At 50.6% G+C, this 138754-nt stretch overlaps 5 protein-coding genes and 2 long non-coding RNA genes across 12 annotated transcripts; 3 read left to right on the top strand and 4 right to left on the bottom strand.

Moving 5' to 3' along the window:
- Positions 1-17697: 17697 nt before the first annotated feature.
- On the bottom strand, positions 17698-21537 carry LOC141964189 (uncharacterized). The gene is made up of 3 exons (XR_012634274.1): positions 21413-21537; positions 19057-19217; positions 17698-17790 (listed from the first exon to the last, which is right to left on the bottom strand). It is a non-coding gene; the product is annotated as an uncharacterized LOC141964189 (long non-coding RNA).
- Positions 21538-22190: 653 nt separating this feature from the next.
- Positions 22191-29243, top strand: ALAS1 (5'-aminolevulinate synthase 1). 3 transcript variants are annotated; one of them, XM_074914547.1, is made up of 10 exons: positions 22191-22485; positions 22987-23194; positions 24148-24297; positions 24380-24602; positions 25081-25265; positions 25842-26021; positions 26224-26388; positions 27445-27713; positions 28197-28359; positions 28959-29243. In XM_074914547.1, exons 1-10 carry the CDS (start codon positions 22315-22317, stop codon positions 29117-29119), a joined length of 1875 nt encoding a protein of 624 aa, XP_074770648.1. In that variant the 5' UTR covers positions 22191-22314; the 3' UTR covers positions 29120-29243. The 3 variants fall into 3 exon arrangements, with proteins under 3 accessions (XP_074770648.1, XP_074770647.1, XP_074770646.1); XM_074914546.1 differs by having other exon boundaries at positions 22191-22516; positions 23003-23194; XM_074914545.1 differs by having other exon boundaries at positions 22193-22516; positions 22985-23194; positions 24142-24297.
- A 6982-nt stretch (positions 29244-36225) lies between these two features.
- On the bottom strand, positions 36226-61885 carry TWF2 (twinfilin actin binding protein 2). 2 transcript variants are annotated; one of them, XM_074913814.1, is made up of 12 exons: positions 61820-61885; positions 55155-55605; positions 51011-51088; positions 46574-46752; positions 44949-45044; positions 44018-44122; positions 40165-40197; positions 40007-40039; positions 38614-38739; positions 38374-38524; positions 37824-37945; positions 36226-37644 (listed from the first exon to the last, which is right to left on the bottom strand). In XM_074913814.1, the coding sequence occupies exons 2-12, from the start codon at positions 55252-55254 to the stop codon at positions 37477-37479; spliced, it is 1191 nt and encodes a 396-aa protein (XP_074769915.1). In that variant the 5' UTR covers positions 55255-55605; positions 61820-61885; the 3' UTR covers positions 36226-37476. The 2 variants fall into 2 exon arrangements, with proteins under 2 accessions (XP_074769915.1, XP_074769916.1); XM_074913815.1 differs by lacking the exons at positions 40007-40039; positions 40165-40197.
- Positions 61886-62065: 180 nt separating this feature from the next.
- Positions 62066-70908, top strand: PPM1M (protein phosphatase, Mg2+/Mn2+ dependent 1M). 3 transcript variants are annotated; one of them, XM_074913810.1, is made up of 10 exons: positions 62066-62286; positions 63637-63760; positions 64412-64666; positions 65186-65298; positions 65842-65926; positions 66255-66373; positions 66870-66933; positions 68309-68416; positions 68712-68860; positions 69143-70908. In XM_074913810.1, exons 1-10 carry the CDS (start codon positions 62069-62071, stop codon positions 69285-69287), a joined length of 1380 nt encoding a protein of 459 aa, XP_074769911.1. In that variant the 5' UTR covers positions 62066-62068; the 3' UTR covers positions 69288-70908. The 3 variants fall into 3 exon arrangements, with proteins under 3 accessions (XP_074769911.1, XP_074769913.1, XP_074769914.1); XM_074913812.1 differs by having other exon boundaries at positions 62149-62286; positions 63637-63816; positions 69143-70907; XM_074913813.1 differs by lacking the exon at positions 62066-62286 and adding an exon at positions 62751-62855 and having other exon boundaries at positions 63637-63816; positions 69143-70907.
- Positions 70909-71190: 282 nt separating this feature from the next.
- On the bottom strand, positions 71191-89202 carry WDR82 (WD repeat domain 82). The gene is made up of 9 exons (XM_074914076.1): positions 88810-89202; positions 84086-84183; positions 81457-81523; positions 80378-80477; positions 78235-78351; positions 77388-77543; positions 77195-77264; positions 75266-75408; positions 71191-74777 (listed from the first exon to the last, which is right to left on the bottom strand). Exons 1-9 carry the CDS (start codon positions 88968-88970, stop codon positions 74748-74750), a joined length of 942 nt encoding a protein of 313 aa, XP_074770177.1. The 5' UTR covers positions 88971-89202; the 3' UTR covers positions 71191-74747.
- A 160-nt stretch (positions 89203-89362) lies between these two features.
- Positions 89363-106134, top strand: GLYCTK (glycerate kinase). Its single transcript, XM_074914395.1, has 6 exons — positions 89363-89456; positions 95892-96004; positions 98879-99274; positions 99638-99789; positions 101663-101838; positions 102478-106134. The coding sequence occupies exons 3-6, from the start codon at positions 98988-98990 to the stop codon at positions 103381-103383; spliced, it is 1521 nt and encodes a 506-aa protein (XP_074770496.1). The 5' UTR covers positions 89363-89456; positions 95892-96004; positions 98879-98987; the 3' UTR covers positions 103384-106134.
- LOC141964252 (uncharacterized) lies at positions 105834-107579 on the bottom strand. Its single transcript, XR_012634289.1, has 3 exons — positions 107091-107579; positions 106201-106458; positions 105834-105946 (listed from the first exon to the last, which is right to left on the bottom strand). It is a non-coding gene; the product is annotated as an uncharacterized LOC141964252 (long non-coding RNA).
- Between the last annotated feature and the right edge of the window lie 31175 nt (positions 107580-138754).

Here is a 138754-nt window from a genome sequence, read left to right as displayed (position 1 = left end):
GGTGGTGGGAAGGCATTTTTAAGATGTGGTCCTATCTCTCACTGTCCTACTCGGATTTAATTGGTAAATTAGCAGTGGTGGTTGTGTTCAAATTAAATTAATGATTTTTGACCAATTTGACTCTATCTTTTGCCCATGGCCGTAACTGGTGAGTGAGCCCTCCCTGTCCTCCTCTCGATCCAGGAGCCTTTTGTTGTATTTTCTCCTCCCCATCCCACCCAGGGGAGGAGTGAGCAAGTGGCTACATGGTGTTTAGTTGCCAACTGCACCTTAACCATGACAGTCACCCAGCCCTGCATTCCCTGGTCAGGTTTACTTCACACACCTCTGTCTTTCAGCTCAATGCCATGTTCATAATGCGGCTGAAGATAAACCAAGCCCTATCAAGACCAAGAGCATTCTTGTCTATCACAGTACCTTGATCCATTTTATGATATCTTTTTTATCAATGCCTGGAGATTTGGGAAGCAGCTGGAACCCGAGATCCATAGGAGGAAGGGACAGCATATCAGGCGTCTCAAAAATAGAAAGATCAGAAACGTTAGGCTCAAACCAATTGAGGCAGACAAAGCCCATAATGCCTGCCAGGAGGATGAGCAGTGCAAACAGTGGATGTCTGAAGTAGAGGGGTTTTTTTCCCAGTCACAGCAGTGGAATGTGTTTTAAGTAGATGGCTTTCGGCCTTCTGTTTTGTTTATTTTTACAAAGACGAAACCAAAAGTGACACCATATCCTGCTTTACTGAAGCACAGAAGGAAGCATCTGGAAAGGGGAGGCATAAGAGACAAAATCCAGACCAGCCTAAAGGGAGACACACACAAACCCTCCTGCTCAGCCTGCTGAATAGGTATATATTTGCCTACACAGCCTGTTACCACAGCCAAATGGAAAATACCTTCAGGGTGCTTCAAGCAGCCAAGAGAACAGGGGGAATACTCAGCTGCTCCTCAGGGGTTGCTTGGTTTCTTGAATAACCAGCACTGCACAGAAGAACCAGACCCTCAGTTGATGTGGGCAGGCTCCACAGCCTCCACCATAGCTGCTTTCATACTTATACCAATTCAAGAGTCACGTGGCTACTGCCCAGTTTTCAAGCTCGTGGTAACTATTAATCTGTGCAAATAGAAGCAGAGAGCAGAATGAGAAAGTGATCTACTGAAATTTGCCCTGTGTGAGGGACTTCCCTGGAGAACCAGCATGAGAAAGGCACTGCCTGCGCAGAGAAGTGCTACACTAAATGAGACACTGGAGAACAGCTAAGCACTGGTTCAAGCTGGGTGCTTTGTCCACAGAAGACAGTACTTCTGCCAAGTGTGGGCAGTGGCTGAACACTGTTATAATTAGAGCAGAGGTGCCAGGCCAGTTGTTTGCAACTCCTGTTATTTCTATTCTTCATCTTTCAGTATTTTGTATTCACCTGAAGAGAGCTGGTGCCTGATTTCAGGGGGTAGGAGAACTTCATGCTAAGAGCATCCAGTGTTTTGTTTTCCTAGTTATGCAGAATGCCCTCATCACAAAGCTAGGTGCACCACAAAGGCAGAGTGGAAAGACCCCACATGTTCAGTCAATTTCTTGAGCAATTTGGGGGTTTTCTGTCAAATTACTCCAAGGGTAATTTTTCTAATTAGCAAACGTTTATTAGAAATTGCAGAGGTACAGTAAGGAACTGGCACGGGGAGGGGTAGGCTATTTCATCTGCAACTGTCCTGACCTTCAGGGAAAAAACCCTCCAGCATAACATAGTTGCCATAAATACTTACACCATGACAAAAGATGTCAGAAATGCAAGCTGTTGACATTACAGGATACTTAGCCAAAATGAAACCTTACGCCTTTCAAACTGTAAGCTGTAAAGACCAGCAAGTTTTACGACAGTGTGATATGCTGTCCTAGAGTTTAGAGGGCAAGAAAGTGCAGCTGACATCAAACACACAATACTAATGTCTTTGAAGGAAGTTCATCTCCAAATGATACAGAACTAACTCATTGTCAAGTTCTGGATCTAAACCAATCAAGTTCATAAAAGGTTAGACAGATCAATGCAGAATGGGTTCACCAGCACTTTTATGTCCTGGGATGTATCCTCTGGCTCGGGGGACTGCCTGGAGCATAGTACACACCAGCATCTTCCCTTAGTGTCTGCTGCTAGCTGGATGGACGTTTAGTCTAACTTGCTTGTCACATATAGTCAGCCAAGACTCAAGTATTCAAGGCTCAGTTTTGTTTGCGCAAAACAAAGCCTCCTCTCCTGGTGGTGTGGGATTTTACAGGCTTGTTTCTCAAAGTCTCTCATGCATTTAGTTCTTCCTTCTGTCTCTTGTGAGCCTGAGGAGAAGATGGGCCACCATCTCCAGAGAGGACAAACACCTCCGCACAGGGCTGCTCTGCTTCTTGTTTGTAAAGTATTACAACACACTGTGCAAACAGTCTAACCTTGGATGAAACAGACGTCTTAGATAAATCCCATCCATGGAATTAGTCATGCTGACGTTGCAATCACTGGTGTCATGGATAAAAATGACACAAAGGAGTATGAGAATCTTCCATAATGGCTTTTTTACATTAATTATAAACAAAGACTCCCAACTCTCTTGTGATAGCCCAACAACTACTTGCATCTACCTGTTGTCTGTTATCTTAGCTCAGGACTATGCTAGAGCAGATTTTCTGCCACACCTCTGGAGTGGGCTGTCTCATTCTTACAACTTCAACCAAGCAGCAAAAGTATGATTTTACTGCAACTGCTTTATACACATTACTTGGACAGTTATGGGAACAATTCCTTGCTGCTAGAAAGACATACCATCTCACCTCCAGATCACACGATTATAAGCTAAAGGTGCCAACCACACCATAAGTTCTTACACAGGAGAATGTCCTTGTTCAGTGTGGTACAGCCCCAAACACTGCCCCTGAGCTGAGCTGCTGTTGCTGCTCTGCTCACGATATTAGCACTCCCAGTGGTTGCTCTAGTCTTAGACCACGGAGAAGAGGCTTTAGCATTAAAATCACTAGTAAATTCATTAAATCGTTTTAAGTTAAACATATCTTTTATACAACCCCTCCCCTTCCCAAGTGAAATCCAGCTGTGCAGATGTGATGCTCTTACAGCTTGACCTAATGCTTTTATGCGGTAGAGGAGGTGGAAAGAAGATACAAAGCTCATGCTTGCTAAACCACCTTTGCAGCAGGAAAATCAAACCACTTACATAGCAAAAGCAACCACAGAGAGTTAAATCATTGGGCTAAAGCAATAAGTCATGTAGACAAACTGAGATATCCGACTGGTTTTCTTAGGAGTGGGTGACTACTTACACAGATTGTGCAACTACTCTGTCTGTCTCTGCTCTACAAACACAGCCTGATGTCCAAACACCAGTGTCTGTAATACAATTACTCTATATTGATACCGTTTGCGTGCATTTTGTAAATAAACAGTGACTCATAACTGATAGGTTTGGAGAAACCCAGGGCAAGGGTTATAACACAGGCTAAGTCATCGCCTTCTCATTTGTCCAAAGATACCACCCCACGTAGTGGGACTGAGTACAGCAGGGTAACTCCAGAGAGGAAGTAACCCTGGATGCAAGGCCAAATCTTACTGCCCATGCTTGCCCCGAGTAGCACCTTGCCTGAGGGAGAGTCCTGCAGCAGCACACGTTCAGCTCTGGCAGCTCAGTGGCATTCAGTCTCACAGGGAACAGCAGCCCTGGCGTGGCAGGGTGCCCCACAGCAGTGCATGTTCACGCTATATCCTCACCCAAAAGAACCTCTTCCCTGCAATGCGCTGCGTGTGCCATCCCACCCTCCAATAGCCACACTGAATTAGCATGGGGCACAGCAGATACTAGATAGAAATTCATGTTTAGCCTTTATTAAGGTGTTTGACACTGTTTCTCACAGCATTCTCCTGGAAAAACTGGCTGCTCGTGGCTTGGAGGGGCACACGCCTTCACTGGGTAAAGACTGGCTGGCTGGCTGGGCCCAAAGAGTTGTGGTGAACGGAGCTAAATCTGGTTGGCGGCCGGTCACGAGTGGTGTCCGCCAGGGCTCGGTTTTGGGGCCACTCCTGTTTAACATCTTTATGGATGATCTGGACGAGGGGATTGAGTGCACCCTCAGTCAGTTTGCAGATGACACCCAGTTGGGTGGGAGTGTTGATCTGCTCGAGGGTAGGGAGGCTCTGCAGAGAGACCTGGACAGGCTGGAGCCATGGGCTGAGCCCAACTGGGGGAGTTTCACTAAGGGCAAATGCTGGGGGCTGCCCTTGGGCCACAACAACCCCCAGCACCGCTACAGGCTTGGGGAGGAGTGGCTGGAGAGCTGCCAGTCAGAGAGGGACCTGGGGGTGTTGATTGACAGCTGGCTGAACAGGAGCCAGCAGTGTGCTCAGGTGGCCAAGAAGGCCAATGGCATTCTGGCTTGTGTCAGCAATAGCGTGGCCAGCAGGGACAGGGAAGGGATCTCACCCCTGTACTTGGCGCTGGTGAGGCCGCCCCTCGATGAGTGGGTTCAGTTTTAGGCCCCTCACTACAAAAAGGCCATTGAATGACTCGAGAGTGTCCAGAGAAGGGCAACGGAGCTGGTGAAGGGTCTGGAGCACAGGTCTGATGAGCGGCTGTGGGAACTGGGGGGGTTTAGTCTGGAGAAGAAGAGGCTGAGGGGAGACCTCATCGCCCTCTACAGCTACCTGAAAGGAGGGTGCAGAGAGCTGGGGATGAGCCTCTTTAACCAAGTAACAAGCGATAGGACAAGAAGGAATGGCCTCAAGTTGCACCAGGGAAGGGTTAGACTGGATATTAGGAAGCATTTCTTTGCAGAAGGGGTTGTTGGGCGTTGGAATGGGCTGCCCAGGGCAGGGGTGGAGTCCCCATCACTGGAGGGGTTTAAGAATCGGGTTGACCCAGCGCTGAGGGATATGGTGGAGTTGAGAACAGTCAGTATTAGGTTAATGGTTGGACTGGATGATCTTCAGGGTCTTTTCAAACCTAGATGAATCTACGACTCTTTCTCTGCCTTACACCACTAGCAAATAGTTGCAGGCAATGCAGAAATTTTTTCACTCACTTGGTTTCTAATTTGTGAGCAACTTTATTTCCTCTGCCATGAAAGGAGCTCCATCAACAGCAGACTTAAGAAAACCTGGTCCCTCATGATTTTGTATTTGGATAATTAGTTTCTGCGTGTTTGAGGTTTCTTTTCCTCATGGCTACTGTGGTTTCAGTCTGATACAGTGTCTTTCATGGTCAGTGTATTGTAAGTTATGTGGTTTCAGAGATCCCTTAGGGACCTTTAAAAGCTTTACTGTTCTTTGAGCTTTCCACTGAACTGAAGCATGGCCACCATGTTCAAAGCTGCTGGCAGGCAGCACAACCACAACCACAGCACAACCATGTGCCATCATGAAGTTCAGCTACAGTGAATCATATAGTAACCTAGCAAAAATCCTTTAAAAGCACAAGAGAATTGCAATACTAAATGTGAAAAGACATCAAATCAGAAAATGCTTGTTTGTAACCTTCATCTCCTCAGTTCCCAGAGATAAAGCCTGAACCTCCAAGCCAAAAAGCTTGAACAGTCACGATCTAGCTACCAGATCTTCAGGCCTGAATGCCCAGACAGTAGGGAAGCTTTATAGTTCAAATACGGAGTCCTGTTCTTCTCTCACAAACAGTAGGCAGCCACAACCACCCAGTATAAACCCTCCTGTCACAAGAGGAGAGTCATTCCTTTATCCCTGCAGCCCATCACCCTGCAGGACTGCCTGGTACCACTGGAGAAGCAGTAGCTGTATATAAATGGATGGCTGATTCATGCTGGGACACTGGTCTATATTCTTGTCCCCCCCCAACATGATCTCACCCAGCACAAGAGAGCTGTAAAGCCAGTTCCCTGCGTGGTCCCACTCCAAGCTGCAGTGGCCACAGTGGGCTGAGCAACCAGAGGTATCTGTGGCTTACTGGAGGCTGTGATCCTTAAGGCTTTTTCTGAGTGTAATTAAGCCATCTCATTCTTCTTGATGAAAGCTTGCTAGAGAGGGTATCCTGCCTGCTTTACTCAGCAGTGTCTGAAAATACTGTGTGAACAAGAGGGCAGTGCAGGAACAGGCACAGAGGCTGCTAGGATCTGCTTGCAGGCTGCAGAAGGAAGAGCAGAGCTAAGACCATCAGTTTGAGCTTCCAGTGACTTCACCCACCTCCTTGCCTCCCCCAACACACATCCAGAGGCACACAGTCATCTCCACGTCCTTTCCCTCCTGCCCAGCTGGGCCCAGCTGTGCTGCTCCCCCCACCCTGGGCAGCCCAGGGCTGGGCTGGGGCCACTGCACCCCCCCAGAGGTGGAGGCCAGGACCTGAGGCCTGGCAGGGTAGGTGCCATGCAGAAAAAAGCAGCTCCAGGTTTCAACGAGCTCACTGCAGCACGATTAGCCAAGGTCTTTTACTCCTTCAAGCACCCTCTACTTTGAAATTAATTGAAATAAAAATTGTTTCATTCATAGGACAATTGAAGCTCGAAAGACAAGTAACTGGTGGGACAGCTACTCATTAGCAGCCCTAATTATTATTCAAGACCCAGGCTGGTGTTTAAAAACCCTCCATGTTCCAGTACAGCTCTTCCACTACCCACAATAGTTCAGCAACATCTGAGGCTACTATAACCGTTAAACTGTTGTCCCGTGGTTTGGGTGAAAACTTGTGTTAAACAATATCAAGACTTATCTTGAGATGACCTAAGAAAAGTTGAGCAAATGAGAGACATGCTCTTGCAACACAAAGCTGTGCAGAGCCCCAGGCTAGGCAGAGTCTTGCCAACGCTTCCATCTCAAGAAGTCAAGTCCAAGGACTGCCTAACCTCATCTCTTACCCAGAGCAACACCAGACACTTCCCAAAGAGGTGCAAGAACCCCAGCCTGCCTGCATACATCTCAACATGCCCTCCAGTGCCTCGGGACGGGTTTACATCTGGACCATAACACCCATTACTCCCTCAGGAAAGTATTACTGTTTATTACACCAGGTCACCTTGCTTCCCATTTAAGAACTTGAGTTAGACACTCCGTCTTGATAAATTTATGGCCTCACCAACTTCTGAAGACAATGAGACACACATAAGTAAACTCAGTGAATCAGTGGTTAAATTATTTTTTCACAGGCCAATCATCCTTCAGCTAAATTCCACAATTTCATGGCAACAAGCCCCAGACAGTCTGGAGACGTTGGGAACAGGAGGTTCTCCCCAGCTAGCACACAATACATACCATGCCTGGGCAGCTATTTGCTGCCATCAGTCAGGCTGGGAACAGCCCTGTGCCCTGTGACACAGTGGATACAGTTTATAATAAAACTAAAAAGAAAAAAAATAGGGCAGCCTTGACAAGATCTGTTTGATTCACCCCTGCTGCTGTGTTTAATATTGTTGGAGAATTGCTCCATGCAAGGAGAAATTTAGGAAAAGCTTAATGAGGAAAGCTTGTGATGAGGAAAGCTCATCTGCTCTCCTTTAGACCAGCTGCATGCCTGCCCAGGACAGATGCAGTTGGCACATATATGGAGATGGCTCATACATACTGAGAGAGCCACTCATTCAATAACCACACGTTTATGAGACAGCTCCTAATCAAACTCTTCCTTCAAGCAAAGACAGTAGGCTATCCTCAACATTCTCACCATGGGCACATGACAGCTCTAGCACTCTGCTGTCTGCAGCACACAGCAGCCTCTGTGCAAGGACCCACCAAGCCAAGTGACAATCCCAGCCTCAGGGCACCTGTCCCCTGTCTAACTCAAGTCTTGTGCTAGGAATTTACCCTGATCCTACATCTTGAGTAAGACTTCCAAGCTGTCCGCAGTACACTAGCAGATCACATGGCAGTGCCTCCAGCTAAGATACATGCCTGCTTTCTAAATGCTTTGGCCCATGTGGGTGCACAAAGCATGGGAGACGTTTTTTTACTGTAGGTGAAAAAATGTCATTCTGTTCAAAATTTCATTGCTGCATTGCTTACTACATTGCCTTCTCTCTAGACTACTGTGGTGTGATGAGACAAGGAGGACTGCCTACCCTTGGGATAGACAGAAGAACTGGGATCCACAGAGAGATCTTTATCTATTAAATAGAAAACACCAAGATCAAGATGCTGAAGAGGGAGGATAGTCCAGACACAGACAGATGTATGTGCTTTAGACAGCACAGCAGATGCTGACATAAAGAGCAAAGGCTGCAGGAAGTGAGCACATCTAAAACAAAACAAGCAGCTCTGAAAGAACCTGTGTTCTGGGAAAAGCAGTCACACCTTCAAGCACCTCCTGCAACTGGAGAGACTCCACTAGGGCTTAGCAGGGAATGCAGCAACAGCAGAAGCAGCCACCCAGGGGCTGCTCAGCCAGCCCTGCTGCAGTGAGCAGTGGCATGGCCGTGATGGGGACCCAGCAACAGCAAGGCAGAGTGGGGCAGAGCCCTCTGCTCGCTGCACAACCCTCATCCCCATACACCTCTTCATTGCCAAGAACGCGGCATACTGAAATCTCCTTTCCTAAGGTAACAACTTCTCATTGTCTCACCTTGATTACTAGTGAAGCCTGTGAGTGATTTCAGCTTCTCCTGTCAAACCTGGTTGTCTCAAAATCATCACATTTCTACACATTCTGAACAAAAAGAGAAGTCCCTCAGTGAGCAGGTAGAGAGGTGAGCCACATTCATACTCCCACAAAGGAAAGGCTGCAGCTCTCTACCTGTCCACTGGCTGGCCATCAAACACACACACACTTCCCCAAGCAGGAAGTAGCCCAGGCACAGGCTGTCTCCAGCCCAACCCTTATTTAGGGGATTTGGGAGAGAAGAGGATAGTGAGGGGTATTAAGAGTTACTGCATCTTAGGCAAGTGTGAGAGAAGTCAGACAGAGCCTGTTCACAGAGCAGTTTGTCCCTTGCTATAGTTACAGTCAGGAGTTTATGCTAAGGACTTATTTCTCAGTGGGTATCACAAGGTGTCAGCTCTGCTACAAGCAAAGCAGAGCAGCACAGGGTAATGGCCCTGGCATGACACTGAAATGAATTTTGGTTCAGGTCCCAGTTTTACTTTTGGCATCAAGAGGCATTTGCTTGTGCTGTGTCTTCTTTTTACCCCTGGCAGGACAGTCTCCCAGCAGGGACTGGCTCCTCCAACACATATGGCACAGGTCTCTGCTGTGCAGACACATGACCAAGGTAAGACCAGCAGAAACAACCTCCTAATTATCAAAACCAAGCCCAAGAAAGTCATTAAAGGACAAACTATCCCTGACCACTCAAGACAAGTTCCTATGGTCTACCTTAACACACCGTTCCCCCATGACGGGGCACGCTGGATCTGCTTGCTTTCAGGGTAGTGCACATCCCTCCAGCTGCAGAGCTTCTCTTTGACTGCTCTGCCCAGGGTGGGTGGAAGACAAACAGGCCCCACTGTCTGCCACCTCCCTCAGGGCAACTTTCCCTGCTTTTCCAGAAAGAGCTGCTCAGTGGAGGAGCCCTACTAGATTTCTCCTACTTTTGAAATTGTTTTTTCCTTCCAGCTGATGATGACCTACATAATAAGCAGGTCACTGGAACATGAGAGATGTTTTCTGAGGCAGAGGAGAAAAGCCAATCATTTCCCCCGCTGTGCATGCTTCTGAAGACAAAGTGAAGTGTTGTTTCCCAGGGGTCCCACTCAACAGCCTCCTTCATGCTCTTCCTGCCTGAAATCAGCAGGAGCTGCTGGGATCCCACTGGGGAACTGATCAGACCCTGAGCAGAACATCAGGCTAATTAAGGACCAGCTCCATGCGGACAGAGGGGAGCTTCAGGAACACAAACCCTTCTCACGTGAACAGTAAACATGCCATGTGCAGCCCCTGTGCACAAGGCTGTGAGCCTGTGCCATGGCCCAGCTGCATGAGATTCAATCCACTGGGCAAGGCGAGCTCTCAGCAAACAAGCAGCAAAGGGAAGGAAGGAGAGAGCAGGAAGATGTGAAGGGGACAAGTCCCCACCATGCCTGTGGTGCAGCCCCTCCCCAGCCAAAGGAAGGATCTGGTTGTAGCAGGTCTGCAGACAACAGGAATATGAGACTGAGTCGCTCCCAGCTGGAACAGTGCCCTGCCTGAAAATTTGGCAGGCAAGAAGCAGGGTTAGAAGAGTTTGAACTCAGTTTACTTCCCAAGCTCTAGTCATTTCTGCTCCTTTATGGGGAGCATTCCTGAAGGCTTGCTTGCTACAATAAAGTACAAACTGAAAATAAGAAGGATTTGAGTAGTCAAGAGAGACCCTGGGATATCCATTCAGCATCAGGTGGTTTAAGGCATGGCAGCACGGAACTGGACTGTCTCAAGATGCCTCCAGCACCATCCTCTCTCATCTTGCCACTGACCTCTCCCCATCTTCAGCCTCCCCCTCCCAAACAGAAGATAACACTGCAAAAGATGTAGGCCAGCATACCTAATCCCCCCAGCATCAGGTGCACTGCAAGCAGGAAGCAGCTAGCTACCTACCCAAGGGTAAGGCAAGAATCTATTAGAGAAATGAATGTAATGTGATCCTGCTTGGGGCTCAGAGTCAGTCCCAGAAGGATATATGGAACGAGTAACCAGAGCAGGCAAGGGTAAGAAGCTCTCTCAAACAGCCTGATGGCTCAGAGAGCTCCAGTAACAATAGTGCAAGTCTGGTAACTAGGTCACAGTTATGATCCTTAATTAATCCTGAAGAGACCCCATCTGTTGTGGGGAACATGGCAGATAAGGTAGCTCATTAAGCCCAGAAGCAGGCCAGGAATAATGCCAGACCCTAGCCTAGCCCCCAGAGGTTTGGGGACAGAATCCCATTTAGCAGCAGCAGCAGCTTTACCCAGGCTGCTCTCTGCCAAGCTTTCAGCCAGCAGATGCACCAGGCTCTCCCCATGTCCTCCGAGGAAGCAATGGCAGCCCAGAGCCTGTTCAGTAGCCCCTGCCCAAACCATGTTGACATAAACCATGAAACAGGAGAGAGGTTGGATCAAAACCAGCCCAGGGGCAGGCAGACATGGGGCTCCAGCAGAGGAGCCATACCAAATCCTGCTGGACAGCTGAGCACTGGCTCCCTGCACTGTGATTCATCCACAACCCTGCTCTGCTCCCCCACATCCCTCTGTGCCGGCGTGTGCTATTCTGAGTCATTTCTTCTCCTGACTACTCTGGGAGAAGCTGAGAAATACCAGCTTCTCCACGTGCACTACCTCAGCTTGCACAGAGGGTTAAATTAACATGCTGGGCTTGCAGCCCTGGCCCTGAGACAGGGGTGCTGCAAAGGGACATCAAGGCCAGTGGAGAAAAGGGCCTTGACACTGCAGCTGAAGTTAGGAGGGGTCATGTGTTGGCAGGGCCAGGCCGTTCACTTGGCAGACAGACCTGTCTCTGACCATGACAGAGGAAAGCCCATCTGCCAGTGGGAAGGCAGAGACCAGCTGAGGGCAAGGGCATGGACGGCTGACACCTGGAAGAACAGTCTGGGTGCATGCGATCTGCCCTCACCTCTACAGCGAGCTGTGGTTTGCATCTACACATGATCCCTGTGAGTGCCTTCATCTGCATAAATCCACTGGTGACAGGAAGATAAGCTGAGATAATGTTGATTGGGTTTTCAAGCCCTGCTTCTGCTACCTGAGCAATTAAAAAGCAGCCACCATTAGCAAAGACAGCAAAACCTAACACAGCTTCTGAGGACTCAGCACAGAGCAGGAGCCTTAAAAACAGTTCTATCAAAGGAGGGATGTGTGACTAATAAGCCTTAAATTGACAACAGTTAGGAGATAGGGGCAGCTTAGTAATAAAGCCATGTCTCCAGGGGCCCTTATTGAGGTGTCACTTGTGCTCACTACCACCCCCAAAGTCATTGTATTCAGCAACATGCACAACTGACAGCACACCAGGGAACAGACACGAATCCATACAATTAAACCAGAACAAGTAGCAAGGAGAAGCGCTGCCAAGTAAACATAAAACAGTACTTCTATCCAAGGAAATTTTGAAAAGCAGAGCAATCAAACTCCAGGCGTAAGCACCATCACCATACACAGGCACTGTTCTCCCTCACCCAAGTGCATCTGGGCCAGGAACTGCACTGCTGTGAGATCGCTCTATGAAAACTAGGTCACTAGCTATCAAGCCCAAGAGACAGTGCAAGGACTTTGGGAAGGTTGTACTGAAATCACTTCTTCCAATTAAAACACTAGCTTAGGAAGCAACTCTAGTTTATTTGCTTTTGTAATTGGAGCTTTAAATCTCAATTACTTGCTCAAAATCTCACTGAACTTCATGGTAAATACATCTTGACAGGGTTTTTGCTGTGGAAGAGACACACAGTTTGGAGAACCAAGCTGAAGCAAATACAGGAAAGGTTACCACCTTTCTGAGACAGTAGGACAGAGAGCACAGGTAGTGTGGAGCAATCCAAGGTCCCAAAGGCTCACAAGGGAATCCGGTGCCTGCCCTCTTCACTCATCCACAGAAGAGCAGCACACCTGCATGCTGTGCCAAGCACCAGCCTCCTCTCTCCCTCCTCCATGCAAAGTGCAAGACCAGGCGCTACACAAGCCCCGAAGATCCTTCTGGATTTCAGTACTAGATAGCACAAAGATCCGGAGGGTTTGCACACCTTAGAGTTGTTGGCTCCTGTTTTTTGCCCCCTCCCAGGTACCCCACCCTCCACTCCAGGGTCTCACTCCTGCTGCAGATTGGACAGAATGAATGTCTGTTTCATATCTTAGAGCCTGGCCTAGGAAGCATGTATTGCCCAGCATGACATCTCTCCTCAGAACTGCTATTTCCAAGACATGGTTGCCTCACAAAAAGCAGCTTGGCAAAAAAGCCTACCTCACACCTACCCAGACACACAGATTGCTCAGCACACCCCATAAGAGGCAGAAGAACTGACCTTTAAGTAGTGAATGGGCTCGGGAAAAACGTTGCGAGGCAACCCAACCACCTCTCTACTTCTTAAAAACTGAAATAATACATGCCAGCTGTGCTGTATTTGCAGACTTCAAAGTGCCAAAGAACAGAAATACAAAACTGTCATTAGGGCTTTTGGGGAAACAGTTCAGCCACTGCTTAAACTTGAGCATCCCAGCAATAGCCTTGCGAAGTGGGTGTTAATCTGAAAATTCGATGGTGCTGATGGCTGGAGAGAATCAGTTACCCTTCACCCCAAATTATCTCTCCATGTAGAGCCACCGCCCCTCCACACCGCATTCTCACATGGCTTTCTTCTTATGTGGTCAATCATCCCTTATCAGTGCTAAGAGGGGGGTGTCTCAGGGGACGTCTCCTGTTTTAACACTGAATTTATAGTTTGATTAACATGTTACCAAATTTCACACTGGAAACAAGATGCAGCTTTTTGAGAACATGAATTCTGAATTGCTTTTTCAAGTTCAACTTTGAAGTAGAGACTTGTCGAGACTAGAGGTCTTTAAAAATCAAGATTGGAAGCACTTAAAAAACCTCAAACCATCACAACTACACTAGTTCACCTAGGATCTTGTGTGATTGCTGTGTCAATTTTGGGGCAAAGTGCTGCAACTTGCAAATCTGAAGACACCAGATCTTCTAATGTATACAAAAGCTCCTTAAGATTAGCAGAGCTCTACATAAAACCACAGCACACAAGTCAATCACAGGATCGATGCTAAAACCAGCAATAACCCTCTACTCTCCCTTGGTTGGCTCTTACAATCAATTCAACGTGAGAAACCAGGTATGTAAGTGAAGAAAATGATTTAACCTCGGGTTTATATTTTTGCTATTTCAGTTTTCATTTCTCAGCTGATCTCTTTCAACTTTTTTGTTATGCAATGTTTGCACTTCCATCTCTTTCTAGGACATTTTCTGGAATGAGCTTTTGTCTTTGCCCAGGGTTGGGACAATGCCTTTCCGAGAGAAAGCACGTGCATCTCACCTGATTAAGCGGAGGAATTCCTGAAAAGAAGACGTTAAGAGACGCCAGGTTCTTTACCATGTCTCCTGGAGGTACAAGAGCAACACATTTTCCAACCATTTTCATGGCCCCAAGCCAACACCTGACAAGGCTAGGCTTGCTCAGCACACCAAGCCAGAGATAACTTGCTCCTTTGAGTCCTCTAGCTCCAGAGATCTCAGCTGGGATGGTGTTCAAAGCAGCTGCAGAACCATCAGGTCAAATAAACTACATGCAGAAAAGGCTGCCAGGAGGGTCACAGTACCCCAAGAAACCTCCCATCCCAGCGGTCCTGGCTGGTCCTCACTTGTACTCCTCCTGGTACCACCTGTGCTGTTTGGCAGGCAGCGTGGCCCAGGAGCCTTGGAAAGCCTGGAAAGTCCAGAACTTTGCAGGACTTCAGCTGTTTGAAAGACAGTACAAACAGAGAACCTGCCAGCTTTTTGAAGAATTCAGTACAAAGGCAAACAAGGAATGGAAGCCTTGTATACTGCAATAACCTTAACATGTCACAAAGTTTCTCTGGTCTGCAACTCCCAAGTTCAGCTCTGAAGATACGATATGCTGATTTCCTCCCCTAATATTTCAGCACTGGCCCCTTCTTTCCTATTGCTGACACTTGTCTCATTTTAATACCTTATCACCACCCTCTATCTATAATCTTTAAAGCACAAGGAGGAATAACGCATCTTGCACGTCAAAGGTTAAGCAACAAGAGCTATTGCAAAACAGCACAGCAAACTACATGGGCAGAATGCACCAACACGTACAGTGGGAGATGGAAAGATTTGCACAGGAAGGAGCTGGACACGAAGAAGGCTGTAGCTCATCCTTCCAGCTTTCTGCTGTGGCACACAGGTTGTGGTGTTACACTGACTCTCCTCCTGCTCATGTGTGGGTTTGGCCCCATGATGTTTCATACCCCCTGTTACCACACTTCCATGCTATTTTAATGTCTGGAACATCTCCATTTTAGATGCGAGACATCCTTCTGCTCTATTGCCTGGCCACTTCCCTCTCAACCCTTTGGACTGTTTCTATCAAGGAGCTAATTCTAACTGACTGTACAACTATAGCAAGTAATATTATCAGCAACAACTAATTTTAACTATAACAACTAATTCCTTAACTGTAAAGCTTCCCTTACCATTGACAGAAACAATAAAGAATCAAAACTGCTTTACACTTCCCTCTGTTTATTGCTTGCTTTCTCCAAGACAGCTCTTAAGACTGTCTCAAGACCAGCAACATCTAATGCTATGGAATAGCTGGATAAGAAGAAAAGCCACCCAGATAACAGAAGAGTTCTGTTGCCTCACTGGGTACTCGCTCATGCAGTAACACCCACACAGCAATTCCCAGCTTGGGTCTAAGTCAGGAGGGGGATTTTCCCCCACCTTCTCATGTCATCACCAGGTATTTTATTCTGAAATGCTTGTCCTCCTTGCTTCACTCAAATATTGATCCTTGCAGAAGAAATGAAAACACCAGATGCATAAGAGAATAAGCCTTTGCCAAAACAAACCACAACAACTAGCCTTGCTTGTAGGTGTACTGTACCTACAATAGACATTTTAAGGTCACAGCCTTTTGAAATCCCATCATTTTTACCCTCCCAAAAGAGATGAGAGACTATTAGGACTTCACAGGATGCCTTTATCCTTATTTCCAGGCTGAAAATGCAATCTTATTTGTATTACTATACCTAGGAAAGAAAGGTAGCATGTACCCCTGCAGGAAATAGTATTGATTAAAAACCTGGCTTGTCAGGGAATCTCCATTTTGACAAACAAAATTACATCAGTTTATACAAAGGATTTAACTTACTGTGTCAAAGTGAGTCTGGGGTGACTGGGGAGGACCGAGGGCACTTGAATATGCTACTGCCTTGGCAGATATTTTGTTGTGGCTTAACCCCAGTAGGCAGCTAATCCCCACACAGTCACTCACTCACTGCCCCCCAGCAGGATGGGGGAAGGAATCAGAAGGGTAAAAGTGAGAAGACTTGTGGGTTGAGATAAAGACAGCTTATGATTAAAAAAGAAGAAAACAACAACAAAGAGGAAAAAACACACCAAAACCAAGAAAAACAAGTGATGAAAAACAATTGCTCACCACCGACTGATGCCCAGCCAGTCCCTAAGCAAAGGCAGCACCAGCCAACCTCCACTCCCGCAGTTTTACGGCTGAGTTTGATGTCATACAGTGTGGAATATTCCTTTGATCTGCTGGGGTCGTCCTCTCCGCCTTGTGCACCCGCAGCCTACTTGCTGGCAGGGCAGTGTGAGAAACAGAAAAGCCCTTGATGCCATACAAGCACTGTTCAGCAATGACTAAAACATCCCTGTGTTATCAACACTATTTTCATCACAAATCCAAAACATAGTCCCATACAAGCTGTTATGAAGAAAATTAACTCCCAGCCAAAACAAGTACATTTTTACATAGCAAGAGGGAGAGAACAAGGTATGTCCTTGATTTCTATCAATCTTCTGCATGACAAAAAAGTCCCAACATTGACATTGCTTTAAGAGAGACAGCCCATAGGCTCCAGCACAGCGTTTTTCACTGCTGTGGGTCAATTCCTTGTTTTTAGGGACTTTTACAATCCTGACTCTGCTCTGACTTCCACACTCTTGCCAATATCCACACTAATGCAGATATGAGCTCACTACAGCTCCCTGATATAGCAAAGATGCTTTACTATATAAACACGACTTGAGTGTCTCTCTGGGCCTGGAGCATTTAAATTCAGACAAAGGAGAGACATCCACTTCTTTCTCTCCTCTGTCAGCTGTCCTTCCTATGTAGAGAGGAGCAGGCTAGATATCTACTTAATTCCTTTCTGGAAACCCAGTTACAGAAATAGACAGAGAGCTCTGACTTTAGAGCTAAGTCCTTTCCCCATCCTCCCACACCTTCATACAGGAAGCATTCAGATTCACTTTTTCTAAGGTACTTCTGCTCTCTGCTGACTATGTAGAGAGCTCAAGCTCCTATGTAGAAGGTGGTATCTCTGCCCAAGTAGCTAATGAGGAGAAATGAGAGCTGAGATATGGTAGAAAAATGACAGGTTGAAGCCCAGCAATAATCCCAACTAAAAATATATGGTTGGAGTCTATTGGTTCTTTCTAAAAGAAGGAGAAAAACTGTGTGAGAGAGGAGCAAACAGGGGTGGGAATGCAAATCATTGCAAGTGTGGCAAAGCCCACAGTAGCTGGAAGGATTTCTGTATCATTTCCTGCCACGTGCTGCACGAAGCAAGACAAACCCCAGGATGCAAGATGAAAAAAAGACTATTGCGTGATTTTCCACATCAGAAGCAACTGGAGGGATGTCAGGGAGATACTATGGAATTAAGATAAACACTGGGGATGTGATAATCAGATGGGCTACCAACCGTAGCACGTAGCAGTCCCAGTGTGGGAGTGGTGCCCTTCAGCAGAAGGGCAGGGTACCCTCTGTGAGGGTGGCAACAGCTTCTGCTGTCCCGACTGAGCCTGAGTCATACCCCTGTAATGGGACTTTGCCAAGAGACCAAACACCTCTGCATCAGTGGGCAGCACCTGGGCCCCAGCAGACAGGCAAAAGAGTCCTGACCCAACACTCTTGTGAGGGCCCACTGGCAGTTCATGAATTTTAGATATCCATTACACTGGGGAGAAAAACAACTTGGTGCTTGTTTGTGTGAGATGGGGTAAGAAGCTTGACTGGCCTGCGTCTGTGAAACGGGGGTGCTGCTCACTCACTCCTCAACAGGTCACACGTGCCTCAGCATTCGGCAGCTCCTCCAGCTTGGTCGAATTCTCTATCGATTAGGGGGTCCTATAAAGAAATGAGATTTCCTGGTCTGTCATGTAAAGCAGATACTGGATCCAAACGAGGAAAATCTGCTAAAGAAATTCAGCATGGGAAGAATTTTCACTATGCTGCTACTATCACAACCCTCGAATTTTGCCTTAAAAGGTAAACTAAGTTCTCTCTAACAACTGCCAGTCTCAGGACCAGAGGTGGAAGTTCTCAGATCTAAGCCTGGAATCCAAGTCTGGATTAAATCCAGATGTCAGGATCTCATCCACTCCCTTGGAAAATTTAGATCTCAGTATAAATGGTGGCTTGTGCGTGGGGAAGGGGAATTGTTTTTCTGGCTTGCCCTCTCGTGACACTGACTGGGTGGGAAAAAATTAGGAGTATGTGCAGCTCTGACTTCAGAAGTGGGCAAAAGGGATTAAATGTTGCTAATGATACAGTGATGTACTTTTATTTGGACAAGCTGAGTGCAGAGGGGCTTTGACTCTTGGTTTTCTGCTGAAGTATCTAAATGCTCTCTTAAAAGCATAACATTAATTAAAATTCCATAGAAGGAGCTAACTGCTGACAGATGTGAGGCTGAATGAAGGCTACAAACCTGTGAATCAAGTTCTGTTTCCAGGAATATTGGGCAAAACAGGCTTGAGAGAAGGAGAATGTGAGGGAAGTATTGAAGGTAACTTACACCTGAGCCTATATGGTAAACCTGTAACATGGAAAGAGACCATCTTCAACTGCAACTCTTCTCAGACATCTGCAGAAATCACCTTTACCTTATGACAGGGGATATTTTTTTCCCCATTTCAATTTCTATATGGGATGCACTTTCTATGGCTTGTCATCCACTCCCAAACTGCTGAAATTTAACTCTTCCCCCCCCCCCTCCCCCCCCCCTCCTTGCAACGTACTTAGTAAAGAAATGGACAAATCATCAGAATGGAATGGGCTTTAGAAAATCAGCAGAGGCTCTCAGGGTAGCTGAGTCTTCTCTTCCGTCCCCCTACCACTGCATCACATGGGCCTTTCAGACAGAGTGAGCTTCCTCTGCTGAATCCATCTGGTACCTAGTGTCCAGGTACCAGCTCCAAAGACTGCTCCAAAACACAGTTACAGCTGGGAACTACCCACCTTCCGACTGAACCTCTGTCAAGGCCAGATGAATAAATCTGTTCTCACACCAATGCTATGCCCTCAGCTTAAACCATTTTCCTTCTTTATTACATGCTGCTCTGCCCTTTACATATTCACAGGCAGTCATTGCTTCTCCCCTGCCCACCGTACCTGCTGTCTCTCTCCAGCCAGGCTGTGTGAGCCTGCTTTCTCTCTCAGGACGGGCTCCCTGTTGCCCCGTTGGCTGCTAAGGTACTTAGCACAGTCTGAAGTTCTCCTGGAGCGTGGCAAAGAGCATTTGCGTGACACTTCATGCTAGTTTCTCCTGAGCCCTGTAGGATGACGTTAATACACCACCACAATTAATATCTTTAAATACCATTTAATTAATCCACCAAAGCCCTAATAAATTGTAATTAATGGCAGCTTTATTAGTATTTACTTCACCTTCAACATGTAAGCTCTGGCAATATTTCCAAAGAGAGGAAACTGGCAGAGCAGTTGATAACACACCCTTGTCCCCTGACTTTTCCCTGCTCTGTTGGTCCCAGAGCTCACGGACATCTCTGTGCACTGACAAGGACATGTTCCTCTCCAAGGTGAGGGTCAAGTTAATATCATTCCATTGCTATTTAGCTCTGCGTAATCCTTGTCATGTACAAGGTTAAACAAATTCACCAATATCAAGCTCTCAAGAAGTGTTATTGCAGTGTCTGATTAATAGCACAGATTGTAGGGGAGACTGACAGGAAAGCCAAGAGTTCTGCTCCACTTGGAGATCTCAGTATCGCAGCCAAGGTTGCTGCGTCTCTGCTGCCAACCCTGAGTGATGTTTGTGTAAAAAACAGATGTTCCTCAGGCTTCAGGCTTCACGTGCACTTTTGAATACAAAAGCACATTTCTAAATTCCAGCAACAGAGCAGACTATCGTACTTCATCCCACAACCTTGCAACATGGTAAAATGCTGCTGTTAAGATTATCAGGATAAATAAGCATTATCAGATTTTTGTGGGATTGAACCTGCTGTGGCAGGTGTCCATGCGGGAGAGCTCTGCAGCCAAGTACCCTGCCAGCATATTTGCACAACACCTTTCACTGGTACCTCTTACAACAAAACATGTATTCCTTCTGTCCCTCTTAAGTACCATGGTAAATTAATAAGAAAGAATAGAAGAAGAAAAAACACCATCAACATAATATAAATCAAGCATAAGGGACTTGATTTCTGTTCTTAAAACTGAAATTAATCCAAGCAGCACTGGAATGATCCCTCAGGTTCAGACACATTAACTCTGTGACCTAAGGACACTTGTCAGGTATCTACATGGTAGAATGTGGTGATGTTTCCTCATTTTTAAAGTAACTGATGCGATAAATGCTTCAGGGTAGGGAGTCAGGGGAATAAGGATAGCAGTAATCTGAAACACAGATCAAGTATCTTTAAACTTTAAGTGTTATTCTATTTTGCAAAATGTAAATATTTGAGGCATGCAACGCTAACTGAAAGCCAGTTGTGAAAAAAGAGTACTTTTCATGAGCAAACTCATAATTTGAACCACTGTCCTTGTATTACTAAATGACCAAGACTCTTGCTGTTGTAACTGCTGTACAGGCTTGGGTCAAATACCATAGCCCTAATCATTTATTTACAGAACAAATTAAAACTAGCAGATGCTTAGTTTAACAATATCCACTGATGAAAGGCTGTTTCTTACTGGTAACTTCTGCATTACATTGCTGGAATAATGAATTGAATTAAGATCTAAGCATCAAGACTTATTAAACAATGTCTTAAGTTCTGAATAAGCAAAAAGTGAACTGTGTTTTAAAAAACGTCTAGCCCTACTAAAACACAAATCCCATGCCTCTGCCTTGTAAAGCCCAAATTTTTTCAGGGCTCCATGAGTAGTACCTGTGGCCAGAACCCTCTCCCCTTTTCTGCCTCAGAGCTTAGTACCGTGCTGGAGTTGACAGTGAATCTGACGTCTGACTATGGTTTAAGGTTGATTTCCTCTTGATCTACTTACTCAGATCACAAAGTTTACCTGCCGCAGCCAGCATCCTCAAAGTGAGTCAGTGATGAAGAGAGGGGAATCAGGGAAATATCCTGCTGGTCTTCCCTGTGCCCTCCAACAGAGGAGTTATCTAAAGATTAATTTGCAACATGTAAATACTGACCTTCTAGTAACTGCATAGTGTGACAACACATGAGATACCAGTCAAGTGACAGCGAGCTTTAAATGATCTCTCCTCAAAACTCTGCATTTATTACAAAAAACCACTCTTGCCTCAAAATGTCCAAGACAGCTTTTAGTTGGCTGAGGGACATGAGGCTGAGAGGCAGTACTCTGCCCGAATCCCGTCTTCCGTGAAATCATTGTTTCACAAGATGGGAAAAAAATGCATCGTCATCTTTCTTCCCCATTCTTTCCACACTTCAGCATTTAGTGTAAGCTTACAGGAATTGGTACGACTGCAGCTCAGATGGTCAGATATATGCGGAAAGCTCCTTTTACCATTACCCACCTGTAAATATTCTTTTAAACAGATAAACTTTAATGTCCATTGCAAATCAGAGGATACAGGATTCAATTTTACTTGCTGCTGTTCTTCTCGAAGAAGTCCTATTTATCTTCAAAACCTGGACAATGGTGCCACGCTTTAAAAACAGCCTGAGCATCACCAACAGAGAAACAGATTCCTACCAGCTGTAGGACAGGTGAGAAGGGTTCAGGATCCCACCACCACCAGCGAGACTACCTGCTGCTTTCCGAGCCTGTGCGCAAGGACTCCGCAGGGAGCCAGAGGTGTGTGTTTAGGAGGAAAATACCTGAGATGTGTCTGAGCAGCGCCGGGTTTCCCCACGCAGCTGACTCAGAGCTCGCTTTTCCTAATGGACAGGCATGACAGGGGCCCCCAAATCTCCCGTCCTGCGGGTAAGGGACTCCAGTACTGGGAAACAAGCGCTGCACGGCCTGGGGCTAGGGGGAAACCCAGAGCAGAACTGCCGCCCGCCTCTTCTTCCCGTGCGGGCCGCACTCCCCTTGCGAGCCGTCCCCTCACAGCCCCCCGGGGCCGGCCGCCTCGCTGCCCCCTCACACACCCCCGGCATCTACCCGGGCCCCCTCCGTGCTCTCGCAACGCCCCGGGAGCCGCCGAGCCCCCTCCGTGCCCTCAGGGCGCCCGGGAGCCGCCCGAAGCCGCCCCCAGCCGCCCACAACGCCCCCGCGGGAGCCGCCCCCGGCCCCTCACGCTCCGGGCGGCGCCTGCGCCGTGTGGCGGCCGCACCGCGCCTGCGCGCCGGGGCTATATAGGCAGCGGCGGAGCGGACCGGGCGGGCGACGGTAGCGCTGTGCGTGCGTGCAGTCCTTTCGCGGTGGTCAGCGGCGGTCGCTGTGTCAGGCCCGGTATCCCGTCAGGCGGCGAAGATGGAAGCGGTGGTGCGACGCTGCCCGTTCCTGGCCCGCGTCTCGCAGGCCTTCCTGCAGAAGGCCGGGCCCTCCCTGCTCCTCTACGCCCAGCACTGCCCCCGGATGATGGAGGCGGCCCCTCCAGCCGCCGCCCGCGCCCTGGCCACCACCGCCGCCCGCGGGCAGCAGGCGGAGGAGGAGACCCCCGCCGCCCGCCGCGGTGAGTACGGCCGGGGGGCAGCCGCAGCCCTGGGCTGCGGTCGGGAGCCAGCCTTGCCCTTGGCGGGGCGGTGGGACACCGGCCTGGGCCACGGTGGCCGTAGCGAGGAGCTTTCCTGGGGACAGACCGAGTCGCCCTTAAGGAAAAAAAACACCAAAAACCCCCCCAAAACTCACATGTCATAGAAGGAAGCTTCTGGAATGGGCAGCTTCGAGGTGAAGGTTGCTTAATCTTTTAAATGTCTGTGGTAACTAAGCATGGGCATAAACCGAAGACCGGCCTGTTAGGATGTTCTGCAGTAAGGTCTGGTTGGGGATCAGTGATCCTGGGTCACAGAGCTGGGGTTGCTCAGTTAAATTGCTCTGAATGGTTTGTGCCACATTAATTGTAAAGGTAATGGTCAGAACAGCTTAAGTCGGTGTATTAAAATGATGCTGAAGTGCTTTCCCTTCTCTGCCCCCACCTCAGAGGCCAAAAATGTCAAAGAGGCGGCGGCCCAGCTGAATGGAGATGGAACCCAGCCACCTACTGGCCACCCACCTGCCGGTGCTAGCCAGAGCTCTGCTACCAAATGCCCGTTCCTGGCAGCTCAGATGAATCACAAGAACAGTAATGTTTTCTGCAAAGCCAGCCTAGAACTCCAAGAGGACGTGCAGGAAATGCAGGCGGACAGGAAAGGTATGTATGCTGTGTGCTGATGTTGGTTCCTTCCAAGAGCTTCTGATGCCTGACTTTGCTCTAGAGTGTGCCAGGTGTAACAGTCACCACTTAAATGGTTAAATCCTGCAGGTAGGATTATGGGAGATAGCACTAAAAAGCTGTTGGAGAACACAGGTGTTAATGTTACACCTGCAGTATCGTGTGGTGTTTCCCCTGGGTGATTTTGGTGTGGGAATACTGTATTATCTATTTTGTTAATGCTGGCTCTAAATATGTGAATCCAGTTGTTACAGCTATGCCCAAAGCAGATGCTTGTGACTGAAGAGAGCTTTACTAGGGTGCTGGTATATCCAGAGATGGAAGAAACTGGGTTGAGGTACTAGGCAAGTACCAGCACAAATCCAAGCTGGCAAGCAAACAAACTTTTTTGGTTTATGGAACTAAAGGGTGTTGGCTGGCTCACAATCCTGATGCGGAAGGGCTGTCCTTCAAAGGAAGGAACTTCTCGCCAATATCAGTAAAGCTTTGCTGCCTGTCTCGGGAAGTTTATTTTACTTTTCTGTTTGTTTTCTGTGGCATAGTTTAAAAAAAAAAAATCTGTGCTAACTGAACAAAGTACTAAGAATGAAAAGGAAGCGGCTGACCAGAACTCTGCCTTCAGTTAGGTGTGTACCATCTCTTTCAGATAAATGCTGTAGCTGTATAGAGTGGTTTTCTGAGTCATGATGAACCAGATGTGTTAAAAGGAAATTACATGCTGTATTGTCATTGGTTAGCAAAGGCTTTTCCTTTGTCTTGTACAATGCAAAATTCTAAGCAAATAAAATACTTGATCCTAACAGGGACATCTGGATTCAGGCACATGCTTCCTAACAAATTAAGAGTTAGTTACTTAAAATGTTTGCTTAACTTTTTTTTTGTTTCAAACTGATTAAGCTCACTGGAACTTATTACAATGTCTGTAGGTACAGAATTTGCCAAAATACCAACTACTTCCACAGTGAGGAACATTGAGACTGAGGGAGAAGAGCAGAGTGGCTTGCTCAGGAAGTTTAAGGATATTATGCTGAAGCAAAGGCCGGAAAGTGTTTCTCATCTGCTTCAGGATAATTTGCCAAAATGTAAGATTATCTGGCAGAACCCCCACAGGCCTGGTCTCTTGTGATTATTTCCTGTGTGCTTAAGTCTCTTGTCTTATTTCAGCTGTATCCACCTTTCAGTATGATCAGTTCTTTGAGAAAAAGATAGATGAAAAGAAGAAGGATCACACCTACCGAGTATTCAAAACAGTGAACCGAAAGGCACAAATCTTTCCCATGGCAGATGACTATACTGATTCTCTGATCACCAAGAAGGAGGTGTCTGTCTGGTGCAGCAATGATTACCTGGGGATGAGTCGTCACCCCCGTGTGTGTGGAGCAGTTATGTGAGTATTCTTAAGAGGCAGTTTCAAGCTGTAGTGCCCTGCAGAAGCTTTTGTGGGAAGGCTTCTGAAAAATTGATTTCTGACCTATGCTACAGAAGCTGCTTCTGATATTATTCTTGGTATATAATTAAGCTTAAGCCTTTCTCTTGAGCTGGGGGAGGTAACTTAGTATATAGCTCAAGAGCTGCAGTATACCTGTCATTCACTAACCCTGCTCCTTGGATTTTCCTTAGAAGCCCCCAAATGTTACCAGATAAGCTGGATGGTATATTGCAGCTGTACTTGGTAACTGATTTCTTAGTTTATCAGATTCCCAAGTTGTGCAGGTTGCTCAAAGACCCTAATCTTAACAGGTGCTTTTTGCAGTCGGTTCCTTTTTAGAAAAATGCCAATTATATACTAGAATGTTTTTAGCAATGATCCTTTCTTAATCTGTGTTGTGCAGTAGCTCTAATGCCTCTTTTTGGTCCCTCTGCAGAGATACACTGAAACAACATGGTGCTGGAGCAGGAGGCACAAGAAATATTTCAGGAACAAGTAAATTTCATGTTGATTTGGAAAAAGAACTAGCTGATCTTCATGGAAAAGATGCAGCACTGTTGTTCTCATCTTGCTTTGTAGCCAACGACTCCACTCTCTTCACTCTAGCTAAAATGCTGCCAGGTAAGATCTCAGACTGCACCCCCTATTTACCACGAAACCACAACCTTACCCTAAGTAGTTGGGAGTACATCTTACAAATGGCTACCCAAAGTGAGGATTCATCCTACTCAATCAACAAAATATGGTTGTTTTTAATGCTAGATTCAATTTCTGTTCAGCTCATGCTATTCATAGTAGTAGCCTACTGAGATTGAGATCCAGGAGCTAGAAACTGCAGGAGGAATTAAACAAAAAGCAGTCTTCTGCTCCTGCATTTAAATTCCACCTGAAAATGAGGTGGAAGAATTTAGTGTCCACTTACCTGTGGGTATGAACTTCTTTCTCTCTAACTTCAGAAGTTAAATATTAACTAGAGAAGTTAAAATATTAAGGACTTGGAAAAACCCTTCTCTGTTTCCTTAAACTCAAGTTTGTGTTAGTTTAAACACCTAAAATAAGTCTTAAATATTCTTGTTTCATGATGTTTTGATCAAGGGCATTACTTTCTAGAACATGCTACCCTTGCTGCCTGAACATTTCCCATACATAAAGCAATGCACTTTCTGTACTTAAAGTGTGTCTGGGCTGTTTTCTCAGGCTGTGAGATCTACTCTGATTCTGGAAACCATGCCTCTATGATCCAGGGGATCCGTAACAGCAGGGTGCCAAAACACATATTTCGTCATAATGATGTCAACCATCTTCGAGAGCTGTTGGAGAAGTCTGACCCATCTACCCCTAAAATTGTTGCATTTGAAACTGTTCACTCAATGGATGGTAAGTTGACATCAAACCCTTCTCTCTTTTCAGTGCAGTTACTGTTCAGATTGTCTGTGGTTTTAGATCTAGATATGTACACTGCTATAAGGGTTAATATGAAATAGTCTTCTGAAATGCCTGGTGTTTGGGGGTACTTATAGTATTTATCCAAGCTGAGTACAGGGAATCCAAAACTGCCAGTCACCGTGTTGGTTCCTAGGTGCTGTCTGTCCTCTGGAAGAGCTGTGTGACGTGGCCCACGAGCATGGGGCAATCACTTTTGTGGATGAAGTGCATGCTGTGGGGCTGTATGGAGCTCAAGGTGGCGGTATAGGAGACCGGGATGGAATCATGCACAAGATGGACATCATCTCTGGAACACTTGGTGTGTATGGCCTGGCACTTCTGCAGAAGCTAAGGCAGCAAAGCTTCTGAGCAGCCACACTAAGTGGGTTAACTCAGAATCCGTCTGTTCAAATGAACTTGCTAAGGGCTGTTGGGCTAGGATTTTCCAAAAAGCCCAATGGATTTAAGTATACCCCACAGTTTGAAAAGCTTGTGTTAAGCTACTTACACTGCCTTACAAATCAGTTTAAGGTAGCATTAGTTTTTTTCTTAAAACAAGCTAGCAAAAAGTCCTCCAGTGACATATTACACAACTCAAGAATAAATTCAGGTGAGAATGCTAGTAGGGTAGTACTCTATATTTAGTAGTACTTAGTTCTTTTATGTGAAATAGCATTCCTAATCTAGAAACTTGAGATGGGGAGTTATGTAAAGAGATTTGGCAAGAACTGAAGCAACTGCTATTATTTGAGTAGAATTCAGGCTTAGGAGTAAGCTTACTGCTGCGAATTGCAAAGTTTGAACAACAGCTTCCAAAACATGAATACATTTTACTAGGAAAGCTCATGACTTTGAATTTGGGTTACAGCCTAACAAACAGAAACATTCACCAGACACCCTAGTTCTATCTGTGGTGCTGTTTGGGTACCTGAACATCTGGAAAGGGGGCCTGATATCAACCATGTAATCACAGTAACAACCTTGTGTGCTCCTTAGAAGCATAGGCTATTTCTAGCATCTCTGAAACAGATTATTTTAAATCTGCTGGGAGACTTAGGGTCACTACTGAAGTCTGTGCTTGATGATTTGGCTTATAAGGTCTTCTCCAAAATCAGAACTTGAGCATTTGAGAGTCTTGAACTCTCCTTGATATCTAATAACTAGATCCATGTTACCAGGATTGGTTTAGAAACAAAGCTGTAACATGTGCTGCGTAAATACAAGATTAGCAGAGAGGGGCTAGAACTGTTGCCTGTCATGAGTGCATTAGGTATGTAGTCAGAATACCTCATTCCTTTAAGTGAAGGGCTATAATACTTCAAGCCATTCTAATGGATGGAAGAAATAAGCTTACTTGCCTTCTTTTTTTCCTTAGGCAAAGCATTTGGTTGTGTAGGAGGCTACATCTCCAGTACAAGTTCTCTGATAGACACAGTTCGCTCATATGCTGCTGGCTTTATTTTCACCACGTCCCTGCCACCCATGCTCTTAGCTGGTGCCCTAGAGTCCGTCCGAACACTGAAGAGTGCGGAGGGGCAAGCTCTGAGGCGCCAGCACCAACGCAATGTGAAGCTTTTGAGACAGATGCTGATGGATGCGGGGCTTCCTGTGGTGCACTGCCCCAGCCACATCATTCCAATAAGGGTGAGCACTTAAGGATACTGCTCATACAGGACTGTGGTGCCTGTTTTCCTGTCCATGATAACATTACACTTTCAGGTATTGGTTAACATTCACAAAGTTCAAACCTGTCCTAGTATTCAGCAGTGACATGCTAGGAGCCTGGCCTAAGTTGACCTCAGCCTGGTATAGATGTTGTAAAGCAGAAAGATGAGGTGCATGAAACCCACAATCTGACAAGACACAGAAAGCAAAGAGACTGGTAACAATCTAGTAAAGAATTGAGGTATAAACAACTACCTGCCTAGGCTGCAATGGTGTGCCTATACCCAGAGGGTTCTACAGCACAAGCTTTTGTCTCTTCTTTCTAATATATGTGCTACTTACAGGGGCACAAGGAAGACCCAAGTAGTCCTATTTGATTCCTGTGGCTAGCTAAGTTGGGCTGCCAGTCCTGCCACTTCACATGTTTTGGTTGATCTTTTAACTTACAATTTTGAACTTTAGGTTGCAGATGCTGCTAAAAATACAGAGATCTGTGACAAGCTGATGAGCCAGCACAGCATCTATGTCCAAGCAATCAACTACCCCACAGTTCCCCGTGGAGAAGAGCTACTACGTATTGCCCCTACACCTCACCACACCCCTCAGATGATGAACTATTTTCTGGGTAAGTGGACTCTTGCATCAGTGCAATGAAAATAGTGGGTTGTCCATGCAGTCTCTATATTTGATATGAGACTAGGAAATACTTAAGTTGTAAATATCATTAACTGGACAGTGATTTTCCACTTCTACAGTGTACATAGAGCATACTTTTGTGCTTAACCTGCTTTGAGCATGACAAGTGAAGGCCTGTGCACTGTGACCTAGAGTAGAGTGTGCAAGGCCAGTGCAGTCCTGTACCCAGCCAGTTCCGTCACAGCCACCTCTGCCAGGGCTCTGCTCATGCACTGTCCAGACTAATCTTCATTTGTTACATGTGGTCCAAAGAAATCTGCTCTTCTTGGCTAAGCTCTTAACCCATCTTAAACACAGATCTGTCTAGGGGAAGTAGCTACTTGATCCTGTCAGCAGAGAGGTAGTGTGAGGATACCTGAGGCTTAGTTGCAGCTCTGTCACCTCACTCGAGGTAAATTATGTCACAGTGAACTCCTGTTGTCCCTCCTCACTTGCTAGGAGAATAGGTGTGCTGACACTTCTGCTGCTTCTCTAAAGCATTCCACTGTATCTAGCCTTGATCTTGATAAATTTTCCTGTTCATAACAGAAAAACTGCTGACTACATGGAAGGAAGTTGGTCTGGAGCTGAAACCACATTCATCAGCTGAATGCAACTTCTGTAGAAGACCCCTACACTTCGAAGTGATGAGTGAACGGGAAAGATCCTACTTCAGTGGCATGAGCAAACTAGTATCTGTCAGTGCATGAAAGTAATTGTGTTAATCATGTTCTTGTCTACTTCTACCCAGTCAGTAGCATTTTTAAATTGCTTAAGTATTTTAATCATAGTTGAAGCACTAAGCTCTGAAAATAAATTTCTAGAGCCACTATGCCTGGTTGTGTGTTTTACTGCTTATCTTCCATAAGTGAAACTGCAGTGTCAGTGCATGGAAGGGAATCTGTTGAAATAAACAGTGCTCTGCAGCTTAATGCCCCTCAGCTGAAGTACTGGCTTCTAAGGAGTGTATGCCAAAGAACTTAAGCAGTGTTTCTTGTAGTACAAGGGATGGTGGGTTTATTACAAAAACATGCAGATATAATACTACATCTACACGATGCTAAAGAAATGCTGTATAATGCACCCACTTTTGGAGGCAGGCATTTGGAAGGGATTCCACTAGACGCTGTCTCCCTCTACTGCTTCCTCTAGTTTTGTGCACAAGCCTTCCCCCTTTGGTGTTCAGCATGGTGCTCACTAAGAGGAAAATAGTGCTAAGGGGGATTTAATAAGCGGTATTTTGTGACTGCTTGACAGAAAAACAATGTGGCAGGGTGGTGTAGTGGCTGTGGAAGGAAAGTGTGTTTACCACCGCAGGTAGCAGATGCTGATTGCCTCTGGCTGCCTGTGTCTCTTCAAGCCTGCAGAGTCTGCCATCCTGTGCACTTGGAGCCAGACTTCAGTGTAAAAACTGATTATCAGAAGCAATCTAATAATCCAGGTCTCCAACAGAAGTAATTGTAGGAGAGGATCAGTGCTGCTTTTGCAACACCTTTGAACACTTCAGCTTGTTGCTTAATTTCCATGCTATTTAGTGCTTTCATGAATAGCAAGGACCTGCTCTGAACAGGGGGAAGTAATTTTGTGGGTGTCAATATTGGTATGAAGTCTAGAGCAAAGCACTGAACTGCTTCCTTCATGTACAGGCATGTCCCATAACTACCAGTCTGGGTTTTACAAGTCACTTGACAGCTACTCTGTCCAGGTACTCTCGTTTTCAGGATGTAACATGCCAGCCTCCTGGCACTGTCTATTGCTGTCATACTCATGACATGAGGGAGCCATTATAATATCACAAATAGCCACATCAGGGGGAGACCGAAGCCCAAGTTAAAACAAAATTATCTCCAACTGGAAGTCACCAGCCATTTAAGCATGTACTGAAGAAAACTGCTATTTTTATAATTATTCTGAGAATATTTGACTTTTCCAGGCGGTCAAGCTACTTTTTAAAAGCCCTTTGCCAGCCAAGCAAGTGGTTGCTGCCTCTGGTGTGCAGGTGTGCTGGAGGAGGGATGAAACTACCCCCCAGTCAGGCCTTGGTGTTCACATGGTAATGCAGCCCTCGATGAACAAAGCAGGTTAGGAACTGGCATGCTCAAACCCACAGCTGGGTTGCCATGTGCAGGCAGTTGCACTGTGCAAGTAGATGAGCTTTCATGTGCTCTGACGTTATCCTGATTTTACCAAGGCAAGTTCAGTGCTATCCAAAGAAAAACAGGCCCACACCCTGCCTTCCTTGCCTTGCCGTGAGTGGTTTGTGGCCTAAGGCTGAATATGCATCCCATTACAGAGCTTTTAACATTATACATTAGGTTATATTACTACACTAACTTGAGACATCAAGTAAAAAGCCAGAGATCCTACATTGTCCCTAACCATAATGTGTCTTCAATGCCATTCCAAACTGCTGGCATAAGCAATCAATGGGGGACACGCACCCCCACACCCCCCCCCATATGACATACTGACTATTATCTAGCCATAATTGGTCGGTACAAGGTTACTTGCATTTTTAGTTTCTTCACTGAAAGCAATCAAAATTGGCCCAGTATGTTTTACATGCCAGGTAATAAACCCAATTTTACTTTCTAGTTTTTATAGCAGCTACTCTGTACTGCAGAGGAGAAGTAATAAGACATAGAAAGGGTCCCAGCTATCAGAAAGCTCAGATGTTACTCCAAACTAGTCACAGGAGAGAACCAAATCCCAAGATTCAAAGCTAGCAACCTTGGAAATGACAGGAGCACAACTAACCTTGGCACATGGCAATTGGTACCTCCACATCCATTAACATCAGATGTGACAAGTTACCTTAAGTTCTGGTGCTGGCAAGCAAGGGTGTGAAAGCAGAACCATGCACAGCAAGAGGCCAACAGAAGTCCATCACTTAACTGCAAAATAAAGACAAATCTAGTGACACAGAAAGGATAAGTTTTCCTTGCTGAAAAGGACGAAGAATGAAAAAACACACACATATTGTTTGCCAGCAAACAAAACTTGAATGGCAGGTTGCATAACTAGGGGTAATTACATAAGCTTTAGTTTAGTTTCTGGAAAAACAATAGAGGAAGTAATCTGTAAAAGATGTTTAAAGTCTGAGACAAATGGTCCATGGCAGTGGCAAAGTAAGCAAGCAAGAACGTAGCTGTAAAGCCACTGCTGACATTTGTCTAGGACAAAAGGAATTCATCTAGCTGAATGTTGCATAGCCCTAAACTCATGCCTTCCTCCATTTCTCAACCTATTTACACAACGGAGAAACCCCAGGAGGTAAAGGGGCAGTGAAAACATCCCAAATGCAAACTGGAGCACGTGTTCACCATCACTGAGAGGAGGCATCAGGAGGGTGCTCTTCCTACCGTGGCCAGGACTCAGTGTCAGGCTAGGCAGACTGTGGTGTCTTCCACCCCCTCAATCCCTCTTCCACCCCTGTCCACAGCACAATCCCACCAGGCAGAGGCTGCTAATTAGCAGAGCTGCTAATGTTCATGAAGCTTTTTGGGGCCTTGGTTTTCCACTAAGCCCCTTGCTGCGTGATATAAGTGGTTGGACATAACCCGTGGGTTCAGCCCAGAAGGAGGAAGCCAGTGTCACAAGCTCATGACCTTTGTTTCTTTAGGGAACTGGACTAAAAATAGCTCATCAGGCTGGGGTCAGCTTCTCCCACCAGCAGGACTTTGCCACAGGAAAAGGATGTTGTCAGCTGTTGGGCTGTGCTAGCCAGCCCCAGCTGCCCCTTGCTGAAACGCTCTCCTGTGGGGAAATAAATGCCCTGAAAACCATTCCCGGAGCCTGCTTTCACTGCTGATGCTTTCAGCCGTTAAGTCCATGCTGTCTCCTAGCCTACAATAATAATAACAGGAACATTATTAACACCACTAGATTCACAGCTCTGGTATCCCTGGTGTCTTGCACCCATTTATTTTGGGGCACATCTCTCACACCGAACCCCTCAGCCCCTGCTCAGTCTCTCAGCACTCACATTTACCAGGGTTTCTCTCCCAGCACAGGGAGAACCACGCAGCCCATCTCTGCCCCCGCAGCAGGGCTTTAAAAGCCCCATGAGCTCCCTAATACCTGCAGCTCATGGAAAAGGCTCCTGCTTGGTAATGGATATTTTAGAGCCCACGCAGGTGGCTCACCACATGCATTTTTCTCGGGATGTGTTCAGCCCCTAGAAGACCTTTCCTCTCCTGGTCACAAAAAGCAAACACATGCTTTACTCCTCTGAAAAATCCAGGCTAAAATTTTGCTCCCTGCAGGACCCACCACTTCTCATGGGCTCCAGATGGATGCACATGGTAGGTCTCACTCTAAACACTGGCAGCAAAACCAAATAACTGCATCATGGGTCCAAATCTCCTGCTTTTTTTTAATTCAAATGGGCCACCTAGCTACACGTCAGTCTGGAATTACACCTTGAGCCAACACTTGCTTTTAGATAATATTTACATTAGCTAAACCTTAAATCATTGGGAATGACTTCTCTTACCCCTGCCTGGAGGAGCAGATGGCAATGGGACAGACAGGGTGTTTTAGGCAGAAACAAGCTGTTAATGCAGGGAAACACCCAAGGGGTCAGAGATCTGAAGTCCTGTCCTTCTGCCAGGGCCTTCACACTGAGCAGGATGTGGCAATCAAGCCCCATTGCTTGGGGTTTTCCTGACCCCAGCAGAGCCTGATCTGATGCTGATGCTGCCCAGGGAGGTGCCAGGCTTTATGGGGTGGGGAGAAGCCACCCTTCCCAACAGCAGAACCCCCTCCTCCAGCAAGAGCCCTTGCCCTGAGTCTCCATCCCAGCAAAGGGTTGCACAGGGATGTAGCTGCAGGTCTCTTATCCCCCTGCACAGGGGTCCCCCAAGCAGCAGCACAGGAGCCCTCCCTTGGCTGCCTGGTTTGGCTGCCTCAGCAAGCAGAAAAGCCCAATTCTGGGCAGGCATGGGGTGAGGGGTGCAGAGGGAAGACAGGAGGCAATACCCACACTTTCTGCTCCCCGGGGAAGAGCAGCAGGCAGCCCCTTGCAAAGGGCTCCCCTGCCCCACTGCCAGAGGCTGGGATGGGGGATGCATGTGGGGACTCTACACACTGCTATAGTTTGGGCAGACACCTGCCAGGCTGCAGCTAGTGCTGGCACAAGGCACTGAAGCCTAATATAAGGGTAGCCCCTAGCCCAGAGCTGCTAGCCCAGCACTAGCATGGCTGGGGTCCTTGTTATTTAGGATTCTCTGTGCCCCAGCCACCCTCCAGCCTGATCCCAAATCCTCATCATCCCTAGGCTAGGTCAGGCTCCCTCCTCTCCACCCACACCCCTAGGCCTGCACAGTCCTGGAGGGCTGATCCTAGATATATTTACCACCTTGAGTAAATAGCTTTTCACTCCTTACTGCTCCTACACCCTCCTCCCCCAAACTAGGATTTGGACAGGGCACAGAGCTCTTGAAAGGGTGAAATCTCATCTCTGTTTCCCACGGGCACCTGTAGTTTCATAGCCCAGATACCAGGTGGCTCTTTTAATTCACACATTGGTTTATAGCCAGGTGTAACTCCTTTATGGCTCCTCTGCTTCAGCTTTCAGGGGAGCAGAGGCCAAAGGAATTCTGAGATTTCATTCTTTGCACTTTTTCACCTGGGAATGCAGTAGAGAAAAACATCCTAGTCCCATCCTTCCCACTGTGGCTCATTTGCCATGGAGCCCATGAAGCCTCATTTGTGATTTCTAAAAATCCTGAGCGCTTGGGCTGGCTGTGGGGATGCTCAGCCAGGTCCACCTGCAGCTGCTGCCCCTCTGAAGCAGCTGTGCCTTGCTGCTCCCTGCCCAGCTGAGCAACTGCCACAGCAGGGTGGCCTTGTCCCCTGGCACACGTGCCCCGAGGTGGCACCAATGGCTGCCGACTAAATGCAGGTTTCCCATGCATCACCTCAAACTCCAGAGCTGTTTGCATGCACCAGGGGAGACTATTTTAGCTCAAACCTTAAAGAGAGGGACTGATTGTGTGAACTCTCACATGGGTGCTGGGTGAGGGACACGAGGTCAGGAGGCAGCAGCCAGGTTTGTGAGTGCTTTAATTGCCCCTGGGAATTGCTCAGTGTTGAGCTGGCATTGGCTTTGTAACCTGCTTTACAAAGGGAACCTGGCACATGTGATCATTGATGCTCTGCCTGTGAGTTGTTTGATTCTTCTCCTCTTCCTGCACCACTTTGGCACCCTCCCATCCCACACTGTCTATTCTATTCTACTAATTTTCAACCAAAATTAACAGAGGATGAGCTGCAAATTGGTCTAAATCCTGACAAGCCTCACAAAATCAGACAGCTGGATGGCGTGTCCTTGCTAGGCTGTGCTGCAGGAGGGGTGGCAGTCTGTCCTCAACCCTCATATTGGACACCAGAGACTCCACTGCCTGGCCATGCTCCCAGCCACCTTCACCCTCCAAGTTCCAGCAGCAGAGCTATCTGCTTCCCACCACACAGGAGCTGCCACCTGCCCTGGGCCACCAGGTCTGCAGCTGGGACAAGGAAGGCATGGGAAGGGTGAGCAGGAGGAGAGGGGGCTCAGGCCCCCACGACACAAGGGGGTCTGAGTCCCAGCCACCCCCTCCACAGCCACATCCTTTGGCAGGGGGTCTTTCAGCTGGGGATGGCTGTGCTGGCAGGGGGATGTGAGGGACACGCCTCACTCCTCAATATTCTGGCAAGTTTAAAAATTACCGAGCACAGAAGGGGAGCAGGATCTGAAGGAGAAGGGTGAATGAGCTTGTCAAAATGACTCTGGTGGTGTCAGCCCAGGTTTATTAGTATTTATATGTGGGGGAGCTCTCCTGAGCTAAGGCTGCTCTGTGCATAGCAGTGTCTTCTTTCCTCCATGCCAAAGGGAAACTCATTTGGGATTGGTTCTTTTTTGCACTAAACTTTTTTTTAATGTTTTACAGCCAGCTTTCCCTGGGCACAGTAAGTAAAACTGAGGCACAGTGCAGCACTGACCTGGTGCAAATGCCACCAGGCTCATGGCAAGATCTTGCTCGGGGCCCAGGCTGTGCTGGCACAGAATGCAGGGGGCCTTTCTGCTGGGAAACCTGCTCAGGACACCATAATAAATGAAAAAAAATAGGTTACGTCCAAACTGCAGCTGAGTTCCTCTGGGCAAGAGCAGGGAGGTAGTGGCTTTTGGTGGCTATGTCACAAGCTGGGACATTCTTCCCTGCTTCTCCATCAGAACCTATTGTTGGAAAATTCAGACTCTGCAGCCCTGCTGGAGTTAGATTTTGGGTATTGGTCTTTTTCTGGATGCTGAAGAGCTCTGGCATGGCAGCTCACCCCCCTCACCACCGAGGGAGATAAGGGGTCTGGCTCCCCTCTCAGGAGCCTGGGAATCTCTGCCTTGCCCTGGATGAGTGGGGTGGATGGAGGCTGGGATGTGGGCAGACCCCATTGCCTTCCCCAATTTTCTCTTGGCTCAGCATCCTCCAGCTTTCCCTCCCTATTGCCACGCAGGAATGCACCCCAGCTGAGAAAAATACAGTCCCGGGCCAAGGTGTCACAGCCTTGGAAAATCATCACCAACCCTTAAAAAAAAGGAAAGCTGGGCTGAGCAGCGATGCTGCCTCCCCACAGTTGGATCTAGCTCCAGGCACTGCTAAAACCTCTGCTGGGCATGAAAGGGTTGTCCCAGAGCCCTGGATTAAAGTGTAACTGTCCTTTGGGTGGTGAGGGCTTCGATGGTTGCTGGCTCCCAGATAGCAGTGCCTGTGGCTACTAAATGCCCAAAGCTGGGGAACCCAGGGGACCTCTAAAGAACATAAGACTGTTTTAAAAATACTTTATTCTTTAGAAAATACAGCGTTCAGTACAGTATGCTCTGCTCCCCCCAGCTTCCATCCCCTCCACCATCCGCTCTGCCGAGGTCAAGGCAACATCGACACGTTCACCAGTTCACCACCGCAGCAGGAAAGCAGAGGGCAGGTTTCACCCACCCCCTCTCCATCTTCCCCGTGGCGGCTCTCGAGCCCTCGCTGGTACCCAGCAGCAAAGTACTCTCCCCCCAAACCCCCCATGAGGCCTTAATCACAGGGCCAAGAGCTTGGCCCTTGGAGTCAATAATGGCCCTTGCTGGCTGGGGACGGACCTGGGGGAGGCACACAGGGGCTGTCATGCTTCCCCACACAAGGATTTTGGGGTAGCCCATGTGATTTTTAAGACATGAGGCTGCCCCAGACCAGAGAGCCAGCAGATGAGTGATGGTGGGGGCTGGGGCACATGGAGGGGAGGTACAACCAGGGCTCAGGATCACCCTGGCTCCCATCGTAAACAGGGATCGAGCCGTATCAGGGCTGTAGCAGCTCCCTCAGAGGGGAAAAGCCTTATTGGAGGGGTTCAAAAAGGGGATGCAAACATCACCCAAAGGCAGAGTCACCTTTCTCCAGGGCCAGGCTGAGCTCAGGGTGGGGGACACACACACACCTTCCACCTCACACTGGCTGGCTTCCCCCAGGGACAAACTCCTGCTAGCAAAGCCCACCCCACGGGGAGGGGTCCTGCCCGCACCCTGAGGAGGTGCAGGATCACTCCAGGCCTGGGGCAGAGGGGCCATGCACACTGAGAGCAGGACAGGGGAGCAAAATCTGGGGGCTGAGGGAAGCAGGGAAAGAAGCATTTTGTCTTTTCAAACAGGAATCCCCAACACCATCCCTTCCTTTTGCATAGAGCAGCTTGCGGGCAAGCGTGTCCTTCAGTCACCCAGAGGCCACAGAGAGCAGCGGCTGTGACCCCGGGGGGGACAGGAGCAAAGCTGGGGGACACGGCCCTGCTGTTCCTGTCCTCCGCTGGCAGCCCCAGGGCTTGCACAGGGATGTGAGGAAAAGAAACACTGACAGCCCTGAACCCTCCCCATTGCTCTGCCCCCAGGTGCAACAAACCATCCTGATGTTTAAAAAAAGGAATGAAATAGGAAAAAAGAAGGGGAGGGAAAAAAAAGGCTAAGATGGAGGGAAAGATCCCCAGGTCAGCGGAGAGGAAGCCGGGAAGCGCCGCAGGGATGCTGTCCATTCACCGCCCAGTCCTGTGGGATCTAACTGTCCTCGCCGTTCTCGCCCGGCCCCTTGATCAGCCGCTTCTGTCCCCGCTTCCCCACAGGCCCCTTGGGCTTGGCGAAGGCCTGCTTGAAGGCATGCTGCTTGGGGTGCACCTCCTCATAGAGGAACTCCGCTGTCAGCTCGGCTCCGTCGTCGATCTCGATCTGCACCCAGGAGTGGCAAGCGGGGATTAGCAGCTCCCTGGGGTCTTGACACCCACCTTATGGCCACCCAACTCCCTCCTGAGCCCACCAGTGGGGCTGGACCAAGGCTGTGGCACAGTCCCTTGCAGATGCCCAGCACGGGTCTCTGCTCCATCACCTCTGGGTGGGCTCCTACTCACCTTCTTGGCTATCTCCAGGCAAAACTCCTGCTCCACGGTGTCCAGCAACCGGCTCTTGCAGCTGGAGTAGAGCATGCGCTCCTTGATGCTGCATTTGTACCCAGGCATGGAGTAGATAAAGACTGCAAGGAGAGAGCAGGGCTTGTGGCACTGCCCAGACTCATGGCCAGGGAGCTCTGGGCAGCTGCATCCCACCCTGGTCACAGCTTTTGCAGCTGTGAGAGTCCCAGTCTATGCAGCGACAGAAGGTGAGCCATCCCATCCAACACCCCTCCCCAAATCTCCCCTGGCTCTGGTACACCTGCAACACAATGGCTGTGCAAATCCACCATGGCAGCACCCAGAGAGCCCTGTGCTGCACCACAGCAGCTTCCCTCGCCACCAAAGGACTTGCCAGCACCCACCACGGGAGGACAGCAAGTGGGATCCAGCTCAAGATCCCCTGCCCTGCCAACCCCATCCCCACCCGTTCCCCACATGAGCAATGGTCCAGGGAGCGTGGGCACCAGCACAGGCTCTAATCAGGCAGTTCCAGTGCCGGGGCACCCACCAACTGACTCCAGGTAGTCTCCCTCGTGCGAGTGCTTGTACAGGAAGAAATGATAACGAGCCGAGTCCTGGGGGATCCTCTTGGGCAGGTCAGCAATCTCTGTGGGGCTCGTGTGCACCAGGTCAATGGTCTCCCGCTCCAGATCCAGCTTCTGATGGACAGAGGGGATGGGGGAGCAGACAAGAATGAGAGGCAACAGCAAGAGGCAGCAGGGTGTGGGGAGCTGTGTGAGGGACCTACCAGCTGGATGTAGTTGATTTTCTTCTGCTTGAGCGCCTGGATGGCTTGCTGAGCATCTAACTGCAGGGGGAAGGCCAGGCCCTGCAGGGTCTGGTGCTTGCTCTCCACACTGATCTCCGTCTTCACCTGGGGATGGAGACCACACCGAGCGTCAGGGTAGAGACCAGCAAAGGGTGAGGAAGGGAGAGAAAGGAAAACCGGCCAGTGCCACAGCAAAAGGCTTCTTATCCAAGGAGCCACCTGACACCCGGCTCACAAGGGCCATGGCATTAAACCACCAGAAGTCAGCCAGGCTTGGGGCAGCGATGCTTGTCACCGCACTGCCACGCCGGGGGATCACCCGGCCCCAGCCATGCACCCCCATGCCCCCCTACTTCACTCCCAGCAAAGACCAGCACAAAACTGATGTTTCCCAGCAAGTCCCTGGCAGGAATGCTGTGACCAACACTGGCACGTGTCCATCTCCAATCATCTCTGACCTCAACCTGCAGGTGATGGGGGGAGCCCTAAAAAATCACAGCATTCAGCTGCATGGGTCCCCACCGGCGGGGAGGGCAAGCCCCTCCTCAGTGGATTTAACTGCAGCAGACAGGCATTCCCTCCGATGCTGGAGCTGGGGAATTGGAGATCCACAGCTCAGAAAGATCTCGGCTGCTGTTTCCCCACAAGCCCTGCAAGGCAGAGGCTGCTGCCTGTACCCCAAGCAAACCCCTTAGTCCAGGAGACCAAAGCCCACTTCAAACAGGGAAGAGAAAGAGACCGCAGACATCACATCGCCCCAGGTGCCTCCATCCAGCCACAATGGAGGATCCCTGACCAGGACTGGAGGGTCCTGTGGGCCGGCAGTGGGGAAGGGGGGGCAGGACGCGGCCGGCGCGGCATACCTCCTCGGGGCCGGGGTACTCTACCAGCGATGGGCAGCAGCAACAGCCCCCCACCATCTGCCACAGAATACAGGGAGACGGCATCACCCTGATGGCGGAGGAGCCCATCCCACCTCAAGACCCCCACCCCAGGTAAACAGTCCAGCAACGCTAACCCAGGTGCTTTGCAGCGAGCGTGGGTCCTTTACTTTGGGATTGGTTTGGGGGATTTTGGGTAAAGACAGTCCAACCTTTTTATTTTTACTCTTCTTCTTTTCCCTCCCCTGATAGAGAAAAGGAAGAAAAAACAAGGCATGCCAAAAGAAACGCGAGAGTTTTAGCTCACATCTCAAAACCAGCTTGGCAGTGCCAAAGCAGATCTTGTTACGAGGCTGCCCTTCGTTACAGCAGCCCTGTGCAGTACCCACACCCCGGGGAGATGATGAACCCGGGTGCCCGGAGCACAGCATGCAGAAAAACAGCACCGGGAGAAGGAAAAACCGGGCATCAAGCAGGCAAGAGCAGCCTACCATCTCGGTGCTCGAGTCCTGGGAACAGGAATCCTGCGGGCGTGGGGAGAGGAGACACACCGTCAATGGCAGCCCGCGCAGGGACAGAGGGAGGGGTCTCGTGTGAAACGAGAAGGGGTGGGGGACACACAGGACATGCCGGGAGGATGGAGGCGTACCATCTCTCTGCTGGAGGCCAGGGAAGGCAGGTCCTGGTGGCACGGGCAGGGAGTGCAGCAAAAAATGACATGGGAGTCATCAGCGCTGGGAAGGAGCAGGCGGGAGAGCCCCAGCCCTGAGCCCTGGCAGCCCCACACACAGCATCTTGGCCGACATCCCTGCACAGAGCCCATCCCTGCCCCATCTCCTAACAGCTCCCCAGCCAAGGTGGCCCCAGCCCAGGGTCTGGAGGATTTACAGCTCCAAAAAAGGATCTGTAGGAGTTCCAGCAGTTGCAGCAATAGATTTTGGCTATCCTCCACCAAATAGCATATACTAATTTTTTTTGGGGGAAAAAAATGCCCAAGCATCTGTCTATGCCAAGCATCCTGGAGTGAACAGGGTGTGAATGCTCAGCTCTCAGGAAATAATTGCTCAAAGGTTGTCTGGTGGGCAAGAGGTCCGACTGACCTCCAAGCTCTGCTGTCCTACCATCCCCCAGGGTGACGTGGCACCAGCAAGGGCCCGAGGGCAAGCGCGCAGGGATTCAGAGGATGCACACAAGCTCTCCTGGTCCTACTCTGCAGAGGTGCAGCACGAGGACATTACCACTGCCAACACCTCCAGATCCTCATCTTTCTCCCCTGTAAATGCAAGAAGGCTGGGAGGGTTATAGCAGGACCGGAGGGACCTCAAGCTGCGACATGAAGCATGCTGAAGTCCAAAAATCCCAAGAGGTGGAAAGTTGTCCTAGCAACGTCAACTCCCCCACATACCTCTGGATTGTCTACTCCTTCCTTTTTAAAAAACATTAAAAACTGCCTCACTAGAACACCCACCAGGGCACAGCCCCGGAGCTGTGCATGGGATGGTTGAGTATGTGCCACATCCCATTCCCTCAGCCCCAGCCCTGCCAGCAGCAGACTTCACTGGGGGGTTGTATTATCTCCTTTTCTTTAGGTTAGTTTCCCCCCCCCCCCGCCCCCCCTTTCCTCACTGCTGGCATGGTGCTGACAAGCATTTCTCTGTCTTACAGTGAAAACTTTTGCGGGCGAGTGGTTCTGGTAACACCTCCACTTTATCCACCCACCAACTGTGGGCAGGTACAAATGGCACCCCTTATACTCTGCAAAGGCACAGCCACCTTTAATTCCTCTTAATCCTTCTGCCTCATCCCCCAGGTCCAAAGCTGCCTTCCTCTCCCCTGAAGCCCCATCGACGCGATATGCCTGGCTCCCCTCTGTGTTTCTGAGCCTGTGATGCTTCTAAAAAGACTTCCCACTCGTGGGTGTTAAGGAAGCTCAATGCCAAACTCAAAGCCATTTCTTAGCCCACAGTCTGCTGACAATTTCCAGCTCAGTAAAGCCGGTGATGCATTTCCAGCTATTTAAATATATATTTTTAATGGCAAATAGCAAATTTTTGCAAGCTCCCACCCAGCTGTCAAGGAGGGTAGCTCAAGACATTGCCTCTGTCCATGTAATCCTCAAACCACAGGGGAAGCTTGGCTCACAGAGCCTAAAAGGCTGGGCATCCTCCCAGGGCATGTGCAAACCTGAGTACTTCCTACTTCCGTGTAAAAGGCCACTGTGCCTGCCCTGAAGCTGCTGCCATGCAGCCATCGCCTCCCCCCTCCTGCTTTGCGGCTGCCCTTCCCCTCCCATCCCTTCTCTGCTCTCCTCTGGTGGTTGAGGAGGGTCCCAGGGAGCTTCCGACAGCCCAGAAATGCAGACACCTTTGGGAATGAAGACTGCAAATCAGGTTGGCATCCCAGAGGGTTGTGCATCAATGGCATCAGAGGAGAGGACAGCTGCACCACCAGCAGCAGCTCCAGGCAAGGGGCACAGCAAAGCACTTACAAGCTGGTGGCTTTTCAAGAAACAGTGTTCCTCGTGTTATTTCCAAAATCCTAATGAATTGGTTGAACCCAGGGAGACACACGGGGTTCTGAACAGCTAGCAGGGGCATGGACAGACATGCAGAAGCACTGAGGTCGGGACTTGCCCAGGGGCTGCTTCCCAGGTCACTGCCAGCCCTGATTGCTCGCTCCCACGCGCTGGATCTGCCCCCCCAAATGAATGTACATGCATGTGCGAGGCCCCCACAGCCTGTGCACAATGTGCACACGGGTGCAACGACCCTGTAAGCCTGTAGGCAACAAGCAAGGCTGGAGGCATTGCTGTGCTGGGCAGGGTGCTACAGGTTGAGAGCTGCTCCCAAACAGCTCCTCTTGATCAAAGCCCTCTGCTTTGCATGGCTCCAGAAATTCACTCAAAGCTGCATTTACTGATTGTCACAAGTTTCCCCACCCCAGGGAGGTGAGCATGGCACCCAGCACCCACACTGTAGCTCCCACCACCTCCTGCTCCGTGCCCAGGACCGAGTGGGGGCAGTCCCTGAACCAACACAAAGAATCTTCAGTGCACCCAGTGCTTAGCTGCTTTCCACCTTTAAGTCCACAGGCAAAAATATATCCATTTTCCTCTCTTTCTAAATTCTGGTGACCACTCCCCATAGCTCAGGCTGACACAGGGGACAGCATACTTCAAAATAACCTGCAACCCAATCAAACAGCAGCAGCACCTTCCCCGGGAGCTGTGTCTCAGAAAGGCAAGGGTGGGAAACAGAGCATGGCAGATCACCTGGAAAACAAGCACCATGAGCACCACTTACCTGGGTCACATTGATCCTACCAGACACAGCCCAAACCTCCCCCCCAAACTACTTCATCCCGTAGCACTGGCCAGCCAAGGCAAGGCACAATGCCCAAAGGTGCCAAACAAGCCACAGAGTCCCCATCAGCATCTCTCTCTTATCCAAGTGCAGGCATCACCTTGGATCCTCCAGCACAAACCCTGCCCAGCCCCTCCAGGCTGGGAGCTGGGATAACTGTGCGGGAGACCCCTGTAGTGGAGACCATCCCGTGGTGGCATCTCCCAAACACCCCCCAACTCTGTCACCCCCAGACCTGCTTTGGCAGGTGGAAACCTCCTGCCTCATCTTTCTCATTAATTAATGTCATCAGGCTGATTGGCTTCACATCTCCCAGGCATGTCCTGACCCAACCACAAGCTCCACAGCCCCAGCATAGGCAGAAGAGAGAGGGATGCTCCTCTAGAGATGAAGGTTTTTCACAGTATCCAAGTGAAATCCTCCCACCCCAACAAAGTCCTGCTTCCAGGTGGTCTGCCCAGCCAGCAAGCTGATCCCCTCCCCTGCCTCGGCATTTCACAGCACCGCAGAGGTTGGCATGAGTACTGTGAAATACTGGTTGGGAGATGATGGCATTACAGCCTTGTCTACCCCCAATCCTACCCTGCACCACTTCCACATCTTCTTCCAGCACATCAGCCCCCAAATTTAGGCTAAGATACGTATTTCTTCAGACAACATCCCTCATATTTATAGCCACAGAGGAAGAGTATGGGAAAGGAGGCTGCTGCAGCCCAAAGATAAGCCTGAGTTCTTCCTGCTTCCCTGGCAAACTCAGACACAGCTCTGGCTTTGCCCCGATACCTAGAGGTTAGAGACTGCTGCCTGTTTTCAGCCTCAAACCATCTTCTGCCTGCCAATTACAGCAAGTAAAATGGAGCTCTGAGCTCATGTCCTAGCAAGGGAAGAAAAAAAAAAGTCTGTTAAGTTCCTCTTTACACCACCAATTCGACCGTGAGGATGCTTGGTCCAACTCAGCAAGGGCAAGAATGGGTTAAACTGCAGACGTACAAGAGAGTGCAGTAAAAATGAGCCATCCCTTTCAGCTGGATACTGGGATGCTCACTCCCACACCTCTAGCAGCAAACACACCCCATCATCTCACATCTCCGTGTACCCCGAGGGTCTCGGGCTCCTTCTCCCCAGCTGGTGGACACCCACCTCGTTGATGCGGATCTGCTGGAGCTCCTGCTCGGCTGCAGTCAGCGGGGCCGGGGCGGAGCAGGAGGACACGTGCTTTTGGTACCCGCTCAGGGACACATCCTCCTGCAGACAGAGGGACAGGGACGAGGGAAGTGTCAGGGATGGTTATTGCTGCAAGGCTGGATGCACCCCCAGCCTTCAGGCTGTGTCTGAGCAACCCAGCGGGTATCAGGATCTCTCCTTTCCAGGAGGATCAACCTGAGCAGCACGCTTGGATGCCTCTGTGCAAATCCCACACTCGATTTTAAACAGTGCCTGTTGACTGCCTGTGCCTGTTCAGACCACCCTGCCCCTTCCCGGACACCATGGCCACAGCAGTGCAGCTCCTCTGCCCAATTAACAGAGCTCATGAGCACCAAAGCAAGAGGGAAAGGCAGAGACCATGGCCCAAGAGCAGCAGAGAGTGGCACTGGAGCAGGAGAGCAGCTGCCAGGAATGCTCCCTGGCTCCCATCGGCACCAGAAGCCCCGGCAAGGGTCTGATGCCCGGGAGGTCCTGGCTGTGCAGCTCCCTCTGCCCATGGAAAAGCCCACGGAAGAGGAGAAACCTCCTGCCAAGGCAGCCGGCTGACCCCGGCAGGGCAGCAGCTCTCGCCGCTGGAGCGACACTGCCACCGCCTGGCGCTTCTTCTCCAGCTCAGAGTAAAGCTCTGGATGTCTTCTGAGCCTTTCTCCCACCTCTTCCACTGTCTCCGGCACAGACTGACTACAGCTGTGCAGGCATGAGAAAGTGGCAGCGGCCACTGGGGAGTCTCAAGCTGCACGGAGGACAAATCTCCGTGCTGTCCTCTGCAAACACCAGCATCCCCCATCCCGCTCAGCTTTGGTGCTGAGCCCAGGTTAGGCTCCAGGGTTGAACCCAAAAGGCTGCCCAGAAACCACCACCATACCTTCACCGTTCCAAACATCTCATCCTTTATGTGCCCCCCGCCAAACTCCTTCTTCACCGTGGCTCTGGTGGCGGCATACAGCATCTTCAGCCGGACCTGCACGAGGAGGGAGGCAGCCAGCGCTGTCAGAGAGGAGCATCCTGCGCGGCGGGACCCGAAAGCAGCACCGCCATGCAAGAGGTGCCTGATGCTCGCAGTCACCATCCCACCACCGGCTCTGCAAACCTCAGCCCTCCCTTGGAGCAAGCACCTGGTTTCTATCCAGGCTGATTTCTAATCACAGCATCTCCAGGCCCGGAGCAACAAGCAAAACCCATCAGCACTATTTCCATGACCACCCATGCTCAGCACAGCCTTGCCAAGCACTGCCCGTGATCTGCTGGCTTATTCTGTGCTTTGCTTTCCCATTCCTGAGCTCCAGCGTGCCATTTCTAACCCCCCTAGGTAAGAGGAGGTGCAAATATCGCTGGAGTTGCCTAGAAGGGACTTTTGGCACTTCTTTTGCATCATTCTTCTGCAAAAGCTTTTGGAAACGCTCCTCGGTGCCCCACCCTTGCAGTAAGGCCTTCCACATTTTTTTTAAGATATATATATATTAAAAATACCTATATTATATTATTATAATTGTATATATATGTTTGTGTATATATATATGTGTGTATATATAGTAATACATATTTGTTAGATACCTCAAACTGCAGAGGGCCTTTTTTATATGTGTGTGCTATAATATATATAATGATATAATAACAACATACATTTGTTATATATGTTGTTACATATATGAAAAATACGTATTTATTATATATTATATATAAAACAGTTATATACAACAATATTATCATATATAATGTATATATTTCATATATAGCAATATTAACAATGCTGTTATTATATATAACAATTTTTTTTATATGACAAGTGCACATATTAACATGGCAGCAAATCTAAACAACATATAGATTATATAAAGTATATATCATATATATATGTATGCATGTGACAAGCACATATGTTAACACAGCCGTGAATCTTGGTCCCGCTGAAAGCCTGTTACAGAGGTGTGTTCAGCACAGTGACATTTTCCAAGCTGTACCACTGAAATCCTCCGAAGCCATCTCCTCTCAACCAGCCCTTTTGCGCCTGCACTCCGATGCCGCCTCCAACCCCCCCAGCCAGCCCAGCAGGTGCCGGTGCTGGCCTGGCCACACACAGCTTGGAGAGCTAGATGGTCAGCAGCTGCTCTGCATCAGCCCTCGGGTGGAGCAGGGCCGGGCTGGATGCAGGGCCAGGCATGCTGGTGCCAGCACTAGCTCTTCCCAGTGACGCTTTTGGCCAGAGCCATGGTGGGACATCTCCATCCCCATGGTCCGTACTGCTCCCCTCCCTACACCCCAGACCTTCCTCCTCCTCCTCACAGCGCTGCAAAGAGGACAGAGACACAGTCCCATTGTATCTTACTATATCTTAAAAAATTCTCCCATTCCCAAAGCAGTCTCCACTTCTTAACCCAGGCACAGCAGTGGAGAGTGTGAATGATCCTCCTCAGCCCCAGCGCCAAGTCAGCCTGGCCTGCATCACCTCCACCCTCCATCACCACCCCCCGCAGCCCGGCGGGTGCTCACCGGGGAGCTGTCGGGGGACCAGGAGATGAAGAGCCACTCGTAGCCCTGGGCGTTCTGGCTGTCCAGGCGGTACAGCACGTAGCACGGCTGCTGCTCATCCAGCAACGGCAGCACGAAGGCATCATAGTCGGCATCCCAGCGTCGGGACAGCTCTTTGTGGGCTCCCAGTACGAGCTGTTCTGGAAAGACAGAAAAGGTGGCGTTAGGTGAAGGCAAGGCTTAGCTCACCTTGCAGGACTGTGAAGCAGCTCGGCTAAGGGCTTGCCACAGCTTCAGCAGTGACAGCGGTTCCATCCTGCGGAAAGACAAATTAAGATCTCCAACCACGTGCAGGAGTGTACACTCCCAGTGGCCACTGCACCGTGGGATGCCATCGGGGCTGCAACCACCATGGAGGGGCTGGTTTCCTGCCAGCATCCTGCTGCCTCCTGTCCAACCATCTCCTCCACTCCTGTGGTCACCTCACTGGTGACCATCTGTAGCCTCCTTCCACTCTTCTCCCTCCAGCTGTGTATACCCTAACCAACCCTCACTGCTCACAGGGGAACATGAGACCTCCTCCATCCCACCCTGGACAAGCTCTAGGGGCACTAAAAAACCTTAGCAGGAACACAAGGAATCAACCTAGATTTGGGGCACTGAGAAAAATAAAGGTCCCATAGCACAGTGAGCCCAAGTTGCTCTCACTGGATCTCCCATAATCTCAGAGGAGTCAAATTCAGAGGGAATACCAGAAGCCCATGCCTGCAGGGACTGAAGATGTCCCAGAGACCCCAGCCTGAGGGGGGACCATGCTGCCAGCCTCTGGAAGAGATCTACATATTTCACACACTTGGTTGCACTCGAGTATCTGGAGGGTCTTTTTTTCAGCTACTATGCAAGCAGCAGTGGGGCTGGGAGCCCCATGAGCAGGCAGCTGAGATTTAAAGGTGCAGGCATTATATGAACATGAAACACCACCCTGTGAGGGTCAAACCAAGCTTTGGGATGGCCAGATGGAAAAGCAACATTGAGAGACAATCATTGTAGGTTGCTGGAAAACAACCTGTATTTTTATTCCATTTTAGATGCAGAAAGGTCTGGGAGGAGATGTCAGGACACAGAACGAGATGCAGGAAAATCCGGAGGTGCCAAAGCAAAATAATTTGGGGCTGTGGACAGATGGCACTCGAGGGGATGCTCAGCCTGCACGTGCCCTGCCTGGACCTCTGCCCACAGCCCCGCTGCCCGTCAGGAGCCAGGAAGCCCCTTGCCTTTGGTTCCTTTTCCAACCCTCTTCTTCCCATCCAGCTCAGCAACTCTGAAGCTCATGGCAGGAAAGCTTTTAAGGAAAATAGTTAAGGAATAAAGGGTTTGAGATGAGTTACTCTCACCCACCCTTTCCATCCAAGCAGGGCATTCCCCCACTGACAGCAGCGTAGCCCTCCCCTGCCCTGTGCTGCCCTGCCATGGCATTTGCTGGATGCATTGTTATTTGTGCACAAGGGGCACATGATACTGTTATTTGTGCAGAAGAGGCACATGCTACTGGTACAGTAACAAGGACAGCAGACAAAAAGGGTGCTGAAAATACTTTACCTTCAGCAAAACTACCTGTTTTGAGAAAGAGAAGCATAAAACCCTCAATCTACCCCTAAAATAAAAATAAAGCCCTGCAAATGGATTTGTGTACTGCAAAGACCTGGGATCCCAAAGAGACTGAAAGGAATTTCACCCAGCCAAACCCACTGGCAGCTCACGGGTGCCTCCATCTGCCAAATATCCTGACACCTCACGCACGAGGCAATCAATCAGTGCTGAATCATTCCAGGCTATTCCCGGGCTGCGCCCAAGCCGGATCCCGTGCTGCTGTGAGTCAGCAGCCTCCAGCTTTCCCCTGGACCGGAGGAGCAGTTTCTGCCTCTCTGCTTATTCCCCTGCCTCCCATCAGGCAATCTGTAGTTCAGTTCAACCCATTCAGGGTCAAATTTTCCTCCTCGGGAAGCATTGGGAAAGGGAAATCCAGAGCAGCTGCCTTTTGACAAAGCATCATCGTCAGCACTGGCTATTTCAGGCTCCATTTCTGTAGGGCGCTGCTGCTGGAAAAAGGGTGGCTGGGAGCATTTCTGGCCTTCGAGGTGCCCCCAGCACTCAGCTGCAGGCAGGCTGCCTTGCTCCAAAATGCCCGTAGAAGGCAGCCCTGCCTGCAGCTCTGGCAGGCGCCGCAGCAGGACAGCGCAGAGGCCGGGAGCCTGCAATGCTCAGTGCACATCACCTATGTGCAAAGAAACGCACCCAGTGGGGAGGACCACAAAGCCAACCTTGTCCAGAAACCTGCTGACAGCAAGTAGAGCATCACCACGTTGGACCACAAGTATTTCTCATGCCAGGAAAGCACTGCTGAGCCTCAATACACAGCCTGCTCCTCCAGCACACCCCTTCATCCAACCATGGCTTCTCCTGGCCAGCCCCTAAAGGTAACATCAGCTCAAAGAGCTCCCAAAAGATTGCTCAGCCATAGCTGCTCTCCTGGGGATGCCTGGACACGGAGCATCTGCCATAAGGCTCCTTGCAACACCTTCCCCTCCTTCCACCCGCAGTTGCCTGCTCCAACATGTCCCAAGACTAATGGCCTTAGGGCAGAAGGTTCTCTGCAAGCCACTGAGCAGGGCTGGAGGCTCCTCTTCCACCCCGCTGTGTAGGCAGGGCAGCTGGCTCCCCAGCTGGCTTGGGACACATCCCTTCCAAGATCAGTGTGCTCGAGTCCATCTGTCCAGCTATGACATCTGTCTGGCTGCTCATTACTGCCTGAGGGTCCTTCTCTGACGGGTAGCAGCAGGCTGATGCCCCCTGTGTTACAGAAAAGAGCAGTGGCCCAGAGGACTGAGCAACTTGAGACAAGTCACATGGGAGGACAGACAGGAGGTCCCTGAGCCAGGCTGGTGCGGCCACCACCACCTTGTCCCCAGCAGACCAAGCCCTTCAGCTCAGAGATGCTCCTGGCTCTCCTCCTTCCACCTGCCTCCCCATGGGAGCCTCAGGCTCTGATGCATCTCAGAGGCTTCTGCAGACGCTCAAGCTCTTCCAGAGCTGCCCACTGCCATGGCTGGTCCAGGCCAGGGGAAAGGAGCCAGCAGGGTGGGAGAGCTGGACTGGGAAGCACAAAGCACTGCCAAGTGAGGTTAGTCCATGAAGCAGCTGATGCCACCAACACATCAGACAGATAAATACATCCCATTCAGCCCGAGTAGAAATGATGGGATGTGGTTTCTATTGATGGTAAAAAGTCTTCCTTGCTGGTGTCACCAACCACAATCCAAAGCCAGTGGCACAAGCTCTAGCACCCTAAGTCCAGGCTTAGGGACATCCATGACTTATCCTAACACAAAACTGATTCCCATTTTTTAAAAGATAAAGAAGCCAAGAGAACAACATTGTTGTCAAAGATACTCTGAAGAAAGAATGCAGATACCATATCCCAACACAGGCAGATCTTGCTGAGGACAAAGCCAACACCAATGAACCTTGCAGTGGCCCTGCCAATGTGTCCCACGCGTCACGCTGCTCTTCCAAATGGGTCTTCACAGCCCCTCCAAAAGCTACCATGGGCTCCTTACAACCACATCCACCATGGTGTTTGCAGCATGGTCCTGGTGGCCCACCCAAGGAAGGTGGTGATGGCAGCTTGGCAGGGCATTAACGTCCCTGTTGCTGTGAGAAACAAGTCATTCATATGCAATTGTATGAGGCTGAGGTGATGGAAAACCTACACCACGGAGGCTCCCCGCTGGGACATTCAATCAGTGCATTGCTCTGGTCATTTGTGTGATAGATGTAGAGGCCACTTAAAGGCACCTTTCCATGGGGCAAATGCAGGCAGGTTGGTACCAGCCTTCAAACTGGGCTAGGGGCAGCCCCATGCCCAGAAGCAGGTGCTGGGACAGGCTGGATTTCAGAGCACAGCATGCCTTGCAGGATACAGTTGGGGCCCTGTGCCAAGCCCTGTATGGAGGAGTAACCCTCTGCCCACCCCTGCCCCGAGCATCTCCTTGCCTGGCGTGGGATGCCACGTCTAAGGAGGAAGATGCTGCGCATTGTCCCTGACCAAGGTGCCACGGCACCCGCAGCAGCTTCTCATGGCGCTCCCCATAACAAAACCCAACACAGTGGCAGGAAAAGCCACCCAGAGCACAGCACTGATCCCAGACACCCATACTGCCATATTGGTCTGCTGGTAAAGTTGCTGCTCCCCCCTCCGAGCCACCTCAGTGCTCACCAGCACCAAATTTTGGGGTTATATTTCAGCTCCAGGCTGCTGCATGCCAGGGAGCCCCAGTAAGATTTTTCTTGGGGTTTCCAAAAACACGAGCTGACACCACAGTGGCAAAGAGGAAAGGAGGAGAGGCAAAACAGAGAACCAACATGGCATAAATCAAAGCACATGAAAACCAGACTTACCATCCTCAATGATGACCTTGATGAGCCGAACTGAACCATTTCGGGCTTTGGCAAAGAAGTCCCTTAATTCTGTGGTGGCTGAAAGAACCAGAAACATTGTGATCAGATTTAACAGTCAAAGAAGGCACTGGGCTGCTCAGCAACTGGCCAGGGAGCGAAGCAACTTGGCAGGGCAGAAATTTAAAAATCAAAAAAATAAAATCACTGGTGCCAAAAAAAGATAATAAAAATAATAATACAAAACCCAAACAGCTGGGAGTGAAGTGCTGCGTCTCCCTGAGGCGTCAGAGTTAAATAGCAGCTGGGAGCGCATGTGATCCAGAGAACTTGATACTTGGCCTTGGTGAACATAATCACCCAAATTTAGACGACGGCTTGGCCGGTGCAGGCGGGGAGAGCTCAAATGACAAGTTTATTCGCTTTACAGAGCAGCATTGCATCTGGGGGTGGCTGGAAGATGTCCTAACAGGCTGTGACGTCTTGGGCTTGTGACACACCGTGGCAGGGATGTTGCTCCTGAGGCAGCTGGGGACCAGCATGGCTCCAAACTGGAGGCACTGGGTTGAAGCTGAGCCCCTGCAGAAGGGAAAGGCAACAGCGCCAAGGTTTTGCTTCAGAGCCAGCAGGGCTTTGGTTGCACAAGACTTCTGGGAAGCACTTCGGGGAGACACCTTCCTCCACATTCACACTCCCTGAGCACCAGGCACCAGCAACCGGTCTTTAACATCCTACCAGGAGGCAACAGCAGGCAGCAGATGTTGAAGGGGCAGCCTGCAGCTAGCGTTGGAGGCTTAACATGCCCACCTTGAAAGCATCACCAGCACAGAGCTCCTCGTCTGTGTTGGGTTTGTGTGTCAGGGTTTTGGTAGCAGGGAAAGACAGCTACAGAGCTGCCTCCTGTGAGAAGCTTCTCAAAGCTCCCCTGGCTCCACGTCAGACCCACTTCTGGCCAAGGCCAAGCAATAGAGACAGTGGCTGTGTCTCTGTGATAACAAATTTAAGAAGTTGGAGTTGCAAGGAGGACACCTCTACAAACACCTCTCGGCCAGAGCGGCCCATGGTGAGCGGGCAGGCTGTCCCCCGGCAGCCCGTCCCCCGGCAGCCCGTGGGGGTCACCGGGGGAGCAGATCCCCACCTGCAGCCCAGGGAGGGCCCCACGCCAGAGCAGGCGGCTGCACCCGAAGACAGCCGGGACTCTGGGGGAAGCCACACTGGTGTAGTTTGCAACTGGGAGGATTGCAACACACAGAAGGGACCCACACCAGAGCAGTTCATGAAGAGCTGCAGCCCGTGGGAAGGACTCATGTCAGAGGAAATTCATGGAAGACTGTCTCCCATGGGAGGGACCCTACGCTAGAGCAGGGGAAGAGTGTGAGGAGTCCTCTCCCTGAGAAAGAAGTGGCAGAAACAGCAGGTGATGAACTGACCACAACCCCCATCCCCTGCCCCCCTGCACTGCTGGCAGGGAGAAGGGAGAAAAATCAGGAGCAAAGCTGAGACCAGGAAGAAGGGAGGAGTGGGGGGAAGGTGTTTTTAAGATGTGGTTGCATTTCTCACTGTCCTACTCTGATTAAATGGTGATGATGGTGTTTAAATTAAATTGATGTTCTTTGTCTTCCCCAAACAAGTCTGTCTTCTGCCCATGACCATAATGGGTGAGTCATCCCTCCCTGTCCTTATCTTGATTCCCGAGCCTTTTGTTGTATTTTCTCCTCCCCATTCCTGAGGGGGAAGGAGTGAGCAAGTGGCTGCTTGGTGCTGAGTTACCCTGTGGCTGTGTGGTGCTCAGTTGCCCTTTGGGCTCAAACTGTGACACGGTCCCACCCAGGACATGCTATGTGCAAAGGCAATGCCCAAGAGATGTGGCCTGGAGGGGCCAAGCCCCATGAGGAGGAGTATCTCCCAGTGCAGGGAGTGCCCAGCATCTCCCAGCCTGGATCTCCCAGAAAGCCTCTTTGATTACACGCCTGAGCCCCTTCCTGGATGCAGCTGCACAGCCAAGGGGGTCCTGTGAGTACAAAGTTGTAAGCAGCACTGCACTTGTTAGAAATACTAAAGAAACTGGTGTTATAAACACTAGAGACCCCGGCAGAAACCCCTTAGTCCACACCAGGATCTATGCTCAGAGTCACTGTCAGCAGCCCAGCCCTCCTGGTGCCTTGTCATACACCTGTCCATTGCTGATCACTGTGCTGGAGCAGCCCGCAGCAGGGAGGAGCCCTGTTTTGGGCTCTGCAGCCTGAGAGCATCCATGGTCAAGCCACTTTGCAAAGAAAGCCACCCCTATATCAGCCGAAAGGTGCGGTGGACAAGTCATTCCCAGGCACCAATGGCCACATCCATTCTGCTTCAGTCCCACTGGCAGTGGGTGCCACCCTTCGGTGCAGCCCCCAGCATTGCCACAGGAGGAGCCTCGATGTTACCCATGACCTGCCCAAGGGACATGGTGGGGCCACCAACTGCTACATGCCGGTGCCCTCTTCCCTGGAGGCAGACCCTGGGCTGGGGCACTGCCCGCAGCTCCCCCAGCCCTGAGGGAGAAGGAGTGAGCGTGGATTTGTCCCCACGCACAAACGACAATGATAATGCAGGCAGAGAGGTGGACAGACATGTCCTGGGGAGCCCCCAGGGAACTCCTGACTGTCGCCTCCAAGTGATACATCTGAGATGCATCTGTTCCACCAGCTCAAAGCCTGTCCTGATCAGAGGTCCTGGTGGCTTCCCCTCCCCTGGAGAGAAGAGGCACAGAAAGAGCTCCCAGGATGGCACCCTGCAAACAGCAGTGCTTCCATACAAACCCAGAGATGCCACCCTAGCAGGACCCCACGGGAACAGGCACAGAGACACCCCAGCAAAGGCACATTAGTCCTTAATGGCATTTTAGGGGACACACAGAGGTTTGCTGGCATAATCCTACCATGAGAAAACCTCTTCCCCCTCCATCAGCATGGAGGCACATGGCTCTTCCAGTTCCCAGCGCAGACTTTCACCCTCTCCCAGCGCGAGCTGGGAGCTCAGCCTGCTCCCTCCATTCCAACCCAAGGATGCTCTGATATTTTTAGCTCCTTTCCCTGCTGAGAGTGACTGCTTCCTTCCGGCAGCATCTGTGGTTACTGCAAACACACAAGGCGGAAGAGGAGGAGAAAAAGAGACATTTATACACCCAGGAACCCTCATGCAGGAGACAAAAGCTCCTAATAAGCATTATGCATCACCAATTCCTATTGCACTGCCAAATTAGGAGAGAGTAACATCGGTCTTGGATGTTTCTATAGCATCAGCTCCAGGGGAGGAAGAGGAAAGCTCTGCAGTGCTAACCAGTTTGCAAATCCCTCTGGCCTGACCCCATCCTTCCCAGAGCCCAAGGGCACATGGGGACCTGGAAAAAATCAGGAAAATCTGGGCAAATGCAACCCCCCAGCCACCGGGAAATTATAACAGTGTCCAGAAGTACTGAATTGACAGCTGGGATGATTAATAGTTTAGTGACCGACAAGTGACAGCCAAGTGCTGCGACCTGTGTAGGTACAGAGAGGTTTAAAGGGATTGGGAAAAGCACAGATGCTGCCAGAGAAGCCGAGCACACGATGGGAAATACCACAAGGTCTGCCAAGGAAGGAGATGCTTTCCAGAGAAGACAGTGGCTAAGGCTTCAAAAAACTCAGAGCAGGCTTCCAAGCTTTAATTCTGCTGAAATTAAAAACAAAACAAACCAATTTTCATTTAAATAAAAAAATCACCAGGGTGTCTTCAATGTTCCCTTCTGTCTCTCATGATGCAGAGCCAAGAGACAGAGAGGAGGGAGAGGAATAAGCTAGCGAAGGTTTTCAGCACAAGCTCAGCAACTGCTTCGTTACAGCATGATTACAATTTAATTGGCACAGAAGACTTGACAAGATGGCTCACGTGCCTGAAATATTAATACAAAAGTCCACAGCCAGCTCTGGAAGAAAGGCAAGGAGGAGACCTTACCCTGTAGATGGAGGTGAGCGATACCTCTGCCCTGAGGCATCTCCTTGCCAGGAAGACTCCAGGACCCAACCCAAGGGCTGAAAAACCCACGTGTGGGGAAACCACAAAAAGCAGAGCAAGGGAGAAGCGATGGGGCAGAAGACTGGAGGGGAAACCTGCACATCCAACTCACCCTTGAGGCATGGGTTCCTGGAAAATCCTGGAACAAATAGTCCAGAAACAAACCCAAGCTGGGCTACAGCCAGTGGGGATCTACTGAGACCAAGTTGCATGAGATCAACCTAGCTTCCTCCCACAGAGCCACAGACCTGTGGGCTTCAGGGGTCTCAGCTCAGCTTTCTAAGTGTCTCCAAGTGTCAGAAGCCATCTTGGGAAACACGATGGTGGTGAAACTCTATGGCACAGGCACAGAACTGCATGGATAACTCACTCCGGGAGGTATCAGAGGGTGGATCAAGCAAGGTCTCCTGGGGACCTGTGGTGGGTCCAGGTTTAGTCCACATTTCCATGAACACTTCTGACAACTGCAATAGTGCTTCCTGCAGCTGTAAGGTGGGAAGCTAGAGGAGATGCAAGAGCATTCTGGAGAATTCACCGTTCTCTCAGGAGACTGGAGAAATGGGCTGGGAAAAAAAGAAATAGGATGAAACTCAGCAGGAAGCAAAGTACCATAACTAGAAGGACCAGCAACACCAATGCAGGGTCCAGCAACTCCAGAGAAGAGAGGAGGGTTGCAAGCCAAGATCAGTTTAATTGCTTCATGTTGCTGTCAGCAGTCATTCATGAAGGCATGAACAAGAGCATGATCATGTTATCTGGTGCTGACAAGGCTGCAGGCACAGCAAAACCAGCATGTCCAGGCTCAGCATCATGCAAGGAGCAAGGCACAGGACGGACAGCACCTATGCCAGAAGACACAGCATGCAGGAGCAACCAAAGAAACCAGGGCTGGTTGGTCCAGAGGAGAGAGGAAAAATGATGAACGACTTGTACTGGTTTTCCAGCCAGAAACATCAGGTCCCACCTTGGCATTTAGGAAACCTCACTATGAAGGTGACCAGACTCTGGGAAGGACACCATGCCTCCATTCCTGCCCCCAAAAGCCTACAGAATCCTTCCCAGGATGTTGCTGCTTTGAGGCAGGATGAGCTCAGTGGCATCTTGAGGAACCTTCTGGCCTTTCTACAAGGCAGTCCTGCCATCAGCCCTCTTGGCAGACATGGTGAGCACAAGCACCCATGCCTGTTCAGCCACCCTTCCATGCATGACAGCCCAAAAATCACCTCCAGCCACTGAGTCGTGCAGCACCTCCCTCTCCCATCTGTTCACAGGCTGCAGATGAGTTGTCCCCTATTCATGAGCCACCTGCATTTATCAGTCTGCTGACAGCGTGTCCCAGGTCCCCCAGTACCACAAAACCTCCCTGCCCAGCAGCACCTGCCACCCATTTGGGACAGAGGGCTGCTGGCACCAGGACACCCAGGCTGGGCAGCTTGCAGTGTGGCAGGGCGATGATGGTTTGGCAGGCAGTGGCCTTCAGGTGGCAAGCTGCCAGAGGAGAAGAGGAGCTCATGGTGGGAAGGCATGGTGGTGCCTCCGCTCTCAGAAGCACCCAGCAGGCGCAGACCAAAGCCTGAAGACCCCATGCCTCGGAGACCAGCAGGGTGGCCAGATCCTTGCACCTACTGAACGGACACACTGTTTGCCACTAGAGCAGGCAGCTGCCCTGCCCTGGGATGAGGCCCTTTGGATCGGTCCCCAGGAGATTTCAGTGCTGGGCTTGAAGCATCACGCTTGCCTGAAAATGCTGCGAGATAGAGCTTGGGGGTACCACCCCACCACAAAAGCCATTCCCAAAGTCAAGACTTTTCTTGATGTTTACAGCCCCAATTAGCTTATCTGAGCGGAGCCAGGCTGTAATGAGGCTGGAGGGAGACAGAGGCACCACGCAGTGATGACAGCCGTAGTCACAGCAACGGGCTGGTCTCTCCCTGGGGATGCCAGGGTGCCAACGGAGCCGCCTGCGCACCCCTCAAGGAACCACCACGGGGATGGGGATGGAGGCGACAGCCACACTGCCTCCCCTGCACTTTTCTCTCCTCCACCCTCTCAGTCACTTGTCGGGGGTGCAACAGGTTTTTGCTTATGCGACCCTTCCCAATCACCCCCCATCCCGATGACAGCGCCCAGCTCCCAGATCAATAATACATGCTCCCTGAAACAGATGCCTCTCTCAATACAACGAGTCACCTTGCCCTCCCGACGGGAAACCGGAGCCTCCGGCCATCAATCTTTCATTCCCTGGACATAATCTTCAAGTCGATGCGACTCCAAGCAGCTGCTTCCCTTTCACTGGTCGGGGCACAGCGTGTCTGGGATGCAACAAGGAAACTCAGCCAAAAATCCAGCCACAAACCTGGGCAAAACTTGTCCAGGGATGCTTGGCCAGACAGTAGCCGAGGTGCTGATGGATAAAAGACAATTACACCTGCACCACCTACACCTTCCCTGCACAGGCAGCTCTGCCCAGCTCCTGCTTGGGCATCCAGGAAAGGGCACAACTGCAACAGGCACAAAATAGCTGTTGCTGCTGCTGAAATTCATCCTTTTCAGCCTGTCCCAGTGTACACAGCGCCTGCTCATCCCTCTTGCTGCAGAGAGCTTTTTCACTGACGGATGTGGCTGGTCAGTTTAAGCGCTAAGAGGATTTTATTTACTACAATGGGAAAAAAAAAATGTCCTTGAAGGGAATCTTTTCTCTGGGAAAAAGCTACAGATGTCAGAAGAAAACAGAAAGAAGCAGAGTAAAAATATCTTAGCAAGACAGGACATAAGCAAAGCTTTTCTCCCAATTTTCTGTGGGGCTGGGCTGTATCCTGCAGGATTTCACATAATTCCTGGTCTGTATTGCAAATCCTGACACCAGTCATTTGCTTCACAACACCGGATTTTCCATGTGTGTGCCCAGGACCCATCTCTTCTCAGCTTTGGCACCTCAGTTCAGTGATTTGGCCTTTCCCTCGCTCCCGGGTAGGCAGAGCCCACCCTGGGGGCAGTACTGCTTGGATCCAGCCAGCGATGCAGCATCCCGGAGCAAAGTGGTGGTGCCTGCGTGCACTGTACTGCTTTGCCTGAAGAAGTTGCTGGTTACTGCTCCTCTCCTCTGCCCAGTAAAGCCATCACTGGGAGTACTGGTTTGGGTGTCAGGTGGGACAGGGCAGCAATCCTGAATTTACAGCCTCTCGATGCACACTTTCTGACAGATTTTCTCTACCCCACCACTTTAGGTGGGTAACTTCAAGGGGTTTGACATCTCAGGGTGTTTGTCTGGTCTTCCAGCCACGCTGCTGCTCAGCTCATCCTGACACGTTGCTCACTGGGACATGGACCATCACCCCAAGCGGGCCTCAACCTGAGTTGGGTGCTGGCCCCAGAGAAGATATCACAAGTGGGGACCGGCTCCTCAAAGCCATCCTTGCAGCAGCCCAGTGGCCCCTGTCCCCCATGGACCAGCCATCCCTCCTCCTTGGCTGATGGCACAGTGTGACATGTTCCTGCTTAGGGGGTTACCCCTGGCATCCCAGACACGAAGCCACCTTCAAATTCAGAAGGCCAGGCACCTCAGGAGCCAGAACTGCCTCCTAGCATGGCGAGAGGAGAGGGGCTGAGGAAGTGGGATACCGAGACAAGCTCCTTCTTTCTTCTCTGGCTTTCTTCTCACTGAAGAGCCAGGAAGCTGGCTGGTTTCAAAGGAGACCTTTGCAGACCCAGCAGCTCCTGAGTCCCCCCTTTCTTCTCCTTTTTTGCCATCTGACATCATTCCTCTCTGCGTGCATCACGGTTATGCTTCTCCTGAAGGTATTCCTACCAGATACCTTCCCAGTGCAAGATCCAGTCCTAGGGCAAAGTGGAGGCTCAGCCATGGACGGGAGCAAAGGTCCTTATGCTCACATCTTGCCACCTCCCCCAGAAAGCCAGCACCAATTATTTTTTTTTTGAGTGAAAAAATAACATGCATTTGATTACTTTCTAGATAAAGACAAATCCCCTTATAAGAGACTTTTTCTCTCTAACCAGAGGTCACAACAGAGCACTTAGAGGTGACTGGGTGACCTCCCACCAGCATCAGAGCCCTGATTCAGCATCACCTTCCAAAGGCACAGTGGCCAGGCCTGGCTTTTAAACTTGAATAGCAAATGCTGTCCCCATCTAATGCCACTCAGAGCAGAACAGGGACTGCAAAAATACTTGACAAACACTCCTAGCTGTAGTTAAAAAGCAGGTTTCCTGCCCCAAGAAGCCCACAGCAATCCTCATCGGCTTCCAACCGTCTCCCCAGCCTGGCAGTCTCCATGGCAGCCCAGTTTTCTCACCAGCACCTTCAAGGGAGCTGCCACAGATAACTAAAAAAACCAATAATTAGCCTCTTGCCTCTGCATGAAAGGCTCAGCCCTGATTAAATACCCTGAACCTGTGGCTCTTCACTGCCATTGCTCCCCCTCCACGAGGACTGTCTGCTTCTCCCCAAAAGCCAGGATTACTCTGTAGCATAGCAGTGGGGGGCTGCTCTGGGGAATCCTCCATCACCATGTCACCCTGCTCTCACACTGATCCAGCACAGTGTCAACCAAAATCTCTCTCCAGCTTGTCTGCAAGCTCTCCTAAGCTAACCAGCGGGTCTGAACGTAACTCCAGCAGGAGCAGATGCCTTCCTGCAAACGGGGAAGAAATGTGAACAAAAAACCACACGGCAATGTGTGCACACAAAAATAAGGAGGCCCTAGAAACCAGGAAGATGCAGAAAATCCCTCCTCCTCGATCAGGAACAGACCTCAGCACCTCAGCTGAGGGAATGAAAGTAGAAGTGGGATTGCTGTTCCTCATCTGATATCGAATCTACTCTCAGCCAAGGGAAGGAATTAATTTGATCACTGTCCCAAGGTGGGGAGGACTGAAATACCCCAAACCCCACCCTAGGGTGGTTCCCTTACAGCCCAGAGCGCCCCAGTTCAGCATCGCAGGTGCTGGAAGGGCAGTTTTACGTTCGGAGGAAATAGCCGCTTTCCGGAAGAGGGACTGTGCAGCAGGGCATGGAGAGAACCCAGAGAGCTCAGCCACCCGGAGACGTCCAAGATGCTGCGAGAGGGAGACCACCCAACACAAGTTATTTTTCAAAATCACATGGAGGTTGGGGATCTGCTGCCTGGGCAGAGCCGTTGGGTCTATCCCCGCCCTGCACCAGCTGCAGCTCCTCGGGGGAAGTCTAAGTCCCTTCCCCTTTCCAGCAGAGCGCTGCTGACGGAGCAGGTTACATCCCACGGGCAACAATAACTGGCAGTGACTCTCTGTGCTGGTCCCAGCAGGGTTTGCCAAGCGGTGGGCAACCAAGGTCGGTGAAGGTCAGTGCTCCCAGAGAGCAGCTCACTGGCTTCGCCAAGGCAGCGCATCCCCCCCGGCAGGCGCGGGGGTGCCAGGCAGGACGGCATCAGGCAGAGGAGCAGACGGGCATGGCGGCGAGCAACAGGCAGCTGCCTCTTGGGGCACAGGCAGCGCAAGAGGCCTTGCCTGCACCAAACCCCACCGGAGAACTCTGCAGAGCAGGGCTGGCACACCGAGAGTTCAGATGGGCACTGGGGTCCATCCTGCTGATTTCTTTTTAATTTTTTTTTACAGCAGAGGAAACATTTAACTAGAGCCTGAACTTAAGGGTTCCAGAAGCAACAAATCTGAACCCAAATATTGTCAGCTACTAGTGCTCCCAGGCAAAGCAGGAGAAACATTTAAGCACCATGGCTAACTGCTTCTCAGCTCTGGCTCTTCCAGGAGCATCTGATGGGGAAGGATGCTCTCAACCATGCACTCAAGGAACAAGGATGCTCATGCCATGACGGAACAGCAGCCACGAATTCAATATTCTTGCACAAAGGTGCTGGCTGTGGGGAAGGGAGCTGTGAGGCCAGTGTCCCAGCTCCCCTCCCGGGGCACGCAGCCGTGCCGGATCCGCAGCTGCCCAGCACGGAGCAGGGCGTCAGGGGCGGCTGCTCTCACCTCCCTGCTCGCATATTGATCGGGTTACATAAATTATGCAATACCTCTACTCCCGATTAATATTGTTAATTGAGTTGGCAGGGGGGGGGGGGGAGCAGGAGGGAAATACCGTGAGGACACACGGTCCCGCACCAAATACTGCCATAAACGCAAAAGCTGCCGTCTCAGGGTGCTGTCCGGGTCCTGTAGGGAGCGAGCGGAGAAAGCGGGGAGCTTCCCCCCAAACACAACGGCACCGGTCAGGCAGGAATTTACTGGGGGTCTCTGCAGCCCCCCCGGAAGGAGGGGCAGCGCTGGGGGCCGAGCAGCGCCGCGGGGCGGGGGATGTGGCCGGGGCCGACGCGGGGCTGCGGCGAAGCAGAGCTGCGCGGGTGAAGGTGCTGCAGCAGCAGAAGGCGTTTCGAGCGGGGTCACAGCCGTTTATTACCGTCGGCCCAGACAAAGGATGCAGGAGAGCCCCCTCACCGGCAGCATCCCCGGAGCCAGACCCCCTCCTTCGCCTCCTACGAGCACCCAGATGCTAAGCCCGGCTCGGTGCCCCTCCCAGCCTCCCCCCTCCCGGCAGCCACTTGCAGGAAAACCTGCCGGCTCCTGCAAGAAGCTTCATCTTATCGCTGCCGCGGCGGGGCCGGGGGATGGCTGAGGGCGCGTCCCCGCCGGGTGCCTCCCGCGGGGGGTGCAGAGGAGCAGCGCAGCCCGGGGGGGGTGGGGGCCGGGCCCCCGCCCAGCCCGGCGGCGGCGGCAGGCGCCCCGCGGGAGGGGACCGGCGGCTCGGCGGGCGCCGCTTACCGTGGATGCCGGTCTGGTGAGTCATGGCTCCGCTCCGCTCCGCTCCGGCTCCGCCGCGTCCCGGGCAGGAAACGGCTCGGCCGGCAGCACCGCCCGCTTCCGGGGCCGGGAGCGCGGCCCGGCGCCCCCGCCCCGGGGAGGAGCCACCGGGGCCGCCGCCCCCCGGGAGGAGCCACCGGCCCGGCCCCGCCCCGCGGCGCCCCCTGGCGGAGGGCGGTAGCGCCGCGCGCGCCCCCGGCGGGCCCCGCCATGTCCGGCGAGTGGCTGCGGCGGTTGCGGCGGGGCGGCCCCGCGGAGCGGCCCGGGGGCACGCAGGGGCCCGGCCCCAGCCCGCCGCCCGCCGCCCTCCGCTACCGCCGGCCCAAGTTCCTGCGTGGCGGCGGCGCCGACGAGAGCCCGCGGGGCGGGCGGGCCGTGCGGGGCACCGGGCCCGAGCGGCCCCTGCCCTGGGGCGCGGGCTACGCGGAGTGAGTGCGGGTCGGCAGCGGGGCCGCCCGGGAAGGGGGCTTCGGGAGACCCGCGGGGGGCGCGGGCTTAGAGGGTCTCCCAGGGTGTTACAGGGGTTCGGGCAGGTTTGGGGGGACGGCCGGGGTCTGCGGGGGGGTTTAGGGGGCTCTTGGGGGGCGTGAGGGCTGCGGGGGGGGGGGGGGGGTTTAGGCGGTGCCCGGGGGGGCGTTCGCACCCCGGTTCTTCCCCCGCACTGCCCCGCGCCGCTCCCCTCGGCCGCAGCCCCTGCCCAGGCGCGGAGGCTCGGCCTCCCCCTGGAGAAGGGCGGCTGGAGGCAGGGATCGGCCCCTGCCCGCGCCTGCCTGCGCGGGGGGAGCCGCTTCCTCCTGCGGGCACAGCAGCAGAGCAGGGTTGGAGGTGGCGGCAGGCTCTCCTCGGCCCTTCTTCCCTCCCTTCCCGGGGAGGCAGCAGCGTGGGACACACCTGCCCGCTCCCCTGCCTGCATTTAGCTGCCTGCACCCTGCCAGCCGCAGAGCAGGTCGCCATTGCTTGGGACAAGTGGCAGGGGCAGCCCCGAGAGCAGAATCAGGTCAGTTCAAGTATCTCGTCTCCAGCTGCCAGTGATGTTTACACCTTAATTTTACTGCTGGGATGCTCTGCGCCCTGGTTGCAGGGAGCTGCACAGGCAGGGCTCTTCAGCTGTGCTGGGCAGCGGTGGGCAGAAAGCCCCCCCTCGCAGGGGGGAGCAGGGTGGATGCTTGGGGCAGGGGGGGAGTTTCTTGGGGCTAACAGCACCAAGCGTCTATCCCCTTGCTCCTAGAGGGGGAAGATCACGGGAAATCTCAGTTTCCCGTTTTTAAGGGCAAAGGAGATTGATCAGGCACAACTCCAGCCAGGAGCTGTTCCAAAATCCTGGCCAGACCACGTCACGACCCCTGTGGTCATGGGATGGTGCAGTATGGAGAGAGAAGCAGTGCCAGGAGAGCTGTGCAAGGAAATTCGGGGACAAACATTAGCAGCGCTGGAAGGAAAAACAACAGTGGTGGTTTTGCAATTCACTGTGTCACCAAGGAAATAGCACAGTGTGGGCTGCTGACAGGGGCGGCCTGCGGCCAGGGTGCTCCAACACCACTCACTGGTCCCTATGTCCCTGGCCAAGCTTTTCCCTGCTGCACATAAAGGACTGGTTATTTAGTATATCCCTAGCAAAGAGATCCTCGAGTTTGAAAAGGGCGTAGGGAGCATGGAGCTGGAAGGAAGGGGCGAGGTGCAGCCGTTCGCCGCGGCTGCGGAGCACCCAGCCCAGCTGGCAGGGAGCAGGCGAGGTGCAGCACATCCACACGCCTTACCTGGAGCATTTGCACCCCCAGGGTTATCAATGCTGAGAAGTCGGAGTTCAACGAGGACCAGGCGGCCTGCTGTCAGATCTCCATCCGGAGGAGAGAGCCAGGCCTGGAGGAGGATGAGGAATGGCTGATCCTGTGCTCCACGCAGGTACAGCCCCCTGTGCTCACCCTGCTGCCGGCCCTGGTCTGCACCCAAGGGCCCAGGTACAGGAAACACAGGGTTTCCCCATCAGTCCTACATGTCCATGTGCTGAAACCCCTCGTTGCACACATTTAGGGTACCCATGTGCCTTAGGTCTGGCCAGCAAACACCCAGGTCTGCCTGTATGTGCCATTTCTACTTCCGTGGCCCATGACTTGCAGCACTTAAGGTTGCCCAAGCCCTTTACTTGCTGCCTCACCTTTCCTTTACTGTCCTCACTCTGCTTTCAAGGGCTGATGTGTGTTGTCATCACTTGGGGACAGCAACATGAAGCAGGTACAAGGGATGCTCTCACCTGGGAGCAGCTCTGCCTCACCTCTTGTAAAATGGCCCTATCTCCCCTAAAACACAGAAGAGCAGTGCGTGAGGGTGGGTGGCAGCAAATCCAGCTGCTCAGAGCTCAGGTGACTGGCCTGGCAGAGCAGCACACGGGCATCACGTGAATTTGAGCTGCTCAGGAGATTATCTGGTGTCAGGGAAGGGTAGCTGGGATGGAAAAGCCAGGCAAAACATGTACAATGATGTCCTGGCTGTGAGCCTGCCACCTGTTCAACCTCTCCAGCCCTTCTTCCCCGCTGTCCCTCTTCCTTGCTGCAGTTTCTGACCGGTTACTACTGGGCACTGTTTGATGGCCACGGTGGCCCAGAAGCTGCCATCATCGCCTCCAACTACTTGCACTACTGCATCAAGCAGAAGCTGGAGGAGGTTGTGGGAGGCATCACAGAGGCCTGTCCCCCCATGCATCTCAGCGGACGCTGCGTTTGTGATAGTGACCCCCAGTTCGTGGAGGAGAAGCACATCCAGGCAGAGGACCTGGTGGTGGGAGCGCTGGAGAACGCCTTCCAGGAATGTGTGAGTACCCCCGAGCAGGGCAGCACTCCTGCTGCCCTAAGCAGTCAGTCTGTCCCTCCCCGCTGCCCACGGTGGGCAAGGTCTGCAGTTCTGCAGCTCATAGAGCAGGCAGGAACATTCAGCCAAACCTTCAAGCGTGCTGAGATTGCACGGGGTCAGCTCCCCAAGATCTGCCTCGGATCTATTGTATGTCAGCAGTGCTGACCCAGAGCAAAGTGACAGCATCTCTGCTAAACTGCACCCAGCAGTTACACTTCCTTAGGACTAGGTGGTGGCTACTGTCACACCTGTACAGCACATACAAGTTTGAGGTCTCCCCATCGTGCTCCTAAAGCAGTTCTTAGTCAAGCAGCAACAGTTTTGTTGGCTGTACCGAAGCAACATTGTCTTTCGCCTTGCTGGTTTCCCGTGGCTGTCTGCAATCAGTTTTAGTTCTGGATTTCTGCTGGGAGGCATGAGGTAGCAGCAGAAAGCAGCAGCCTGGCTCATGTCACTCTCCAAACTTATTTAAACCAACAGGATGAAGTAATCGGCCAGGAGATGGAAGCTACAAACCAGACAGGAGGCTGCACTGCTCTGGCTGCCCTTTATTTCCAGGGAAAGCTGTATGTGGCTAATGCTGGGGACAGCAGGTGAGCTATAATAAAAGGGGGATGAGAGCTGGGAGATGAGCAAGGCTTCCAGCAGCTTATTTAATCCTGCAGAAGCTAAATGTGCAATCCAGCCATTTCCCTCCTGCCTGCCACAGGACCTGATGGAAGGACAGGTGCTCTCATGCTTCCAGGAAGGGTTTTGGGATTTCAAGGGACTAACGCTGCCCAGCCACAGGGCAGCACTAGGGTGGTAGTGCAGCAGTAACCTCAGCCTGGCAGGTGTTTAAAAGTGGAAGGTGATTTCAAGAGCTTCCTCATCTGACCTTGGCTCACCCTTCCTCTAGCAGTGAATTCTACCATTGTCAGACCAGGCAAGCTCAGTCCTCTGCTGCAACAGTGCAATTGCAATGGAGTTATTTAAAATACACTGGCATTTTTAAATGTTTCTGGGTGCAGAGCTATATTCTGGCATTGTTCTGCCACTGGTTACCCCCTGGCCCACACCTGGCTGACTCTGGGGCTAACCTCAGTAAGAGGAGGGCTGCAGTGACAGCTCAGCTTTTTGCCTCTTCCCCATCACAGGGCAATTCTTGTTCTGAAGGACGATGTTGTGCCCATGAGCTGTGAGTTCACACCTGAGACAGAGAGGCAGCGAATCCAGCACCTGGTGAGTGACTCCTTCCATGCATCAGACAATCCAGCCATGAGCATCCCTCTGGGTCAGAAAGGGCTGGTGGCAAGAGGACCACCAGCTTTTCTCAAAGGCCACTATGCAGCTAGAATGCCATCTGGCACTAGCCAAGGAGGGCTGGGGACAAGATTCAACCAACAGCCTTTAGTATGGGAGATGCTTACGTCCTCCTTGGGATGTGCTTTCCCAGTTCTGTTCTCCATTGTGCTGCTGGGAGTGCCAGTCCTGAGGCAGAAGCCATTCTGGTGCCCTGCTCCACTGAAGCAGAACCTGTCCATCTTCATGCTTTCATTCCCGCCTCCAGGCTTTTCTTTTCCCAAAGCTCCTGGATGGCGAGTTCACACGCTTTGAGTTTCCACGGAGGTTGAAGGGAGATGACGTGGGCCAGAAAGTCTTGTACCGGGATTACTTCATGGAGGGCTGGTGAGTCCTTTCTGCCTGAGGATAAGGTTGTGGCACAGGGCAGCTTTACCGGCTCACAGTGATGGGGAGGTGCAGGGAGAAGGGGCGTGGCCCACTGGCAAGAGCAGTGGGCTTGGCAGTGCAAAGCTGTGCCAGATCAGGTGAACGATGATGCTGTGAGCAGCCTTCCCCATGATGGAGGGACTGGGACTCTGGCAGGGCAATTAGAGAACAACTGAGATGGTCCTTCGGGGATCCTGCGAGGTGGGGCTGGTGCAGAGAGTTCCAGTGTAGTGCAAGTGCAAGCTGGGGATGAAGAGGAGAGGGAAAACCACCTGGGCATTCAGCAAGGGGTCATCTTCACTGCATCTGCTTCAACAAGTCACCTTGCCCTGTCCTCAGTCAGCTGCCTGTGCATGGGGGCACCACAAGGGTTGAATCTCAGTCAAAATGCTTTGACTTGGTTGTACTGTCAAGTCAGATAAATCCCAAATCGATGGTGAATTCTCTGTTCTAGGGGATACAAGATGGTGGAGAAAGCTGACCTCAAGTATCCTCTTGTCCATGGTCACGGGAAGCAGGTAGCTTAATGCTTTACACACTGGGAAGGCAGAGGCAAGTCTGCTGGGGGTCCTCAGCATCCCTGTCACTCAGTCACACTCCAGGGCACTATACGGCAGATTGGGGCTGCAGCACACCCAGTGCTCTGGGGGGGCTCTAGCATGGCGCAGTCCCACAGCTCCCTTCACTAGCACCGTGCTGCCTGGTTAGTGTAAACCAGAGCCCTCCGGAACAGAGGTTGCACCTCCTCCAGAGTACCTGCTAGCAGAGCAGGCAGCACCCCTGAGCCAGCCTGCCCTTTTCTCATCTCCCCTTGCGCACAAGAACTCAATTTCAGACGAAAACTTATTTCAATCAGATTCCACTTTGGACTGTCTCCTCCAGTTCTAGCACTTTTCCCACAAACCCTCGAGGAGAGGCTGAGAAATGGAGCCTGGGGAGGGAAGGAGGCACCAGGGAGAAGCGATGACTGTACACATCCAGTGTCTGCTGGCTGGAGTCAAGCAGAAAGCCCCTTCACCTCCCACAGCACTACAACCTGCATGCCACCCTGTGTGAGCCTGCACAGGCAGGACGCAGGAACAACCACAAAACCACGGATGAAATGCAAAGAGTAAATTTATTCTTGTTACCTCACAGCCTGGGGGATCACTGCAGCAGCACCTGGCCAGAGGCACACAAGTAGGGACACAGGCGCCACAGAGCTCAGTCCTTGCTAGCCAAAAAGAAAAGATCTTGAACCTGCTGCTTTTTCCTGTGTATCCAAGATTTTTGCAGGCGTAGTTTTCCACTGTGCTTTGATCTTTCCCACAGCAGGGCAGGAATCTCAAACATGTTTGGTAAGGTGCCTCTGAGTCTATCACAGGCCTATGTTATCTAAGCAGACATTCTACCTATCAAGCATGCAAAACTAAACAACGCTTAGTACGATATATGTGCTTTTCAACGCTTGAGCGTGTTTACAATCCTCCTCACCAATCTTCTGTTGTATTCCCACACACTCCCTCTGCAAAGAGACAGTGCAGAACCCTCTTTGCCAGGAGAAGGGACTCCTTGAGCCCCCCCACCCCACCAAGTTTTCTTCCCCACCACTCCAAATCAAGAGCAGATGCCACCATGGGCTTCCTGAGGTCTGTAGCATTACCCAGAACACAGGTACTAACTCCAGAGCACACTGTGAGCCACCAGGAGCCTTCCACAGGCAGGCTGTCTCCACACTCATATCAGGCCATCAGTTCTGATCATTCCTCCATCTCTGAAGTCGCCAGGGGCTGTTCTGGGTGGTGCTTGGAGAAGGGTCCTGAAGGCAACACATAGATCAGTCAGGCCACACGTCAGCCTTTAAAGTTGCCACATTCTTGTCTTTCAATACTGTTTTGCTTTGTTTGGGGCCAGGCTCGCTTGCTGGGGACTCTGGCTGTCTCTCGAGGTCTGGGGGATCATCAACTCAAAGTCATCGACACCAACATTGAAGTCAAACCTTTCCTCTCCTGCATTCCCAAGGTCAGTCACAGCACATGGGAATGTCAGAATGGAATTAAACATGCTGCTCCTCCTTTATAGCACCCACCTCTTACAGACCTGGCAGGTCTTAGCTGTGTCCTTTTTCCATTCCCCATCTCCCCACATCATGCTGAGACAATCCCCAGGACATGAATCTAGAAGCACAGCAGCAAGGGGACATAAAGGAGTCAAAGCACCCCGGTCCTAGTTTGTCATCTCTCGGGCAAAGAGTCATCTCTTTGGCCCCTCCAGTACACTGCAGGAATTGTCACCAATTTACTCTTGTGCTTTCCAGGTGAATGTATTTGAATTTGCTCAGCACAACATTAAGGAAGACGATGTCCTCATCATGGCAACTGATGGCCTTTGGGATGTTCTGTGTAACAAAGAGGTGGCCCATGTGGTCAGGAGCTTCCTTGCAGAAAACAGGACAGATCCTCACAGGTAATACCAGCATTGCTGGTGTTTTCCCTTCCGAAGAACCTGGTCAGATCAAAAGCAGGCTGAGATCACTTTGCTTCTAGGTCAGCTCTGGCATGACCAAGCACCCTTCCTCTGATTTAGGGAAACTGCATTCTGATCTTTCCCCATCTTAAAGGAACAATGATAAAGCTGGTGTCTTTAAAAAAACCCTAATATTTTGACAATGTAAAAATCACATTTCAATATTGTTCTTAAGAGAGTAGTGCCATGTTAACCCCAACCTTGCATTTTTTCCACCCACAGATTTTCAGAACTGGCCAAGTGCTTGGTATGCAGAGCCAGGGGAAAGAAGAGAGGCCACCAGTGGATGTTGGATGACAGCCGCGAGGCATCCTACGATGACATCTCTGTATTTGTCATCCCACTGCACAAGAGGGATGAGGACTGACTGTTAGCAATGATGCACAGGATCTCTGTGCCTCCTCCTGTGGTACTATTCAGCACCGATCAGAGACTGAGGGATTTCTGCTGTGCACGTATGCTCCCTTCCAGCAAAACCTGAAAATGCACAGCTGGTACTTATGCAGAAGATAAACATTAGCTGCTTAAGAACATGCAAGAGAGGAACAGTGGGCAACAAATCACTCCTCTTACTCCTTTCTCATTGTTGGGCCAAGGATAAATTGCAGAGGGGGCCATGCAAGCTGAAGGATGCTATTTCCAAGATCTTTGCAGTACAGCAAGACTCAAATTTATGTTTCTAGTGACTCTTTTCCCTTTTTAATATTGAAGAATGAGGATCAGATGCGATCCTACCAGTCTCAAGAGCTGGCTTTTAATCAGACTTGAACCAAGCTGTGTAAAACCAGATGTGTAAGCAAAAGAGTCCCTCGTATCCCTTTGCTGAAACACGAGATGTACTGAAAACCCAGGAGTTGCTGCTGTGACAGCACTCGGCACAGCTGTGCCTGTGGAATGCAGACGCTGAGGCAGTAGCCCCAACCTCTTCAGAAAGTTGCCATTTATAGGCAGCACCCCCTCAACACACAGAAGCTACACATCTGTGTACAGCAGCCTCCTGTGTAAAAATACGTGCCTTACTGTTATTTAAGAGCATTTGAGCATATCAGTATGTAATACAACATACAGATTTCTAACAAACCTTAGTCCACACCACTTGCTAACACTTTTTCTATTCATTCAGGTAATTTCTGACAGCAAAGCTGCTTTTGTAGCAGTAGCACTGACAAGAACTGAAGTGTTTAAGTACATCAGCCGATTTAGTAGAAGAGCTCCAAGTAAAATAAACCCAAGTTTGTTCAAATCTGTCTGCAGTGCTGGACCTCAAGTGCTTACACTTACTACACCAGGAACAGCAGCACAGACAACATGCCAGAGTTGTGCCTTAAACTCTTGAGAATCTGCTTCTCAAGCTGCTCATTAGCCAAGGCAGATTCAAGTTTGGACAAGCTTCCCATCTCCCCAAGGCCCCACTTTGGTTTTCATTATTTGTTACTCAAGTTGCAAGATTCCCTAGTGAGGCAGACAAACCCCAGTGTGTGTTTTAAGTTCCACAAGGATGAAAGCCTTTTTTTTTTTTTTTCCAGGCATCTTACTGCAGTTTTACTCCTGACAGAGGTTTTAACCAGACCCGAGATGGAGAAAAACAGCCTTAAAAAATCGCAGGGGAGTCTTTGCCAAAAAACAGTTTCTCACTACAAGTATTCCCTTAGCAGTGCTACCCCGAGGGCTGGGTGTTGAAAGATGATTTCCTGCAGTGGGAGGCCTGGACCCAGGAATGAGGCAGCCTTCTCTGCTCATGGTTTAAGCAAGGGGTAGAACAAAAAGTTTTTCTCCAGTTTCGCTTTTCCCCCATCCTCTTGAGTTTAACCTGAAAACAACGCACATGGGGTTTTACCCATGTTAACTTGGTGGTAGCTGCCATCCCCCCTGCAGATGTCATACTATGTAGAGATGTACTTGTAATGACCCAAATCTCCCATTACTCCAAACCAACAAGCTATTTCCCCACCTTCCTGCTGAGAAAGGGCTCAGCTCTTCCATCCAGACCACAGGCTTCTGTGAACACCCCTTTACGTAGGGCACTGTACCTCAACAAGCAGCTGTTGCAAGACTGCTTCCCTATCCGAATACATTCCTAGGCAAGAAAAAAGCTCTTAAAATGGACAATTTATGTAGTGATAGCTTCAAAGCATCCAAATTTCCAGTACAGAGCTGCTGACTTTCCAAAGTGAAGGGACTTTTAAAAAAATGGATGATTTTCCCATTCCCCCTTTAAGAAACCAGCAAGTTGTATCACACTGGACAAACGCAGAATTTACAGCACTCAGTGATATCTCTACAAAATATTTATTCATAACAGCCACAACATTGAATTCTCTACATAAGTAGTATTTTGTGACAAAGCATAATTTGACTTTATGTATTTACACTCATCTGGCAGATACCACCTAGGAGTTAAACTCCCCATACCAGGTCATGACCAAAGGCTCACCAGGATCCTAGTCCCTGACCCAAAACCAAGGTAAAGTCTCTTAAAGTGCAAATATAGTCAAGAGGCATTGCAAAAGATACACTGCTGCTTCCAGGTTTGTTCACCCAGTTGCTCCTGTGTCCCCCAGAGCAGGGGTGGGGACATTAAGCAAGGACCTGGGAGCCTCAATTAAAAAAACAAAACCAACTCTGTCAGAGACTAACTTGGAGAATTAGACCCGAAATGTCCCACAGCCCAAGCAGACATGCTCAGCCACCACCACTTATTTACAGGTGGGCTGTTGAGGCCCACATCATCCCAAAGAATGCTGGGAGGACTGATCTTTTCAATGTTAAATCTGGAGGGGGCATGCTGCTTCCTGCTTGGCTTTGCATAAGGTTGGACACTCCAATAGACCTGGGAGTGCTGTTTTTAACGAGGTCCGTTTCTCAGCCAGCTGCCCTGAAGAGCACAGGAACTGCAGTCCTGATACTTTCAGAGAAGCACACATAAGCTGGAAGCTAAAAGCTTTATCCACCTTTCTGGTCTAACCTAGAAACACACGATACTCAGGTTCCTTGACAACACTTGGCTCGTGTCCCTCTTTATAAGGCAGATGGAAAACACCAAGTACTACACCAGCCAAGAAAGATGTCTTTGCCCATGCAGGTGGCAGTGGGCCCTGGGAAGGCATTCAGATTTAATTCTGAACTGAGCATTAGTGCTGTGGTGTGCACAAACCTGCAAATTTAAAAGCCAGAAAGTCACTAATATTCTTAGTGTATGTGTCCTTCTTAATCAGTCCTGTGTTCCTCTTTTCTTAAAAGATTTTGTGCTCCAACCAACACTGCAAGCAGAAGAGAGCTGAACAATGGTCTTTAGACAAACACTCAAACCACATTAGTGAAGAGCATTTTTAGAGTAAGAGCCTTCCAAGTGCTTCCCTGTGAAAAGTAAGAAAAATGGCTGGAGGTTATCTGTTCTCTTCCTCAAGCAACAGACCTGGTAAAACCCTGAAAGATGATTTGCTACTGAACACTAAAATTTAACTGTTAAAATGCATTACAAACCCCAAATACCTGGATGTTACAAACCACTGCAAAGTATGGCTGCTTACAGAAACACCAACAATGGGAAAATAGCACCAAGCAGCCTGAAACACAATACTGAGCTGAAGAGGTGGCTGTGCAAAGTTGGTCAACAGTGAGGACCGAGATAACCATCTCCCTTCACAGTGGGCATCTATAGGTGACGGTGGGGCAGTACAGGAAGAGGGATGCTGGCGGAACAGTATGAATTTCTCTTCTGCATCTCCAACAGCAGGCCTGTTTGGCAAGATCAAAATCATCAGTCTGAGCATTCCCTTCCCTCCTCCAGTCTGGAGGACAGCAACTCACATCCCATCACAGACCTGTGCTGTTAGAAATGACTTGGAACACCTGCAGCAGCATCAGCAGAGGCAAGCCACAGAGCTGGAGGAGAAGCTTCAACCGCAACACCAATCCAGCCAAGTTTATCAGACTGCCTCGTGTGGGCAGTCCTCCTGCCCACTGTCACAGGCAACTGTTGCAGCTCAGCACGAGCTGCTACTTTCAAGGAACCAGAGTGGAGAAATGCTGCCTCCCCATCCACACAGCTCTTAGCACAGCTCATTTCCACTGACAAGGATTGGGGGTCGGGACACTGGGGAAGGCAAGAAAAAGCAAGAGAAGCTGTTCTGCAAGCCAATTGACTTTTCTAGGGAGACATACTCTGAATTATATACAGGGCCCCACAGTTGAGATGAACTTTGCTGTAGCAGGGGAACATCCAGACAACTGACCTAAGGTAAAATGCTCGAGCATCGTTCTCCAGTATGGACTGACACCTGAGAGCAGAGAGAACAGGCCCACTACTGTCCTTGCCACCTTACCAGCATTTTACATTTAGGAGTGGGGAAGCACACACACCTGGGCAAGAGAAAGAACTGACTTTCCAAGCTGTGACCCAGCACATAAAACCAAGTGTGTTTGGAAAGGCAAGAATACAATGAACACCACATTTAAGCCGAGCCTGTCCTGGCCTGCTGGTTCATGCATTTGATCAATGCAACGTTTCAGGAAAAAAAAACAACTGGAAGCAGGCTTGAAGACCAGCCTGCCATCCTTTCTGTGCCATTCGCCCACAAGCCCCTCTGGAGCAGCAGAGCACATCCCTCCCGTCTCTTTGCAGGGGCGTTCCAGGGAGCAGGGCCACAGCAAAGCAGAATCAGCACAGTCACATGTAAGTTTTTTAAAATTCAATTCTGAAGACACCATCTGACAAAGGAAGCATCGCTCTTTCAGGGCCATCGCTGCAAAGCTGCAGGACCTGTAACAAAATGCATGATGAACTGCATGTCAGTTTTATCATCAAAGGGATACAGGTCTAAGCCTGGCGTGGGGAGAACTTAATGGAGCTTATTTACAAACCAGGAAGGGAAAACTGCATGGGTGAAGGTAAACAGCCTAGACACCCCACAATACTGGCCCACATCATAATCTTTAATATCTAAAAGTAAAAAAATATGGCCCATTCCCACTGCCCTCCCCCCCTCCCCCCCAAATATTTACAAGTAAGAACAGCCATGATACATAAGGAAGATACACAGGGCAGACTGTGCTTTCAGTCTCAGTTTGGTTTCTCCATCTTCCTGCTGACAGACTCCTTTATTGCTTGGGACACCGACTGGACCTCAGCAGTACTGTCAGTGCCCTCCAGGATGCTGGCCCAGCAAACAGAAGGGAGGCTTCAGCAAGCTCAGGCAGCGGACAAAACCTGTATGGTTTGCTGCACGCTAAATCACTAAAGAAAGAATAACAGGGTGTATCGTGTATTTACAGTCACCCACTCTTTCGGTGCATGTTCCACTGAAAGAGAATCCAACATCTGCTGCTGAAGTTGAAAACTGTCAGTGTTCACATTTGGCACAGAAGTAACTTTGCATCAGTGGACTGCAGTGAAACCAGAGATCCCAGATGTGAAAAACATACACTTATGGGAAGGAACTACGTGTTCCATCTTGGAACATCAACAGCCTTGTGCACTTACAGAAGGAACACATACAGTTACAGCTTAAAAAATGCCACAAACATTTTGTAAATAAAACAGATTCATTGTTTTCAGAAATAATAGTTGTGTCAGTTCCAACTTCAGCTGAAGCCTGCTGGGCACAGACTGGAAGGTAAGAACATGTAGCATGCCACTTCTGAACATGCTAGGAGGCCACAGAGGAGTCCTCGCAAAGGAATGCGGCAAATAAGGTAAGACATATGGAAACATATGTAGGAACAGGAACACAGTCTAGGAGATCTAGGCAATTCCAATACTGTGCTTGCAGTGACGTGCTGCTGTTAGCAGTATGGAAGTCATGTGACAGCAGCTGCAGTGTAGGAATTAGTCGTCGATAGTTGGCAACCAGAAGGCCTACAAAAGAAGAATGAACCTGTTTTACAGAGCAGAACACAAATCTCTCCTACAGCATTGCAGGAACTGATCACTGCTACCTTCTATGAGCACACAGGCAGAGACTACCAAAGAGCCAGCAATGCCCTCCCAGCAGTTTGAGGTTACAGTCCTTGCTGACACTCAATTGCATTGCTCATTCTCCAGAGCAAGCCAGTCTTACACACACTGAAAATACCAGCTGTGTACGGTGACCTAAAGAACTCATACTTCTGTGTGCACATTCACTTGCTGCTCTGCTTTCATGTGTGTGCTCACATGCTGGCCTGCCAGGTGTGCTGCCCCACGCAGCTACTGCAAGGTAAGGCACAATCAAGGCGTAACAGACAGGGGCCTGTCTCTCAAAGGCGAAGGAAATGGGCACTCAGTGGCACTGAGCCTTCTCAGATTCATTTCTAAAATGGTCATCACCTCACTGAGCTAGGAGGAACTTAAAACACTTTCCTTACCATATTGGAACATGCGCTAGCAAAAGTCATGAATTTGGGATTGAACTGCAGACAGGTTATAGGACCCGTGTGTTTCCCATCCAGCACAGCCACCTTCATCCCACTTTCCCCATTCCAAACATGAATCTTCCCATCCTCTGAACCTGCAGGCAGGAGGGGAAAACAAGATACACAAGATACATTTCAGAGGCCAACAGAGAAAATGTAAAACATAACCTTTTCTGTCAGAAAACTGTAGGAACAAGCATGCCTCATCTTCATAGCTTAACCTTAAAAATTCTCTAAGTATCACTAGGGCATTTACAAAACATCACTCAAGTTCACACCCCTGTAGCCAAACATATATATCTTTGCACTGCAAAGTCTCAACTACACAACACAGTGCAACACTATTCTGGCAAAGAGGTTAACAACTACAGGCACCCAGTGGAAAAGGAGAGCTGACACCATCCAACTAAGGAAGACTGACCCTTGCCAACTTGCACCAATGTGTGAGGCCAAAAGCTGCGTGTAAGAGTCATTGTTCACACAAGTTCTCAGTTCAGACACAGAAGGAGATAAATATTTCACGTGGTAGGCACACAATCAAATCAAAGGCTTTTGACTGAAGGCAACCATATTTCAATGCACTGTGCCAAATACCAGAAGCCTCATTGCAGATGTCAACACTCCACATTGCTACAATGGGACAGGTTTTTCACTTTAAAATGGCATTTTGCAAACTCTGAGGCTGGGCACTTAATTTTATAATTCAATTCTGTTTTGGTCTCATTTTAAATAGGACTCCAAATAAAAATGCAAGGTATTTTCTTCTGCTTCTGTATTTATATGTATGACCTTTCAGGAATGAAAAATTAAGCTGCAAAAGTCACAACTTAGCTATATGTAAAAACTGAACAGAAATTAATGTTTCGGAACTTCTTCCACTATAGCTTTCATTTGGAAGAGCACAACAGGAAGGTAAATACATCCAATAAAGTGCTCTCCAGAGACCGACTAAACAAAGAATTCTGTCCACCTCCTTTGCAATCAGGAAGTTCTCAGCCAGAACAACAAAAAAAGTTTTGACAAGACCATCACTCATCCTGGAAAAAATGAGGATCTGGATACCAATTACCACAAAGTTAAACATATTTGATGTACCAGCCATATAAGTAAGAACAAAAAGTGCTAGGAGAGAGCAGCACCACACAGATGGGTCTGATGTGTGTTCACGGGTCCTGTTGGGCAGCAGAGCCTAGCAGAGTGACCGAAGTGTTCACCTTGGGGTGCCCAACCTGCAGCACCAGGCTTCACAGGAGTTGCAACTGCTTTTTGCCATTCACTTCACTCAGGAGTCCTTCCTGCAGGGGATGAGGAAGGGGACCTGGGCCAGAGGAATCATACGCTGGGAGCCTACTGCTTCTATCAAGAGGAAAGCAGCTTATTCCACAGACATGGGAGTTTACAAGGGCCACCTGAACAAAATGCAGCTGCCCCAGAACAGGAACATCCGAGAGGTGTACAAACACCCCAGGCTGTGAGACCAATTGCCCAAGCACAGGCAGGTGCCTTGCTCATCAGACAGTGGAGGGCAGGCCACAACATACAGCCCCAAAATGCCTAGAGGCAGCCAATGAGCACATCCAAGCCACAGCATGAGGATCACTGACAGAAATGATTCCACACATTACAACAGTTTGCCAGTTTCTTATCTTTTTTGGAATAGCATTCAAATATAAAGGAAAAAATAAGTCTTCTTGCAGGCTTGTTTACATTGCAGTCTAGGAAATACAGAGTAAACTAACAAAACAGGAAACTGTCAATGCAAAGAAAGCTTACAGCTGCATGGTATTATTTAAATACATTCTGCTTCCCAACAGACACAGCTTTAGTCCTACATAACACACCTAATTTCAGAGCACTCAAATTCTTTCCAAGAATTCTTACCTATCATGATGAACTGAGAGTCTGGTGTGAATGATGCCTCCAGCGTGACAGCCTTACTATTGTTATAACCCTATGGCACAAAACAGGAGAATATGTAGTAGAGAGTGTGTCCAAAGTCATCTTGCAACCAAAGGGCACCTGCTCCCAAAACTAACACCAAGTTTCAAGAAGGTAACACAAACAACATGCTCACCCCAAAAGTATGCAGGATAGCTCCTTTAAAAGCATCAATCAGTCGAATGAACCCTCCATTAGTCGATATGAGGATGAGTTTGCCATCGTTACTGAACTTCAGGCCTGTCCACTCACATGTTCGATCATACTGCATTTTAAACGTAGCAAATGGCCCCTTCAAAGAAAAAATGGGAAATATGATGTAGACTCTGTATGCATTGCTGCTAACAAGAGTCTGCTTTTAACCTTAGCTCAGCAAAAGTAGTTTAAGATTTTTCAAAAGAAAATCTTTAGTCCTAAGATATCAAAGGAACATGTCATGGCAAAAACATGTCACTGCATGTATAAGTTTCAAAAAAGTATGAATCCACAGTTCCCACAGCAAAAAAGAGCCACAGTACCAAATACCCAACAGTCCCATACCCTATTACATTCAACAGCAGAAATTAATTTAAGGTAGAATGAAGTTTTCAAACAAGGCTGCTAACTGAAGTTAGAGAAAGAGCTTGAGCCACTGTTATCATCATCTGACTTTTTGAAAACCATGGAACTAACTATTCTCAGTGCTTAGCCAGTTCAGCTCCCACCCAATTAGTTTCTTTTGAAATTTTCATCCTTGAACATGAGTTTGGAACAGGTTAAAGAGTTAGCAGAAGTAAACTTTAACACTGGTTCAAGAGCGAATTGCAGGAATTAGTGACATCACATATCCCTTTCTGCATGTGAGATGTGTCATTACTGAAAATGAGATGCCAAGCAGGCAACCCAGACAGTAAGCTAGAGTAAAGAAATCCAGCCTCTGAGCAGTGAGTTTAGACTACTTCTTGCAAGCTAAAAAGTGTAAAAGTGACGTTAGGGTAGCTCACCTTGTCAAAAGAACGGAGATCATAAAGCTTCACCATTTCAGAATTAACTCCAGCAGCAAAAATCAACCCTTCCGGGTCAAAAGAACACACAGGCTTCCCTTGGAGATGCATTAAACCCTAGAAAAATAGAAGTAGTTAAAATTATTTTGCGAAACTGATGCTCACATTTCGATCACTGCCCCTTGAGCCCACTGTGAGCACAACAGCAGCCTACACGTGGAACAACTGAATTTCAATTGTAAATATTGAGGTTTTACAGAGGTTCAGAATTCAGCTCCTCGAAAGCAACTCTGACAACTTCAGGTCATCATATGGAAATTCCAGTTTGCTGCAGTAACAAAGTTTACATTAGAACAAATCAAGACCTCCTTCGAGCTGTTATCCACTCAAAAAGTACCCAGAGAGCGAAGGATGATGTGGCTGTATTAATGCCAACAGCACCACAAAACACTGCTGCTGGCATTGATAGCAACGCTCTACCAATTACGGTTGCAAAAGCGGGGAAAAAAAAGAAATCTGAAAGCAAGTAGAAACAGCTCCAGTGAACACTGCTGCTGAACTTTCTATGCCTGTCTAATGACAACTCATACCTTCTGGCAGTCAACAGAACTTACATACTGAAACTGACAGATTACTATCAGTGCTTATTTTTAATGTTAACTTTTCCTTAACTTACTTGAAAGGACTTGAGGAAATTTGGTAAAAGCCACCAACTTATACAACTTTCTGTATCCTGACTGGCAGGTGTATGTGTTAGCCAAATGTCTTTATGTAACTGTATGCACATAAATAAGAACACATCTTTGATTAAATCAACAATACATTAAAGAAGTTTCTGCATTTTGGAAATACTATTCTTCTCTAGAGAAGTCTAGAGACTTTACTAATTCTCTCTTCTTTCCAATTTAGGTCAGTTTTCCCTGTGATACCTGAAGGCTAGGCAGTAAGCTAGTGAATGCTGAGGGCCCCGGCAAGTGGGGTATCTGGTTTCCCGACAATATTTCTAGGCACTACGGCTGCCACCTCATGGGCAAATTGAAAATTACGACTAACACTTCCTCAACCAGTTTCCCAAACTTTCTTGGCTGCAGCTTCCAGCTACAAGTCCTAGTTTCACTATTCTTACAAGTTCAGGCATTAGCATAAATCACAGAATTGCTACTGAGTTTACAATCCTATCTGTAGCAACTTTGAGACTGAGATTCATGCCAAGGGAAACTTACACACTGGCATTAAGGGCATACTCCCAATGAAGGGCAAAATTAAGATTTCTTGTCAGAAGAAGCCTGGGTTTAAGACAGATAAAACCATTTTCTAAGACATGTAACCTTTTCTTCCTTTTGCATTTACACCATCTGGAATAAGTAAATAGCCCCCTGTCGTATGCATAATGGTCCCAGTGAGATAGGAATATATGAGAGTACACCACTATGTGTCCAGACATAGGGACAAACAGCTCATCACAAATAAACAGATGGAGATTCTACTTCTAGTCTTTCATTCCTGCCCCTGCTGCCAGCTCCAGTACTTTTCTCAGCCCGCACAAGCCTGCTTCCACTAAAAAGAGTACAGTAAAGTATTCCAGCTATATAAATAAATAAATACAAATAGGGGTTTTCCTTGCTAGAAAGTTAAATCTGCTCATCACAAACAGGTCTGATGAATAAACAAAGGTGATGCAAGGAGGGAGTTGCTGTGTTACTTTAGATAATCAGTTTCTTCATCAAATGTAATTGCATTAAGACATCAATTTTAAACAGACACTGAACACTCATATAAGATGCATTCCCAACCCAGGAAAGATGCCGGCTAAGAGAGAACTCTCTCTGTATGGGGTAGCAGCCTGATGAACAAAACTGATGACACCCAGCTCTTCTCTTGTTTCATCAGCTGTGGGTGTTATTTCCTGCTCTTCCCAGCGCCTCTGCAGAGACACAGGGGAAAGCGAGCACTGTTACACAATGCAACACACATTTCGCAGAGATTGCTGATCGAGGCTCCTTCAGCATTCCAGGAAGGTGTCAGCAGTAAATCAGTAGCCTACATTTCTGGCAGTATTTTTGTTTTATAACAAACAAACATCCATTTTTCATCCTTCTAACTGAAAACACAACACAATACGCACATGATTTTTATATCCTACCTGGCAATTTGGAGAGCGGAGATCCCAAAGTCGAATAGTTTTATCAAGGGATCCAGAAATAAAAGTATCATCCACTGGAGACATTGAAAGAGCAACCACTCTGCAACACAGAAGACCATGTGCATAAGAGACACACAAAAGAAGCAAATGGAGCAACACCTACCTGATAAACACAAATAACATACTCAGAACAGGTTTCCCTCTATGTTTGCCTTTATTATCATATACACAACTCAGAGTTGGGCCACCACCTCAGTGAATGGCAACTTAAATTAGTCCTTGCTCCTTCTTATATAGGTATGCTCAACCATTACATCATACAAAGTCCACCTTAATTTCCCATGATGTTTCGATTCTCTATTCTTTCAGTGATCAAAATGTCCATAAATTTCCATCGGTCAGCAAGTCTTTATTGTTCTTGTCTTTGGTTCTGCTCCTGATCACATTGTCTATCGGTCCATTTTAGGGTCAAGTCATCCATCTTCAAACAGCTTCTATTTTCCTCCACCTTCTGCAACCTTTTTTCATTGTTCTATTTAGCACTTTTAATTTCTAAAAAGTTAATCTTATAACCTTTAAGAACCTTTAAAAACTAGACATTTTAATTATCACCCAATTCATATCTTATGTGTATATCAGGTAAAATATTATAAATGAGCTTAAACAAACTAAAGGTTTCAATTCGTCTATCATTATCTACTGATTAACTAGGCTGGGTTTTTGGCCAACCATGGTGAGGGCTATACATGGGACAAATGAGCAGTACAGCATGGTTCCATGACTTCAAACTATTTGAACACCTGCATCCTTACAATAGCTTACTAGTTTCTAGTATCTTATTCAGAATCACAATGATCATTAATTTCTTATTTCTATGATATCAAATATTTATCTGAGTAATCATTAAAAGATATTTTAATCTTTTTCTTAACACTACCCCAACAGTTGTGTACAAGTTCATAATTCCCATGAACAGCTTCTACAAAGCAAAAACCAGAGTGAATCAAGTGTAATGTAACTCAAGCTCATTACAATCATTATTTCAATTTCTGTTGTATTGCCTCCAAGCCACATCTCACCTTTTTGTATGCCCCGGGAAATATCGAATGTATTTGTTGTCATGCAGGGAGAGGTACCGGATTGTATCTGAAAACATAAACAAACCATAAGTTTTATTATACCATCAACCCAACACTGTAAGTGGTCACACAGCAAGCTTGCTCCCCACAGCAGCAGCAATCTTGCCACAGTAAGTAAGTCGGGTCATTTGATTTCAAGTCAGACTTTGAAACTGAATCAAGTTAGAAACAGACATAAAACAACTTGGTTTCCACGGCAGAACTGGAAATGAGGCACCAGGAAAAGATACTTCCCACTGTCTGAAGTCATATTACAGCTTAAAGTCAAACTGTCATGTGATTTATGCAAGTTAATTTCAAAGTTGCTAAAATTTAAGTACCAGTAGGTTTTATTCCATCACTCTCACAAAACTGAGTGTATCAAATTTACAAAGTTGACATACTTTTTTTGCTATACAGCATGAATCTTACTGTTTTACATACGTACACATCCAGCAAATAAGTCTCTGACTAAACAGTAAGCATAGGAATTGTGTGAATTCTAGTATTTAGCCAAAGAGAAGATAAAAACATGAACTTCAAAGCCAAGCAAGACCATTAAAAAGCAGCAAATCTCTCTCCTTTTTTTTAATCTGACAATCAACAGCTTCACACATTCTCTGCACTTAGAGCAGCTAAACTTTAAGAGGACGACAGAGGAGTAATCTAAAGCTTAGTCCATTTAAAGCAATTTTAAAAATATATTGAATAAATCAGAGCAGCATCACAACATTTCTCGAGTGGCAATTTTATACTGAGTATAGATGAACATACCAAGAGTAGCTCAGAATTTTGTAAGATGCTGTTGAGACTTTCTCCCAAGATTAAAAGAAAACCTTGTAAGAGTAAACAATTATTAAAGCACAGAAGCTACTTTTTAAAATCTTTATCCATCTGAGCAATGAAATGTGAAGAATACAAGTTAAACCTCTGATATTTGAAAGCAGCATCAGCAAAATCACTTCTCATACTAATTAAAGAACACTAGTTTAAGCTGTTACTGGATGGAAGAGATTTGCATTATGCACCTGCACCATACAAGAGACTCCGTACTGCTGTAACAACATCTTGCTGAGGCTCCAAAGAGAAACTGAGGGAAAAGGACATTTTTGCTTTTGTCTCAGAAGAACAAGAGCCAACAGGATGCAATACACACAGAGCATTTTAACACTCATAAGGGCTACTGTGTTCAGAGCTTTCTGAAAGGTTCATTCAGCAAACTTTGTTTCTGTGAAAAAATAGTCGTTACCATTTTTGCCTGAGGTTTCACATCAAGCTGAGATGAGAGTTCTAGACTGCTCTCCAGTATCTGACAAGAAAACTAAAACTGATTGATCAAGCTGGAAACATGATGCTGGTGACACACCATTCTGAAAGGCTCTAAGTGACCAGAGGTGACTATCCAAAACATAAATCCCCAACACCAGTGCCACACCCCATCATGGCTAGATGCTGATATGGTTCAAGCATGCTGTTAAGATATCTCTATTTTTTCCCCAAAAGAACTGTCATTACCTGATTTCCAAAGTATCCGTGTAGAATTTCACCTTCCTTTGCTAAAGAGGAAGCACTGGGGAACTCTAATCCTTTGTGATCCTTTTTGTTGGCAGCGCTCTGTCCCAGGCAAGGCAGTGGCCTGTACAGTTATCTCCTGTACCGGGTGGTATCATAGACCCTCAAACTGTACAAACTACTACCTCAGCCTGGAATCAGGCAAGACGAGCTAGGTTCAAAGGTCTTAAGGAAGTCTTCAGAAGTCAGTGGATTGGTAGCAACTCCAACACATAAAATGCTTGGGAGCAATCGCCAGTACTCTTGTAACATGTTCATGGGTTAATTTTTCCTCTGGATAACTGCGTAACAGGTTAAATACAATGCACCTAGTCCAAGACTGCATGCATTACAGACTACAGAGTATCTGGACTCCCACAGAACACCCTGCTGGTTTTATCAGGCTTATGGTTTGTAATAACAACAATTACTTTCACATTCTACCTCTTTTCTTCTAATCAAGTATTTATCATAATGCTACCCTGCAGGATAAAGACTCTTAAGTTCTAGTTCCTCAAAGGCTTACCTATGCTTTTAAACAAAAACCCACAACTGAAAATGGCATTAAAAATGCTTCATTAAATTGTTAATTGCTGCACACAGAGAATGGAAAAACATCCCCTTCCTTTGCAGTTGATTTGTGTGTGTACCAGACAAAACTACAGCATTTAGCCCACCTTCTGGCCACATGCTCCTTCTACCTCATTTCACACATAAGAAATTAAGGCACAGAGGCTGACTGACAGCACTGGTATCAAACAGCAAAGTGAACAGCAGAATCAAGAACTGAACTTTTATCACACCAACAATGTTTAATCCCTTAGTTATTGCAGCAATGAATAAAACTCACGTCAGCATGCTTAAGGGAACACCACTGAGTTGTGCATTTGAGTTGAACATTAATTCCTCTGTCTCTGACAGCGCATTTATCACTGAAAAGTTTCTATAATTTTTTCCCAGCTCTTTAGATCTGTTTATCCAGGCATGTAGTTTTAAGTGTAAGGAGACAAAATATGTTCAACTCCAGTAAATCACTTACCATCTATTTTGTTGGAGCTGTACACAACAGTGTTGGCAGCATGTGTGTACCTGATGAGGTCCACGCCATACTTCTTACTGTACAGTGTTCTCTTTGGTCTGTCAGAAGGAAGCAAAAATAATTGCACTCATTGCAACAAAATGCTCAAAACGCAACTCACCACATTAACAAGGCCTGTTTTCATTGAGATACTGCAGGATTGTTTCAAGTAGTCAGATGTTTTTATACAAGGTAAGAAAAGCTTCTGTATTTGATTTTCAAACAAGCACCTTGGTGCTTTTTTCAAGACCATCCCTAGGCCTGAGGAATTCCCTGTAACACCTGCAAAATGCACTTATTTGTCTCCTCCAAAAATTCTTTTTACAGTAGACATCATGGGAAAAAGAATATGAGGAGCTAGCACAACGAGCCCTTAATGTCAAGCAGCACTGCCTCATCACTCCCATGTCCATCCAAATCCCTAACCTATCTGCTACTTATTTTAGATTAAGAATAATTTGTCTTTTTGTTCTATATTACTTCAAAACGTAGAACAGTGTCTCATTCAGAATAGGTCTTCTCAGTATTAAGACACACACAGTAGTCTATAAAAGCAATGCTAACACAGGGACTGTCAAACTACTGGAGAATTATATTCTATCTTAAAGACTCACATAACATTTTGCTACACAAAGACATTCTAGTGAGAGGAAAGCACATACAGAACTGGATTTTTAGGGGGTCTGGTAAGCAAGTGATGTACTGCAGTATGATAAATTTAAACTGCAAAAAACTTAGAAATATCTGGTTAACAAGTGTATCTTGCAGCAGCAGCACCTGTTCAAGCAGTGCAAGGTCTCCACTACCCTCCTTCCACCTTTTTCCTCAGCTGAAGTAGCACAGAGGTTTCAAAGCTGGGCAGTCAATCAACAGCAATACCGAACAACACCAGAAACAATACAGTCTCTTCCAGCAGTTATTTTTAAGCCAGAAATTCTTAACTATGGTTATTACACAGGCCCACAAAATATTTTACCAGCAAAACCCAAAGACAACAGCATGGGAATGGAAGCAAACAGGAGTGGTTTACATCAATACTGCTGCCAAAAGAAAAGTTTATCAGACTACACCCTCAGACAAGGCATGTATAAAATGCTCAACTTTTTCCTTGTTTTCATTAGCCTCAAACTGACACACCCAAACAGGAGCATGAGTTGAAGACTTTTCATATCAGAAAACAGACATTCATTCTTAAAAATTCTCAAACAGCAGAAACCATAGGGCTTCCACTTCAAATGAACTTGGTGGGGACAAGCTTCCATTAGCTGAAAGCCAATGCAGCAACTGTAATTAAATCCCATACATCACCTCTTCCGCTCACACCAAATCTCAACAGAGTCTTCCTCAGTTCCTCCAGTAGGCTCTTAAATCAATTTTCAAATGCAAACACACTACAAACTGAAAACACTGCATCAAATGTAAATTTAGACACCAAAATTCTGTAACATTATACCTGATATACTTACCCGTACTGCGCACTCTAGTTACTTCAGCTATGCTGTTGATCACATTGGAAAAAATTAAAAAAAAAAACCACACAAGAAAAAACCTCCACAAACTTCAAAACATACTAAGACTCTCATGCCTAGTCTGGCTCTTCCTCATCTGTGAAAAGTTTAAAGTTTAGAAGCTCCATTCAGAATAAATGAAGATACACTGGGAAAATAAAGATCAACATATGGACAAAAGCACATTTACGAAAAAGAAGGAAAGAAAATGCTCCTGTTTTAAGAAAGGTGAAGTTTTTGTGTAAGTTGACAGAAGCAAAAGCATGTCACTTCACACAAGACAAACCGCCTGTTCCCAACCATTTAAAAACACAAACAAGAAAACTAAGTTTTTCATATTTTTTTAAGCAAATCACAATCACTAAATGTAATTCCAAGTTTAACCTTAATCTATCCAGCTCACTTGCAAAGAAAGAAAAATGTTTTAGAAGATGACAGTGAAATCTTCTATAAAGCTGATAGAAAACTTCATCACTGAAGGTGATAATGATGCTCATGAAGTCAGTCAATTTTTTCAAGCTCGTTGCCTAAAATCAGAATATACATAACAAGGGAATCTGTGTTTCAAGGAGATGATTTTGTCCTGTCAGCCCTTGGCTACACATCACTGTTTAAACTGTCCTGACACTTTCAGAAACTGAAGTTCACTGAGATGAGCCTGGTCATACTGGTAATGACTCTTGTAGATGTTATGGCTCATTTTGGTATGGCAAAACAAAGCAAACTAGGTGATACTTAGGTACAACCAAACACAGCTGCCTTTGAATTCTACCAGCAGAACTGCTCGTTAACAGGGGAAATAAAACCTACAAATTTTGCCACTTTTACATGGGAAAAAGTTTTAACATTCAGGCCATTTGATTAAGTAGGGTATCTTATACTGAACCCAGCAAGCAGGACATTTCCTCCTGGCTGTTATATTCATTAGCAATGACATATACAAGAAGGTGAGAAGGCCCTTGAAATGGTGGTTTAATTAAGAAAATAAACTATAGTCCTGAAACTGCCGAATTCCACCACGTCACAACAACGATCTTTCACACATTTGATTTTTCAACTCCATATGAATCTCTAGTGACAAAGTAATTCACACCTAAAACATTCCAGGTGAGAGAAAAAAAAAAGTCCTGCATCCCTAGATACCTCTAAAAATCACAGTTATGCTTTAAAGTCAATTGATGGTACAGGAGAAACTTTCAAATTAATTTTCTAATCACTAGAGAAATGCATCCTGAAACAGGGGTTACCTTGATGAAAATATTCTCACTGCCCTGTAGCACTGCAATAGCTAACCATCGATCTTCTACATTCAACTTAATTAAAGCAAATCCTGTGACTGTAAAGCATACATCAGGACTCGATGGAGATAGGGATGAAAGGACCAAATGCCTCCCAACCCATCAAACTATTCTTTATAAGTTTGAAAACGGAAGAGCAATCAATACCTAAAAGCATTAACGCCACTCAGTCCTTCTACTATTGTAAACAACTAGGATCTAGAGTACAATCCATGGTAGACACCATAAAGTTACCTATTTTTACATAAATAAAAATTACATAATTTCAGAAGTTCACTCTATCAGATGGGGAACACCAACAACTTTAAGACATAAAGCAAGCAAACTAAATAGAAGTGTAAAATAGCATACAATAAGCGGTCTACAAATTAAGAGAACATGCAGGATGCAATCTTTCAAATACAAGTATGCTGCCTTGGTCCTCTTGAAAAGCAGGAGAATTAGGAATTCCTGGTGTATGCTTTACTAGAAAATATACACCACACATCTACCTCCTGGTACTCTCAAGCCATTTTTTTTTTTTTCATTCCTGCATTACCCTGTCCTTTTTATTCTCTTTTTTTACAATACACATGTTCGGTTTTCTTTCACTTCCTGTATGCAATGCTCTCTAGTCTTGACTTAGGAAAAAAATCACCTCATATTACATCTCTACATCAAGAAGCACATGAAAATTAAAACTTAAAATTTAAATTAATTTAATGCAGCCGAATGCATACTTGTACCAACTGAGAAAGGTTTTAATGGAATAACAACATCATTTGGCTCAATTTGTTCCAACTCTCATAGAATACAAATGCATTTTGTATATGTTCCAAGACATCAGCTGCAAGTGTTACTGGTTATTTGCACAGTTTTATCCTCTGAACAAGAGCACCATATCTCAAGTGCTGTGCAAATTTCTCGGGTTTTATCCGTAAAACAAGTTCATGTGATCAATGAAAGAAGATAAACTAGACAACTCTGTTCAGTGAGAAACACACACACCTGAATTCACTACCCTTAAGTATCAAAAAGTAATAAACACCTTGCTTGATTAAATATAAAGTCAACGTTTGAAGACAAATGTAAATCACACCTGTATTTTAACTATGCATTACAGATAAAAACGCAATTAGAGACACGGATTTAAGGCCCTGAGGACCACCTTTATCCACAACGTTCCCAGACACCACTTAGGAACTAGGCTTTAAGGAAAACACCATTAAGTTTTTAGAAGTTATAGTATGCACACACCACGCCATCTTCACTTTTTGGCTTAAAGGATTTATCCATGAAGTTACACTTAAATTAGGTTGTTTAAAATGGCACATCTCTACAGTGCCCACACAATTGTTTCTATTTTAATTAGTTAGACTTAAGCCCAGAGAAGCCCGAGAAGTCAGTTTGCGTATCTGTAACAACCCCGAGGCCTGGAAACGTGGCCAAACTCAGCCCCTTAAGCTTAACTTTCTCACAGCAGTGAACTCTCTCACACTCGGGAAATTACCATCACTTGCTCCAGCCTACTAGAGATAACAAGCAGACACCCGTAGTGCAGACAAAACCATGCTGCTGCTCCCACCTCTGCGCTCCACTTTAGCCGTTTATAATACACACACACACCCCGCGCCAGACATCGCTGCAGTTCCACTTACAAATCTCTACTTAAAAAAAAGCAGCAGAAAAGCTAAAGCTTACCAGCCAGACCTGCCACCTCCTCAGCGCAGTCGCACCGGTGCGGAGCCGGGCACAGCTTCTCCCCGCAACGGGCGGCTGCCAAACCGGCGCCCCTCACAACTCGCCCCGCTCCAGAAACTCCCCCAGCCCTCCCGAAGGCAGGCACCCCCCTCCTCCGGCGCGGCGGCGGAGCGGGCCGGGCCGGGCCCCCGCCACTCACTTGCCCTCCTGGCAGTCATAGAGAACGATGGAGTCGTCGTCGCTGCTGGAGATGACGGTCTCGCCGTTGGGGCTGAAGTCGAAGCAGTTGATCTTGTCCGAGTTTTCGCGGAAGACCTTGGCCACGCGGAAGCTCCGCAGCACGTTGTCCGTGAGCTTCATACCGCCGCCGGGCCGGGCCGCGCCGCGCCGAGGGCGGCGGCAGCGCTCAGGGAAGCCGGGCGGGGCTCCCGGCGGCGGCGGGAACCGACGGGCCGGGTCTCGCTGGGCGGCGGGGATCGGCAGAAGGCGGGGACGGGCGGCGGGCCGCGGCGGGCAGCGCCCTCCGGCTCGGCTCGGCCCGCTCAGGCCGCGGAGAGGCAGCTCCTCCTCATTGTGTCCGCCATCTTGCTGCTCCGGGAATGGCAGAGGGCGGCGCGCGGGGCACCCTGGGAAGGGGAGGGGGGAGCGGGGGCGCGCGCTCGGCCGCTGCGGGGCGTTGGGGGAGCTCGGCGGGGGGGCGGGGCGTGCGCACGGCCTGCTGGGACGGGGGAGGGCGCAGCGGGGGGAGTGTTCTGCGCCTGGCGGCCATATTGAGCGTGGCAGGAAGGCCTGCCCTCCCCCGGCCTGGGGTGGCTCTCAGCATCCCCGCCTCTCGCCGGGCCCGAGGTGGGAAAGGGGGACGCTGGGCCGGGCCGGGCGGCTGTGGCGGGGCTAAGCTGGGCGGGGCCGGGCGGGGCTGGGCTGGGCTGCCATTACCCACTCACCCGTGCCTCGCGGGGTAGGGGGAAGTCGGGTTGAGGGCGTGACGTCACCCCGTAGAGCGGGCAACGGCTTCACGCCGCGGCGGGGGGTGTCACTTCCGGTGCCGGGCAGGGCGGGCGCCGCCTGGCGTCGCTCGAGGGGCGTGAGGCGAAGCCGTGTTCCCGCTGCCGGCCCTGAGCGCCTCGCACGACCCCCGCCCCGGCTTTACGCTGCGCCCCATGTGCCCGATAAGGAATTTAACGTGTTTTTCCGCGTTTCCCGCGGTAACTAGCGAGAAAGCGGCATCTGGGAGCGCGTGGCCTGTGCCGGCCTCTCGGTAGGTCCCGTAGCGGCGACTGTGTGTGCCCGCTGAGAGGTCGGGGTGGACCCCCTCCTTTGAAACACTCAGTGATTTCTTTCTCATTCTCTTTTTCCCTACTTTCAGCTCAGTTATTACACATTTTTATATCCCGGTGTTTTTCATTCTTTGAAAAACTGACCTCCGAAACAGCTATAGCACTGTGCTCTTGCACCACAGATGATGTCAGATAAAAATGAGCAGCACACACTTCACCTTTGAGAATGATGCCTTGGCTTTTGAGGCTGGCACTCCAATGCAGGCAGCTTGGAACTGTGATTTTTTTTTTTTCTATCGCGAATCTTGATGTCAGGGTCTGTGTTCATGTTTTTGTACATCGCTTAACCTTAAAAAATTTTTCCTGACGTGTAACAGTAGCTGTGAGAATCTGCATACACAACCCCCCCGAAGGTTTACAGCACCCTGCTATTTTAATTTTAGAGAAGCACCAGATCTTTTGTCATTTCGGTACCACAGAATTCAGAATCAAAAGAAAAAAAAAATCATAGATGCCTTCATAAATGTTAATTGCATTTTCCCCTCGTAGTCTTCAGAACAGAGTTTGATTTTGCTTTTAGAATATTGCCCTCCTGTGGTCAAACAACGGTAAGTCCGGGAACTGTTGTCAAAGGTCTGCCTGCATGTCACTCAAACATGCTTAGTTATTTTATGTGCATGCACGGTTTAGTGAAACAAAGTATTTTCTCAGATTACTTGATCTTACTGTTTGCTTACTTCGGTTCACCGTTACAGGCTTAGACATCAAACCCAATCCACCCTTTCATGCTATGGTGGGATTGGCTTATCAGAACGATTCACTGATTTTTCCGTTGAAATGGAGACATGATTTTTACACTGGAGTCTAGGGAGACTCAACAAAAGACACATTCATTACTTCAAGGCTCTCAAGGGTCAGCTACCCCACTGCAGGTCAGTTCAAAACCTACAATTGATTTTTTGTGTGATGAGAGATTTTACAGAAGGGCAAAGCGGCATGCCTCTTGCACACTGTAAATTACATGATCAAAGCCTGGATTATCTCATGTGGGCCCTGAAGGTGACTCACCAATACCATCATAAGACAATTTACTTCAAAACACCTACAATACTTAGCTAAGTTTTAGAGTTGTGTAACACCGTGGGTTGTTGATTTGATATTTTGTCACTCCCTTTTATTCTTTCTTCTGCCTTTCTTCCTCATCATTGGAACTTAGTTTGTCAGTTTATACCAAGCTGGAATTTATCTGGCAGGATAATTGGATCTCCCAGCAAAATGTCACATTAAGTAGGAATTATGGATAATGTTCCTGCAAAACTAGTTAATGGAAAAAATGTTTAATTGCTGCCTGAGTAATATTGATCATATGCGGTCATTCTACTTATGCATTTCTATATTAGATACCACCCTAACCTGCAACCCTATTAGATACAACCCCAGCAATACAGACTGACCTGTACTTGCTCAGATGGGTGGACATGAATTTTGGAGAGATGCTTTTGGGAACAACACTGCCCAGGTGAATATACTTCTGTTGGACTCTCCTGGAGTGATGATTCTCTGTGGGTAACAGTTATGACTGGAGGCTTATTTGGAGAACTTGTATCCTACAACTTGACATCTCTTTATGGGCTCTTGAAACTAAGCATGATGCTCTATCCCTGCTGTTACAACATGGAATCACAGAAGTGTGGGGAGAAGGGACCTCTGGAGCTGCCAGGTCCATCCTCCTGCTCAGTGCAGGACTGTCACCAGCACAAGATCAACTTGGCCATGGCTTTGTCTAGTCAAATTCTGAAAACCATCTAGCATGAAGACCACAGCTTCTCTGAGTGGCCTGATCCAGTGCTGTGTGACCTTCTCTATAAAGAACTTTTTGCTGATGTCCAACATGAACATCCTGACTTGCAAATTGTGGCCAATGCTCCATCTACTTTCTGCCATTACCAAGAAGGGTTCATCTCCACTGTCTTTATATCCACCCTTCAAGTAGTTGTAGCTGCTATTAGGTTTCTCTTTAGCTGGTTGACCACTTGGTTCCTAGCCCACCCTGATGCATGGGGATCCTGCTCCAGCAGAAAAACTTCACACCCCTCCTTGCTGAGCACCATGAGGTTTCTGTTGGTCCTGACATTGAGTATCATGGTTCTTCTGGAAGGTGGCTCCTCCAGCACTTCCCCCAAACTAGGCACTCTGTGCTACCCCCCAGGTCACTAATGAAGCTGTAGGGTGACATGAACCTCAGTAGAGCTCCTGTTGAATACCAGCTATCAACTGGACCCTGAACCACTGATTCCTACCCTCTGAACCCAGTGGTCAAGCTGTTTTTCAGCGAGTCTAACAGTGTGTTTGCCCAGCCCACACACCTTCAGCTTGAATGGTGTCAAAAAACTCACTTAAGTCAAGGTGGAATACATATGCCTCTTTCTGCTTTCCCCATAGCCTCTTGTCTCAACCTAGAGGGCAGGCATAATTGTCATCCTCTGACTGATTAATAATCTTGGCTCTTTCTCCTCTTATGTTATTTCCAACTGAGGAGCTCATAAATTTTTGCTATTAATCCCAAAGAGCATGACCTTGTATTTTGCAGTACTGAATTTTGACCCCTTTTTATTATTCCAGTCCTCAAGGCTGGCAACTTTTTACTTTCTCAAGAATACTATGATCCTTCCCTGTATTTTAAATGACTCTCAACTTTGATTGCAAGTTGACTCAGAATGGGGAGTTTGAGAAATTACAGCATGAAGGGAAGTAAACTTGGCATGGATTTGGCTTCAGGGTAGTAGTGTTCTGCATTGAGCTACAGGATTTTTTTAGTGAAAACATTTTCTTCCCTGCAATCCCCAGTGCATGGGAAAATCATTTCCAAAAGGTGTATAGGGAGTGAAGAGAGTGTGACCTAGAAAAACTAGTAAGATGCATATGTCAAATCCACTTAATTTTTTTACTAATGATACTGATCTATATATATAAAATGCTGAACAGAACACTTATCGTCCCTGTGTTTGGCCTTAGGCTACATTCCCCATCAAAGGCAAAGAGACCCTGTTGACACTTTCCTGGTGAGTAAATCAGTCATGAGAGCAACATATGTCTTTCCTGAGAAACATACAGAAAGCTGAGCACTGGAAATTAGGACTCCTGGGTTTCCCAGAGTTCAGCATATTCTTGAAACAAAGGTATTCAGACTCCATCCTACTTTCTCCCTTGCCTGCCTGTGCAGCTCTCCAGTCTCATCGTACTGCTTCTGTCCACCATTATCCTCTTTCCCAGTTACAGATGCAGAAGCACCACAGTGAGCAGGGACAAAAGGACTTTTCACCCTGTCCCTGTGCACCCACTTGTGTAATGGACCCTCTATAGCTGACCAGTGATGAGTTGGTCCATCCTAGCTGCAGACATTTTCTCTTTTACAAAATGTGAATGAGGTAATGCAGTAATTTTATGCAAATCCATGTGCAGATTAAAAAATTAATCAAATTCTGAAATTTTCATTTAAAGAGATTAGTCTTGAAAAATCCCCCATCTAATCCTCCCAGAATAGTCACTTGGAACAAACCTTCACCGCTTTGTTTTCCTCCTGGGTTCAGTGCATCTCCTGGAAAATTTTCTCGTAATGCTTTTGGGACCATCTGGAGCAGCAAGTTTGAGTTTGAGCAGAGCTCGCCAGGCGAATTAAAGTTGATATATCAAATGATAGAAAAGATGTGTCAGTAAGTGGGAACATGGGAGTTTAAGGCAGTAAAATCTCTGCGCTGTTGTACTTCGTAGGTAAACTCCCATGGTGATGCATGAAAAATGGAAGCGGTAAGCCTTGGTGAGTCTAACGGTAATTTACATACCAAGAGGCCAGAAGAAAGTCATGTAGCAAGAAAAACGAGTAGCAAGAGACACTGCTAAAACTTGCTGTGGCTGATAGTTTATTGCTGTAACAAAGATGTAATCTGTCTTTTAGAGCTTGAGCTCAAAATTATCCTCGAACAATTGGGGTTTGATCCCGTGCCATCTCCAATTTTTTCCAAGCCCCTCAGGGATTTTGGAGTGGACCCTGTACACAGGGTGGGTAAGCCACCAGTCACTGACACACTGGGAGAAATCCAGAGAAGTCCTGATGACATTAAAAATAAACTGACTTAGGCCCCTGAAGATCTCAGTTAAATTAGCCTTCCCAGAGCATTAATATACAGTATTCTCCAATTTTGCAGCACCTGAAATGCTCAGGATGTGATTGGGTTGGCCTGCAACAAGCCCAATTGCCCCAACTTCAAGAAAACCACAAGCCCATGATGCAAACCCTTGAAGAAGCCTCCAACCGCAGCACCTGGAATAGCTCAGCTCTGCCCAGCAATGGCAGACTGGCTCCTAAAAGGGAATATTTTTCTGGCTTTCAAGTACCTACCATGGAGCAAGGTGCTGTCTCTTTTTTCTCACAGCACGGGCACAGCCAGCTCATTTGTTCACTGTTTTCCTCCCCAGTGTGACTCCAAGTTTATGGCTCAGACTATGCCCCCCCATGTCCATGCTTTTGGTCTCATGCCACCATCCCATTTACCTGGCAGCTTGCCACATTTCTGCCCCTAGTGCTGGATTGTTTCTGTCTCCCTCTGACTTTGGCTCCTTGCCTGCAGAATTGCCTTAATTAAAAAGTTAATGAAAGATAATGCAAACGAGCACTTTGCCTGTATTTTATCACAGTCCAGCTCCTCTCCCTCCCTCTTTCCCAGAGAAGGTGAAAATGAGGAGCTGGGGTTTTGCTGCTTTTTGTTGTGAGAGTTAACAGTGGAAATTTCTGCAGGCTTAGGAGGAGCCCTATGAAGAAAGAGCTTATAATGGTAATTCACGCAAACAAGTATGTAGATGATGAACATTATTCATCAATGAAAGCTGAGGAAGTTTTCATTTAAAGGGGATTAATCTAAACCCCTTACAGTCCTCCTGCTCTCTTTGGAACAGGCAATTCTTAGCATCATTTTCCTCCTAAGCTTAGTGCAAACTTCTAGAAAACTTTTTGAAAGACTATCTACACCCCAACTCCAAATTATCCCAAGCAGGGACAAAGGGAAGGCATAAAACCCAAGCCCCACTAGTGCCTATTGCATGTCACCTTATATCGATATAGAAGAGGGCTCATTCATCCCTGTGTCATTTCCCTGAGAAACTGGAGAACAAAGATTAGTGTGTGAAGTAATGTGATCTGAGTCGCATCATCAGCCCCTTCTCCCAGCTCAGATTCCTCCCAGCCAGTAGTGGGAAGAGGAAAACAGAGGGATGTGAGGATGTAATTTCCCCATGAGCAATACACAGCAGCTAACTGGCAATTGCATCATTTCTAGACCCACCATCCGTGGAAGTAGTCTGTGAGCTGCCATTTGGATGGCTGCCTATGCCTTGGTGTGGGGTGATGTTCAGTTCTCTTGATCTTGTTTTTAAAGCCTGGGTAAAAGGAGTAGGAGTTTTATTGTTTTATTTTTTGTTAATATCTACAGTGGATTTACAGCTGTTCCCTGATGACATTTAGTATCCAGTGCCTGAGACTGTATAAATAAATTACATAAAAATGGATTTGTGGCATCATTAGCAACACGCCCATTCCAAGGGGAGCCTCCAGTGAGCCTGCGTGTCTAATCAAAGCTGACAAGGAGCAGAGTTACACACCGAGACCTCCAAAGCTAATGGGTCTGTGCCAAATTCAGCTCTCTGTTGCATTGGTGTAAGGTTGGATAACCTCTGACTGCAAGGGGGTTTTACGTCAGACTTTGCGTTTACACCTGTGCACTGAGATCAGTGTCAGGCGGCATGCCCTAAAATCCTTAGAAACAAGGGAAAGACACGGGCTGACTTCAACGGAGTCTGGATCAAGCCTCGATGGTTAAAATATAATCCAAGTTCAGAGTGCAGAAAACAGATTACATGCCTGCTATTGTAGTGAAATGCTTTCTAGAGCTAGCATTAGCGGTATGTACACAAGTGCCAGATGAATTAAGCTGGCATTTATTTTTTTCAGCTCCAATAGAAGAGGATTGCTTTTAAACAACTCACGCCTGCTGTGTCGTGTCTGGAGTCAGAGCCTGAACAGAACTGCTGGGAGGGCATGTGTGACAGGAGCCACAGTTGCAGGTCTGGTTGTGCTTAATTCCCCTGGTCTTCAGGGTCAGCCCTGCACAGAAACATCAAGGCAGAGACAGAGCCTGTTAAAAGCTTTGGGTCTTTATTTTCTTAAACCCCTCTGGCTCCATTTAAGCCTTTTTCTTTAACCACTTCTGTAAACCCTGTATCGAAGCTCAGACGAGGCGACCTGGGGCGTGATGCACCTCTGTTTTGTAACACCTTCCTCTGATTGCACTGTGCTGCCAGGTGAATCGGAGACCTGCTGGGAGCAGAGATGCTAATCTCACTTCCTGAGAGGTGTACGGCTGACTTCACTGGTGTTAGCACGTTGCTCTGGCCCTCATTGTAAGAGGGCTGAGGCTCAGTGGTTTAAACTGCGGGCAGCGTCCACTGCCATGAAGTTTAAAGAGTCTAGTAACAAAGTGTTCAGGTCACCCTGTCTTTTATTCTTATATCTCCTTGTGATTGATAAGCCAGTCCTTCTGGCTGCTATCTAAAGGTATTATAGATAGGTAGTTTATCTGCCTTGGGTTTTGCCTTTAAAATCTGTTTCTCCTGCACGTTGAATGATTTACCGTTAGACTTCATGATCTTAAGGGTCTTTTCCAACTTAAATGATTCTTAGATTTTTTCTCTGGCAAACCTATGATTCTCCATATAGTTTCACCCGCAAGTCCCTTGTCCAGTAGATTTCAGAGTGTGCCCAAATTTCGCTGCCTGAGTGGTGCTTGTGTAGAGGTTTTCACTGATCCTTTGGGTCCTTGCAGCAAAATAAGGCAGATTTAGGTGCAGATGAGCTGCTGGAAAGCTTGTCTGGGTTAATGATTAACACCTTGCAATGCTATGGGAGTGTTAGGACAAAGAGACCTCTGGACTCATGAGCTCACCCAGAAGAAGCCAGCCACTGGCCTCACACTTGAAACACATCCATTTACTAGGGAGAGGATTAACCCTCTCGGGTAATTTGAATGGGTCTGTGATCGAGTGTGTTGCCTGGGCTGCTTCAGCCTCGTGGCACCCTGCCTTATTTGCCTGCCATAATTGCCATGAGCGGGAGAGATGCAGATCACAAGGATCTTTAAATCTTTCAAGTTCCCGAGCAGTGAACTTGCTACCAGTTAGCAGAAGGAAGAAGAAATGCTGGGAGGGAATAGATGCATGTATGCTGGCTGGGGCTGCCTTTCCTGTGACAAGACAAGTGTCTGCCCTTGAGCAGTTGAAATCTTTCGGTCCACACACAAATCTGTTGCATATAATACTAATACTCAGCGGACACTAGCTCAAATGGGCTTTCACAGACACGGCTGGCAACTCTGCCTGGATCTAAAGTCTTATTTGGTCTCTAAATGTGATTTTAATGGATAATGAGAGAACTGAAAAATAAAGGCAAATGAAGCCTTGTGTTAATTTGCTGTTTGGTGGGGAACCCTCATTACTGGTCTCTCTGTGGCCACCAGCAGCAAGGGATCAGGCAGCCAGCAAGCCTGTTGTTTCTCCTAAGTCTGTGCCTGATGCTGCAGGGACACATGGGGCAATGAGCAGCCAGAGAATGAGATCAGCATTTGGCTAGCAGGAGGATGGGAGTTAATGTAGTGAAAAGCTGTTCTACCCAGACACCCTGCTCTCTCCAGGACAGAGAGCAGCTTACACAGTTTGGAAAGGCGTCAAATGCTGAACAAATAGAAATGATGGCTTGTCAGTGGCAAATCTACAGTGATGGAGAAGCTGGCTGGAAGGGCTCACTTTCCCTGCAGGAGGTGATGGGATTGAAGGGGAACCACAAGCTGACAGGTAGTTTGAATGTGACACTGTCGTCCCCTCCCTCCTGCCTAGGGAGAGGTTTGAAAATGCTGTTGATATGGCACCTTAATCTAGAGGAAACAGGAGCTTTATTGATGATCTGGACAAGGGGATTTCAGTTTGCAGATGACACCCAGTTGGGTGGGAGTGTTGATCTGCTCGAGGGTAGGGAGGCTCTGCAGAGAGACCTGGACAGGCTGGAGTGATGGGCTGAGCCCAACTGGAGGAGTTTCAATAAAGCCAAATGCCGGGGGCTGCCCTTGGGCCACAACAACCCCCAGCAGCGCTACGGGCATGGGGAGGAGTGGATGGAGAGCTGCCAGTCAGAGAGGGCCCTGGGGAGGTTGATTGACAGCTGGCTAACAGAAGCCAGCAGTGTGCCCAGGTGGCCAAGAAGGCCAATGACATCCTGGCTTGTGTCAGGATTAGTGTGGCCAGCAGGGACAGGGAAGGGATCTTGCCCCTGTACTTGGCGCTAGTGAGGCCGCACCTTGATTACTGTGTTCAGTTTTGGGCCCCTCACTACACAAAGGACATAGAGTTACTTGAATGTGTCCAGAGAAGGGCTACAAAGCTGGTGCAGGGTCTGGAGCACATGTCCTGTGAGGAGCGGCTGAGGGAACTGGGGGTGTTTAGTCTGGAGGAGACTGAGGGGAGACCTCATCGCCCTCTACAGCTACCTGAAAGAAGGGTGCGGAGAGCTGGGGATGAGCCTCTTTAGCCTAGTAGAAAGCGACAGGACAAGAGGGAATGGCCTCAAGTTGCACCAGGGAAAGTTCAGACTAGATATCAGGAAGCATTTCTTTATAGAACAGGTTGTTGGGCGTTGGAATAGGCTGCCCAGGGAGGTGGTGGAGTCCCCATCCCTGGAGGTGTTCAAGAGTAGGGTTGATTTGGAGCTTAAGGACATGCTGTAGGTGGGAACTGTGCTAGGCAAACAGTTGGACTAGATGATCTCCAGGGTCCTTTCCAACCTAGATGATTCTGTGATTCTGAGCTCCATGGTTCATGTTTTGCCCTCCCTGCTCTCTCTGAGACAGACCTGTCTCTTCTGCTAGTGAAAATGTTCACTTTCCCTTGCAGGTTGGAGGGTGCTGGATGCCCCAGCTCTTGAGGCCTTGCCAGTGTCGGCAGAGCGTGCACAAGCCCACCCCACCGAGCAGATTGACTCAGCCCAGCCACCCTGCACAGCATGTCCCTCCGTGAGCACGCACTGTCCCTCTTCCGCAGTGCAGTGGGCACTGTCCAGCCGGCCCCGATGCTGAAGAGGGCTGTGAAACTCCAGGGAGATGGATGCCCTCAGCTGCTGGTGAAGGGCCAGGCCTTTCCAGTGAAGAGGGACCTGTACCTGGTGGGTTTTGGCAAAGCTGTGCTGGGGATGGCCGCAGCAGCAGAAGAGATCGTGGGAGACCACCTCGTTCGGGGGGTCATCAATGTGCCACTAGGCATCCAGGAGAGCCTACAGCGAGCAGGAATGCAGTAAGGGGGACTGTGTCTGAAAAGTCGGGGGGGGTAGACCGCCAGATTTATCCTCTGTGGGATGTTGCTGTGAACTCCTTCAGTCCTTTCCAGCTGCCCTCGCTCCAGTGCCCACCGCATCCACCACACCACCCTGTTCAACCTCCATCACGTCCCGGTGGCATCAGTGGCAGAGCCCTTCTCTTGCACTAGATGTGCTGCCTCCCCAGCCCTGGGGAAGACACTCAGCAAAGGCCACCTCCCTGTCCTGGTCACTCGCCATGCACCTCTGGTGTATCAGGCCCATTTTCCTGCTGAGTGACAGCCTAGCTGCCTGCATAGGTGCACATGTCAGTAGTGTGATTGTCTCTCTTACCTCACCAGGGAGATGCTCCTGAAGCCACACAGCAAAATTCAGGTCATCGAAGGTGCCAAGAACAACCTTCCAGACCCAGAGGCCCTGAAAGGAGCAGTTGCCATCCAGGAGCTGGCTGAGGGCCTGAAGGCAGATGACCTGCTCCTTGTGCTCATCTCAGGTAGCGTGGGGATCCCAGGGAATGGGCTCTGCTGATGGCCTTCCAGTGGCCCGCCCCCACGTGCCAGTGCAGCAGAGGAGCACTGTGCTGTGCCGGCCCTTTCAGCACTGACACTTGCACCTCTCTGATTTTTCCTCTCCCTTCTCCTGCCAGCCTTTCTCTAGGGATGCAGCAAGGGAGGGCATGGGGTTGCCTGCTGCTGCAGTGGGCATGCTGCCTCCCAGCACCAGGGAGAGGCTGAGCTGCACAGGCTGGGTTCTGTGGTTGTGCCACCACTGTGAGATGGCAGCCCTGGGCACAGCCTGCCAGCTGCTCTCACACCTTGGCAAGGAGACTCTTTCTTCCTGCCCTCTCCTTACATCTGGGGATTCAGACTTGGAGAAGTGAGCACTTGGTGGATTTGCACACTCTGAATTTGTGCAGGGATGTGAGTCTGTAAGCTGAGAGTCAGGACTGACTCTTCCCAGGCCTTTGCTGTTTCCCAGCCAGTGGAAATGAGGGCCCCAGGTTCCAACACAGTGAGCTGCATGTCTTTCAGGGTCAGCCCTGACACACAGGGGCTGCTGGGCCCCCAGGCTGTCCCCAGACCCAGGGCTGTAAGGGGGGTGGATATTGTGCATCAGAGGGATGCAGTGACATCGCCCCATCCTGAGCTTGGCTGAGTGAGAGGGTGTCACACGGTAGAAGCATGCAGGGGCTTGGAGCATCTCTGTAGAAACCCCTTGGTCTCCTGTGCTCAGTGATTGTTCCTCTGTGGATGCTGGAGCCTGATCTGGTGCAGTGAAAATAGTGCTGTTAGACAAACACCCAAGCGGCTGGCATCTAGCTGCACTGCTGGGGATTCCCCTGGGTTTCCTCCTGTCCTTTGACTACAGAGATCTCCAAAAGACTCCTCAGCCCTTTAGGGAGCCTGTACAGGATCTCCCTGTGGCTGTGACTCCCTATGTATGTGCACGCCCACACAGCAGCCGGTCCCCAACTGCTCCTGCCTCTCAGCTAGATCCCTGGCTATTGATTGAAACACATGCATTTGCATTTGTTTTTCTTGCTCATCATGTTTTATTGATGTTGATTTGTCTCAAATCTCTGAGCAGGCTTTGCCTTTTGACAGTAGCTTTCAGCTGCGCTTCTGTGCATGTTCACGCTCTGCTCAGATCTTGCTCCTTTCTACTCTGTATTTTCCATCCATTCTACTTTTCCATTAGAACCTTTTTTCTTTGGCTTCTTTTCTGCATTTCCAATGCCTGCTTGTATCAGACAGTATTTCCATCGATGAGGCTATCACCCTGGACTGGTGTGCTTTGTCCTTCATGTTACTCTCTCCCCCTTTCCTTTCCTCCCAGGCCTAGATGACTGCAGTTCAGCAGTTTCCAATCTTGCTGCAGCCATAGCTGGTGTTTTTACACACTCTCCTGAATAAATGGAGCCAGCAAAGCACGCATTGTCTCTGCCTGTTTAGCACTGACTGCTTTGTGAGTCATGGAGGCCGTGCTCCCTGCTCACCCATCCAGGTAGCCCTTGAAAATCAGTGTGACGACACGCGAGTAGCCTGATGTAGTGGGGATAGCAATTGCTGACCCTTCTCTGTCACCCCCATAACACTGCAAGCACGTGGTATCCTGGTTTGGTGAGGTTTATGCTGCCTGGGTGAAGTGTAGCTGACTGTGGACAGTGCAGGACAGCAGTGATTTAAACCCATTGGTGAAGAAGACTGAATTCTCCAGAGATGTTAGCATAGTTCCCAATCACCTCTGCCTTCCCTCCACACACTGGTGAGAGAAGAGGAAAGGCTCAAGCATTGAACAGCCTTGCTTTCCTTCTGTCATCCTTTTCTTGCTATCCTGATGTTCTTGCCATATCTTTTGCATCCTAGGGGGTGGATCAGCCCTACTGCCTGCTCCCATCCCTCCCATCCTCCTCGAAGAGAAGGAGAAACTCACAAAGATGCTGGCTTCCCGAGGAGCTGCCATACAGGAGCTGAATGTTGTCCGGAAGACTCTGTCCTTGCTGAAGGGTGGAGGGCTGGCCCAGCTCGCCTATCCTGCGCAGGTAACCGAAGGGAAGCTCCTGCTCACCCAGAGATCACCCATCTGCCCTCAAAATAAGAGTTTAGTTAACTGACCTAAGCATGCTTGCAGGGTTTTTCTCCTTACTGAGTGAATGATCTTTGCACACTGTTTTGGAACTCTGTGGCTCACATTTCATTGAGGACCAAACTCTCAGTGAGACAGAGGTGGAAGAGGGGGACTTCAGACTTGGCAAACGTTATCTGTCCCATCACACCACTCAGCAGACCCAGCCCTCACCTAGCAGGCATTTCCAACGTGCTGGTGCTCCACCACAATGCTTTCGAGGCTGGGTCTGACCCTTGGCTGCCCTGAGGGCTGTTCTCAGCATGTGCCACTGCTGAACCCACACTAGGTTACCAGCCTGACAAGTGCGGCGGCACAGGTTACATCTTCCAATGTGACGGTCCATCATCAAAGGACATTGTGGATCTGTGGGTTTGAGAAGGGAAAGGTGACACTCACGGGACCATAAAACAATGGGCCAAGATCTGCCCCTGTTTCCATCTGCTTTGACATGGGGGTGGCACAAGAGTAACTCAGAGCAGCGCTGATGCCAGGGCTCTTGCGTGACCACCTGTCTCTGCCTCCCACAATAATCCGTGGGCATTTCTTCTTGTAGGTGGTGAGCCTCATCCTCTCTGATGTGATTGGTGACCCCCTGGACATCATAGCGAGTGGGCCCACTGCTGCCAGCTCCCACAGCGTGCAAGACTGCCTTCAGATACTCGCCAAATACAACCTCCTGCACAACCTGCCCAAGTCAGTGGAAACAGTCCTGTCCTGCTCTCCCACCAAGCCCACTGCTCCAGAAGACTACTCCCACGTTTGCAACATCATCATCGGGTCGAATACGCTGGCATTAGACGAGGCCAAATGCCAAGCCGAGGGCCTGGGCTACGCAACTCTGATTCTGAGCACAGCAATCTGTGGGGAAGTCAGCCGCGTCGCCATGCTGTACTGCCAGTTGATCTGGCTGGTCTGCCTGAGCTTTGCTGGCCTTGGAGAAGGACCCTTGAGTGATGAGGTGAGGGGGAATCTCCTGCAGCTGGCAGCAGAGCTAGAGATCCCGGGTTTGAACCTTGCTGAGTTCCTGCAGGCCCTGCAAATATTAGGGCCTGGAAGACCAGTCTGCATCCTGGCTGGTGGAGAAACCACCGTTCAGCTTCGAGGAACCGGCAAGGGAGGGAGGAACCAGGAGCTGGCCCTGCGCGTGGGGCTGGGGCTGCACAGGGCACAGGCTACGGAAGGCAGCAGCCCCCCAGGGAGGTGTGAGATCATCTTCCTCAGCGGGGGAACGGACGGGCAGGATGGGCCGACAGAGGTGGCAGGGGCCTTCTGCAGCCCGGAGCTGGTGGATGAGGCGCTGCAGGAGGGCCTCGATGCAGAGGCCTTTCTCAGCAACAATGACTCTTACACGTTCTTCAGCAAGTTCCAAGGTGGGCATCACCTCCTGGTGACAGGCTTGACGGGTACCAATGTCATGGACATCCAGGCCATCTTAATTAGAGCCACAGAGAGATCATGAGAGCTCCCTCTGCAGATATCCAGATGCATTTAATTAGGATTGGGGGTAAATGAAGGCATCAACACTGCGGACAAATGTAAACTACTTAAATCAGGGCTCGCTGTCGAGGATGCTAATATCATTGACAGAAAGAATCCACAAATTAGACACATGAGTGGGTTTCCACAGCAAAAGCAAGCACTTGTAATTGTGATCAGAGGAAGGTAAGAAGTCATATTACAGACACAGAGGCCGGATTTAACACTTCTGCTGAGAGCCACCATTCTCATGACTGCTTCAACTATAGTTAAAAGCTGAGAGGAAACTGAGGAGCAGCCCAGCAGTGGGCTTTTACAGGTTCACAGAAGTGCATTACAGTGACTGAAGGATGCCAAAGCAATAGCAAGGCCTGCCCAGCTGCATGCACGGAGATGCTGGGGGAACACGGTGGGAAGGGGACACCCAGCACCTGCTCCATGCACCAGCGCAGTGCCCTGCAGGTCCTCCCACACCAGCGGCAACCCAGAGCCCCCCAGCCCAGCATGGTGTACTCCCAGCAGCGTGCTAAGGAGCATGTTGGCTGAGAGAAGCATTTGATACTGGACGCATGACACAAAAGAAGTGCACAGTGACACAGGGTGGTATACAAGGAAGGGGACGATTGAGATGCAGTGGCAAGCACCCGAGCGGAGTACAGCTCCTCCCGCCTCCTTCCCTCCACAGGGCCATCTTCCCTGCTGATGCCTGTCGGGAGAGCCTCAGTGCCAGTGGCGTGTATGTGATGAGCTTTCAGTGTTGTTTTCCAACTGCCTAGAAAACAGTCATGCATCCAGCCCGAGCCACTGACCTTTCTTCTGCGCTGAGGCAGAAGTCGCTGTCACTCTGATTAACTCTGCTAATTCCAAAGAACAAAAGGCAAGGAAACCTTCACGCTCGGCTCTCCTGACCCATGCTGCTGAGCTGATCAAAGGGCAAAGCTGCTGAAGCTGTGCTTGACAGGGAGCCGCTCCCCCGCATGTCTAAGGACATGGTGGTTATTGTGGTTTCGTCACCTATTGCAGTGCAGTATGTGGGAGAGCTAAGATGAGCTGGGTTTCCCAGGATGTGGAGCCCACGGTGGGGCTGGATTTCAGAAGGGCTCTGCCTGTAGCAACAGGCATGGTGATGGTTTTGGCTGGATTTTCAAAGGACTTCAGCTCAGCAGCCAGTATGACCCAACACGTCCGACTCCTTTGGAATATCTGCCTATTTGTTACACAGCCTAAGTGGGAGCTGAGATCCTTTGAAAATCCAGCCCTAATTTAATAGGACACACTTGACTCAGACTCTTTCCAGACAGACCGACCTACTCCGTGTGGCTGATCTCATCTCGTGACATAAATACACCGTCCTGCCAACACAGTGAGTCGTGGTGTCTCACTGAGCAGTCGTTCTGCACCCTGCTCCAGGATGGATTGGAGGGTGGATTTTTGAGGAGGATGCGACACCTCCTGCTTTAGTTTTGAAGCCAATATCTAACAAGTAGGGATATCAGGAGGACCATCATGGGGCCTGGTATCAATGCCAGGCTGGCAGCTGGACTGTCTGGGCCACAGCCCAGGCATAGTGTCAAGGCACAAGCCTGGGGATTTCAAAACCCTGGTTTTACCCTGGTGGTTTAAACTCATCCACGCATCTCATTTGTCCTCTGAGGCTGAAGGCCTTCTGTAACATGTCTGAACTTGCTCACACTGGTAAACAACTTTGAGATCTGCTGAGGAAAACCTGCCAAGCGTTATAAAGCTCGCTGTGCCCCCGTAATGTCAGGTGACGGTTGTGCAGGAGAAGCTGCTTTGTGCCGTGCGCTTTTCTCTGGAGGTCGCTGGCATGTCACCTCCTCCATGCCCAACATGCCAGCACCGCAGGGGCACTAACACGTGCAGTGATACAGCCAAAAAGTATGGGCTGTGGCCAGGAGAACTGGCCAGAGCTGGCTCCAAACTGTTGTTAAAGCTTCCTGTCCAATTCTGTTCCAGTGAAATCCAGAGTGACTCCGGTTTCGGGCTGGGGTGCCTAGCAGAAGGGTCGCTGGCATCTTCAGCAGCGGGTCAGCGTGCCAGCCTGGGCACACTGTCATAGGCCCACCGTACCTCTGCGCTCTGCCCGCAGCCTGGCCACATTGCTGAGTGCTGGGCGAGTCCTTGGAGCTGCTCCCTGCGCTGCATCAGTCAAGTCGAGAAGACCTTGGGCTAGTGCTCGCTGGCTTCTCCTGGGAAATGCCTACTGTACGTACCCTGAGCAGTGTCCTTGCTTTCTAAATGGTGGCTTTTCACTAATGATTAAAATGAGTTTGTGCTGGAGAGGAGAGAAGGCTAATAAAAGGTCTGTTGAAAGGATGGAGCTGTTTGAAGTGCACTTTGCATCTACGTTTGCTCGGCCTCCATGTATGGTTTTTGTTCTTGTCCCTTCTAATGAGGAGATAACAGGACAGGGGGAGGTTGACCAAGGATACCCAGGTTACAGAAACTTTTCTCATGCTTCTACCTGGATAAAGAAAAGCTTCACTTCTGAGGGATTGCTTGGGTAGACACTGTCCATCTTCTGCCTAGGGAGGAAAGGAGCTTTGGAGCATGTGCACCCTTTACAAACAAGGCATCATTTCATTCCTTTGGACAATGCTCAGCATAGAATTGCCTGTTGCTGCTCCAGCCCAAAGCTAGCTCCCTCTGACCTGTCATCTCTTTGCTGGCAGCAAAAGACCCCACACATGAGACAACATGTATTTGGGCTGCACCAGTCAGGTTTTGCAAGGATTTGCGAGAGGACAGTTGCATCTAAAGACACAATAGCATCGCTTACCTGCCAAGTAACAATTTGCTTCTGGGCTGTTGGAGCCACCAGGAGCGATGACTTTCCCCTTGGGAAATTGAGTGAGTCACCACAGCTGAGCAGGGCTTTGCAGCTTGCCTGTGCTGTCCTGGACAGGTTATTAGCATCCTGTCAGTGTACCAGGGCAACTGAAGAAACCCAGAGTGTGACTGGTCACACCGAGTGATCCCAGTGTGCGGGCCATGCTGGGACCAGCTCTGTGCCATCCTGGGACCAAGGTGCTTGTGCCTAAGGAGACAAGTCACAGAAAGAGTGAGGACAATAAGAGCTGCTTGATGCTCCCAATCCCTTCCCTTTATTACCAGAAAAGCAAATCTGTTTCTACACCAGCTAGCCTCCAGGAAGGAGGGAGATGGGTGGAGATGTCCAACAGCTCCCTGATCATGTCCCTGCACATGGGCAGGGGACACAGGGACAGCCATTGGGGAAAAGCACACCCAGCTGCTGAGCAGGGAGCAGGCGAGCAATCCTGAGTGCGTTTGGGGCTGATTTGCTCTCCTAAGCAGGCTGCTCGTAGCCAAACAGTGCTAATGGCCAGGAGAAGTAACTGCGTTATTAACAGCACGAGCTTTTGGCAGTAAATTAAAAATCTTGGCTGCCGCTCTTGGCTCTGCTCTTGCCTCTTAGGAGACATTAATATCACAGCTCCCCAGCATTCCCATTATCACTTCATTAAGGATCCAATAATGATAAATGTGGATGGTTTTATTTTGCACGGAGCCTGATTAATGGCTAATATTTCACTAGGTGTTAATGGGGCCCTTCCTTTATGGAGGGATTGGAAGGGGGCTGCCTTTCATCTCCTCCACAAGCTGGGTAATTTTCACTATTTTCGCTAATGTGACAGATTTAACGCAAACCTTGAAAGAGCGGCTGAGGCCTCTTGAGAAACTTTGAAGAGCGTCATGCTTGGGGCAGCCCTTGCTGCCGTGGCCATTCCCCAGCTCCTTTCTCCTCCTTCTTCTTCTTCCTTCTCCTCCCCAGTCTTGCTGGCAGCACCTCCTTCTAGTGCCTGTGCCCAGATGCTGCTAGAGGCTGTCACCCACCTCCTGGGACAGTGCGGGGGCAAAATCAAAGCAGGGGTCTCCCCAGGGATGAGCTGCTGGGGCACTCTGCAGCACATGGGGTGCAGAATCAAGGGGTGTAGTGCAAGGAGTGGGGTTGTGCTGTCCTCACCCCAAAGCAGCTTGACACCCCTCATTTGCCCCTCAAGGAGGCTGGGGAGCCCGGGATGCAGGACAGAGCCTGGTGTGAGCCCAGCAGCCCTCCTCCAGCACCCCAGGGGATAGCTCTAGTGGCTCCTCTGAGGCCGGCTCCCATGGCACAGAGGCTGTTCTCCGCCGTAGGACCCCGGCGTATTGCACGGCTTCAATCCCTATATGAAGTGGGATGTATAATCACATAGGAATAAAAAGCCATACAAGACGGCAGGCTGTGAGTTGCTCCGTGCTGGTGGGCAACAGGCCAGTCCCTCCGCAGCGGCTGCCGCAGCCCCCGCTGGGATGGGGCTGAGCCCACAGGAGCCCTCCCCAGCTGCTGTGTGGGGTCTGTGGGGAGACAGAGGAGCCCTGCATCAAACAGAGAAGAGAGATGATGTTTCAGCCAGGAGAAAGCATGGGAGGCCCCCGAGCCCCTGGAGACGGAGCCCTGTGAGGTATCAGCACTTGCTCCCAGCATTCCCAGCTAGTGGGGAGCTCCCACTCTAGGCCCCCTCTTGGAGCCAAGACAAGACTTGCCCTGTGATACACCCAGCCCTCCTCTCTGCTCATCCCCATCCCGCTGCATCACCCTTCAGGGGCTCCTCCAGCCTGGGGACCCTCTGCTTGCACCACCGTTGTCCCCAGGGCTTTATCAGTCCCACCAAGGCAATGAGTATCACCACAACCCTCCCGAACCATCACAAACACCTGGTGGGGGAAGAAAAATGAGCCAGCCCCCTCCCCACAGCGGTGGGAGCATCCTCCACCATCTGACTGGGAAGGAGAGCTCAGTGAGCGGAGCAAGCGGTTGGAGGGAGCTGTCAGCGCCCGGCTGTCAGAGCACAAATCCCCTGGCAGCCCATTAGGAGCAGCTCCCGGCTGCCTGCAGGAGCTCTTGACAGGGGGCCAAGCACCAGCGAGAATGAGTGTGGGTCCTCTGCTAAGCTGGATGTGGGCGGAATGAAACCGGGGAGCTATTGCCCTGGTGAACGCTTACTGAGCGGTGCCAGCATGGCTGCCACAGGCAGCCTCTTGGGCTGGGGTAGGGGATGACTAGGGCAGGCTCCGCTGGGAGCCCACCCAAGCGATGCTGGTGATACAGCCAAGTGTCAACCAGCAGAAAGGCGGTTTTGTGCTGCCTCTTCTCCTCCCACCTCACATCCCAGCAGTGATCTTGGCATCCACAGGATGGGACACCCAGAGTAGAGCGCACAGCAGGACTGGACAGGTGGTGGGTGCAGGCTTGTGCAATGCAGTCCAGACACACACCGAGAAAGGAAGAGCTTCTTTTAGCTAAAAAAGAGCAAAGAAGCAATGCATGGCCATGCTCTGCTCACTGAGGGCACAAAAACCCCCTTTTCATGGGCCCAAGAGACTACAGCCGATCACCAGCCTCCGGCTGGTCGCCACCGCATTATCTTGGGCTGCTCCAAAGAGCCTTCACCCTGGGCTCCCCTTAACCCACGAGGAGGAACTTCAAGCTCCAGGCTGCCTTTCCAAGGCATATGACAGCACTGGGAGGCACCAATACCCTTCAAAACACTCCCAGAAACCTTCCTCCATCCCCAGGGTCAGGGTTTCTTCTGAGGGCAGATCAGCTCAGCAGGTTGGACTCTGCACATCATCCTTCATAGGATGTGCCTGCCCAGCCAAACCCCGCATGGTGAATGTGCAAGGGTCCTCTTGCATCCCTCCCTGGGCAGCACAGCTCTGGGGAAGAGGGTAACATCCCTTGCAACTGCCCCACGATGAGCAATTTGAAGTAATGGGCCTTTTTGGTGCAAAACCTGGAGAGTTTTGCTTTCTACATCAGTATTTCATAAGTTCTCACCCACCCGCTTCAAGAGCTGCGAACTGGTGAGCATCAAACCATGTCACTGCCGCATTTTGGGAGGATGGAGGGGTCAGCTGCGATGTGGGTAGCCCCAGCTCTCCCCTGGCCAGGCTGTGTCACAGCAATTGCTGGAGCAGGCACTGTGACTCCTTAAAAAGCACAAATCCCACAGCTCAAGCAAAATCCCACAGCTCATGCAAAACCCGCACAGGAGGCAAGCAGTGACGGCCAGCAGCACAGCACAAAGGAGAAGCAGACGAGCAACTGCACCACCAGAGCAAACCAGGCACGGTGGTGGTGCCGCCGGGTCTTCAATTGCTTCTTAACCACCTTCGAACCAAATCGGCAATTAAGGGATCGTCATTTGATGAATTATACGTAAAGATGCGTTTGTGAATCACTGTATCCAGGCTGGGTAAGAACACTGCCGGTGCTGTATTTGGGAGTAATTACTCTCCACGAGCATGTGAATCATTAGGTATAATTGCCCTAATAAATAAAAGGAAGATAACTCCGGTCTCTAGCCTAATCTAGCACAAGCGATTTTCAGGTGAAAGAAAACCAGGAGCACAAGGCTGAGGGAAAGCAGAAAGAGGAGAGTTACAAAATCTGGACCCATTGCTAATCCCTCCCACAGTAATCAAAGCCAGCCAGCAGTGATAGATTGTCTCCCACAGGTCACCAACAGAGTTTGGTGTCAGTGAATTTGCCATAGAGGGCTCAGGTTTGGCTGCAAGGGGGTTGGTTGTTCCTTCCTAGGGCAGCATCACGCAGGAGCACAGCTCCTCCTGGCTAAAGTTTCCCTGCTGCAAAAATGCAATTGGGTTAAAAAAAAGGACTTATTTTGGGGGCAACAAGGGGGCAATGGTTACTTGAGTCTAAACAAAACCATTTCACTTTTCCCCTGAGAAATGCTGGAATTAAAATAAAAACCCCAAACCTACCCCACTCGAAGTTGACATTTTGAAACGAAGCAGCAATTTTCTTCTCCACTTAAAATGTCATCACAGACTTTTGCTTTAAAAAAAAGCAGCCTTCCCTGAGTGACATTTTAAGGGGAAATGCTGACTTAAAAGCAGAAGGAAACCCCCCAACCCATGCAATGAAATGTTTTGAGCTGCAGTTGAGACTTCTTGCAGGGAAATCGATATTTTTGCAGAAAAAAAAAAAATGCAAGTAACTACAGGTCTTTTGCTGATTGATTTTTCTGCAGGACAAATTGATTTTTCTGCGGGACAAACCCATCCTCAAGGAAACAAGACTTTGTCTGCTCTTTGCCGGACCTGGATGGAAAATGATGGAGCAGCATTCCTGTCCTGTCCCACAGGAAATAACATCTACAATTCCGGGCAAATTTTCTCAAAAGCCCTGCAAACCAAGGAAAGAAATTGGGAGTAGAGGCTGGTTTTGTCCTAGAGGGGTGGCAGGCAAGCGGTGCTGGCTCTACGCTGTCCCAACGAGATGCCAGCACAGCAGCTGCCCCTGCCCAGCCCAGCCCCACGGCGGGGAAGATGTCAAGGCTGGGGGATGCCGGCAGCGGGGCAGGGAGCTGTGGTGAGTGATAGTGAAATTTATTCCACCTCCTCTGGGGCTCCTGGCAGCCTCCACAGGGACAAACAGGATTTAGTCTGCAACCCGTGGGAATCCCCACTCACTCCCCAGGGAGAAAGAGGATTGTGGCTCATGCCTTCTCTGCTTGCAGGAGGGGCTGGGCTCTGCCTAGAGATGCTCCACGCCATGCCACCACTGCCTGCGGCTCTTCTGCTGGCTGGGGTTTGACCAGGAGCAATCTGTGCTTGGGCTCTCCCCAGGCTGCAGTTATTGCTGCCTGGGTTTTGGTTTTTTAATAACCCGTAATATGAGAAGCCTGCCTGGGGGAGCAGAGGGATTATTGGCAAATATCAGTTCCCATTTGCCAGGCTTCAAGGGGCTTTAGCCATGTGGATTAGCTGGGAGCAGAGAGGGACAAAAACCACTGGGCTGGGAGAGACCAGGGCTGAATCCTTTTAACACAGGGCTGCAGCAAAATCCCACAGACAAGTATCCTCCAGCCTTCGAAGGAGAGGGTTGGATGGGAAGGGCTACAGAATCCTAATTAGCTCTTCGATATTAATGAACTGGCACTGAAGCAAACAAGGCAGCAACAGTGGCTGGCACAGCTCCTGCTGCCACCTCCCAGTCCTGGCACTGGGCTGCCCACACAAGGGGGCTTGGTGTAACAGCCCCTGGGGTGGGGGACAGCCAGAGACATGGGGACCCAAGGGAACAGTGGGGACACCCATGTCACTGTTGGAGAGGAGCTGCTTAGGCACAGCAGCACAGGGAGGATGCACAGCGTCTGAGACACGAGGGCACATGGTAGGACATGCCTTGGCCCCTGTCCCCATCTCTGCAGCTGATGCTGGGAGATGCCACCACTCGCACAAGGACACCCACCTTGCCAGGGGCTTTCTGCAAGACCAAGGCTGAGTCACTTTGTCCTCAGATGAAGCCAGCAGCCCAGGGATGGGGCACCCAGTCACAAGCTATACTGATGGGTACCTGCTGGCTTGGAAATCTAAAAGCCAGCAGCTGGAGACACAAGGCATGCAAATAAATCCTTACACTGGTCATCTGTGCCTCGATCCCTGTTTAAGGGCTCCAAAAGCCTGTGGGGCACCCAGCAGGCAAGCCAAGAGGAAGCCACAAGGTGCAGAGCCAGGGCCCCATGCCAAGGGTGCTGGGGACATCCTGCAATGTTAACTAGCACTATTAGTTATTAAATGCCGCTGGACAGGGAGGGGAAGGAGCCTCCCTCTTGCCCAGGGAGTGCTGGTGACTGACAGCTCCTTTCGGGTCTCCAGGGCTAACACCTGCTAGGGCAGGGGTGAAGGGGCTCCCCACACATCACCCCAGCACTCTGGGTACAAACCTGGGAGCCGTCCACTAGCAGCTGCTGGATGCATGACACACACACCCCCCACCCCCCGCCCCATCACTAGCAAAGAGCGCTCAAAGAGTATGAAAGTCCTGGCCCAGCACAGGCTACAGGGATAAGCCCTACAGAAAGCCACCCCCAAGCTCAGCACGATGCCAAAAACAAGCAACACTGACAATTCTGTGTCAAGGCATCAGCTGGGGCACAGCCCTTGAACCCTACTCACTTGCCTTTACCAGCAACAAGCCCAGCCTAAAAGGACATGTGAGCCTTATCCTAATGCCCAGCTAACTGACCTCTACTTGCCAGCACAGCCCCACTGAGCCTGCAAACTACATCCCAACCCTCCTCAGCTGCTTTAACCTCTTATAAACTCTCCTAGAAAGGCAGGAATCACTGTGTGCTGTGCTGAGCCACCAGAAGTTGATTAAGCACTAATTAATTGCATTAAGGTCAGCCAATGTACTCTGTTAAGGAAGAAAGCCAATAATTAAACTCCACGTGGGGTGTGCTTCTGCCATTAGCTCCCCAGGCTGCAGCAGCAGAGTCAGGCTCGGCAGGGTCACAACCATCGCCACTCGCCAGCACATGGCAGTGGCAATTGGCGAAATAATTAAGTGCCAGGCATAAAACCATCAGCGCTTTAGTTGACAAAACCTACCCAGCATGGTTATCAGCAGTGGGGCTGCCCAGGAAGGCTCAAGGTGGAGGGGACAACAGGGGGACACTGGCTGCATGGAGAGCATCCTCTGTGGGGAGCCCCCGGGAGGATGCAGCCATTTCCCCAGCAGTGCTGGGGTGCATGGTGAGCAGCAGGGGCTGGCGCAGGTCCCTGCCCGGGAGGGAAACCATGCGGGTGCCAACAATGAGGTTTTGTGTAACCCAGACGAGAGCACCTGCCCCGGTGCTGGGAGCCGGCCAGGGGCACCATATGGAGGGGACTTGCCCCTCGCCGAGGCGGTGCTGTCTCGGCACAGGGCCAGCTAGCTGGGGATGCAGCCCCTGACATGGAGAGCAGCCCAGGTGCTGAGCTGTGCAGGATGGGGCCATGCAAGCTCTGCCTCTGCCCATCACCAGTCCAGCCTGGAAATACAACTGCCAGGTACAGAGGTGATGGGTACAAAATGGGTACGAGCATCAGGTTGTTCCTACCACCCCAACACGGGTGCCACGTGCCCTGAGAAGGCAAGGGGTGCCACAGGGGAGCCCCAGCACTGAGCCAAAACCTCACCTGGCCTTGGGGCTTTGCAGTGGAGCAGGGAGTGACAGGGTAGCATAAGACATTCCCGGCGTGAGAGATGGGGTCCTGTGGCTTCTGGGGAGGGGAAGGAGCGCTTGGGGCTTCAATCCCTCCCCAGCAGCAAGCTCATTTAAAGCTTTTCTTTGCTCCCAACTGAAAAAATAAAGGCCAAGGTAATCTGCCTGCCTGTCCCTCTTTGTCTCGGGGATAATAGCAGCCAGCACAGTGTGGAGCCCCCCAGGGCTTTGCAGATTACAGCTTTCAGAGATGTCTACAGTGCCTGGACAAAAATGAGAGGTGGTGGAGCACAGCGGGATGGCGGGGACGTCACAAGGTCACTGTGCCTAACTGCCACCATCCAGCCACCATCTGGACAGGCGATGGGGTGGTGGTGATGGGACGATGGGATGGTGGCCAGGTGATGGGATGGCAGCAGAGCACTCCTCTGGGTTTCCCAGCTCCAAAGGCTGACCCTTCACTGAGGGCAGAGTTATGAATATTTCACAGAGGCTTTTCGCTTTATAATTTACACTTCGCTGATTCTGAAAATTACACATCTGATCCGGGGTGGGAGGGGGTGTGGGGCCAAATAGACAAAACCATGTAACCCGCTGCAGTAACTACGACAGTGCAAGCTGCCGCTCCCGTACTCGTGATGACTTCTTTGCAAACCACCTACAGACCTGAAATGACTGGTGGGAGACACGCGGGAATTGCTCTGTACGGGGCTGAGCTGCAGCTGGCTTTTCAATAACTCAAAGGGTCAAGACACAGGAAAAAAAAACCCAAACCAATTCCCCCATTTCCCATTAGTTTCATCTGGCAGGAGGCGTCCCAGCCCAGGCAACGAATATCTGCTGAGGAATGTCTCATGTCTAAAAGCAAAATAAAAAAAAAAAAAAAAAGGACGTGGGAGGAAACCCTATGCCTGGCCTTCTTTCCCCATGGCCGAGTTCAAACAGCTTCGAGACAGCAGGCAGGGGCAGGCAGGGGCTCGCAGCACCTCGTGCTGCCGCTCAGCAGCGCGGATGCAGGCAGAGGGGCAGACTGGAGGAAGACGCCATCCCTTGTGCGTCCCCCTCCCCAGCTCTCTGTCCGCGCTGCGGCTGCCCACACTAGCCCCGGGTCGCGGCCAGGCTCCAGCTCCTGCTCGTCCCCTGCTCGCCCTCCCTCCCTCCCGTCACCGCACACGTCATTCCTCCAAACACAGCCCACGTAGCTGTCGCGGCGGTGCCGACACCGACACCGGTGAGCCGGGGGGGCCCAGCCAGCGCACCCCGTGGCATGGGGCTGGTGCATTCACCCTCTGCTCACACACAGCCCGGGTTTATTTAGTTTATCAAAACCATTAGGTGCTCAAAGCCACAACAGCATCCTCCCAAAAAAACTTCCTGGGGATGAGGCATCTGTGTGGGCATTTTGTAGACCCTAGTGTGTAAGTACCCCCCGAAACACCCCACATGCCCTTTAGGAGCCACCCACCCCAAGAATCACCTCTTTCCTGCCTTTTAGAGCCAGCCCCAAGACAGAGAAAGAACCAGACAGAGCAGAAGGAAGACGGAGGCACCAGACAATAAAACTACGACTAAACCCATGGTCCTTAACAGCCTAGCCCCAGGCTCGGCAGATCTCGTGGCTCCCCTGCCCCACTCGGGGTGCCCACACCTTCCCTCGGGCACCCTGTCCCCTGGGGGTATCACCCACGCTGGCTGCCGCCTGGGGTGATCCGCAACATCCCGTTGAAATTCTAGCTCCGGCCTCCGTAGAGGATGGAGATAAGGACAAAACTACTCCCCCGCTTATAAACAAGGGGCCAGATTCTGCCGCCAGCATCCGGCAGGCGATACCCGAGCCGGTGAGGCCGAACCCTGCCACAAAGCACCTCCGTGCAGGGATCGCAGCTGGGATCCGGCAGCCTGCCCACGGTATCGGGAGCGGGAAGTGCGGATCAGTCCTGGCTTCTCCTTTTACCTGGGGCCGGCGTGAATCCTGGCGGCACAGGAGGAGCGACGCGAAGCAAAGGCAGCTTGGGGAAACAGGATCCCCTCCTGGGGATGGTATCAACGACACATGCAAAAGGGAAAATAAAAGACTGACCCCCCCTCCGTCCCCCATCACCGTCCCTGCTCCAGACAAAGGCAAACCTGGGCATAGCAGCGCACTCCCCCCTGAGACCCCAGGCTGGCCGAGGCCCCCCCAGCCCCGCGGGACCCACGGGGACCAGCTCCACGCACAGATCCGAGTGACAGAGATGACCGAACCAAGACACGGGGCCCGCGATGAAAATCGTGCTGAGAGAAAAACCCACCCTGGGGAAAGCAGTGCCAGGGAGGTACCTGTGTGATCCCCATCCAAACCGCCAGTGCCCCTTAGCCGCGGGGCATCCCAAGGCTGCCACCCTGGGAGGTGACAGGTATTTATTGGGGTGAGTGGCTGTCCCCCCGCGCTGGAGACCACGGCTGGAGGGTGGCAGGGGCTGCCATTGGCTCCTGCGCCACCCGGGCAGCATCGCTCTCCAGGGGCTTGCTCTGCCAGGGCCAACTTTACAAGGGAAGCAATTATTTCTTTCTTTCTTTCTTTCTTTCTTTTTTTTTTTTTTTTCCCCCCAGCTGAAACAAAGACGAGGGCTAGAGTGAGCAAGAGCACGGATGAGAAAACAGGCGGGGGGGGGGGGGGGGGGGGCGGCTGGAAAAAAACCCCACACAAACCCACAGATCTTGAAACAAGAGGGAAGGCTAAAAGAGAAACCGGAGGCTGCAGAGGTAGACGTGGAGATGGGAGGGTAAAAAAATTGCAGAGGGAAGAGGCAGCAGCCAGGAGCTGAGCAGGCAGCTTGGTGGTGTCACACGCATCGCACCCCCAGGGAGCCACCAGCCACCCCAACAGCCCTCCGAAGCCACCCGGAGGGATGCCGTGCCCCACAGGGAGTCAGTCCCTCGTGAGCCAGGGCTCTGCGGGGAGAAGAGGGTGCAGGGGAGACAAGGGCTGGGCCCCCCAGGACACAGCTCCCGCATCCCCAGGGTGCTCCCCACTCGGGTGGGCTCTCCACCAGGCCCCCAAGTCCCCACCACGGTGGCCAGAGGAGTGACCGCTGAGGACGTGGGGGGGACACAGCGAGCGGCCGAGGGGTCCCACTGAGCTCTCCCTCGGATCCACCTGCCATCAGGCAGCCGGTGCCCCGAGCCCACGCCCACGACAGCCCCCGGCATCCCACGACCCCGTTTTCCGTGGGGCACCCGAGAATCGCTCCCCCATCACCCCGAGAGGTCCCCGGGACCACCAACCCTCCATCCCGGGAGCATTTTCTCCCCGGCCGGCGAGGCAACCGCCTCCCTTCCCGCTGGCTCCTGGCACCCTCCGGCGGCAGGATCCGGCCCCGGCTCCAGCCCAGCAGCAGCCGGGGGAACGGGGCGGGGGGGTGGGGGGAAGCGGGGTGACCCCCGCGCCGGGCTCCTCCGGTCCCCATCCCCGGAGATGCTCCCGCCGGGGCCGGTTCCGGCCGGACAGGATCCCCGGCCCCGGTGCCCACCCTCACCCCGCACCCAGCGAGCCCAGCCGGGGCTCACCCGCCCCGCTGCCGCTCCTGGCCCCGCAGCGCGGTCCCCATCGCCCGGTCGCGGTGCCGGTGCCGGTGCCGGTGTCGGTCCTACCTGCGCGGCGCCGCCGCCGTCCCTGTCTGCAGCCGCCGCCGAGTCGCGCTGCCGCGGGGGCGGGCAGCGGGAAAGGGGGGGCGAGCGCCCCCTCCCCGCCCCCGGCCACCCCCCGGCACCGCCGGTCCGCCCTGCCCGGCCCCGGCCCCGGCAGCGCCGGCCGGGGCTCCCCGCCCCCTCCGCAGCCTCCCCTGCCCCCCCCGCGCGGCCCTACAACCCCCCGGGACCCCCCACTCCCGGGGCCGCAGGGGTCGCAAGATGGGGGCAAAGGGGGAGCCCTGTCCAGGGTGGGGGGCACAGCCCGGCATGGGGGGCACAGATGGGGGGCACAGCCCGGGATGGGGGCACAGACTAGGATGGGGGTTACGGGGGGGAGCACAGCCCAGACGGCGGCCCCAGTCTGGGATGGGGGGCACGGAGGGAGCACAGCCCGGGGTGGGGGTACAGTCCGGGATGGGGGGCAAAGGGGAAGAGCAGCCTGGGACACGGGTGTCCACCCTGGGAGAAAAACCAAAAACATCTCAGCCAGGATGGAGCATCACCACCGGCCTCTCCCGCACTCGCTCCCCACCGAGCCATTGCAGGTCCAGGGAAGGGGCTGCGACTGGCCCCAGACACATGGTACTGGGGTGCTGCAGGTGCATTCCACACTGGTGCCGCAGCCCCGGACGCTGGGGTTCACACATGGACACCCCTCTGTGTCCTCGAGCGGGGTACTGCCACCTCTGCTGGCTGCTTCCAGGCAAGGTGGCTGCCACCCACCCCCCTGGGTGACAGCAACTCAGAGGGAACTGGTGCTGTGCCCCATCCACACGCATGCCTCCTCCTTTGATACGTCACAACTGATTTACCTCTTCCTCTCTGAGGGCTGGGGCCAAGCTGGCACAAAAATCAAAGGGAAAGTGTAGATGGCACCCAGACTCGGGGACGCCAGCCCCTTCATGCCAAGCAGAGAGGGGACAATGAGTAGGGGACACCAGGCTGCAAGGCACTGACTGCCCTTTAGCCTGTGCCAGTCTAAGGGCAGCAACTTTATTCCAAAACCACAAGGAAAGGTGGCCCTTGGGGCAAGGGCATGGCTTAAGGATGCGGTGGTTTGGACTGGTGTCCCTGCTTAGCCACTTCCCCAAAAGCCCCTTTTTGCCCTTTCACGGTGTTCTGCCCACTCCCAGCCCCATGGCGCTGCTGGCCGGAGCGTGGCCCAACTGCTGGGGTCAGCCCCGATGGCAGAGGTGGCCCTGAGGCTGTCCCTGGAGAAGCATGGGGATGGGGAGCGCGTGGGAGCTGCATCCACCAGTGCCGATCCCCCGGGACAGCCCCGGGCTTCGCCTTCGCACCCTGGACTCACCCAAGCTCTCCTGCCCCTTGTGTCCACAGCCCCCAGGCGCAACCCGTGCCATTCCTCTAGCATTAATAAAGCCATCAATTAATTAATAGATTGGAGAGACAGCTCAGAAATGCTGATTTGCGAGTGAGCTGGAAGCACCTCAATTCGGATCACAGTGATAAGTGGGCTCAAGGCGGCAGAAGACATTTTAATGCCGTGGCAGCTGTTTAATACACGTAAATCCTGCCTGGGTCACTTCTGAAGACCCATGCGTGCCTAGCACAGGCCCGCAAAGAAAAAAAACCATGGTAGATGAGCTGGTTTCCCAGGAGAAAAGCCCAAAAGGGGAGCAGAGGAGCCCCGGCCGCCACGCCACACAGAGCCGCCTTTCATTACAAAGGGCCGGGAAGCGGCTTGGAGCTGCCAGCAACACCGACACGATGCAAGAGGGGATTTTTCAGGCTGATGCAGCAACAAAGGCAGTTAAATCTAGCCAGGTAAGAGGCTTTCGAGGTTAGCTAGCCATTCCCACAGCACAGGCTTTTTTTTCCTTCTTTCTTTCTTTGTTTTTCTCTTTTTTTTTTTCCTTCCTTTTCTAGGGGGAATTATTTTTGGTAATCCATGCGTTGCTGCTCGTTGGGCGCTGGAGCAGAAGTAAGCAGGTAAGCAGCGCTTTCATCCCCATCCCAGCTTCCCACCGTGGCTGGGACTCCAGTGAGGGGCTTTGAGCCTCAAAGAGAAATGGCAAGGCTGGGCCAAGCAGTTGGAGCAGCACTAAGCTCGCAGCAGCTGGGAATTGCTTTTTTTTTTTTGATTGAAGTGGTGGCAGTGGAAAGCTACCTGGACATGAGCAGCTTTCACACCAAACGCCTGCTGCACTGGTGGAGGCTGGGCGCTGTAAGGTGTCGCTGGGGCATTTGGGGTGCTGGCACCCACCTAGAGGCAAGACAGCAGGGTGCACCCTCCTCCTGCCTGGAAGGTTTGGGGGGATGGGGGCATCCCCAGCACTGGGCACTGCTTTGGGTGGCACCCACTGCCCAGCCCCTCCTGGCAGGGCAGAGACGTGCTGGCAGTGGCAAAGCTGCCCATGACACCCATATCCATTGCCCCCAGGGAGCCCAGCACCCTTGTGTAGGGAGAGGCATATGCTGTTTTCCTAGGGCAGCAGGATTCTCCTATCACTGGCTCTGCAGGAAGCTCAGGCAGTTTGGGCATCTCAGTGCGATATTTTGGGGATCGGCCAGGATAGACCCCAGACTTGAAGCCTGTTGGAGGCCAGGAGGGTTTTTCTGAAGGGATCTGTGTCTCTGGAGACCCACACTCCAGCCCCAGTCCTCCCCAGGGAAACAGCCTGGGACAGGGTGGGCTTCACCCTGGGCAGCCGCCTTCCCATGTTTTGGTCAGGTGGAGGATGCGCCAGCAGCTCGTGACTCAAACACCTTCTCCCAGCGCTTCACATCAGCAGGTGGGACGTGAAACAAACCCAAAGGCTGTAATGAACTGTGCCAGCAGCCCCTCACCATCCTGGGGTTGTGGCCATAACAGGGGTGGCCACAACTCATCTCTCAGATGGAGCTCATCATTCTTGTTCTTCTGGTGAAAGCTCCTCAGACATCACCTCACTGAGCCCAGAAGACCATGCATTGATCCAGCTGGTGCAATGATGCTGTTGCACAGACTCCATCCATCCTCTCGTGATGCCTTTTGCAGTACCCAGGCCACGTGCCGGTTGCTTCCTGCAGCCACGTACCTGCACCCTGCTCTGGTTAACGGTGCAATGAGAGCACCCCGCCACACTGAGATGCCCAGCAGCCTGCCCAGGGACCTCACACCCTGCCTCAGCATGGAGTGAAGGCAACGGAGGATGCCTCTTCCTCCCCATCCTCCTCCTCCTCCTCTCACCCAGCCCAGCCGGCATCTGCCACTGCAACAAGATTAAACCAATTGCACTGTTATTTGTTTCATATTTAATAAGGGCTTGAGGAGCAGATCTCCCAGCAAGCCCCTGCTATCAATCAAACCTGCACAGAGTCCCCCTTCGCGCCTGCCTTTCCAAGAAGAAAGAAAACAAAATTGGACTAATTTATTATTCATTCGTTCATTAAGTCCGTATTAACCAGATATATTATAAAGGAAAACAGGATTGCGCCTTTTGATCAGCAAACTCTCTGCTCATGAATATCCATGTGGCTCCCCCCCACCCCAACACCTCTCCCGTGTGCTGAGAGAGCCGGTGGCGGGTGCTGATGACGGGTGCCGGTGCTGGGCTGGGTGCTGGCACACGGTGGGGCTGGGAAGCTGCTCTCAACTCTCTCTGCTCACACGGCGCTGGGGAGTGGCTGTGCCGTCCCATGGGGCTCCAAAGCTCAAGCCACCCATGGGTGCCCACAGCTGGAAGGGGGAAGCCAAGCCCTGCTGTGGGCAGGGGGCTGATGGGGATGTCCCAGGGGGCAGCGGGGCGATGGGCTCCCCTCCCGCCTGCCTGGGGCTGAGCAGGGAGCCGAGCAGGTGTTGTTTCCGCGGCGTGAAAAAGCAGCATATGTCGCCAGTTCCCCAGCGCGCGGCGGCGGGCGGCGATGCCCACGGCTCCCCCGATGCTGTGGGGAGCCGAGCGGGACCGCAAGGTGCCAGCGATGCCCTGCAGGACTGGCACAGGACCGGGGCCATGTGTCCCCTGGGTCCCTGGAGCACCATCCATGAGCCCCGTGGTCCAGCCCAGGGAGGATGGGCTGGGGCAGGACTGGTGCCCCAGGATGCTGTTGTAGGGACCAGCTGGCACCAGGCTGCAAGCTCCTGGCGATGCACGCCTGAGCGAGCCAGCGGCTCCCCAGGCAGCAGCAGACCATGGGAGATCCATGTCCCAGCCCCGCCGGGCCAGTGGGTCCTGGCCCTGCCCGGGAGGTTGCTGAGCCCTGCGGCAGCAACAGGCGCAGAGAGATGCCAGACAGCACATCCGCACGTATGTCCATGCACCCATGCAGTCCAGCCGCACCCGAAAATAGGTTGGTTTAAAAAATGCATCACTTTGAAGTTATGTAAATGAAAGGCAGTGGCAAACAGAACACGCTGGCAAAAGGTTTCCTTTTTTTTTTTTTCCTCCTCGCCAGCTTCCTCCAGTTAAAATTGGGTTGCAATTCATTAATAAAGGAACAGTTGTACTGAATAAGCTCCCATGCTTAAATCAGGACAGAGAAGCGTAATTAACCCAGCTCCAGTCTGATGTGATGGAAGAGGAAAATGCTCTTCTGTTTTGGTCCCTTCTCTTAAAAGCCCACCGCGTTCTCCTGGCCTCTTGGGAACGGAGTCGAGCTTCTTATTTTAAAATGAAGCTTGCAGCCTGGTGGAGTGGGTTCATGTATATATATAAAAGCTGTCATGATAATATTTTATTCATACCCCTCTTCCCCTTCCCTTTGCTTGGAAAATCCAGGAGCAGCCAGCAGGCAGCTTGGAGAGAGAGAAAGTAAGAATCCCCTTTTAAAAATAAATTACAGATGCAAGTCACATTAGTTGAAGCCCCATGAGGCAGCAGATTCCCGAGCACCAGGGCTGGCACCGTTGGTTTCACCAGCCCAGTCTGGGCACGGCAGCTTCCTACTCCGAATGCCACCCCTGTGGGAGCAGGAGGGGACAGGTGGGGTGGCTTCAACACCAGGGTTATGCCACTGATTTATGTGACCTGAGGATGTGGCCTCCCTTCTCTAATTGGAGTGAACACCAAAATTACAGCCTAATTATAGACAGGACCACAAGGAGCTCCCACTGGCAAGTCCCATGGGTGGGATTCAGCCTGACTTCCCTGGCTGAAGGCGAGGGGGCTCCTTCTCCCCATTATTTTTGGGGCTGAATTTGCCATCTTTCCCTGCAGCGGTTTGTCTGGGTGAGCTAGACACTGTCCGGCCACCATCAAGCTGGCACGCTGCTCTGCATGTTGATGCAGCATCCCTGCGGCTCAGCGCTGCTCTGCCCGGCCTTGCTTCACCGCTGCTTTCTCACCTGCTGTAAAAATAGCCAGCTGGTTGTGTGGGAAGTCAAACTGCATTTTGTGTGGTCTCGGGGCAGAGAAGAGCTGCCCACAACGAGGTGGTCGGATTTGCTCTGTGGGGCAAGGGAGTCCTGCAAGGCAGAGCCAGACAACATGGTCCATTGAAACTGGGAGTGCTGCGGGAGGGTCCTGGCAAGCTGTGAGAGATAGAAGCTGCTGAGGTCCCCGTGGGACTGGCCACGGCCCCATCAGCATCTCCTCTGCCCCTATGGGAGCCACTTCTCCCCGTGTCACCTGGAGTGAGCTGGGCTGAGCACCTGGAGGGATGCAGCTAGCCAGCACCAGTGCTGTGCAGGGGCATCCCCACGATGAGGACGTGAGGGAGCAGCCCTGAGATGGGGACGTGCAGAAGCACCTCTGCAATGAGGACATGCAAGAGCACCCTTGTGACAGGGATGTGCAGGAGCATCTGGGTGACAGGGAGATGCAGGAGCATCCCTGTGCTGTGGGGCTGCCCAGATTCCCACTGCAGCCTGCCTGAAGGTCTCTGCCCCGAGCACGGAGCCAGAGCAGGGGTGGCACTGCCCCATGGCACTGCCATCCCCACTCTCATCAGGGACCTCCCTGGAGACCTTCTCCGTATTTCTCCTGCTTTACCCACAGTGTCCTGTGCCTGGTTTCCCCACTCTGTAGTCCTACCCCGTGGGATTTCAAGGCTGCAGTAGTTTTATTATCCATGTTGATTCCCAGTGCACAGGGGATGCTGGACCCTGTCTTGCCAAGAACCCACCGTACGCCCTACAAGCGGCTGGGCTGGCACTGCTGGGTACCAGCATGGAGGAGCAGGAGCATCGCTAGGGCTCATCCTCCTCTACCACATGCCAGTGAGCCTGGAAATCCTTGGTGGGGCAAGCTGGGACCCCAGGACTGGAGGAGGCACAGGGCAATGCTGGCCAGCCCTTTTGTAGCAGAGATGATTCTGGTGAGGACGAAAAAAAAAAGAGAAATCAGTGTTTGTTTCTTTTGGAGAAGATTGCTCTCTGCACGCTCCTTGTATTTAGTTATTATTAAAGGGTTGTTTTGCTGTCAGTGAAAGCCTGCAATTACAGGCGCTCTCTTTTTTTTGTGGCTGTCACTACTATTTCCCATGAATGCATTGCCCACAATTTTAGCATTTCTGCATTTCAATGTAAAAAAAAATAATTTGAGATTTGGGCTGACACTTTTCACATACACATGGCTGGTTTCAAATTCCTCCAATTGTTTCCCCCCCCAAAACCATCTAGGCTCAGAGCAGAGCAGGATGTGGCTGTGCACTAGCAGGGGCTCATTGCCCTTTTCGCCCTTGCTTGCAAAAAGCTTGCAGGAATCCCACCGCTGCCAGCGCCGCAGCCAGGATGCCGATACCACCTCGCACCCTGCTCCCAGGAGCACTGTCAGGGAAAAAACCATACTATTTTAATTGAAGATCCTTATAAATTTCCCTTGGTCAAATAAATAACAGCTGACGGTTGGAAATATGTTTCATGCCCTGCATCTGTCCACAGTGGCTCTGCACCGCGCCTCCTGCGCCCTACATCCCTTCCCTGGCCCCACGCGGTGTGAGACATCCCCAGCTGGGGCTGGCATCCCTGCGGGAGCCAGGGATCCAACAGATGGGGCAGACCCAGCTCCCCTGGACCCTGAATCCTCGACGTGCCTGGAGGAATTCCCCCAAAGTTCATAGGGACGCGGCTCTTCTCTCCAAAACCCTCCTCCCTGGCTGTATCACCGCTAATCTAATGTGGCTAATTTTAAACGAAGCTGCCCTCCCTTGACATGCATCTCCCCGTGGCATTGAAATTAAATGTAGGCTGTAATTTGGCATTTGAGAAGCGAAAGGGATGGTGGCCCTAAGGGAAAAGATAACAGCTTGGCTGTTTGTGTTAAATAGCTGTCTGCGAGCTTCAAACTGCAGCCGGAGATTCAGCTCGCCGCGGGCAGGCTGCCAGCCGCCGGCCTGCTTTTTGGCTACAGCTCCTTTGCAGCAGGAAGCTTGGGGGGGGACACCTCAGCCCTGACCCCCCCACATCCCACAGGGCATCTGCTTTTCCCTACCCTCTGTGGCTTCTGCTAAAACTGTCTGGCGGGCTTCTTGCTCCGGCAAGGGTGGGTGTCCAGGGGGCACGGCCACCAGGCAAGCACTGGGGATGGATGCGCAGTCCTGGGGAAGGAGGAGTGTGCTCCTCCAGGGCACCCAGAAACCTGGAATGGGGCAACACAGCCTGGCAGGGACATCCCCATTATATGTTGCATGTCGCACGTTTGCACATGGCGTGGTGAGGGCAGCCCATCAGGGACGTCCCCATTGCATGTTGCATGGTGGGTGCCATGCAGCTAGGGAGAAGGGACACACGGGGTGACACAGGGTGGCTCCACACCTTGGGTGGCACTGTCCCTTGTTCCAGGCCCAGGGAAGCACCTGCTGAAGGTAAAGACTGATGTTGCACTGAACAGGGAGGAGCTGCCACCAACACAAGCAAGCTTGAACCCTGCTTGCAACGGGAAGCGTAACCTCGGCTGCCGCTGAAGGCCTCACCAGCGTGGACTGCAGCTGGTGACACTGGGACTTGGCCTCAGCATGGCACAGAGGTCTCTAGAGCGGCTCCAGTCCCCAGCACTCCTCACAGAGGAAAGCTGCCTGGCACCTGAGGACTTTGCTTTAAATAAAAATTTGCTTTGCTCAAATCAAATGTTTCTCTTGGCCTGAAACAAAAATTAATTCTAATTTCAATCCCCTTTTTTTTTATGGTTGTTGTTAATAAAAGGGAGACTTTCAAGATAGTCATTTCCAGCAGCAGAACATGCCTGTTTTGGGGGCTGTTTGTTTTAAACTGGAGAAATTTGTCAAGCTGGTGGGAATTTCCCTGTGCTCTCTTTGCACAAGGTTCCACTCTGGCTGGGGGGTGCCTGTCTGGGACCAGGACTCCCACCCCCAAAACGCCTTTGCAGGGGACACCACAGCAGGCAGGGGCTGGCAGTGGATGGGGAAGGGCAGACGGCACCGCAGACAGGTCAGGCTGCAGCCTGGGGATGGGGCTTCATGATGAGGTCGGTTACCTAATACACCCCACAGCCCCTCGAGTCCCCCAGCAGATCCAGCCCACCCACCACACACCCCCATCCCTCTGCCCTCCTCTTCCTCACCCGCACCCAGTTGCCATTTCCCAGGAGCTGCTCGTTCCTCCCAGCCCTTTGTACCACTCGCCTCCATCCTCCCCTTTGTTTAGCATTTTAATTATTTTAATTACCTTGTTTGCCAGCTTATCGCGGCGCTCAAACCCATCTGCGTGCACACAGGCAGACACACAGACTTTTATCTCCAGCCCGCCGTCAGCCTGATTAGCATTTTTTGCTCTGGCGTTTGGTGGAGGAAAGGAGAAATTAGCATTTCTTCCTCGGCCAGTGGGGCAGGCATCGCCACCATCTCTCGCCTCTCAGGGTCACTTCATTCTTCCCAGAAGAATGGGACTAATTTATCTCTCCCCCCTTGTATCCATTCCAAATGAGAGATCAAAAAAATAACAAATACAAAGCCCAAGTAGGGGGTGATGCCTGCACCCTGCAGTGGGGTTTTCCCCCCCGGGGAGGTGGTAGTGCCCAGGTGAGATGGGTGCCGTCCCCAGGGAACACCATCGGGTCATGGGGAGCAAGGTGTCTTTGGAAAAAAGCTTCTTGAATTTAGATGACAAAATGCTGCTTGTTGGGGGTCAAAGATGGGGATGCTGGACCTGATGGTGAACAGGAGAGGATGGGAACATGGTCAGGGGCTTCAGCCCACGGTTAAAACAGCCATGTTGCTACATTGGCGGGTGCTTTTTGGGGTGGGCTGTGTGGCTGGAGCCCCCCACTCTCCTTTAGGGATGAATGACAGATTTCACTGCTGGAAACGCTTTTCCAGCAACCTCTTAGCGCTACTTAAATGCCTCTCCCAAAGAGACCCAGCCACCAATAAATCTGTATCAGCTCACCTTCAAACGCACTTCGGTGCCCTATTTTCTCTCCACAACAACAAAATAACAGCCCTGGTTCTGGAAACGGCCGCCAGCCCCCCCAGCCGGGCTTCCCTGAGCAACCTGAGGCTCCTTTTTCTTGCAGCAAAGATTTATTATAAGCATGCTGTGAGGTGACCCCAGAGAACCTGTCCATGGGGAGGGGGGTGTAGTGAGGGTGCTGCAATGGACAAGGCTGGGTAAGCAGCAGTCCCTCAGGGGAGGCTGGGGTGCCTGGGGGGGTTCATGGGCACCCAGCTGTGCCATGGCATGAGCAGAGTGGAAAACATCCCGTGGAGTGGGGCTGGGGAGCCAGGAGCCCCTTCTTGGACAGGACATCTGTGGGGACAGGACATCCCTTAGGGAAAGGACACCCCTTGGGGACAGGATGTTCTGTGGGGACAGAAAACCCTTTGGAGAGAGGACCCTCATCCAAGGAAGGATGACCCTTGAGGACAGAACCCCCATCCAGGACAGGATGTCTTCTGGGGATAGAAAACCCCTTGGGTCAAGGACACCCCTTGGGGACAGGGTGCCCATCAGGGACACGATGCTCCCGGGAGACAGGCTGGCCCCTTTGCTGCCAGGGGTGCCCCAGCAGGGACCCTCAGAGCCCTCCCTGCTTCAGCCACTGCTTCTAAACCCTCCTTTAAACACCTGACATACTTTAATGTGTGAATAAAGGGCCTTACGCTTCTGATTTGAGTCACTGGACAGAACAGAGTGAATTAACCAAATTCCAGGTCAGGAGAAACCTCCTAAAAACCTGAGCACCTTCCCCACACTCAGCAAAATCCTTTAAGATGCAAGAAAGGCATTAAAACTAATTTATTGGTGCTAAACCCGCTAAACAAATGAGCCAGAGATGCAAAAGCATCCATCGGCATGGAGAGGCTCGAGGAAGACAGGCAGGGGGGTCCTGTGGGATGGGGTGCAGGGACAGTGGCCCCAGCAGCCAGGGACCCACTGCAGCTCTGCACTGCAGCCTGCACTGGGAAAGCAACAGGCAAGTGTTTTGCTGAGGTTTAGGCAGTGATAACTTGAGGAAGAAATTAGAAATAGAAACTATTAAAACAGTGTTAGAACATCATCCTACCAAAGCAATGGGATGAGAAGCAATGGATGGTGTAAGGGCAAAACACGGGGAAGATAATATCTGACACAGCACCATTCATTGAATCTCTTGGGCGATGAGGAAGACGGTGAGGAGGAAGGGCTGCCTGACCACCTTGGTGTAGCCCAGTGCCACTTACTGGCGAGGACAGGCTTGGTTGTGCAGTGACAGTGGTGGCAGGGCAGGCGAGAGAAGAGCACCAGCCCCAAGGTGTTCAGCCATGCTGTGCCACACCACGCTGTGGGGGACAGCCATTCCATTCGCAAGCACGTCACGAGCTCGACTGCTCTGCTGCTGCTGGAAAGTGCAGAGAATTTGATCTATAATTTACAGAGATGTCCGTCTGGGGAGCGGATTGACGAGCCTGGGAGAGTGACGCTGCCCTCTTGGCTCTTGCTCTTCTTTTAATTTAAAAAATCTTTACATTGATGCACAGTATCAATAAGGGTCCATGACAGGTGCCTTCACCTCCCTACCCTGCCACTGTCACCCCCCCCATCTTGCCACAGTGGGTCCCTGCACCCCACTTCAAACTCTGGTTCAGGTGCTTGCTCCTGCATCTTAAACTCAGGCCGTCTGGACACACTTTGTCAGGAATACCCTGGAGAGATGCTGCATCTACCAGGGTCACTCCGGATGATGCTGGTTGCTGTGGAAACAGTAGGGCCAGATCCAGGGACCGCAGCATCCTCCCTGCACCCAGGAGCAGCTCCTGTCACCCAGTTTGCAGCTGGAGAGCATAGGATGTGAGAGAGCAAATCTGGTGGCATTGGGTCATCCCTGTCCCTGGACTGCTCCAGTCCCACCTTCCTCAGAGACAGGCAGGGTCACCCTCTCCCACACAGGGCTGTCATGCATGGGGTGTTTCCTTGCACAGGACTCCCCTGGATGGAAGAAAATGCACTGGACCTTGGCCACCACCATTCCTCCCAGCCACCTGGGGGGCCAGATCCAGCATCCCACCAGGTACTGCATGATGCAGCCTGGCACCTCCAGGTCATCATGCCCCCAGGAAAGCCTTTTGCACCTGCCCCAAGACTTCACCCCCCTGGTGCAGCACCACAGGCTCTTCTAAATGTCACCCAGACCTGGAGGATATTGGACACAGTGACAAGCCACACAGAGTCCCCCATGAGCATAGCCAAACCCACGGCTCGCCAGGCTCCCACCCGTCCCAGGCTCATCTCTGCTCCGCTCATGGGCAGCTCAGCTCGTTAGGGCTGCCGGGATGATGGAGTATCCTGCTGGAGCAGAGGAAGCCAGGCAAAACCTCTCCATCCATCAGGGCCCCCACTTTCTGCCAAGCACGTTAGGGGATAATTAAGTAAAAATAGGCCTTCCGACCAGTGTAGCTCATTAAGGGCTAATTAAGTTAATTAGTGCCAGGTGTGGATTGCAGCGCTTGCGCGTGTGGCTGTTGTTTGCTGTAATTGCATTTTCTCAGCAGCTTCCTCCGCCAGACTGGAGTGCGGCCAACAAGGAAGGTATTCAGTGCCCTGCTGTTGGTGCAACACGGAGCAGCTGATGGGCACCAAACGAGGGCACTGCACCATGGGCAATTAGCCTTTCTCTCCCTGTGGCCCCCCGGGGCGGGTCTCTCACCCTAAAGCCAAGGCTTGGCCATGGGGCAGAGTGTGCAGCCCCTGCCCATCCCTCTTGGTGTGATTCTCCTGCCTGCACATAGGAAAGGGACAAGAGTGTTTGCCATAGCAGTCCCCAAAAGCAGCCAGGAAGGCAAGGGACAGCGGCAGGCAACATATCCCCAGAGCCCAGCAGGGTCACCTGGATCGAGATCTCCGAAGGCATTTGATGGCAAATATGGGCAGGGATGAAACAGCAGAGACAGCTGAGCATGCTGGTCATATCGGTGCTGGCAGCTGAAAGACAGATGGCAGAGAAAAGGGTGGAGAGAATGAGGGAAAGGCGAGAAGAAAGCATGAGAGGGTGAGGAGAAAGCTGCCAGGCTCTGATCTCCGCTCTCCACACCCGGGAGCAATTAGAGCTACTCTGCCTGTGCTCCGCAGGGACACTGGAGGGATGAAGATGTGAAAAAAGACCAGGCTATTTTTTGCTGAGCTTACTGTCACTAATAAATGGAGATTGTCCCTTGCCACGTGTTCCTGCTCCTTCCAGTGTCTGGGCATTTGGCATCCTCCTCCGAGCACAACCCCGGCAGTAGCAGCCTCGCTCAGAGCTGACCCATGCTCCCTACGGAGAGGCGAGACTTGGAAACAATCCCATGAAATATGGCTGGCAGCTGGAGAGGGGACGGAGAGGCTGTACAAGCACCAGCAGCTCTCCCCCTGTCCCTCTCCCCACACCATGAATCAGCACCCACCAAGGCAGGAGCCGGGCAGAGAGCCCTATCCCTAACCCGAGATGGATACCAGGGAGCACAGCCGGCATTCTGGGGGGCTGCCTTGTCTGCATCCTCCAGCTGATGGAAAGTTACTGCTGCCTGTGCCGCCACGGCAAGCGCAATGGGGTAAAGGGGGCTGGAGGGGAGACAGGAGGAGAGCTGGGTCCTTGCATCCCCACCGCGATCTCTCAGCACCAAGATAATTGCCTGCTGGTGACAGCTGAGGTCAGGCATGACGGATACCTCTGGAAGAGCTCCTGGCTCTGACACCTCCCTGAAGCAACCCAGTTCAATACTGGGGCTGAGAGGCAGTTTTCCCTGTCTCCCCCAGTGCAGGCTCTCTCTGGGTGGATCAGGGTCCAGGCAGTGATCCTGCAGGCATCCCTATCAAACCGCATGCAGACCCATCAAACAGTCCGACACATGGACTATGATTCCCAGGGAGGGAAGGGGGGTAGTAGGGCACCAAGCTTGAAGCCCTGGAGCTCCCATGGGGTGCAGTGAGAGCACCCAGGCAGGAGCAGTGCTCATGTGGGGGTCAGTGGGCCACAGATGGACCTGCTCCTGCCCTTTATCACTCCATGACCAAAGGAGATTTTTCCACCTTCCTCTCCGCTCCCTGCCACCCCACCCCAACTAACCAGGGATGTGTGGAGTACCAGGCAACCCCACTTCATCTGCCACAGGGAAGGGGCTGGGAAGGGAGTGTTCTACAGCCCTCTCAGATGGCTGGGAGGCTGGTGAGCACATCCTGGGGCTGGCAAGGGCTTCATCCCTCCCTCTGTGCAGGCAGGGCTTGCTGCAGTGGGGCTTTGCTCGCCTGTTCCCCTGCTCCGGTGGTGGGAGCGGGTCAGGGCAGGAGAGCTGCATGTTGGGCATGGAGAGGCCAGGATGAGACACAGAGAGTGATGCCACGAACTTGGCACCCACTGGAACAAGCAGGCAGGAGCAGGCAAGGAAGCAGGCAGGCAGCACGCACCGAGGCAGCTCCACAGCACCTTGGCTGCCCTCTCCCTGGAGCCGGGCGCAGCGGCTGACAGGATCATTACAGCTGCTATCTGGGCTCACCGGCTCGTCCCTCTCCCCTTCGCCTTTTGCATAATGGATAGGCTGTGAGTAATGGGAAATGGCAGCCCAGCCGCGCTTGCTGGCAGCCCCTTAATGAAGAATATGGAAATCTCATCAGTCCAATCAGGCCAGCAAATGAAACTGCTTTCCCCCCGCCGATGTGAGCAGAAGGCTAACAACCCGGCTCCCGGTTCCATCCCTCTCCCAGGAAGCCCCCCTTCCCCTTTCTGTGTTGACAAGCAAGCTCTGAACTTCATTTTTTCTGGCAAGCAGAGCCCCAGCGCATCTCCCTTGCCCCCCTTCCTTGGGCTTGGGCCAGCAGATATTCCTGGCCTGAACCTTCCTCTTGCTCCTGCAAGGGCTCTGCTCCCCACCCTTGCTGGTGTCACCAGATGGGTAACACCATCTGCAGGTGCCACCCATCCCCAGCTCTCGGTCCTCCCTTGTGTCCTCCTGCTGTGCTTGAGTCTCCCAGCACCAACTTTGCCAGAGGTGCAGATGCCACGGTGGGGATGTGGGACACATGTGGTTCCCCCAGCCACAGACACCTGACATCACTGTGTCCGTGCAGGCACTGAGGTTTCTGTTGGTCTCATGTCCAATGCGTCCCAGCACAACCAGGCTCCATGGACTTGTACCTTCTCCTGCAGGGACACTTGCAAAGAGCTACAGCATGGAGGAACCACTGTTTCCTCTCTCTCCCTTGTCTATCACCCATAGCCTTGAGCCTGGCGTAGAGAGGACAGGTGCATCTCTGCGGGAGAGCTGAGCACGCACACGACCAATGTGATCAAGCAATGCCCGTTTATTACAACTAAGAAAGCCCTTTTATAATGTTCTCGCACACGTGAGTAACATGCAGTACAAGTCCTCAAGATTGGACAGTTAACTTAGCCTGCACTTTAAACCTTCTTATGATTGGATAAAAGGTGCCACATCAGCCTTGCCAGGCACCTGCCTTGTGGAACTTCCTCTTCTGTCCCAACCCCTTCCGGGGGTTGTTTGTCTCGTCGAGTTTCTCCCCCCTCATTCAGGGTCACATCCTTATCGAAGTCTTACTTGGCTGAGGCTCTTATCAGTCTTGTTCTCATGCAGGATTGCTCACGTGGCCATTCTCTCACAGAAAGTCCTCTTGAATCCCAACACACCTCCACTTATCTCCTGCAGTGTGCACCATCTTCAGGCAAGGCCTCCAGCCATGACACCTTCACAGTGATGCCTCCAGCTTTGTCAGAACTGGAGCATCTTTCAAGAAACTATACACCTCAGTCACACAGGGACCACCCTGCTAGGAGCTGGAACCAGCACCCCTCACCCCCCTCCAAACACACCCTGCTTTGGTGTCATCTGCAAACTTGATGATGTGCTTTTTGCATCCTCCTCCCCATAAGTGCTCTCCTGGTCCTGAGCAGCCTGGAACTGCCTCTAGTTCACGTCCCGTGGCTTTTGCAGCTGCTCAGGGCTTCTGAGCTGTTGTCTCCATGGAGCTGTGAAACACTGTCCTTCAACTCGGGTACCATGGGGGCCTAGTAGTTTAGCTGGTGTATCTTAGTAGAATTTTTGGCTGAGAAAGCCTGGCCTTGTTCATGGTAGGACACAAGATGAGGTCCTGGGATCTCAGCCCACCCTGAGATCCGTAGAAGGATGGTCACCTTGGATAAGGACCTGAGGGATGCAGGCTCAGCTCTGCCTCAGACTCCCTGCACAGGCTGTTTGTCCAAAATCTGCACCCAGACTTCATAGCTGGACTTGCCAGGTCCAAAACAGAACTGAAAATAAGTGTTTGCATAGCACCTTGCACCAGCAGGTCCCCTGCATCTGCCTGCTCCAAGGGCAAAGGCAGGAGGCTGGCAGGGAAATGGCCACTCACTGGTTTGAGGGAATGTTTAATTGCTGGCTTTCACAGCCAGCATGTAGCTCCTAAACTGATGGTGTGCTTCAGCTGTGAATTTGCCCAGAAGCACTGAGGTGGGTATATGTTTTAATAAAATCCCAAGCTATCTATACACCCAGGGCATTCATTCACGCATAAATATATCCATAGCGTACACTCTTTGTACAGCAGAGGATGCTAACTCAAGGCTGGAGGAAACCATTCGTTTTCATGAGTTATAAGATCATATCTGGAAACACCACTAACAAGCCAAGATCTCTGCGGCGGCTAAGCTGGCGCTGGTCCCCAGCACAAGCTGTTTGCACACACCAGTAATGATGTGAACGGGCTGCTGTTCAAGGGGCTGATCAACATCAAACCATTGAAATTAAAGGCTGAGGAGAGGCAGAGCCATAAACATTTATTGCAACACTCTGCGTATCATCAGCTGCTGATTTGGAGGCAGTGGAAATGTGCAGCTGAAATAATAGGATTTATCAGAGGCTGAGATGAACTGTCCTTGATGGATGGTTGTGGAAGGGAAACAATGTGCCATCCCCAGCACAAGGCCATTCTTAAAATAAAGCAAGGGAGTGTGGGGGGTGTTGCCTTTATTAACACTAATCTCTCACAATTTTAGAGCTCACACCAGCCATCAGACCCAGCCACGGCTGGATGAGAAAGCCAGCTTGAAGATGATGCACTGGAATATCCCAGAGGACTGAAAATCAAAGTTGTGGTCTCTAAACACCAAGTGTGTAATTTGCTGGAAAGTTGACACCATTTCTGCTTCATCTTAACGCATTTTCCATTTGTTTGATCCCCTTTACATTTTTATCTCTGTTCTTCAGTCAGAAAAAGCAAATCTAGGAATTTCATCAGCTCTCTTCCCTATTTTGTCTGTTGCTGCAGTGACACAACTCAGATTCATTAATAACAACACTGACAATTTGCCTTTTAAACTAGACGACCCTCCATCTGCTGCCCACCGAAGCCATGGATGCCCACCCTTGGGGGGGACACACAGCTGCCATGCTCCCTGCAAACTGCAGGTTAAAGCAGGAACCAATGGTGCTCAGAGCTCGGCGCTGCTGTAATCAAATTGTCTCCTGTCACCTCCGAGCACCCTGTAATGCTCCTCCAGCTAACTGGCTGGGAGGAGGAGAGTGCTGAGGAAAGCAGTGTCAGAAGGAAGCAGGAAGAAAATCATTTGATAGATTTTTAAAAATTTTTTTACATTGATCTGAAAATTGAGTTTATGGATTGTTTTTTAAAAGAGAACTTCAGATAAAATCTCTCTGCATCCCTGTCTCTCTGCTAGAAGTGATCCCAAGGAAATATTTCCATGCAAAAGTCTTTGACTTACAGATCATTCAGGGTGTTTTATGCACATCAAAATACCTATTGTTTGAAACAGGGGACAAACCCCATTTGACTTCATCAGATTCACAAAAAGTTTAGCTTTGGCTGCATGGAATGTCTGCCACAAGCCCCATGAAGGTCTGTCTTGTACCTCTGCACCTAAACCTGTTCTGGGGACTCCTGGGCATGGCTGGATGCAGAAAGGCTGCTGCTGTGACAAACTGGCCCTAATTTGCCCTCTAAAGAGGGGTGGGTCAACATTACAACTAACACCTTGTCAAGCCTCTATGGCACTAACAGGACAAACCCACCTGGACTGAGGCAAGAGGGAATGCAATGACATCCCTGTCCCATCTGAAACAACCCTGACAGCCCAAAATTTAGTATAACATTCATACCTCATTGGTCTCTTTTATATTCCCTCACCACCAGCATCTCTGATAAAACAAGCCTCCCCAGAAGCCTCTACTGTATCTCATTTTTCTTGCTCAAATGGGTTGCAGAAGGGACTTGCTTTTGTTTCCACCAACACAAAGACGAAAAAAACCCCAAGGCTACATCTGTATGGGACGTGGGTGGTTGGAGAAAAATGGGTTTCCTGCTGCTTTGTATGTCCTAAAGCCTATTAACTGGTACTCTGTCTCAACTGCTTCGTTTTGCCTGACAGGTTAAGCCCACGTTGGTCTGATGAGATATTAGTGGCAGAACTTGTCTTGTGCCAGCCTGCCACGATTCCCACTCCTACAAATCTAGACGTCCAGCGATTAGCCACCGTTGAAGACAGCATTTGAAGTCACTGCACCACACTTCCTCACTGAGACCTCAAACAGAGCCCATAGCCCTCTGAAGACTGCTGTGAGCTACAGTGAAACAAAACTGGCTTCTTCAAGATGAGGTTGGATGCAGCAAGTGACCGAGATAGTGTGGGGGTGCGGGGGCATCTAAGCAGAGATTTGCTGCCCGTTCTGCTGCTTCGGGCATTTGGCTTCTCACTGCCCAAGTCCCTGCATGCACCCTCTCCTCATTGGGGCATCCCTGCTTCACAGACCTTCTCTCAGAAATGAAGCTGGTCACCCCACCTTTTTGTGAAGGTGAGAAGCAGCACATAAGAGATCTGAAAGGGCTGGGATGGGGCCTGGAGGGGGTCTTTTCCATAAGGCTGTGATGGTCTCACCTTGATGCTGCGGATCCCAAGAGCAGTGGCCACAGTGTCCTTTCCCAGAAGGCCTGGGATGGTGACCTGGGACTGGAAGATCTAGGATCAACCCCTCTGCTATGTTTTCAGGTATAGGAACAAGTAACTTTTGACCAGTCACTTTGGGTAAAATCAGTCTCCTGTGATTTCTGCTGTTTAAAGGATTAGGAGCCTAGTACTGAACTCATCAGCTAAGCTCTCCCTATCATCAGAGGAGAGAGGGGCTGCTATAGAAGATGACTCTCCCCCTGCTCAAACTCGTCTCAGGGTGAGTGAGACAACCCTTCCTTTCAAAGAAAGCCTCAGATAAGATGGCCCACACTTCCAAAGAGGAACTCCTCTCTGGATGTCTCTAGATGATTATTGGGGTACCTTTCTGCTGGGCTGTGTGGCATGCGGAGGAAAAGTGGTAGAAGAAGTAGACATCCTTCTCCATGTCATTGTTCTGGCCCCTGTGCATTCACTGGGTGAAGAGTTAGAGGGGAGCTCACAGAGCCTCTTACCATATTGCATACTATGTCAGTTCTCCCCGTGTCTCAAAACCCTCCCTAACAGAACTGCTTTTTCCCCTTCTTCTTGTGCCTTAAGGATCCCTGTGTCAGCCTTTGCTCTTCCTCCTGAGCTGGTCTTGCCTCCTTCCAGCCATCCATGAGCCCTTTTCCCAACAGTGGTGAGAACTTCAGTCGAACTGTTTGTGAGTGCTCCTAAGCCTGCTTCCTCCTACCTGCCCTGAGCCCTACTCAGTCCCACGAGGAGGAAACATGAGAAACAAGAATGCTAATGCTCCTACAGATGCAAGAAAAGGGACCTTTTCATTGTGGCTCAATGTCTCAGGGGTTGCTCAGAAGCTGTTTTCAAGCACTTAAAATTGCATGATGGAATTTGCAGCTCTGCACCTTTTTAGAAGGAAAAATCAATGCTCAGGTAACCTGCCCAAAAGTGAGGGGTCAGCAGGCTAGTGTGAAGGAGGTGCGAGTGATGAAGGAGCTTTAGGAGAGTGCCTCTGGATGTGTAATCACTCACTGCTGCTGAGTCCTTAACCCCTGAAACACATACATCAAACCCAGCTCAGGGTTACGCCTGTGTGCATACTCTGTTTGATCCAGGAGCGCTTGCCTTAGCAGCAGCTTTTGGAAAGACCTTGCCAGGACTGGATGTCAGGAAGGAAGGGCTGCCGTGTGTTTCTGTTTGCGTTGACACATTTGTCCCAATATTCATGGCTGGTGTGCATTTTGCTTCCACTTGGTTCCCAGATTACTTTATAGCTGGGTTTTCATGCCTTCAAGGCAAGCAGCATTGAAATGATGCCAGAGCAACAGTCTTTGCCAAGAGCCAACTGGGTATGCCCTGGGCTTTGGGTTTTGTTGGCAATAGTCCCAGGAGGTGTTTGTGGTCCTCCATTGTCTGTGTTGCCTCTCCTCTCCCCTGCCCAGCTCACAAATCCCTTTTTAAAATTCACTAGCTGATATTTTTTAAGTAGATGTGATGGAAGAGTAGGAGTCTCCAAGACAAGTGTTATGAAAAGAGGTGTCCAGGTCTTTTTCCTCCATCTTCTTGCAGTGCCAGCTGAAGGGAAAGGCTACAGTGTATGAGCTCACCTTTAATTAGACATCGGATAATCCAAGCTGGGAAGGAACAATACCATATAAACCCATTTGGGGCCAATGAAAATCTTCCACCAGTACCTCTCATCATCCATAAGACCCTCGGAGTCTCTGCCAAGAGTTGCAGGATTTTCTCTGCTGCTAGATCAACCGGAGCAGAGTCCCACAGGATGGCTGAGCACAGGGGGAAGGAGGACAGATGTGGGATGCTGCCCACAGCAGGAGCCACTTGCTTCTTGATGGATCCTTGCCCAGCAAAATAACACTGACTTGAACTTTACTTTCCATTTATGTCCCAGCAGAACTGAAGAAAACCCAGTGCCCATCCTGCCCAGCATCCCATCTCTGCCCATGCTTCTTGCTTTGCACAGTTGCCCTGAAAACAGAGCAGTGTGGGGCAGGGTACATTGGAAACAGCACTGCCTTGCCAGTACCAGGTCCTCAAAGTCTTCTGCCCAAACCATGGACCTATTGTCTTCTCCTGAGACACTATGAGGTCTCAAGACCAGGAAGAGAGTGATGCTATGTAGTCCATCTCTGAAATGAGCTACCCAAACCCAGGTACAGACTGGTCAAGTCAGACAAGAGTTTCTTCAGAGGGTTTTGGCTGCTGCTTGAACTGCCCAGCAGCACAGAGGGACAAGGCAAAAGACTTGCTTGCCTTTCCTCCACAAAGGCACAACTTGGACTGTGCTCACATTGCTTCTCCCCTGCAATGCAGCGCTGGGAAGGTCCTGCTGCTCTCCCAGTTACTGGCACGAGGAAAGCAAACTGGCTGTCCTCTGTATTTGATATGAGGCTTTCCACAAACACCAGCTAATGGGAATTCCTAAGTGGTGTCCCTGGGAGCTTCAATATTGGATGTCAAGGCAGCCTTTTGTCTTCTCAGCAGGCAGTTGGACCTGATGTGCTTAACCCTTTCCAGCCTGAACCAGAGGGCAAGGGATTGAGTGTAGCAGGGTCTCAGAGTGGGCTGGGGGTCCTGCTCCGACTCTCTGCCATGCTTGACTGCTCCATGCCCTGGCCTCAGCTGCACAGCACTTTTGCTCCTGCAAACTCAGTGCACATACAGCTTCATTTTGTCGGCAAGGTGCCTTGGAGGATGGGAATCCAGAAGGATTGAATGTCTTGCAGCCTGGAGCTGGCAGGCACACGGGGCATGCTAAAGGGTTTTGTTTGTGCCCGATGAGAGCAGCTGTAGGCAGGAGTGGGTGAGCAGGGAAGTTACAAAAAGAGAAATAAGGAAACAAAAGGCGCGTTGGGGCAGGGGGGGTATGTTTGCATGGGGGAGGGCAGGAATTTCTTTTCTTTGCCCGAAAGTCTAAAGTGCCTTTCTTTAGTGCCTCTGTCGCTGCATGGGGCCTTGGTCAATAACATTCCTCCCTCGCCCTGCGGAAGGAGACGGGCCAAGCAAGACGCGGCTGAATGAAATTCCTCTCACCTCACCCCGTAAACATCCCAAGAGTCTGGCCCCATTATGGCTGGGTACAAAAGTCTGGGTCCGAGGCCGAACAAAAGGATGGGGAAGAAAGTGCAGGTTGCCAGGGCAACGCTGTCCAGGCCGCCTGGTTTTATCAGCAAGGGGCCTGGGTTTTCTGCCTGAGTTACAGGAATCTGAGGCAATTTATTTCCACTGCAAGACAGAGGCTTTAGAGGGCAGGCACCATGAGGCTACAGCTTCACTTTTGGTGTTTGCAGCAGGGCAGGTGAGGTGGGAGCAAGCATCATGGTCTCTGGGGAAGCCGGGTACCCTGACAGCTGACAGC

This window comes from Athene noctua, chromosome 10 (assembly GCF_965140245.1).
Source record: "Athene noctua chromosome 10, bAthNoc1.hap1.1, whole genome shotgun sequence".
NCBI lineage: Eukaryota > Metazoa > Chordata > Aves > Strigiformes > Strigidae > Athene > Athene noctua.
This window is presented reverse-complemented; position numbering and strand designations above follow the sequence as displayed.

Bases quoted from the DNA above. Each gene is read 5' to 3' on its own strand.
- TWF2 (XM_074913814.1), bottom strand. From the start codon at position 55,254: ATGCAACTTGGTCTCAGTAGATCCCCACTGGCTGTAGCCCAGCTTGGG. The intron at 38,525-38,613 runs GTAGGTCCCTCA...TCTGTCCATCAG, and splicing joins AAATCAACTACATCCAGCTG to AAGCTGGATCTGGAGCGGGA. The intron at 37,645-37,823 runs GTGAGTAGGAGC...TCCTGGGTGCAG, and splicing joins GCCTGGAGATAGCCAAGAAG to ATCGAGATCGACGACGGAGC.
- ALAS1 (XM_074914545.1), top strand. From the start codon at position 22,315: ATGGAAGCGGTGGTGCGACGCTGCCCGTTCCTGGCCCGCGTCTCGCAG. The intron at 24,603-25,080 runs GTGAGTATTCTT...GTCCCTCTGCAG, and splicing joins CGTGTGTGTGGAGCAGTTAT to AGATACACTGAAACAACATG. The intron at 26,022-26,223 runs GTAAGTTGACAT...GTTGGTTCCTAG, and splicing joins AACTGTTCACTCAATGGATG to GTGCTGTCTGTCCTCTGGAA.
- WDR82 (XM_074914076.1), bottom strand. From the start codon at position 88,970: ATGAAGCTCACGGACAACGTGCTGCGGAGCTTCCGCGTGGCCAAGGTC. The intron at 81,524-84,085 runs GTAAGTGATTTA...TTATGTTTTCAG, and splicing joins CAGCTCCAACAAAATAGATG to ATACAATCCGGTACCTCTCC. The intron at 75,409-77,194 runs GTAAGAATTCTT...TCCTGCCTGCAG, and splicing joins CTCTCAGTTCATCATGATAG to GTTCAGAGGATGGGAAGATT.
- GLYCTK (XM_074914395.1), top strand. From the start codon at position 98,988: ATGTCCCTCCGTGAGCACGCACTGTCCCTCTTCCGCAGTGCAGTGGGC. The intron at 99,275-99,637 runs GTAAGGGGGACT...TTACCTCACCAG, and splicing joins CTACAGCGAGCAGGAATGCA to GGAGATGCTCCTGAAGCCAC. The intron at 101,839-102,477 runs GTAACCGAAGGG...TTCTTCTTGTAG, and splicing joins AGCTCGCCTATCCTGCGCAG to GTGGTGAGCCTCATCCTCTC.
- PPM1M (XM_074913810.1), top strand. From the start codon at position 62,069: ATGTCCGGCGAGTGGCTGCGGCGGTTGCGGCGGGGCGGCCCCGCGGAG. The intron at 62,287-63,636 runs GTGAGTGCGGGT...TTGCACCCCCAG, and splicing joins TGGGGCGCGGGCTACGCGGA to GGTTATCAATGCTGAGAAGT. The intron at 68,861-69,142 runs GTAATACCAGCA...TTCCACCCACAG, and splicing joins AACAGGACAGATCCTCACAG to ATTTTCAGAACTGGCCAAGT.